Genomic DNA, 121,896 nt, shown 5'->3' with positions numbered 1-121,896 from the left:
GTTGGACGGGGCTCTGAGCACCCTGGGCTGGTTAAAGCTGTCCTTGGCACTGCAGGGGCTGGGCTGGGTGATCCCTAAAGGTCCCTTCCCACCCAAAGCATTCTATGAATTCTATGATTCATCCCTACCTAACACAACCCAAGTTTTTTAAGAAGCCTTGCTCACTGTAACACATTTAATACTTGGAAAACCATTCCTTGAGATGGACTAGTGGATTTATATCCCTGTTTGCAGAGAAAGACATAATTCTTACCTTTTTTCCTGGTGTTTCAACAGGACTACATATTCTCTAAGTACAGAATTAGACAAATTCTCTGGAGTAAACTGTGGTATGAAATTGCAGTGCCTTAAATACTGCAGATAAATGTCTGATTGGTGCTTTCACGCTGTAACACACCCTAATGAACGTAAGGAAACTCACAATGAATCAAAGGGATTCTTCTGTAAGATGGCTTATAAAGCTGAAAATGAATGTAAAACATTAAAAACGGCAATCTACAAATAGTCCTATGAGCTGTTATTCCTGCAGGGCAAAGGTGCCTTTTAATAACACGCTGAATGACAATACACAAAAACACTTCCAAGTGCCTTCGCTTAACTTTGAAGTGCTGCCACAATTTTTAGTCAGAATGCTATCAGGTTTTGTTTCACTTCATTTCCGTGTTGTATTTGCCAGGGGACATTACCCAATCAAAGAATCATTTTTGGACTTCTCCAACGAATTTCATTGCTCCATTAGAGAAAAATCTAACAATTCATAAAGAAGAAAAAAAAAAAATCAGCAACCGCCTTCTGTCAAAATACTAGAATTATCTTCAAAATCTGAAATTGAGTTTGGAGCATCAACATGCCTATGGTGAAGTTTTACTAACGTCATCTGAAAACTCACATTCCAAGGAGTGTAAGAAGTTATTCGTAAACCTTATTTTTAGTAAAATTTTAATAAAAATGCTTTGCATTTTCACATTCTGAAGAGCTAAAAATACAACAGAAACTTATTTACATTTTATAACAACAAAAATGTACAAATTACTATACAAAATGCAGTACCATCTCAAGAAAAACAAATTTTTGAAAGTTCTAGCAGTTAGGACATTAAACCTGTATTTTCTGAAGAGATACCACTTTAAAGGCCAAGTATCAATAACTGAACAGTGATTTTCTTCACTGAGTTAATAAAAAACGCTGCCATGACAATTATGACTAGCATTGCTTTTAATTTTGGCTGATACAAATATAACCTCATAATAAAAGTTACCGAATTTATAACAAATCAAATTCAATAGATATTCTTGCCCTTGAGGTTTTTGGCCAGAGAAGTTTTCAAAACGAGGAAAGAAGTATAGAAACTTCTTTTTAAGGAAATAAGCCTGGCAAGATGAATAAGTTACAGTGTTACAAAACGCCCTGTATTTGTAAATGCTCAAGCACTGCAGATGTTTAAAGCCATTCTAAAATGATACATATGGCAATCACCGTGTGTTATCTGATACAGATGTTTTAGAGGGGAAATAGTTCGGCACAAGCTGAACCGACGGAACGGTGAATCTCAATGCACATTTTTATTTGACACATGCAAGCGCATTCTGATATGCAAAAGGAAATCTGACACATTTTTACTTTTAAAAATATGGGACATCATATTGTATAGATGGAAAATTTAAAAGATCAGCTCAATCAGACCCTTAACTACTGTTCGAGTCAACTGGGAGATAGCCACATCAACGCGTTTGGGTGCCTGACTTGTAAGAAGATGTTGATGCACGGAAGTTTCACATATGGATGAATCTGATTCTGCTCGCATTTCAGACTGGGTGATCGCTGTGATACCTGGAGTATAACTGAAGTCGTATCTCGGGTGTATTTCTGATAGAACAGGTAAGAACCTAACGTGTTTTATTTCATGTAGTGAAGACTAATGCAAGCCCCCTACGTTATCCCACGACCTTCAAAGAGCTGATAGCTATTTATTGATTTGAAAGCCAACCCCAAGAACAGACATCAGGTCACAAAGTAATCTGACATCAATAAATCTACAGCAGCTGTACTGGAGAAGTGACAGAAAAATGCTCTGAATTGAACACTGACAGCTTTTACCGATGTAATGCTTCAGGATCATACAGTTACTCCTAAAAGGGGACTGTGTTAAAATTTTAATCCTATTTCTAACGGAGGTGAAAAAAACCTCGCAACAATCAGTTCAAAGTAACATGAAGAAACACTATTAAAGTGCGAAAGCTGTTTTTACATTCATTTGAACCCATGTCTCTGAAAAGGTGAAATACGCTGGCCTGGAATATGTATGGTCCACTAGTCTAACGTTAAAACCTTTGTTACTTTAACCCACGAGTATACTGTATGATTAGTAGAAAATCTTTAGCAGACACAAAAAAAATGAAAGATGAAACTGCAGCAAGAGAGCATGGCAAACCTGAGAGACCTATTAGTGCATAAATCTGCTTAAAAACTAAAAAGATAGAAAGAAAGAGCTAACGAACTACAATAAAAGTTATGTCTTTAAAGCAGTAAGTTGTAACAGGGTGGGAAATGTTTAATATGCACATATGCCTGCAAAGGGGTCACTAGCTTTCTGCAAATAAAGAGCTGGTATTTTTCACAGCATCAGATTTATGGTAAAAAGCCATAAATTGTATTTTTTTTAATATTATGCTTTTCCCACCCTGGCAGAGAATAAACATGAATTTAGAAGCACAGTAGAAGTGAAAAACAAAGAAGAGGAGAGAGAGAAAGCAGCAGAGAAAGACAGAAAAGGTGAATACAGAGCTACAGAAGTGTTTATTGAGCATGCTACAGAGGTAAGCAGAGTACACACAAAATGAAATTAAACAACCGTCAAACCTCCCAACTTTGTTAGAAAATTAATTTTTAATTGTGCCACTTTCAAACTATACTGAATTTTACAATTCTAAAGATGTAAAAACTCAACTAATAGAAAATATACATGACCATTTTTCTTCCTACATAGATAACAGAATCTATGAATCTTGAAACTAAGTACATCAATTTCAAAAAGTATTGGTCATTTAAACAGAATCAAGGTAACAGTTCAGACTGACAGAGAACTGCTTTCAAATTAACTGGATCTGTAGATTCTGAGCCATGTTTATAGTAAAGTCAGATCAATTTCTAAATACAAAATATTTTGAAGAGATTTATTAAAACTGAATATTACAATGCAAGGTAAATTAAGACTAAAGGCACATAAACTTTGGTCCCACCTGGTTGTCAGTTTTAGAAAACTGCCACAGAATTTCCTGCAAGCGTTTGCAGCAAACTTTCTTCATCGTTGAAAAATACATGCACCATTTCCTGAACTAGCTTGACCAGTCTGTACATGCTCAGAAATCCACAACCATATTCCATATCTTAATTACAAACTAAAGATGGCAATATATATTGAAATGCACATAAGTCATGTCAACCTCAAAAACATCTACGAAAAATATTCAGCCACAAACAAGACATTACTTAGTGCTGACATTTATATGATACATCCCACAAGAGTGTGTACAAAAAGGTTAAGATTCCACAATGCTTTTCACGTAGGGCTCAAAGTCACAGAAGTCACTTTTTGTCCTTTAAGAAATTAATATTCTGTACCTTGTTAATTTTAACTAATGCCTACATTCATAACTGAATCTAGACCAGAACCATGAAATACAAAAGGCCTTTTTAAGAAAAAAAAAAAAAGCACAAAGCAAAAAGTAGCAGAAATCAAATAACGCCATTTTACTCTTTCAGCGTAATGCATCTTATCCAATTTAAAAGAAAAATAAGTGACAAGCCAGCAGATAAAGAAATCTATCAAGCAGGAGAAACAAAAGCTTAACCTTTTTACACACCCCTGCCTAAACATATTTAAATTATCATGTAACAATGTGCCCCAGACAACCAAATTTGCTTTTTACTAGTTATGCAACTCCAGCAGTACTAGTTTTCCTTTTTAAGGCACGTACGTCAACTAAGTTGAAAAACTGTGGTATTAACTTGAAATCTTTTGAACAAAATGATGGTTTATCTAAACAACAGTTGAACAACAGCAGTTAGTATCACTGCTTTTTTTTTATTATTATTTTTTTATTCTCTAAACCAAGGAATGATAACAGCATGAAAAAAAAAAACCCACAAAAAACAACAGAAGACAAACTCTGGTCCCCACTTTCCTGAACAGTCAATAGGTGACAACACCAAACAATGCAATAAACCCTCATTTTCAATCTGCCTTTTTAAATAGTTGACTTAGAGAAAGAAACTCTCAGATGGTGATTTTCTCCAAGATTGTAATTGTGAAGATCAATCAAAGCCTGAATAGCTTCTTCTACTGTTGACATCTGAAGAAGTGCCATCTTGTGATCTCTTCTGAAACAAAATAATGGCATTAGGAACTTGAACGCTACAGCGGTTTCTCCTAATGTTTGCTATCCTCTATGCACTTTTCCTTAAGACATGCTGCAAAAACGCAATTAGGCAGTCTTTTGTTAGAGCTATGTACAGAAGAGTTACTTACTGAAAAAATTTAAATGCTTTCACAGTGCCTCCAGTGTTAGCAAACAATGTGCGTAGATCCTCTTCTGCTACTGATGGTCTACAGACAGAAAGAAAATAAGCATAAGCAAGAAACTATTAGTCAATTCAGTGTGCTGTGATCCACGTTAACACTACTAGCTTACTGACAGCCAACACTTACGGAATATTGGACAGATGAAGTGTTGCAGAAGGAGGGAATATATTTTGAAAGTTTTTTGAACCAGGTTTCTTGAAGCGATGCAGAGGTGAATTACCAAAATCTTTAGTCAGCCCTTGGTCATCAAGTCCCTCTCGAGGTAGCTGTACTGTCTGATGTTTAGAAAGGGTAACCCGAATAATCTTTCCATACATTTTTTGTCCATTAAGATGGCTCATGGCTGAAAGAGACACGTTTACTCAATTCAGTGTTACTTTTCAATAGCTTGTGGTACATCACACAAGCAAACAAGAAAAACACCCAAGCAAACCAAAGGGTCAATGAGCTAAAAGACTGGAATCAAGAACTAGGTCTGCAGAATCTGCATGAGTATTTAATTTTATTTAAAGACCATCACATGTGATTCAGCTGTTGAATTAATTTAGGATGCTGTGCAGACCTTTTGGAATAGAATGCATGCAGTAAGAGTTTTAGGTCTTGCGGGTAACCAGGATACAAGACAAACTGACAAAGGTAAACATGCTTAGTTCACCTGATATTACACAGCATGATTTCAAGTACTTGGACTAATGGGAATATAAACAGAAAACTAATCTTACCCAGCTGTGACTGGTTTCCATCAGCCATCTGTATAAGAGCACTGTCTTTCTTATTGTATAAAATCTTCACACGCTGCACATCACCATAAACACCTTTTCAAAGTCAAAGGTAACCCAAAAGAAAAAGTTCATTTTAAAGCCAGTCACCTAAGTAACATATTTTGACATATCAATGGAACATTCAGACAGCAACAAGATCACTCACTCAAACTCAACACTCTCACAAATGAATAAAGGAGATAAAGATTTTGAATAGTGAATTTTGAAAAGAATAATTTCTGATAAACCCTCAAAGCTATGTGAATGATATTAAATTAAAGACCATGCAAAATATATTAGCATGCATTAAAAGAAAATCTGTGTCTATGGAGAGTTTTAAACAGCAAAAGAAAAATAGCAAAAGATTTACTATTCAACTTTAAGCCAAAGTGCTAGCTACAAATAAGAATTAAGGTGAAACAAAACAAAACAAAAAAAACCAAACCAAAAACCAAAACAAAATCAAATCAATAATAAAAGTATAGTGCTAACAATAACATACCGAAGAGGGTAAACAGACTTTGGGGCGTAACCATCTTTAGAAGGAGAGAAGAGCAAGCAGCGTAAGACAAGAAGAGAGAAGAGTCGAGGAAGAGCGGAGATGAACAGATCATCCATAACGAAGGGTGGTTCCCGCAGAATGGTGAGGTGGTCATGGATCATGGTTTCAAGGCGGTTAATTGGGGCAAGTTGGTCCGAGGAACATTTTGTTCAAGCACAGAAGCATGAACATAGGGAATGAAGACAGGGAACGTAGACAAACACGAGGAGAAGGGTAAGACAGGGAAGGGCACGGGAATTTGGGTAAAGACAAGGAAAGGGAAGTTGAACACAAAGGGAAAAGGATGAAATGGGGAAGGGAATACAGCAATGCAGAAGAAAAAAAATAAGGAAGTGGGGAACAAAAAAAATAAAATATAGGTCAGTACATAGGAAATGCAGGAATTTGGTCAGAAAATGGTTGGTTTATGTACTGTACAAGAAAAACTGAGTAAAATGTAGTCACCCAAGACAAATATGGGTAAAGTACATTCATATCAAGAGTAAACTACAGCATTTCATCTCAACATGAAAATAAATAAAAAAAAGCATGCAATAGAAATTTTAAACTTTTAACTTTAACTGCGTAAGCATGGCTGGTTATGAAATGCAGGCAAAAAATCCTTCAAAATGGCACTCTGATCTAAAACATTTTAACATGCAAGACTGTGGATGACAAAATAGTACCAGACGATAAAAAAAGCTTAATGATTTACAGTGACAGAGGCCAGTTAAAAATGGAACAGCTAGACTGATACAAACTTCCCACATTTCATACCAGCTTTCACAGCCATCAAAAGAAATGTAAAGGACAGTAATAATGCAAAACTAAACAAACCCCTTTAGATTTCAGAGTTAGCAAGAAAGATACAGTTATGGTGAAAATGCTTTGCCACCATTGTTTTATTATTATTTTTTAAAGACAAATGAGTAACTGCAAAGAAAAAAATTACTAAGAGAGACTGGAAGAGTGCCTCGTCAAGATCTTTGGGAGAACCTTCAAAGAAAAATGTGTTAGAGTAGTTCACATAAATTAAGACCTTAAAATGTGAGATACAAGCATGAAATGAAACAGCAAACAATTAGGAGAAACAAAACAGAAACTCTAGTTTACGTGATTATAATTGCAAAAGAAAGCATAGCTGCTATTTTGTAAAAATAAAGCTTTCAATTCAAATGTCAAACATGCAGTAGTTACCACATTTTTCTTAGAAAAAATAGGTAGCCGACTATCAAAGGACATTTTAAGTTGTTAGCTACCTGGGAAAACAAAAGTATTTAACAATAATGGCTTTAAAATTAACTTTGGGGGATTATTAAAAAAACAGCAAAAATACTTTGAGCTTAAAATCCAAATGTAAGAGGCCAAATGCAAAGAAATTATAAAACACTGACAAATGAAATGTGACTAAAGGGGTGGGGGGACGCGGGGAGGAAAATTGTTTCACTGACCTCTTCATTTAAATTGCTAACCAGGAGGACTGTATTGCCACCAGCTGAAACTCCAGGCATTCCCACACGGCCAGCAGCAGCAGCTGCAGCTGCAGCAGCAGCATTTGGAATAGCCAAAGGACTCAGAGCTCCTGGAACAGCTGCAACAGGAAGCCCTAATTTTAAAATAAAGCATATTTTACGAAACACACACAAGTCGTTTTAAAAAAAAAAGTACCTATGTCAGTACAAGTGTTGCATACAACACTCTACAAAGCAGACCATTCCACTGTTAAGGTCGTCCAAAGGGGTGTGAAATGGGTTGTTAAATTAACATCAGGAAAAGAAATGTGGAATTTTTGTTTCAGATCAAGTCTTAAAGAAGTGATGAGGTGTAAAAAGTATTTTCAAACAGTCTTGTGCACCAAGACTCTTTCTATTGTACTCCAAAGTTTATCAAAATGGTCGAAAGTAAACGTTGATCAAATCAGTAAGAATAAACAGATTGTGCTCTCTGTATCATTATGTCCTTATTTTCCACCTCCCTTAGAGGCTTTCCTCGCTTCAACTTGATGCTTCGGACTGAACATACACCACTGGAGCAGGTCATGTGAAAAAGCCTACGTATCTCTTGGAACTTTAGCATAAATGAGGTGCAGAGGCAACCTTCTAAATTCAACATTCAAGGCAGCACCCCTGGTTGTGCTCCGTGGCTTTTGCAATCCAACTCCCTGAAGCAGCATGCTACCCTTAGCTAAGCCTTCAGCTGTGCTTTTATTTTTCTTCTTTCAAGGAAACTCAGATCCTGTAGAGACCTGCTGGTTTTGCCTGGTCGAGTCACTGGGGTACTAGGCGAGCGTGCCACTCCCGGGATCTGTGAAAGGTTCTTGTGATACACGTGCACTATACATAATTTATCTAAGAACAGCTTTATCCTATTTGATCAAAATTTTATTTGCACACTTTAGAGAGTTCAGTAAGAGGACACTGATGTAGCAAAATGCATAAAAATAATAAAGTAGCATGGCTTCAGTATTTTATTTTCTTTTACTGCAACTGGGTTCTCGGATTTCAGTATTTTGGTAAATTTCTAATGTTTATATGATCATGCTAAGCTAACACAACTTTTCACCAATCTTCCAGTGCGACAGGTATACAGTCTAAATATAACCTTTACACTACATACCTACTTTCCTTCCCACATTACGTTTTATTTTAAAGGAAGTCATAATAGAAAATAAATTCTTCTATTTCAGGCAATGCCCAAATACTAAGCAGATAATAGTAAATATATTCAACCATTAATTTGAAAAAAAAGAATCACCCCAGATTTAGTATCAAAAGGGAACACACAGGGGCTCAGAAGGGGGGGAGGAAGCAAGGTTACAATATTTTTTTTTAAATTTCCTAAAAAAGATTTCTATCTTCATTCCAACTCTTATTTCTGTTTTGTTACACAAATTTGTGAAAAACAAGCAAAAAAAAGAGGGAGATTTTGCTGGGCTGGACAATCGACCCCTCAAAGGGAACAGGACATCCATCACTACTTTGCGATAGTACTTAATGGTATTACTGGATCAAGCATTGAAAAATATTTTCTGGTCATTTCCTGTCGAAGCACATACAGAAGAAAAAACAGTAAGTGTTCTAAAAAAGGAAATTAAAGATACGGAATGCTTTCTGATAAAGTTTAAAAGGTTAAAAATGTTACTATTCAGGGGTCAAACCAGAGGACTAGAAAGTTCCGAGTAATGACAATTCTAGTCATCTGCCATGCCACAAGATAAAGGGAAAACCTACTTGGATCAGAAGCCAAATACGATCATTTATTGCACTATATGTGGTATTTGTGGGACTGATTGTAAGACATGGAAAGAAGGAAAAACCCTATCTTGTCTTTCTTCCTTCCATCCCGCAAAAACTCTTAGTAGATTTGAGACTGTATTAGATGGTCTGTGGAAAGAGCAGCCGGGGACATTAAATAGATTAATAAATTGCCGTATAATATGCTTCACCAGGTAAGCCAAGCACTAGCTACCTGGGGGTTAGGAAAGCTCTCCCCCCAGGTACGCTACTGTATGAACGTCCGTCACGAGGGCTGCGCTAGGTCTTCCATCAGAGAACGCAGACGGAACGCTAGCTGTCAGAGAAAGGATACGACATTAGATGGACCGCTGCTAGGCCAAGCAGAGCGATTTTGTTTCTCAAAACCCATTCTGTGTGAAAGTAAAGCGTAATACCATGTACTTATGTGTAGTAACAGCCAGACAAAAAGTCTAACATAAACATGACGCATGTTTTGCTTGTGGGTTAAAGCTGAAGAATATAGCTTTACTTTCAAGAAGAAACAATTAAGAGAGGTTGTGGTTAAGGAGGAAGAAGATGTTTATTCCCAAAATCAGATTGTAATACACAGGGAAACCTCTGAATAGCAAAATAAACTCCTCAACCAGCTTTAAGAAAAACCCAGTTCTGTTCTAAAAAAAATCATTTTGGAAAAGTACTTTTGAGTGCTTTGCATCACATATGCTGAATGTCATGTTTATTTACACTCAGCTACTGCAGAGGTCATACAGACAGCAATGTGAAGAATGACAGTAAGGTGTGACAGATGTCCACCTGAAGGGAAACAATGTATTTCATACTAGGTCAATAGCAATCATTTAGGTATTAGAAAATGCCAAGATACTAGAGCATTTCAAACCTTCCAGTGTGTCTAGGCACATCTCCCTAACCTTAGAAGCTTTAAGCCAGTCCAGCATTTTTAAGAATAAAGGAATCCAAAGATGAGTAGTGAAGTTTTTATGGCTCTTTGCATACTTGGGCAGAGAACAGCTGGGTATATCACACTTTAAAAGGCAAAATTCTTCATAGCATCAGACTCTTTACAGGATATTCTTTGGTCCCACTGAAGAAGTTAAAACCAAAGATTAATTTAACACCATTCATATAAAAATATTTTCAATTATTATCCTTTGAAATAATTAATTTAATAGCAATCTTAAGAACGGGCATTACTGGAAAGTGCTAATAAAGCCAGAGATTACAGCAAGGGATAAAGCTGTGGGAGCCCTTAACCACGACAACATATTTCCAGCTGTAATATTAACCAAGTATCTAAATTGGAGATAAAGTATCATTACATATTAGTATTTGCAATTGTAAGTAGTTCTTATTTAAAATCTTTTGTTTGTTGTGGTTCAACAGTTGTTGTTTATTCAAAGTTGGTTGGTTTTTTTTTTTTGTAAGATCTCCTGTAACTTTTCTTTTTTTTTGGGGGGGGGGGGGGGGGGGGGTAGGAAGGGACAATGTGTATATCTTTTCATATGCGAGGTGGAAAAAAAAGAAAAAAATCAACCATCTGCTTCTGATAATTCATTTGAAACCAGCCCATTCTGTCCATTAGTGATTTTCTCCTCCTTTCAAAAGATAACAAGATGTCCAATTTACAGTCTCAAAGATTTCTGACACCTTATTTCATCACAGCTGAGGATGTAGTAGACGAATGAGTAATGATGCACGCAGGCCAGGATCATCTATTTGATTGATACGTTTCTAACCAATTACACAGGACACACAGACCTCATTTCTTGGAAAGGTCAGACAAATTACAAACCCACAGAAAACACAATTCGTGTTCTGCAGGTCTCCACTGCACTCTGATTTGCCATTCCGATTTAAGCAAGTAAAAAATTTTTCATAAATAAAAATAAGAACAACTTGTATTATGATTATTAGTTATCATGCAACACATTGTTTAAGATTAGAGGACTTATCTGAAACTATGTAGAAATGTTAGCTACTCTGTCAACATGACCAACCGGTATTAGAAAGCTTTGTCACTAGCTTTATTTTAGCTTCCAACAATTACAGATAACAGGTTTTTGCTTTTCCTGGATATTAATGAAAACATACAAATATTATACACTCTTTCCTAGCCTTTTGAGGTCTTTTTCCTCAATGAATTTTAAACACAGCGTGTCACATTATTCATTCCCCCTCAGTGTATCTTTTTGCATGACTTCTGAAATGCAAATTCGTAATGCCATTTTAATAAGAGGCAAACTAAAGCTATACTAAAAATATATGATGAACTTGTGTGTGAAAACCAGAGGCAATAGGAGTAGTTATCTTAAGGCAGGTATGCATAACTGTGACCAAGAACTGCATTTAGTCCCTAGTCCTGTTATGAACCTTTTTTGTGGCTTTACATCAAGTAACCGCCACCTTTTTGTGCTTGTTTCTGGCCTGCTGCTTATACTTAGCCTGAATGTGTTTGGGGGAGGTAGCAGGTTCTTCTAAAATCTCTGCACAACAGCTTATGAAGCTGCAAGTGTTACTACACTAGATCATAAAGTTACATTTACTGCAGAGGAGGGTTAACTCCATCCAGAAGGAAACCGAGATATGTAATGGTTTAGTACTAATGCAGATTTAAACACCAAGACTAACAAGACTCACATCTTGTCACTAAAAGTCAACTCACAAAATTACATGAAACCTAAATCTCACTTTTGACATATGAATTACAGCATACTGTTAAAAAGCCAACAACAAAAAGGCACCCAAGTTGTACAACCATCCAGCATATAATACCATAACATAAGCAAAAGCCAGACCTGAATCCTTACCACATTTTCTGTTAGTGATTTCATTATATACATAGAAGAGAACAGCTACAGCAAGAATTTTAAGAAGAATGCCACATTAAGAAGAATTCAACTTCTGGTATTCTTTCTGAGCATGCAAAAGAACCTGAAGAGCATCACATTAAGCTCAAAATGGAGCCCCACTCTTTCATGGAGAAACATGCCCTGTGGGAAGCATCCATGAATAGGGCATGGCAGACACTCTGACTGAGTACACTCTGAAGGTATCTTTATCGACATTACAGAAATAAGAATTCTAAAGCAAATAAAAGGAAATAAAGTATTAAGATAAAAGAAAGAAGCAGAAGGATGGTTGCTGCTATCATTCTGCCATATTTCAGACATCATAGTTTGCCAACCTCCATTTATAACTCCCGGAACTTTAAAGTGTTCTCACTCTCCTCCTTTTGAGTATCTGTATAAAAATGCAGCTATAAATTGCATGCACAAGCATCCATTTAGGCTTTTGAGTTTTTTCTATCCTTTGTCCTTCCTTATACCACTTAAATTTTGTGCCTGTTTGCACCGTAAGCAGCCCAGAATGAGAACACTGTTCTTCCATATTCAAACAAGCACCATTCCCATTTTGACAACTGTCCAAATGGCTAAGGCACCAACAGTACTATGCAGCCTTTTTGTAAAGTTTTTCAGCTGTAGAGCTCAAATTCTGTAAAAACAAAGGCAGGCAACTAGAAAAAAAAACCAAAAAACACAAACACACAAAAAAAAAATCACTGTATTATCATCCCCATTTGACAGATGCTGCAGAGTTACAATACAGCAAGCTCACCCAACCGGCCATGAACAAGAGTTAGAAAATGCACCCAGCTCCCTTGAGTCTCTTTCAACACAATGAATGCCTTTACAGAGGGGAAAAAACCACCATGATCTATCATCTCCACTACTCATCCAAATAAACATGACTGACCTCACTGATGCTCTCAAAATGCTTCACAGCTGCAATACAAGTTACTCATGTCATGTACCTTTTATTTGCCTGTTGCTTGGAAAAACAGTGCATTTAAAGAGGTCCATCCATAAATTGAAGTATTTAATTAGCTAATATGACTGTCATCTTCATAATTTTACTAGCAAAAACCTTTAATACACACAAAAGAATAAGTCTCATTAAAATCAAAAGCTTAGAAAACTTACGTAGTTTTGTAGACAAAAATTACAAAAGCATTTAAGTGACTTTCAAGCCTAAACCACTAGAACATAAAGTCCGCTAAAGTCACTTGGAGTATAGTAACCCCGATTATTAAACGTATCCAAAGTGATGCAATGATCCAAGCATCCTCAGAGCGTGATTCCACTATGCCAAACAAATTAAACTTGTTAGTTTGATGCATCCTATAAGCATTATATAAAAAGAAATATGTTAGTAAGCCTGAGACTGGAAAGCAACTTCTCAGGATCCGGGAAAATGTCAGAATTAGAGTTGGCACTGTTTTACGAATCATGAATCTTTAACTCTCTCCTCTCCTAAATCCCTGTCTTACAACACCTAGTATGATGGGCCTTGCATAAATACGCAGCTTCTTTACTTTGTTTTTGTCTCTTTACTACTCACACTGCAGCCCCATGTCTACCTTCCAGTCGTTACGTGCTGACAAAAGAATTACTAACTGCCTCGAGGGCGTATCTACAGCACTCGTCTCTATGGTGTCAAAACTTCTTCATAAACACTCATCCATCTCCCCTATCGATCTATGAAAGGAGAGATTTGAATTTTTAAACGATGGGAAGTTAAGAGAAAAAAAGAAAATAAACTTTAGCTACGGGTTCTTCAGAGACTTTAGATTCTTACGGTATTTTTTACTTTCCAAAACTTCTGCTGCAGCTACAAGCGATACACCATTTTTCAAGTCATACCGGAGGATCTGCAATCAAGCACTCCACAATTTGCAGGAGGTGGGTGTGTGTGGAATTTACAACTAGGTATGAAACGTATCCTTCAAGCAGTCTGATTTTGGAAAGGGGCAGATACAGCACAGCATTCAGTAGCTTTAACATTCACCCTTGTCCTGGGCTCACATCATTCACTGAGTGTCTTCTAACTTCTGTAACACACAGAGAGCAGAGGCCCCTCTTCACTACATTAACTCTGACTTACTCCAAGCTGACCCATCCTGTACAAAAAAAGCAAGGCATGAAATCTATATTTTTTCTAAGTTTTCTTTAGAAGAAAAAAGGGAAATGATGGGGGGGGGGGGGGGGGGGATAAAAAAGATGACTAAGTGGGACGAACAATGATCACAACATAATAAATCAGGTTTTATAAGTCATGAGGTTATGTCTGAGTACTCTTCAATTTTGAAGAGTGAAAGGTGTTCTCACCAAAGAACAGCAACGTGACAGAAGTAGGAGTGAAACTTATGCAATGACTTGCGATAAATTAAAAAAAAAAAAATTACAATTTTCTCCCAAAGCATGCATTAATTACTTTGCTAATAGTCAGAAGATGTATTTACCTGTATATTTCTTAGAGCATTTCACCTACTTCTTCTGAAGAACTCAAAAGCTGACAGGGTGTTAGAACTCATGTACCATAGAATCACAGAATTACCATAGCACTACAAGTGCAACTCCAGATTTTTTTCCTTTTATTTACAGGAACCACAGACTAGCACCTTATTTTTTTCTTTAAAGCAAAGAGCATAATCCTTCCTCATTGAAGGAAACCAACAAAATGTTATTTTCGTGATCTGATATTACAAATAAGCACTAGCATGAATGAAACATGGGAGTCGTTAAGTCCCTTACATACTTGGGTGGGAGAGCGGGCAAGGTGGGCAGTAGCAGCTAACAGGAACGAATAAAAGAAGGGAGGACAGATTTGGGAATAGAAGTAGAACTAACTTGACTTTTCCTTATACTTTGTGCATTTCTCATTTTGTCATGCATTCATTTATGCAGGACTTCTAAAGACAATATAATTGTGTTACTACAATTCAGATCACAATATAGACTGAGCCCTGAATGGGCCTTTGGACACATTCGCAATTAAAGATCTTTAATTGTTAGAAGGATTAATAAACATTTTCATCAAGTGACTTTGCAACACGAAAGAACAATGTCAGAATCATACCTAGCAGAGAGGTCTCCTTTGCAAATGCTGCAGCAATAGCTGGGTCCAGCGCTGGCTGTCCATCACCAGATGGAAGATCAGGACGAGTGTAGTCCCTGCTTTTATCGTTGTTGTACTTGACATTCAAATTCACCAATTTGGAAAAATCAATCCGTAGGGTACAGCAAGCATTATAAATATTTTGACCATCTAGGGCCTGGAAAAGGGAGTCAATTTATTTAAAAAATAGACAATACAGGTTGGTTGCACAACTTTTTTTTTTAAAAAAAAAAACAAGGTCAGCGTATAGATATTTATCCTTCTTACTGTCTAGCTTAAAACCAATTAAGATTAAAATGCATTAGCCTCTCTTAACATGATTCCAGGAAGCTCAATGTTTACCTTCTCGTACCTAGAAACTGTTTATGTACCAAAGTGACAAGAGACCTTTTAATGCAGTCAAACTTAAAAGTTAGTCTGTTGAATATAGTTAATTAACCTCTATTCCACAGAACAGCTTTAATTCAGACATAATGCCAAATATATTTCACAACAAACAAACCAACCACAAATCACACAATTACTCTTTTACACAGAAAGCTGACCTGGGGGGGGGGGGGGGGGGGGGGGGGGGGAATCTAAACTTAAATTCGATGTTAGACAGCTATCTGTTAAAGCAGAATATTTACATTGTTCCTGCATGCTTTCCTTCTCCCCTTAAAGGTAATTAGTGCCAAAATTGAAAGAAAAGTAACTTTATCTGCTAACCTAATGTTAATAACACTTTTTTAAAAAAAATCCTATTTTCACAATTAATTGGTACTTCTGAAAGGATGCCTATTAGCAGTGAAATTCACATGAACTCTTAACATGACACCACTTAGAAGTCTATGAAAACACTGTCTAAAAAGGCTTAATTATATATGTTTCGTCCATCTTCATTATAAACCAGGCAAATTGATATACCTGGATTTTATTCCCTTTACATTTTGGGCGTACCTTCCTTTCACTCAAAGCACTAACAGCTAAATATGAGAGAGTAAAAACATGGAAACTTTTGAAACTAAGTTGATTTACATTCTTAACAAATACTAGAAAGTGAAGATACAGCTCATCTGAAAAATGAGTCCATTCATCAAGTCATTATGTTAAATATAAAACTACCTTACATATACACACAGTGAAAACCACAAATAAATCACACTTTCAAATACAAAAAAATGAGATCTTTTGTTTCTTTTGATTAATGCCAGACTGAAACGTACCGCTTGTGGACCTGCGCTAGCTCTTGCACAGCTAGCTTGGTTACATCTGCAATGCACTTCCCAACACATTCAACTTATGGTAGGACTTACTATTTTGAGCCAAGCGCTGCACAAACCTAGCGTGCCTGCAATGTATATGGAAGCAGCATAGCTATTTTCATCCAGTGATGCATCTGGAAACTGAACATCCTGCAGACACCCCTCTGCTAGGTCTGGGCCAGCAAGGTTGTCCCTTCCTACAGAATCTGTTATCACAGCTGACATCTCCAGGGCTCATGAAATCACTTAGAAGAATTACCACCATTAGCAGTCAATGTACAAGAATAAGTCAGTCAGTATTATTAGAACTTCCAAGTAATGGGAAAATAAAATAATACAAAAAAAAAAAGTATAGAAACCTGACAACCTGGACATTGTCTCAACAAATACCTGGCAATGAAAAAGAAACTCCTGTGCTCGAAACTCAGCTTAAACAATGCTTTATACAGTATTGGCAAAGCAAAATCTACTGTGCTGATTCAGAGAATACAAGCTGAGGATTAATTCTGTATTGTTGGGGTGATTGCGGGCATCACCATCACAGAACACAGAATTTGCTAGCTCTTTTATACACAGTGGCAAAGCAGAATCCAAGGCTCCTAATGCTGGTATTTGGGAAAGGAATCTCACTTGAACACTTACAGCTAGAAAAGTATACACTGAGAATCAGTCATCACTTTTAGATGACATCTTACCTTCTAAAATCCACTAAGACATGGATTAAAGGTAGGTCCAGTTTACACAGCCAGAGCTTGCTTACTGTCAAAACCAATGCCATTGCCATCAAGGAAATACCCATTCACATAAAGAAAAAAACTAGGTATGAATGAGACCAAAAGGCAGGATCCTTTAGCTTTGGCCAAATCACAGGACCATAACGCAAAGGTCTATGTCTTAAAAACACTATTGAGATTCATATTATACCTCTGCGTGGAGTCTGGAGACACGCTGATTTATGGCTGGCAGAAAGCTGTGAAGTTGGTGAAAATCTTTTAGTCTTAAAAAGTAGCAACCCAAAATATACCTGTGTTTGTAGTTCCCAGAGTAGTCAATGTTTAAAGGGAGCCACATAAGTAACTAAAACTTAACACCTGAAACAGCAAAAACTCCTCTTTCCAACAAATTCAAAGTGACCAAAAGTACATACAAAAGAATACTGTACAAGAGAAATCCCTTGTAGTTGGGACGCAGACAGTCTGAAAGAACATCCTGAACCGGAAAGGAAGGAGACGCACCCTTAATGAGCAGTGCAGTCACACTCTGGGAAAGGCTCCTTGCAACAGATCAAACCCAAAAAACCTCACCCCACCCAGCTCTACCAGGAGCATCGTATACCTCCAACAACAACGCAAGAAAGATTACCAGCAGCTAGGTTTTTTTTCAAGATTAACTGCCCACATGCAAAGTCACAACTGTGAATGTGTGCGTCCTGAGCTCCTTCTTATATGGCAATAAAAGAACATGCAACAAACCCTCAAACCCTGTTCCTCTCAGACATCCTGAAAAAAATGAGAAGACAGCAGCCATACTGTTAGTGAACGTACCTACAGACATCATCTCAAAGAACTCAACTTACTGCTAAGAAACTTCTCTTTCTTTGAGCATTTATCTATACATACATTCACATGTGGCACAGTACCACACCACACACATGCCAAAACAAGGAGATCAAGTATCATGGGACCCTTCTACAAAATGAGAGTATCGTTCTTCATCTTGCCTGTGCCAGCAAAGCCATTACTTAAGCCTCAACAACAGAAGTATCAAAACTTACGTCATCATGCGATACCAAGAGTGTAATGATACCGAATTGTTTCCAGGCCCCTGCCTTCCCTCCCTCCCTTCTTGCTTCTAAAAAGCATCCTCCTCCTGGTCTTTCCCAAGGGGGAAAATGATTCTGATGAGTGGCTCACCTCCTGCCAAGAGCTTGTCAGCAGACAGATTCCTGAAGAAACACTCTGTGGTATTTAGGAGCACACAAACAAGACGGCTAGTCAGAACATGCAGAAGACCAACAGAACAGTGGTAAAAGAACAAACAAAAATCCCTTTCTCAATTCAGACTGGCACATAAGCCAAGGAGAGGGGCGCATGCCTGAACGGACATAATGACCTCAACTCCACAGTCCAAGCACACTATCATCCATACAAGTTTCTCTACAGCCACTTAGGTTGTTTTTGGGAGGGGGGAAAAACCACCACAAAAAAAAAAAAAATCCAAAACCAAAAAGCCCAAACAAACAAGATCCCCACACCAAACAAAGATGACTCCTAATTAACTAAGTATTTTGCATGGTTCTACATCAGCTATGGCAGTTAAGGGAGCAAACTAGAAACAAAGAAAATAAAACCCCAATACTACTGGAAGTTCCAAAATAGTGGAGTTGGCTGGGAAGAAGCTAGTATTCCTAGACAACTACTACAGTAGAAACATTCAAAATATTTAGAAAGTGTCTTAACAACCGGGGTTATATTCACAAAGAATCCAAAATCTGCTTGTGTCTCAAGGCAGCACCTTTCACTGAAGGCAAGAATAAGCAAGCAAGGCCTACCAACACAGAAAATAGCAGAAATAGCCTGGGAAGTCAGGAGGATCCAGAACAGAGAGCTATGACTGTCTGTCACAGGCAGTAAAAATGACCATACAGGGAACATCAACAAAATGGAGCACTGCACCACAAAACACAATACTCTCCCATTTCTTAAAAATAAGAGAGGGAAACCACCCTCTCTTTTTGCTCTTAGCAGCCAGCAGGATGAAGAGAAGGAAACTGCTGACTGAGAAAAGATCCACAGATTAAGTGGTGAGACAACAGACTGTTCCGATGGGAAAAAAAAAAAAAAGGAGAAGATAAAAACAGAGTTCAATAAACATTATTTTCTCCTGCTGATGATGCAATCAACCACACATAAGCTTTTCTGCAAAAGGACAGTAAGAATTTCTACCTAGTCACCACGGACTCGTGACACTAGGATCTCTCATTTCCCAATGCGACTGTGGATGTTGATAGCAGTGACAGCAGCAGAGGTGATCTCAGATGGCAAACGTACTCAACAAAGTCACAAAAACACCCAAATGACTGCTGCAGCTCTCTGATGCAGCTTCATGCAGGTAAGAGTTAGATCTATCGGGAGGCTCCGAAGCGGAGGAAGAACATTCCTAGAATAGTTTCTTCTCTCAGGCTTTCCTCACCCAAATGAAGGGCTTTCTGATGTAACAGAGTTCACTGCTCTTCTTTTTACTTTCAGGGTTCAAGATGCCTGAAAGTCCTTGTGAAAGCAGAGCCCCTTGAGAAGTGCTATATTCAGAGGAACTATGCTTTGATGAGCTTCTCCTAAGGCCTGTATAGACCATGAACCTGTGGAATGAAACCTCCCTACAGGAGACAGTCAAGGTAGCCCTCTCAAAATCAGGAAGAGACATGCCACTTCGAATATTCTTTAGCTAATTCACCTATGGTACCTAGAAGACAGACAAGAACACAATTTGGGAGACAGAAAATGATTTGCTGTTTTGATATTCTCATTTTCCAGTTCAGAAATAGAGGCCAGAGATTTAGCTAGCAGATATTTCTGGAGACACATGGCTTCAAGCCACAACAAATAGTGTATCTGCCCTTCTCTTTGTCAAGCACTGTAGGCACCTAAGATGATGATCCAAGACCAGAAATAGATCTCTTGCAGGATGAGGATAGCTTGAAAGTGTTTACCAAGGTCCGATAAAGAAAAATCAAGTTAGAGTGGAGAGAAAAAAGTGGCAGAGAGGGGCCACACAAGAAAACCATTGCCTTCTCTCCAAACTCATAAGGAGGGGGGGGGAAAAGAGAGAGAGAGAGAAATTTAGTCCCTGCTCTCTCTCTTCCCAAAGCACACAAAGCAGGAGAAACTAGAAACAAGATCTTTAGAAGGGTGTAACAGTTTCAGGCATTACAAAAAAGAAGTAATCCTTCCAAAACATACTCTAGCTCAAATAAGTACCTCAAAGTAACTGAAGATCATATGGTAAGTATCTCTTGTGAGAGATGTGTCCCAAGTACATCCTGCAGATATGCATTTGAATGAAACTCATTTCTTTTGAGGCAAGTGTCTTGGATACGAGAAGTTTCTGTGGCTAAGAAGTTTATGTAAAACACATTCCATTCTCCAAAAATAAGATTTTTTTTTTTTTTTTCCCCTATGTGCAGTTACTTGACTGAAGGACCAGTTGCATATCTTATTCTTTTCTATAAAACTGGAAAATCCAGGACACAAACAGTGTTGCTGCACTTCCTGGGCTTTCTGATACCATGGATACAATCCACCACTCTTCTGTTTACCTGAACGCTGCTTACCATTTCCGAGCACAAATTGTACTCTTTAGCATTCAAGATGCCCGAAAATCCTTAATGCAATAATCATGGATAATTGCCCTGAAGCTAAATATCTTATCTGGAGATGTCCTTGCTTTCCATTCTGGCAACGACTACCTATTACAGATTTTAGCAGAGATCTTCGGCAGACTGCTACCAGTCCAGAGCCGCCCTGAAGCTGTCACTCAGAACAACTGGACAGAAGACATCTTGAATGTAGAGTGAAACCTCAACAGAATCTCTGTAGAGGTACTCTGCATCACCTACAGGCCAAGTAAGGACCAATTCGCCAACGATAACAGAAACTCCTAATTAGACCTGTGATATTTTTAACCCATGTTGGGTCAAGATGACTGTCATGCACTATGTATGAGTCTCAGTTAATCCTCCATAGACAAGGCATTCATAACTGTCAATATCCAAGATTTGAAAAGAGTACTTTTGGTGCATTTACACAAAGAAAACACCCAGGATTAGCCAGCTGTGCAGATACAAACACTGGCACTCTAATCTTTCTATCGTATACCAGATTACTGGTATTCAAATATTTAAGTTTGCTGCTTAAGCTGAGGGTACTGATGATTTACTATGAAAATGAGCCATTTCTGATGCTTAGAATATCTCCTTATGCATACAGGCATCTCCAGGACACCACCTTCTGTTTCATTACGAGAAGCACAGTAGTTCAGTGTGCTCTACTCTTGCACATTCTCAGCACTTTCTCCAACCCATGGCTAGACCACTGCATTGCACAGAACCTGAAGTTTGTCGTCTTCACCTCTACTTGCCAGTATAACGAACTGTAATGATCCAGTCTGAGGGTGGTGATGAAACATGAATCAGTGTAGCCATAATCTACTTTTACAGGAAATTAGTTTCTAACAAAGCAAGTGGAGCAGGAATGCAATTTTTCACTACTTGCTCATTCAAATAGCAGAAGTGGTCCCACAGGGCTAGAGGCTTCGTATTGTACATTCTTGTCAGTGTCACTATTTTCTCAGAATCTTCAAATGAATAGCATCTCTCCTTGGTAGTTACATCACTTGAGTTTTTCAAATTGCTCTTTAACTTCCTTAATAAGTCTTCAATTTCTATTAAGGCCACATTCTGACTTCCTGTGAAGAGTGCCAGTGGAAAATTAAATCTCCCCATTATCTTCTATAGTAACAACTGACAGAAAACCAATTGAAAACTTCTTTACTCTTTTACCATGCTTTTAATTTTGAACTCCATGCAACTTAAGCGTAGCCACCACATCGTCTTGCTTCTGCTGTATTTCCAGATGTATTTAAACTGGAGGGTTTTCCCCTATCACCTGACTGTTTCTTTCCTTTAGGTATTTTTGTTCTGGTGGCACTTCAAGTTTTACCAGAGTAGCTCAACCATAAGAACCGTACTTATTTTACTCTCTTTAGCTTGGGAGGGTAGCGGGGAAATCAAACTTTCCTTCGAATTTAGCATTCTTCAATACTTGCAGTTGGTATTTATGTATAGATTGGTTAAAAAATGAAACTATAAACGTAAGACCATTTCAGTACGTCACTAAGATAGGCTCCAAGATCACTCCGACAATGACTGCACATGCAGGAGTCACTGTTACTCAACGAAGTTTAGTCATTGACACATGAGCTACCACTAGCGAACAGCTACCCTGACCAAAACATGCAAAACTAGAGAAACAAATACATGCTTTTTTCTTTTTTTGTTTTCTAAATTATGACCAATACAGTATCCCATGAGCTAGCATCAGTTTGTCAGAAGTCAAAGACAGCAAGAGATTCTTAGGTTCCTTTCATACTTTTACATACCTCATCCTTTCGTTACTTTGTCCCTTGTTTATAATTAAGTCCTAGAATTACACTGATAATTTTCAAATCACTACAGTCCATTTCACAGATGCCATCTTTCCATTAAATCTTCTGACAATATATGTAAGACTCAAAAAACAAAGTCAAAAGATTCATCACTTGATGCCTTATTTTGCTTCCAGAAAAATGCACTTTTTAAAAGCACCATTAACACCTACTACTGAAAAATAACTTTCCAAACACGAATCAAGAGTGAATTACAACATTCCACAACCAACACATTAGCATCCAACTGGTCATCAGGTATTTTGAGTATGAATCAAAATGACTACAGCCAATTTCCACAGCAACTGTAGGTTAAAGATCTAGTGTCTGTATTACTATTTTAAACCTACTTAAAACTTGAAAGGTGTATCCCATCCAAGCAAATTTTTTACGTATTACAGTGACATATTTGCATCTCCCTCTACTCTGAGAGGTGATCTAATACTTGATACTATTCATCTCCGAAAAGCATATCCCTAATTTAAATTGTACTCCAAATCTACAAATATTTCCAGACTGCTTTTCAGGAGTAGATTATCTTAAAGCAGATCATCATAAATCAAGCTGCAAATCTTCTTGCCTCTGGCTAACTTTATTTTTCTCAATAGCATGAAAACTTACACTGTGCTTTTTGAAAGCATGTGTTATTTTTTGTGATTACCTGTCTTGACTGCCTCACATTTTTTTAAATCAATAGCCAGTATTTCATTTGGTGATGAGGATAAAAGTGACCATCCTCCACCATTTAATGAATTTTATTTCAAGAAAATTCATTATTTCAATTTCTTTCAATTTCTTTATTTCAATATAGTCATTATTCTTTACAACAGAAAATTAAGCCTGTTTTTTCTTTCCTTTACTGAGATATTCATTGCTAACTTAATCTGAGGTGCAAGCTTTTCACTTTTTCCTGAAGTTCTCAGCTATTCTGTCATCTACGGGCAATAAGCACTTTCTATGCTGCCAAGCAACACTTAACCAGCACATCAATTTTAATCAGCCTTCCACAAACCCAGACTGCTTGTGAAGGTTTGAAAATATAAATCTGTTCCATTTATCTCTTGAAAATAATAATAATAGTAATAGTAGTAATAATAATAATGAAAAAATCTAGCCTTCTCCTTTGGTTCAACTTTTCTATTGACACAGATGTGAACATATCCCATTCAATTAATTCAAAACATCTGGTCTAGATGATATGTTGTTGATGTTTGTCATAATTTACCCATAGGCTCTCTCCTGCTATAATGAATAAAATCAGTCACCTGTTCTTGCCTCTCCTACCCTGGGTAGGAGAGTTTCCAATAAAACGGAAGTAAGATCCTGCTTTCATCTGTCACTGCTGCAAAGCTTCTTCATAGTCTGGTCCCATGAAGAAGACTGCACTCTCTCTTCGGGGCATTTATGGTTATAATGAAGTCTAGATCCTTTTTTTAGTATACTGTAATTAAGTAGTTTCACAAACCTATATCCAATCCACAAATCACATCTTTGTTTTGATGCTCAGAAAGTATCTACCAACAATAATCCAACGGGCTTACTAAATTTGCTGCTTACAGTGAATTAATTGCGCACCAACACTGCATCCTACATTTTTACTTCTGGTTGACATTTTCACTATTGCAGTCTTGTGTATTACTTCATCTCTGTGCAGTCTTATTAAAGTATTTGTTCACAACTATAGACGTATACAACTCTTTAGAGATAGTGTCCTTAAACGCGGTCTCTTTAAACACTGATTTTACACAACATAAAAACATTATATAATAACTCCCAGTTATTTTTTAGTCTCAAAAAATTCACACAAGTGGTGGTGGAGTATGACACGTTATTATGGTCAGTACTCTGTTATATTAACATTTTACAAACATTTAGAGTACAGGAAGGTCTCCAGCCTTAAAAAAAGAACTATACTTACTAGTTTTGCTTGCTGTGCATTTACTGGATCACCATACTGCAGTAAAGCTTGAAACTGGTTATTCTTTGTGAATGTGATTATCTTCAAAACAGCACCAAATTTAGAGAATATCTGCCAAAAACATTGCAAAGTTTTATATATGAGTTCCTCCCAATCATAGCTCAAGTTCAAATGAAATTTGGCTTACCTGATGAAGAACATCCAGGGTTACGGGATAGTACATATTGTCAATAATTATTCTAAGTACTGGACTCTGAGCTGGAGTCACTGCACTTTCACTGACAGTGGTCCCGCTAATGGGAGCATTCGTTGCCTGTACAGCTGTCACTGCCTGAAGAACAGCTTGGGCCCGCTTAAAAAAAAAAAAACAAGAAGATAGAAGACAGATTTTTTTTTTTAATACTTCAAGATGATAGCTAGAAATTAATTAGCAATATTAATATAGTTAACTTCAGAAACATAAAATAGTCCACTTATTTAAAACTCAGAGCTACGGACATAACAGAACGTTAAGTGCAACGCAGTCCAACTCTGTGAGAAGAGACAATAAAAATGAAAACATCAGTTAATCCTTACATCACAGTAAGGAGGGGCTTCAAACCACACCAATAGCAATCTTCCTAGTAGCAAGCTTATTGTTCTACTAGTAAAGATAAACCAAGTGAGAATTTTGTAGGTTTCAAGACACTTTACAGACTTTTTTCCTTTCCTTTAAAGAAAAAACCAAAAACCAACCAACCAACAAAACCGCCAAGCCTACAGAAACCAGAGGTATTTATCCTATTTTTCAAGAGATTGTGTTACAATTAACTTTTCGCTGCCATTTTAATTATGTAGAAGGCTCTGATAGGAAGGGATAATGCTGAACACTTCCAAACTTCTCAGTTTTAACACAATGAAATAATACACAAGACTGGCAAGTGTCAGAAAGTAGCATCCACAGAGAGATAAACGAACTGGTGTCTGTTATCCACCCTCTTTCATAAAAAGAAAAACAAAATCCTCTCCATGTGCGGGGATTCTTTGGTTTTTTAAACACAAGCAGGGTTTTAGAAATTCAAAGGTAACCACGTGATGACACCACAAGAACACACATCTATGTAACTACTTCCACTGCCAAAACTGGCAGTATCAGAAAGATTACATGTCTTTTTCTGAGCAAGTGCAGGAAAAAGGGTTTCCATTTAATACTTTCATTACAGTAGCCTTATGATGCAAAACAATACAAAACAGAGAGACAAGTGAGCATGCCAGGTAAAAATAAAAACCACCGTATTAACGCATACTGCATATTTTGAAGGTATTAGAGTTACTACACAATTTCATGTCTCACAACTTACATGATACTCCTCATACTGAAACGAATCAATGAGTAAGGAAAGTGGGGGAAAAAAAAAAAAAGACCTGGTGAACACTAGTTGGGAAAACAAAGTTTACCTCTATGTTTAACATTAATTACTGTAACTGTAAAAACATCTTTGGTAACACCATGTTCTTTTTTTCCCTAATGTATGAAATACACAACTTTCAAGCTGGCCAGGTATTTGGCTGAGTTGCACAATTACTTCCTACTCCTCCTGTAAGCACAGAAGAAGCACATATCAATTAAAACTCACTCCTTAAAGTGACTGGAAAATTTCAGACTGTGTAACTCAAAGAACCAAAACTTGTAAAGTCAATTTTAACATATGACCCTTGTTAGCACTATCCATCTATGCTTATACATCATATTTCATTCCACTAAAGTTAATGTGAATACATGAAGGAATACAGGACTTAACATTGGCAAATAAAGATAAAATCTATAAAATTATGACAGCGAGAATTTTGTCAAACAAGTTCCAAATGACATTTTAGTGTCATACACAAACAGCCACTTCTGAAGACATTTGAGTAGTATGTAAAGTGTTTTTTTTTTTTTTTTCCCTTATTTTTGCAAAATTGAAATTAATTTTAAAAGATCGGCTACACCATTCAGGAAGTGTAACATTTATTTATTTCTAAATGTTGCAGTGTCTGTGCAGAAAGACTAAAACCATGCATTTTTGACAGGCTGATGATTAAGAAGTTACAGAGGTTATTCTAGCCTCAATTCTTCCGAGTCTAGATACTGTATAGAACAAGGTAAGAGATGTTTGGTTTGAATCTGAGTTTAAATGCTCCTCTCACAGTGTTTTGATGCCTCACAGGAAAAGGATTTTCATAGACTTATAAAGCTAAGATGAAAACTTAAATGATCCCTTTTGAATCTGCTTATTCAGAACCAACTCATTCTGAGTACATAATTAAAAATAAACTTGCAAGCTACTATTACCAAGAAATTCAGAATAGCATAGCTTAATAGAACTTTTCCTACTTTCACTATTTCTAAAGACCTGGCTGTTTAAAGTACCCCTTGGTTAAATACACTTGTTTCTTCTCTTCTTTATAACTAAGACACTTGCACATTTCTCCGATTTTTTTACCCTCCTTCCAATTACATGTACTAACATCCTGACTTCTTCCTACCTTCCTGCTTGAACATCCAGAAAAAGACAATTTCCAAATTAATTTGGCTGGATGAGAAAGCTTTCAAATACAGATTAAAGATTTAAGTTTTGAGCATTAGAAAAAACCCAGACTACAAGCAATATCTGCTTTTCTTTACAGAAAAAAAAGAATATCCAACCATCTCGTGTTTTATAGAATGCCTCATAAGATACTAGTTACAGAATACTTACTGCCAAGTACTCATTTGTATTGTTTAGTTCTAAATTAAAGAAATAGAGACCTGAAAGACTGGGAATATGTTAAAATTGGTATCAATGCACACGGTGGCATAAAAGCTGCTGAAAAGTCAGCACATCCTATACGTTGAAAAGGTGGACACGTGAAGTACAAAAACAGTATCACCACAGAAGCCAGAGGACAATGTAAGAGAAAGCTTTGTAAGGGAGTATGTCCATCCACTGTATGTGCAGACAGAATTCATCCTCTATTCTCTTTTTTCAGAAGTAAATGAAGGTATTTATTTTTCTTTATAACTAACTTTTGGGGGGGGGGGGGCAGGGAGAATCTCAATTTTTAAAAAGTACCTTTAGCAGACAAACTAGCAAAAGATTCTAAGGAACTGCAATGTTTAGAAAGATCATCAGGAATGCCAACACTATACTTGATCTGAACCACCAAGATGTCTTTCAACAGATTACCCTGAAATTGTTTTTAAAAGTAACAGTTATATTTTTACTATTTACATACCTTACCCAAGACAGGACACAAGTAACAGAAACTGTAACTTAGTACTGACACTGTCTTTCGTAACATCAAAAAGAAAACGTGGGAAAATGACCTTAAAATAATCACCTGACTTGTGGTAAGTTCATGTCTCCCCCTATAATTTGTACAAAATGGTCACCACATTACTTTTGCTAATTTTCTTGTTCTACTAAAGAGAGACATACATATGCATATTTATTGTGAAGGAGGTTCTGCAGAGGCAAGAGCAAAGCAATTTTTTTGTTATTAAGTATGTTTGCCTCTACCGTGATCATCAAGGTATTCCTCTCCAGGAGCAGCAGATCACCTAAGCTGAGGTTACCAGCGCTACCAGAGTGATCATTCAAAGCACTGAAACGTAAGCGTTGGCATTAGTCATTATCACTAGGGAAATTCAAACTGGCATCGGAATGTCAGCTGTCAGAATTAGAAAATTAATTTTTTCATCCTACAGTCCCTAAACTAAGATGAAAACTTCTTTTATGAAAAAATTTGAAGTTAAAAGACACTTCAGAACCTTTTTCTTTTTACATTAAGGAAACATTAAGAAAATTCAACGTAATGGAAAGATCACATGGAAAGCAAATCCCCTTCAATGTCACAAAATGGAATGATCATAGGTAAGACTACGGTCGTGTTAGAACGTGGACAAAACCAAATGATTTAAACGTGTCACATGAGCCAAGAATACACGCCATCCTCATTTCCTACTGTCTGCATTTGTAACACTACATAACAGCAAACATACCTGGTTAAGTGTGTTATCGGTCTTTAGCTCTTTGTGATTGGAATACTGGATATAGATAGGTTGGTTACGAAGATGAGGCGTCACAGCAGAGTAGTAATTAACCATAGTGATAGCTGCTTCTTCTGTAGCAAGTTCCAAAAACGCCTGTAATTAAACAGGTAATTTTCAGTATTTACAAAGCAGATAATCTTCATATTAGCAGCACCTAAAAACACTTAAAGGGTTTGGTAACGCATTTTAACAAAACATTAGTCTTCAGAAGAAGTCATCCTCTACATACCAACTTTATTTGCTAAGCTATTTCATCTCCAAAAATTCATCTGTGAAGATGCAGGACTAAATATTTATTTTACAGCTAACTTTTTGCTTTGTGTAGCTACCAACCATCCCCTGTTCCCAAAAAATAATTATTAAAAGACAGTATAAGTTCATAAAAAAAAATAAATGAACAAAGGCTCTTCCCTCCCCCCCTTTAATACTGTTGTATGACTTCTTTCAATAGCATTTTAAAAGCATATTTTGAAATTAGACAGTAAGCATACTAAAAAATGGAAAGCAACAAGTTACCTGATTTTTCCCTTTCAGCATCAGGATGTTGGTTACCTTACCAAAAGGTAAACCTAAAGCAATAACTTCTGTTTCTGTCACTTCCCCAGGCAATTTCCTGATATGAAGGACACGAGAAGGAGCCCCATCCATTTTATCGTCACCTTTGAATTTCTTGTTGTCATTACCATTGGCTGAAAGACATATTCAGACTCTATTTGAAAAGTTTACTGATATTCTTAGTGCTTTATTAAAAAATGCTTTTAATTATAAATATGAGATAGTTTTTAAGCCATCTCTCAGTTTGATCTAAATAAAATTCAAGTGTTCAGAACAAATTCTGACAAGACAATTGTTACATAGTTTCATGAAAGGTGGACTATTCAAGACTAACTCAACAGCCCTCTGCGATAAATCATTTTCTAAACAAGACAAAAGCCACAGCAAATCCTTTTCATCTCACTTTCAGTAAAGTATCTCATATAACACCATGTAAGAATATTAATTATGGCTCAGAAGGGCTCGCATAAGAACTCTAAAGTACATTAAATAAAACAATTTGAGGTTACCCACAGTTTTTTTGAAAGGAGAAAAATGGTGGTGAATAGTTACTAGAAGAGCTCCTGAAGGAAAGTTTTAAGGGTTGTTTGCATTAAGGAACCAGACACAAAAAGTGGAATAGTATCAAAGCAAGACAGGAGGCATTACTAATGCTGAGAAGGAACACGCTGGAGAAAGGGGATGGCCCAGAGGACTGACATCACAAAAGTCTGATGAAATCCACAACCTCAGAATTTAAGAACCGATGACAAAAATGGCTGTTATGAATGATGAGCTCACCCACAGCAAAGGAAAAACCAACTAACAAACATGATGCAGCCCACATGGATGAGGGGGAGAAGCCAGACAAGACTCTCCTAGCAGAAGCAGGGAAGCATTAACATCATTGTACAAAGCACCAGAAAGATACTATTTGGAATATTGTCCAGAATTCTTGTACAGAATTCCAGCAAAATTCCATCTTGAGTGCCTTTCTTCTGGAACATATGCAACAAAGAAGTAGCCAGTTGGATGGAAGAAGTTTTGCTTTGGAAAGAAGGCCAGAAAAAAAGAGTATGTACTTTGGTTAAAAGGTAATACAACCACTGCCTACAAATATGTCAGTGGAGCAAACATCAGGAAGAGTCAAGAGCTAAAGAACAACACTGTCATAAGATACATGACTATTAATGAATTAATGCTAGAAATCAGATATGCATTTAGATATGAGAGAAGCAAGTATTAAGACTTCCTTTTTTCTACTTCTGGCTATAAAACATGCAACTCCATGTGAGCTATTCAGCCTTTTATTTCACATTAGAAGAGCAGTTCGATAGCTACCTGTACTTCCCAGAAACACACAAACTGTGACTAGCAGAAAAAACATTTGTAATTACTAGGGTCTAAATTCATGGGTTGAGGACTTATACCAAAGAGGATTAAAAAAAAAAAAATTATGAACAAAACTACTTTTATTTACTCACTAAAAAGTAGAAACAATAAATGGGGTGGGAGGGGAATCAATAGGAAGCGTTTATGTATGTTAAATCCTCCAAAAGCCTCGTCTTTGTAAGAAAGTTGATGGCTGCAATTTCCAGAAGGAAGAGAATAAAGAAGTCCTCAATTATCACTCAGCTGTAACTACAGAATATAACTGAATTTGTGCCAGCAAAGTCACATACACCTAATCTGATTCCCTGCATAAAAATACTGCATTCATTTATGGCCGACTTGAGCACAGAAAGTTTTGCTAAGGGTATGCCTAAATCATAATCAAAAATTAAAGATCTTAACTCAGTTTGCCTAAACCAAGCCAACTTACTCAAGATTAAAAACACAGAATGAAATGGACTCTTATTTTTACAAGTCAAGAACATCCACACTCCAGGTTTGGATTTGAAAAGCCAAACCAGGTATGACATTTAACTACCTTTTCAATGCTATCAGGAAATTTGGCAAACTCAGGGTCTCTAACCAAACCTATGAAAATTCATACTTCCATTAAAGTAATTGATGGAGAAAGGATAAATCTATACATCAGGAACTGTTTCCGTCTCTCCCCTGTATCTTTTTCTAACAGCTGAACCTCTTCATTCTAATTTGATGTTTCTACCTTCCACTTCAGCTCTCTATCTTTAGATTTACCTAAATCTAAAATTCAAGATATTCTTTAGTTAAAACTAATATGCCTTAGAGGCAGGTCATCACTTAACTCTGCCCCCTTCCCACCCCCCCACCCCCCAAAAGAAAAATTGAAACATTCCAGGACTGAGCTTTTTAAAAAGTTCTTGCACTGCATAACACCTTCTATGTTTTTTTAAACTTACTAGAGCAGACAAAACAACAAAAACCTAATGACATCGGAACAGGTCAAAATTCAGCTCACAGTATCTCTAACTGACAGTGCTAGAAAGGGTTGAATCCACGCAATACTATGAATTTTATTTTCATCTGCTGCACAGAAGGACAAACTTTCATGGAACACAGAAGAGTAAAATTTCAAAACTACACACTGAACTAGGATCTGAAGTCCATCCTTACCCTACACAAGGCTCTAATCTGTATAATTTTGGAAAATGTGGCAAGACTGGGCTTCCAGGTAGCCAGATTTCACCCGTTCATAATTACACAATATAGCACTTTATCATCAAAGCAACAGAGAGCCAAAGCTTATGAAAAAGTACTTTTATTTTTCACCTGAAGCTCATTACACAACAGTCCTCCCTAGTTCTCAATTTAAATCTCTACAAAAAACTAGAAGAAAACATTGTAAAGTGTGACAAGCTTAACAAATGTATTACAAACAACACATTACAAACTTGCAAAGAATAAAATTAGTGATACTGAAACTAGATTTCCAATGCCTTTCATACTTAAGCTTTCTAAATAATCTGAATTCATTACAAGTTTCAAAAATTAAATATGAAACAGTAACAATGACAAATGAGAAAGTGAAAAGAAAGGTTTTTAAACTGAAAGATTTTCTGAAACTAATAAGAAACCTGTTTTTATTACATTACCAGAAAAGTATACACCATGAGTCCTCAGATCAGTCCTTACAGAACTGTTTTGTCTTGTGTGGTTTTCAACATACAATTTTGTCATATTAACTTTTCCACAGCATAATGTCCAAGATTTTTTTTTTAAACTAAATCTTGTATTTGGATTAGGCTTTAGGTAATCCCAGCGTTATTAGTAAAAGTATCACTGGCCAGTATATAATCACTCACATATATGTATTTGCAAAAAAATTTAATAATTATTGGTTTACCTGAATAAATTGTTTTTCCACCTATTAGCATTGCTATCTAATATTTGCATTTTACAGAGTTTTTCAACTTTTGCTGCAGAAGAACAGATTTAAAAAAAAACATTTTGTTGTACTATATATATATATCTATCTATCTATATCTTTTCCTAAAGAGCAGTTAACAGCTTTAACTTAAGTCATGTATACAAGCCTCTCACACAATTTTACTTTTTCAACTATCTTAAACATCTACTACCAGGGGGGCACAGACACAGGATGGGGGGACTGGCAACAAGCATTCTCATTGCTATGTAAATGCCCAAGGAAAGTGTTCAGCAGTTGGGCAAGCAGCCATGACAAAAGCCGTTTCTTACCTAGTCGCAGAAGCGTACCTTACACAATGACAGCTGAACTGGTAACGTTCATAAAAAAGGAAGCCCACCTTCTTAAAGTAAGATTTAGGCCAAAACATTTAACACTGGATTTTAAGAAGACGGAAGAAATTAACACAACATCGGTTGTTACTGCTTTCTTGAAAGCCAAGAGAACACGTACTGTTTCTACTTTTGATTATCCAGCCAGCATAGCCTAACACTAATTTAGTATTTCAATAATGGCAGTAATAAAGTGTGTCTGTCATATACTAAATATGCATGCACGTACACAAGTGAATTTTTTAAAACATTTGTGGAACAAACGAAATTTAGCTTTCAGAACAATTATTAAAAGTTTTTGGTACTGTATGAAACCTTTCTCCCTAACTTTAGTCTCTTATTTGCCATCTTAAATGGTACTTCTCAGCTGGAGACATACCATTAAACTGCACTTGGGAACAGAAAACCACAACATTTAAAATATGGGAACACAACTTGTTCAGAGCCACTGAAAGGTGAATTCAACTACTGTTAAAACAACAACTTCATTCTCTAACAAACTGCATAATCAGCATCCATAAAGGCTCAAAGGTAAGTCAAGAAGAGCAAGGTACTAAAAGAGTAACATCGTCTTGTGGTAGAAATGGAGTCTATGGAGATAAACAAGGAACCTGAAAGAGCCTTCCCTATACAACAGGAGAAACACAAAATTGCAGAAAATTGCGGGAGGGAAGAGATTCAGAAACCTCACAAGCCAACCAGTAACTACAGCTGAGGAGCTGCTATTAAGCTGGAAGCTTACTGGCAAGTAGCTATTTCATCAGGTAGCCTGGCTTTCACCAGACAAGCCTGATCCAATTCAAACCTCTTGCTGCTAATGCTTTAACAAATATAAAGATGCACTGAAGAGCATAAGGCTACAATACGTTGGGAAAAAAAAATTTGAAAAATCACCGTGAGAATAGCATGACTAAAACACAGTGTTAGTATTAGTTCATTTACTAATTAAGTTACAGCCTCTTTACAGTTTAAAAAAAATAATTAAAAATCAGAAATATAACCCTGAATATTCGTTATATTAAATTCAGACTACTAGAGAAACCCCTGCTCTGTAACAGCCACGGCACAGATGCAAGCCCTCTTTGGCTCTCCACCAAGGAGAAGAAAAATCCAGTTTCCATATGACATCCGTTGTCTATTTCTAAACAAAATCTCATCTCTACAAATGGCATTCAAAGTATTATTCTCCCATCTAACTAGGCTACTACAGTCTAAACAGAACTGATACATAAAGCCACATCCCTGTTGCACAGAGTTCCTTCTATTTAACATAAACTGAGTTGTTAAAATTGGATGCTTAAGAGTTGACAAAGCCCACAGAATGGCTGTTATCTAAACAACTTGGGTCCCTGGCATTTTTAGCTAGAAATTCCTATTTTAAACAAAGAAATAGAAACCTATATATAAAATCAACAGAACAAAGTGCAATGTATACAAGGCATACTGTAAGTCCGTGGTATTAAATTGTTCAAGCTATGAAGATTCAATGCTCCCAAGTAGTTTTTGTTGAAAAACTGATCTTAAAGTTCAGCATGTCTCCTAGCAAACAGTGAGTAACTTACTTCCTGCTGATAACTACTTTTGAAAACATATTTTAATAAGATTTCATCCTAGAGGAGTTTTTCTCTGCACAATTTTTTTTTTATTATTTTTTGAGAAATACGTAAATATGACCTAAAGTGTTTTGAGGCCAAAAATACGTAATTTCCCTTGAAAATATATGAAGCCTTTATTTTAGATGAGTATTTTTCCTTTACAATAACCTTCTTTTGTATTCACATAATCTCCTAATACAGAAAAGTAACTACGTGGCTATGCGCAAAGATTTTGCATATAATAAAGTTGCTTTCACCTACTAATTCCTGGAAAGAAGGGGAAAAAAAACTGTTAAAATTCATCACAAGATGCTGATTATAAATCCCTGCGTATCTGCAGTAGTAAAATAATTGATAAATAAACATCCTTTCTGCAGAAGTCAGTCTGTTTCATAACTGTCAGTACACACCAAAAACCAGCTACAAAAAAAAGTATAAATACTTAGGCTTTCCTGAAACACTTATTTCATCCTCCAATACAATCAGTTATACATTAAAGACAAGAAGCTTACTAACAGTATTGTTCATTGTTGTTGCTAATGTAAGAAAGTCCTTCTTGTTTCACATTAGCTAAATATATGAAATCTAATGTTATCGACAAGTAGAACATAGGACACGTATCCACACAGGAAACGTCTGACTGAAAGAAAGGCAATGGAATTACGAAGTTACCTGATTTACAATTGTGGATTATGACCAGACAGAAAGATTAAATACTGCAGTGGCTACTGAACATAATCATCTGCATAAAACAACCAGCTAAGGAAACCGCAGACAACCCCAAACTGGGAGGATGTAACAGAGACCACTGTGGATTCGTTTCCAAGGTTCTTTCCGTAAAATATATACACCCAGCCTGATGTCACAGATAGAACGGAGGAAGAGGAGACCTTTGGTCTGAACCAGTGACAAGCTTTTCCACAAGTGCCAACAGGTTCCCAAAACAAGAAGAACAGGATCTTTGTTTTAGTACAGACATCTCCAAAAGTTCAAGCTGAAGATAAATCTGGAATTTAAAATTGTTGGAGAGGAAGAACAAAAAAGGTGTCACCACACTAAAAAGTAAGATAAAAACATGAAGAATGTGAAGTTCTCGGAATTCTCCATTTGTTAACCTTAAAATTAAAGGTTACATGTTCAGTGTTAGTTACACTTGTTAGGTTGATGGGGGGGGTTGTTGTTGTTTTGGGGCTTGGGGAGAGGAGTGTGTTCTGCAAGACTTTGTACTTCCAAGTACTTCATACCCCATTATCCTTGCCTTGCTGGGCTGCTACTACATTGCGGAAGGCTTACCACTTGAACTAAAGCATTAATCAGTACTAACAGGTGGATTTTTACCACGGATGTGGGCCATGTGCAAAGGAATATCTTGACAAAGCAATAATAAAACTACCTTATAGTGCAAAGAATACTGCCTGCCAGGAATTTGAGCTTAATACTTATTTAGTAAACACGGTCAGGCAATTAAAAAATTACCTATACAGCTTTTAACTGGCACATCTGCACCTAGGCTGCACCTCTGTTTAAAACCCCACTGAGCAAGTTTGCTAAGCAGCTATGGTAACACACTGCAATATGGTACAGCGGCTGTTCAACGTTGCACCGCCTGAAACTAATCCACCTCCCTTTGGCCCTTAACATACGTAAAAATATTACACCTAGAGTGACATAAGTGAAACAAAAATGAATTGCCATGGCATAGTGATGCAGACAGGCATTAGCTAAATTAATAACAGCAGCCACATATTATTTCTCCCATCCTGAGGTTTTTTGAGGGGTTTGGGGTTTGTTTGTTTGCTCTGGTTTTTTTTTTTTTAAGTTTCTTAATTTACAAAGAGATATACTATTCAGAGCATTAAAATTTATTTCATCCACATGCATATGCCCATGTATAGCTGTAGAAAAATGTAAATTATAGTCTATTATTAAATTATACTTTCCAATCACATGTGCTGTACTTCTTCAAATCTTTCCAATTACTATTAATTGTAATCAATTTACAAACTTCAGAAGTAAATTACCTATGGTTAGGCATCATTAAGGTTAACTAATAACCAATTTTATTTGATGTGCCATCAAAACCAGCACATCTATGTTTATTCCCCAAGTTAAACAGAGCACTTGAAGCATTATTAGCTTGTATGCCCAAGTGCTAAGTATTCTGTTAATACAATGAATTACCTATCAAAGTCACTGCTAACATTCCCTGCTAATGAAGGAAAACCAGGATCAAGATTAATAGTATCATTTAAAGCTCCAGGATTTTGGTAAGCTCAGTTGCAAAATGATTTTTGAAATGTTTTTACTGATTGAACTTAACCACACAAATGTGAACAATAAAACTGGTGGCAGCTATAGTAACAAAACCTGCCAATTCTCCTGCTTCAATCCCTTGTCTTTTACAAGCCAATTTTCATAAAACTTTCATCAACAGCTTTCACTTTTTATCTACATCCCTTAAAGTCTTTCATTGTTTTGTGTGGATTTCAGCAATACAGCTCATGGCGTGAGCATCTTCATACATGTAACTGTTCCTAAAACTTCTGTTAAGCAGTCCTCCACCTGAAAAGAAAAAAGCCTCACAAGAAGTTCAGCATAAAAGTAACCCATCACAGTTCTAGTTCTTAAAGAGAAGTGTCTCCCTTTCTTCGATTTAAAAGCAGCAGAATAAGCAACTGCAGTTATGTATTTACTGAACACACAGCACTGAAAGGTGAAAAAGTTACTTATGTATAATCATTGACAATGTGTATAACTAATGTCTTTAAAAACATCCAGAGTCAAAAATATTTTTTAAATATCCTGGCTTCAGCTCCAGTTTCTCAGAATCCTGTTACCAAACTGTATTTTAGTTTCCCTAAACTGCCTTTGTAGTCATTGTCTGCTGTGCATCAACACAAAAAAAAAGAATTCACAGATCCTTACGAGAGGGTTATGCTCTCTAAAGAGATCAGAGCCAAACAAGATTATGATAGAAAATAAGAATAGACTTTGACAATATTATCAGAAAAGCTGAAGGAAAACACTAGTAGTAGTTCAAGCAGTCGTAGAAGGCCTGTGGTTCTGACAATACAGCTTCAACATACCAACATCAGCTGGTGCTTAAAAGCTCAGAAACTTGAACACCTAACATCAAAAAGAGAACTTCTTAAAAAAGCTTAGATATTTGTTGACCTAGAACCTTACGAGCAGTCCTCCCTTGCAACAAATTCTGATCTAGTAGATGAGATTCTTCCCTCAATGTTTACAGAATGATGCTCTGCCATACTACTCAAACTAATTCAAGAAAAAAAGAATTCTTGTGTATTTAAATATAAATGCTTAACTGAAATGGAATTCCATGACAATAAGGACAGTAATCAAATTATGTCCAAAACAGGAGATACAAGGGTTCAGAATTAAGTGGTAAAAGAACTCACCCGGATGTCATCCTCAATTACCCAAGTCTAACTTTCTTTTAAGGCTGTTCTACAAAAGACACACAAAGTACTTAAGAGAGTACTTGACTTGTAGTGAATGTTAATATAACATAATGGCCAATTGCCTTTCATCTGTAGTCTTGAAGATGGATACCGATGACAAAGCTGTTTAGAAAATGCTGATGGATCAGGCCTTCTATTTTGAGGAACGTCCTTTGGACAACAGTCCAACATGCTAGCATTTTCTTTAATTCCATGTTGTTTATCAAATTACCAGTGGTTCAAATAATCAATGAGAATGCAAACCAAATGTTTGTCCAACAACTTTGCAAGTTTCTTTCACAAAAAAATAGGGATTCGTATGGAAGGCTCCCCATAGGGTAAAAAAAGCATGCATCTTGCGTGCCTTTCTCTGACTAAGAAAGAGAATTAGAGCAAGAGTATTCATAAAAGCACTGAAGTGCTACAGTAGCCTAACTGAATGGCAGCTGAATACCAAAAATACCTAATGGAACTGCTACCATGATAAAAGGTTAAGATGATCATTTTTAAAAACCTCATCTCCACGCTCACCCCTAAAGACACAGCCCCCAGTTCTACCAAGAACACCCTCTTCCATGAAAAGGTCATTCTTTTGACAACTTCGGCAATTTGGTTTAGGTTAATATTTCTATAGCAGAGGTTTAGAAAGAAATGAGCCTGTGGTTCACAAAATTTTGCTCTAAGTTTAGGCCTGCTAGGGACAACTGATTTTTTCATTGTTTATACTTCTACCAATAAGGCTCAGAGGACTACAAGACAAACTCTTCTGTTCACCTAGGTATCTGTTTGGAAAAATCTCTTTCATTTTTTTGTGTAGATTTCAGCAATACAGTTCATGGGAGCAGATGTTGAAAATATCAAGGTCAAAACCAGGACAGGTTTCTATGTACTCCAGAAAACAATAACCAGGTCTCATAAAATCATGACACTTCCAAACGCTAAGAATGAAAGGGCAAGAACAAGTATTAAGAGTTACAGGGTAGGCTGATTTCTACAACATCTCCTTTACAAGGAACTTAATCGGTGATTACAGATTCTCTTAAGCCCTAGAAAACCCCAGGAAGATTCATCACTACCATGCCTTGGCTACAGCAAAAAAACCCTCTGTTCATAAAAGTTTTAAGCTCTTCTAAAGAGAAAAGTAACAACAGAACTGAAGCAAAAGGAGGACATTAATTTGGACATAAAGAATACTTGAACTCATTTGGCTTCAGGAGATGGGTACAGAAAAATTAACATACAGGTTTCCATTTCAGATCTAATTACTTCTGAGTCTACAATCTGAACTTGTAAACTGTGCAAGTCTGGAAAAAGTACTTCCAGGCTCATGATAAACAAGACAGTTACGGGAGGATATATTCAGAAATAACACCGAACTGTGGATTTAGCCTACTCTGCCGGGGGTTTTTTTATGCTATTTAACAAAGGCAGGCAGGCAGAAATTTGAACACAATCCCAAGAAACTGCTTAAAACCAAACAAACAAAAACCCCCAAACCAAACTAGCCCCTTTTCCACCGACCTCTACAAAGAATGGTTTGAATTATAATACTGCATTCAGATTGGGGTTTGTTTGTTTGGGTTTATTTTTCCACCAACCTCCTTTATATATTACACAATTAATATGAAAATTTTTGTAACAGGCACTGATACTACAGGAACCAGGCCACTACTCAGACCACTGTTGCTCATTAATGAGATTGTTTCTGGGAAGTCATTTACGGTTCTGGATGCCTAGAGACATACCAAGGGATCTTACTTGTGTAAAATGTAAAGAATCAATTCATTTGAAAACTCTCTTACAAATGCTTGTTCTTTGGTAACCAAAAAAAAAAAACAACCCACCACCCAAACCCAACACAAAACCCAAACCCTAAATCAGCTTAAAGAGGGGGGAAACAATAACAAGGTGGGGAGGAAAATTGTTACTTGTTAAACATATCAATCTCCTAAGTCCACGTAATGGAATCAAAGCACTCTTCTCCATTTTAAGAACTTTTTGAGGAGAAAAGAATTTCTATTTAAAGTTTGATGCTTCTTAGTTAAGCTTCTGTATTTTTTCTTCTAAAAGCTCAAAATTATAATAATTCCGATTTGAATTTTTTTCCCCCTTTAGCTTTTAGGTTTTTTTTTTCTTTGATAAATTAACTTTCATTTAGTTTTCCTGAACTGAAAGTTTCTCTTAAAAATATATGCAAAAATTCGGTAACATTCAGGACTTTGTCCTGGTAACAGTGCTCGCCCTCCCCCTCCCACTGCCCAAATCCAAACCCACACCCACAACCCAAACTCCTTTTCAGTCTAGTGTCTCATTTAAGTAAATCAAACTGCGGAAGCACTAATATGCAGGACTGCAGAGGACATCAAGAAAATGAAAACAAGAGGAGGGACCTCTTTCAGAACCAGATGTAAGAAAAGCAAGGGAGATAAACAAATGTTCTGGGGTTCTAAAATGGCTACGAATGCACTACACGGCATTTTTTCCTCTGTTCCACAGAAGTATCACCTCTTTACCTTTGGTTATAGAACTCCCCGTGGAAGTGGTTCTCCTCTCTTCTGCCGCCACACTCCTCCACCCCACACTGCACTGAATCTAGCAACTGTGCAGCCATGTGACTGATCAGTAAGCTGCTCCAAGGGAAAACTACGCTTTTTGGCAGTACAATTTAATGCTGGACTAGCTCATTCTGCAAATGTATGAGCATACCAAGATAGACAGTGGAGCTGGAACACGTGGAGCTGGGAGGGGGTTCTGCCTGTGCTGAGGATGTAGGATGAGAAAGCACAGAACTACCCATTCTGGCAACAGCCGCCACAGCACCCTCAACATAACATGAAATTGCACCCTAAATCCTAGTCTTTTACTACTAGATTTAAAGGCAGGAGTCTGCTACTAGTATCAGCGACTATACTGTTCAGCCCATAAATAGGGAAAAATTGATCAGGCACATTAAAGCAGTGAACCAGGCAAATATTTAGAAAGCCCAGCAACACTGATCCCTCCACATCTCTGAGGAAAGGAAAAAAAAAATATGCATGGTTAAAAAGGAAACACAAAGAAAAAAGAGAAAAAGCAAGACCCCAAGAGAAGAAGTGAGCCCCCAAGGGAACTCGATGCTTGTTCAACACACAGAAGCATTAACTGCAATAGAAGGCATTTTAGTACGTGCCAATTCACGAAAAGCCTTTCTATCTAGCATCACCAGAAATTTGCCTGAACAACCACGCTCACTTTGCACTGACATTCTGAGATTCCACCGCTGCGATCTCAGACTGAAGTAGCAAAGTGAAGTTTCCTCCTTTAGCAGTCTACAGCAGAACAGAGCAAAACTCTGCCTTCCTGAATCCGTGCTGCATTATGAAACTGGCACAGTGTTCTTCCCTGTAATGCCCAGACTGGCAGATGTCTATGTGTGAAAAAGCTGATGTCATACAGGAGTTGTTAAGCTGTTTACCTTTGCTTGGTAGTTGATTCCTTACTTTCAAGGCAGCTGTACAAGACAAATGTAATTTTTCTTCCCATCACCCACCAACAATGTATTGTACAAACATCTGAAAGTTGCCTCTTGTCTTACGGGATGATTATTCTCAGATACCCAAGGTTTGTGAGTATATACCAGGTCACTACAGTCTAAAGCATGCCAACAGTTTATCCCTCTATAGCACAACAGATTCTTGTTTCAGTGTTCTCCCCTTGTAAACAGGAAATGAGTCCAAGTATAAATGATAGATTTCTCCTTTGAAAGGGCATCACTTACCAGTAACTACCATGCTGCTCATGTTAGAGTTCGGGCTATTGAGTACACTGCCTGAAAGAAGTTCGTCAGATCCTCTCTAAAAAGAAAGAGACAGTAAGAGATTTTTTTTCCTCTATTTGGTGATTTTTAAAGATGATATTAAAAATGTCAGTTTGACAGGGAAAACCTTTAGAAGAACTTAAGCAAGCATAACCAAACCTATTCAGATTTGGCACACTTCCTCTTTTCAGATAAGTGCAACAACTTGAAATCTAAGTAAAGCAGTATATTTACACGGCAATCTTTGAAATGAGAGCAGCTTAAGCAGTTGTTTCACCCACCACTGAAATGTAGCCACCTCCAGACACAATGAAAACTGCTGAACAATAATTTTGTCCAGCATTTCAAATTAAATTGTTATAATTAAATATATTTAGCTTCTTTCAATAACATTTAAATTAACTTAATGTTTTAATATACTTATATATTAAACTACTGTATCTAGCTGAAACTACAAGGGAAATCTATACAAATAGAAATATGGAGTTTAGCTCAATTCTAGCACCCCTATTTAAAAAAAAAAGAAAAAGACTCGTCTTCATAGGAAATGATCAATTTTCATTTTGGGGATGTCCATTTGTCCTGCAAAACACAATTTAGGGCAGGGAATTACATCTTCATTGTAATTCTTTAAACATTACAAATACCAATTAAATGCTCTTTTTGAAAATGACTCAGAAGTGGGCTGCAAAAATCAGAGCAGGGTTTATACTGAAAACATACAAGATAATCTTTTCCTCTGAAATTATTTGCAAGATGGGCATCTGACATAGCTGAAGAGGCTTCTGCTTCTTTTCATGCCTTTTTTTCCTTTTGCCCCCCCAACCCCCTCCATCCCTCAAGACTTCATGTCTCAAAAAGCCCCCAAAATATTTAGGTGATCTTTCATTTAAAAAAAAAAAAATAAAAGGGAATAAACCTGACATCCTTTGAAGATTATCTTTAACTTCTTGTTGGTTCTTTCCCCACTTCCAAAGTATTTCCCCAGCACCCTTAAGACTAATTCAGGTCACTGCTAAAATGCAAATGAGGAAAGAAAACAGTTACTACCCATCTTTATAAAAATATTTTTAATTCTGTTGTGGACACTACAACAGACTCTCAGGAATTGTTAGTGAATATGTTTTACAGGGCACCTCAATACTGCTTACTAAATTAACCTGAGGAAATCACGTTTCTAGGCAGCACGGTTGCAAGATGCATGAAATCAAACCTTTACCATTTTATCACAGTGTCCATACACAGAGCAGTATGTTAAAGTTTAATCCACACCTGAAATCCAGAAGCTCTTAAAAATAGTGTATATGTGTATGCACACATAGAGCCATTAAAGTTTACTTAGTTGTCAACATCAGCTCTGAAGAGTCTTTACACAGTTTATTGAATACTCTAAGCTCTTCAGGGTACATAGCAATCAACAAAGTTGTGCCTACCAAATCAAGAGATTTCCTTTAAAACTGAGTAACACCTAATACCAAGATTAGGTAGGACCATGAGAAGGACTACATCTTGTCCTTCTCAATGTAAGGGCAGGTCTCTAATCGGATATAATGAAGGCAAAATTTAGCTGGACAAAACCAAGAAACAAGTTAGAGAAGTTACTGAAACCCTCTGTTATTCAAACTACATTGCTTCTACTGTAAATATAATACACTAACCCAGGCACTCAGTATAAGGTGAAACAAACATTCCTGCTTTCTCTTCAATGTTCTATTTTTCTAGCGTAATATTTAGATGGGTGGAATATTGCAAAGTTCACTCTTACTAGGGGTATTAGCTCACTCAACGGTAACCGCAGTTATTTCTGCTCGCAGCTATCCACCTAGCCTTGCCTGGAAGCCCTTCTCTGTAGCCTGGACAGCTCAACTGAACAGGCAGAAGTAGCAGCAGAGACTGAATCAGTTCACAGTCAGGCACATTAAGATAATTCAGCAGCAATTGGTTTTTCCCTTAATATGCCAGGCATTCATTTGCAACGGTATAGCAGTTACTACGTAAACAGCTGAAGCATCCCCAGTACCAAAGGAATGCTCTTCCCAAAACCTGCAGGAACTTCACAATTCTGAAATATCTCAAATTTGAGTTGTCTTCAGCTTCAAAAAGTTACTTACATCAGCAACTGCTGACTAGCAAATGCAAGAGTGATTACATAAACTTCCAGTTCCTAGTAAATCAGGCTTTCAAAAAGCTGTTAATTTCTTAATCCACAGCAGAAAAACCCAAAAGGAGCACAAATTACTCAATAGAGTGGATATTCAGTTACTGTATTTGTGTTTCATGAACAGTTAAGAGAGTTTTCTCTTCATTTTGAAACATATCATTTTGCATTTCATGAACACATTCAGAGTCAATCACAAGATTTTGTCATTATACTTGAAAAACTTTTAACAGTTTTGCTTCAGAAGAACAAGTAAATGTCAATTCCTTATACTGGCATGTATTATAAATTCTACATTTGTTTTATTCTCATAAATCAGTGTTCACAAGTCCGATTCACAGATGTTCAGGTTCATATGTGGAATGGTCTTCCAGTTCACCATGAAATCACAAGCGTAGAGCCCCTCTGCTACCTCACTCCCATACACACTTGCCAAGCTCTTGGTAAAAGACAGATATCTCTTACCGTTTGAGTAATCAACTTACTAGATATACATGGTTATTTTTTTTTTAATCGGTTCTTAAGCAGCCTAGACACCACTGCACTTCATTCAGTATGTAACTTTAAAACCAGCTATGCAGCAAAAGACACACGATGTACTTGGACAAAGGTTAAATTACAAAATCAAAAGCAGTAACTGCCTGGTAATTGTCATTTACTTCAAAAGGGTTATCTTAAGATGACAGTGGTCTAGTAAAGCAATTTAATATAAGCATTTCAAGTAAGCCAATGCGTGCTCTTAGACTGGTACTACTATGCAACACAAGCACCTCCTGAATTACAGCAAAGACATAAGTACTTATTTTACTTACATTTATTCAGCAGAGATAAGACCTTATTCAGTTTGTGGTTTGGGGTGCTTGGCTTTGTTTTTAGGTGCATCTTCTTTTAGAGGGTGCCAAGCCAAAAAGGACTGGCATCTTGCTCCAAGGACAGTGCTCTTCATCACTCCGCTCTCTCACACACGAATTTCTGAATTATAACCCATTTTCCAAGCATCTTGAACGTTTGCTAGTCTTATTCTCAAGCACACCAGTTCTGCTAGTCAAATCATGCCAAGCAAAGAAATCTTTAAACTAATTTAGGTAAATTCTATCAAGTGTTTCAGATAAGGAAACTAAACTCAGATCTTCGAAGAACACAGCGAATCAGATTCAATGAAGAGAAGAATGGAAGATCCAAGAGCAATGTTCACTTAACTCTTTTCCCCATCTGTGCAAACTGCTATGTTCTAAAGAATCAAAGCAAGTCTGAGATTGTGTAACAAGACTGAAGATCACAAACACAGAGATCACAAATGTCCAAATCTAAGTGAAAACAACAAACGAACAAAAAACACCACAATGATTTTATTTTGTCATAGACTGCAAAAGAAAGTTCCTATAATAGCAACATGGTAGAGACTAATTGAATATCCATTTTAGCACGAGGGAAGGAGATTTTAAAGGACAAAATAAGAAGTACAAACTGCTATTATACTATTAATAGGTCATCTTCTGACAGCTAGTCCCCAACAGCACAAGTTTTCAATGCCGTATTTCTATTCCTACCAATGTCAAGAACATTAATCTATATTAATCTTTCATAAAGCTAAACCACTACCTATTCAGATCAGAGATATCTAGAACATTTCTTCATGAAACCAGCATCTGCCAAAGTACTACTGCACAACATAAAAAGGGAATTGCCAAACTAATTTCTTGCAGTGAGCGACCCTTGAATCTGTTGCAGAGTCAATACTGTCCTTTCAATGAAGCCCATGCGACAGCACCCTTGCTCCCATGTGAGCATTTCCACCCGTGGTGTGAAAACAGCGTGTTCATGTATGGCTTCAGCCAATGGAATTACGTAAAACTGACATGTAGGATCACTGTCAGAAAAAGATGAAAAATATACCAACTCAGACTTTGAATATATATGTCAGAGAAACTTAAAAATTATATATACAAAAATTGTTTTATGTAAATGTATTTACTGGAAATTGAAGATACCACTTCGATATTTCAGTTGATTTCTGCAAGTGAATAGTTATTTTATATATACTGTCTCTTCTACAATTTACAAAATGGATTGTACAAAAGAGAAAGAAAAAGCCCCTAGCTTACCAAATTAATCTCCTAGCTTCTTGCTTTAACAGTCATATCTAACTCAGAATCCCTCACTACACAAGCTAGATTTACATAGCAGGATTTCAGATTTCCCCCCTGCCATAACAGACTACTATAAAGCTTCATGCTATCACAGCTTATATTAAGTAGCTATGTAATTTTGGGAAGCCATTACAGTCATACTATCCTCCCAGGCTAATCAAAAATAAAACTGTTTAGAAGTCTTCGCCAACTCTTTTCCTCACATTCCAGAGAGGGCTTTAAATATTTCAAACATTCCCCAGATTTTATTACATCCAAGGTAAAAAAACAAAACCAAAAAACCAACGAGTAACAACTTTGGCTTGAGAGTTCCTAAAGAAGCTTAGTCTTTTAAGCATCAAAGTACTTTTTGACAACTGTTCATGAAAGAGAAACATTATCAGCTCTTTTCCCCGTAATTCAGGGCTATGGAGACTCTGATCAGAAGTTACGGCTGAACCTAACCTAACAAAGTGAGTGTATTACAGGAGGCTTACTGAAACGTGCAGATGCAGCACTACAACAAGAGCCCTAAACCAATACTACTAGAAACAGTGAACAAGTGACAAAACTGCACTTTGTTAAAAAGTCAACAGCATCATCTAAAATAGTTTCTTAAATTCCCACTAGAAAAGATAAAAAATACACTCAAAAATACTGAAACACACATTTTCTGATCAATCCTCTCATTTGTGGCATTCAAGTTTGCCGATAAGACAAACCTCTCTCAAGAACAGGATGCTTTTGCCCCCCCCCCCGGTTCCCTCTCTCCCCCAGGTGAAAGAGAAAAGGAGAACTTCAGCTGCACTCCGCATTTACCACAGCCTTTCTCAGCCTACAGGCACGAATTTCCCAAGGGGTATGACAAGCCAGGAGACAGATCTCATGATTTAAAGAAACATAACAGCATTGTAAAACACTTCATTTCTAACAACATCTGGGAACAACATAAAAGAAAAAGCCAGGAACCTGATGGTATGGGAGAGGAATAAAAGCATATGAGAATTCTAACCCCTCTCACAGATACACACTTGGAAGCACACTGCTTCAACAGCCAACATCTGAATCAACTTTGGGGACTGGGTGTTGGAAACAGGACACTACACTTTAAACCCCCAAACACAGCATTTAGAAACTTTGTTCAGCTTACGTGAGATGGATCAGAATTTAAGGAATGCTTCATTTTTAACAGGATACATTTTTAATGAAACACTGCATAAATACACCCTCACAAACTCTTTAGTGAAGAAGAAATGCTTGACCTGCCTTATGCCCCGACTACACCCGCTACTGTCAAAACACATAACCCAAATTACCTAATGAATAGACTGTTACACCTCTCATACATATAGGATCACAGAAGACTCATTCAGGACAGGACAAGCCAAGTCCAAACATACAATCCAAAAGAAATTCCATGCAGGCTCATGGGCATTTCAGAAAGCATTAAGTTTAATCTACAAGCTTGTTATCACTTCATCAGAACTTTACATACAAGGAGTAAGTCTACTTGATTTTTTTTTTTTTTCCCTAAAGACTACACTATTTAACTATATTGGCATGAAGTGTTATCAAATAAGGCCATGAGCTCATGGGTGCTTAATGACTCACTTACAACATCACTTGCTTTTAATTCAGTATGAAGTTAACTGGATACAACATGACCACCTTTCCATAATTATTCTCTGTATTCCCTTTTTTACCCACTTCAATTCTTTTTCATGCTGCCCTCAGCCAACCATATATTGTTTACACATGCTTACAACTAACCACCATTTTTACACTCATATTTTTTCAGTAAGGAAGGATCTAGGAGAAAATTAAGCTTTTAATCTTTTTTTCTTGCAACTATACACGTGGTATAAGCCACGTTCCTTATTTATGAAAACACACAAAGTTTGTAGAAAGTGAGAGAGCACGATCAAGGGAATCTGAAAAGCCTGTAAGACTGAGACAAGTCTCAACTCCTCTGAAAAGCCTCCAGGTTGTCAAAATGCAATGTGGAAAAGAGCCAAATTTCTCAAAGCATGTGAAGATCAAGACAGACTATTCAACCAAAAAGCTGAAGAGTAAATTATCAAATCTCCACTTGAACCATGCCACCTTTGGAAACCTTCAAACGTTCAGTTGTAATGAAAGGCTGCAGGCAAGAGTGTAGCCCAATACCAGGCGATGTGTCAAACATCCAGGAGGAAGTACACAAACAAGTAATTCCAGCATTATTCCAGCATTTCAGACTTTCTATTCCACTTTTACCAGGAAAGAAAGTGTTACTCTGGAGCAGCGGTACATAACTGATAGTAAATTAAAATAGGTGAGAACAACTCGCTAGAGCTACCACCTGGATGCGTTCTCAGCTTTCTGGTTAGAGAATGACGGCACCTGGCCGTACAGATTTGGTCCTTCAGTAGCCATTTCTACATCTCAAAATAAGATCCATGAGGAAGGTATTTTCTACTCGATTCTCTGCTATTTCGAATAATAAATTAAAAAGCACGAGTGCTATTTTGTCTATAACTCAATACTCATGTTACACATTCACAGAAAAACTGATTTTACGGAAAGCTAAACACGGCTGTATGTACTCGCAGCTATAAAAACCACCCAAACCCCTAAATCAAACATCACAGTCCCATTAACACCTTGTGAAACCACAACCTCATTTGAGCCAACTACCAGCAACAGTCCTACCTTCTCCCTGGCCCCAGCAACTTGTTCCTGTTCTGTCCTCCCCAAATCTATATTGCTACAAGCATTTGTGCAACCACATGTTTTGGTACAAATCTGACTAAAAAGATGTAACGCACTGTTGTGTCACCTTAGCTGTATCCTGGTTACATTCCCAAGGGAGGTTTGTGAAGCGGCCACCCAAACATTTGTTGCACAAATATTAGAGCGACAGACAAAACTGGAATGCAGCTTCATTTGCTTGGGAAAACATGGCCTGAAGCTCTAAGAAATGGGAAAGGTGTTTTCATGCTGGTATTGGCTCATATTTTTCAAATGGTGCAGGTGATCACATTTCTCTTCCCTACAACCCCTCACTTAAGATGCAAATATAGGTGTTCTGTTACAAATGAAGAATAGGTGATTTCCAATTAGTGACAAACATCAAAACATATCAAATAGGTATACTAAGCCTTCCTCACATTGATGCATACTTGCTACAGAGCACAAACAAATTTTCAATGTTTTTCCTTTCTCTTCGTTTTCAGCTCTCCTTGTTTTTCCACTTACATTACAGTGGCAGAATGAGCATTAAGAAAAAAGAAAACCAAAGTTACAAAGAAAAATTGGAATTGGAGTCGATTGTTCTGGGAATAAATATGAAAGTCATTTCAAACAGGGTCAATTTACAGAAGTCACTGTTAAAAAGAGAGCAGATGTCTTTCACTGTAAGAAGTTATTCTTTGTCACCAAGGACATGTTCCCCATACCACTGCTGAAAAGACAAATCCAGATGCCAGTTCTAAACTTCTGCACATGGTCACACTTCATTCTTACTCACTGCTAGAATGTTCTGCACATTTTTTGCTGTCTACTGTTGCTAACATGAAGTATTATCAAACACAAAAGTTGATTTAAAAGCCTTATCCTAGCTAACACAAAATTAAAACAGTTCCTCCAATTCACAAACAACGCATGTTTCTCATATCACTGCCCTTAGCAGACTCTTTGTCTAATCTACTAGCAATCTACTAGTAATTATATTAGACATGCAAAAATAGCTCAAAACTATCATTCTAATATTTTAAATACAATAAAACAGGCCATCACACGGCATTTGTCTGTAGAAATGAGTCAAACAGTTTTTTATCCTACCACTCCCTTTTATTTAAGGATCTAGAATGATGACAGTGAAGACAAAATAGATTTCAGAAAAAGAAGAAACCGAAAGGAAAAAGCTATTTAAATACACTTTCTCATTTCTTTTGTTTAAACTTGTCTTCTGACAACTTTCTAGAATTCCTGACTTTTTTCTACCTATATTTTCGTTATACAGTGTACAGTTCAAATAAAGAGTCACAACATATCCACAGTATTTGTTTCTACCACAAGGAAACTCTGAGTTATTAGCAGTAAAAAAGGATCGGTGTTTTATAATTTTGTAAGAGAAGAGATTACCCCTCAGAACTTGAGTCAAAAAGTGGACAATGCTTCAAGAGTACTTACAGACACTGCTACTTTGCGCTCTCTTCCTTTTCTCCATCAGCTCATATCTCTTCTGGTTTTAGCTACTGCCTTTCCCCCATGTTAAATTTCAGCAACCAGGAAAAAGGGGTCTTTGTGACACATTACTGTTTGGAAAGCTATCAGGAAGTACTAGAACAGCGCTTCTTAGCATCTGCTACCCAAACCTACCGTAACCAACTAAATACACAGCAAGAATTCCCTCTTTTCTTAAGCATACTGCGAAGGCAGATGCCCCGACTTTTGGGGGAAAAGGCTATTCCCACATCTTTAAACATTACAAAACTATGTTTACAGGGATATGAGTTTTCCCTCCTAGGTATTAACTGGGGCTGTCCACACTTGGCAGCTAAAGCACAGTTTTTGGCCAGTGTAGCCCAAAGCAGTGTCAACAACGTCACTAATTCCCAAACGCTAGGTACCAAATAATGCATCCATGAGGGAATGACTGCTTCTTTTCTCCTGTCAGGTAGAAGTACACCTCAGCCATTCTGACATGTGCAATGCACGTACACACAATGAGTCACTCCATTGTTCAGGCCCCATTTGCTGCACAGCTACACATGCCATCCAGGAGAAAGATGACACATTAGACTGCAGCGGCACACGCTGAAATACAGTAAAAGAGAACTATCATCTTCAATATACACCAAAAGTTCACCTAAGTTATTCCCTGCACCTGTGGGATGTATATTCTTTACGTCATATTTTACACCCCTCCGAAGAGTCTTTTAATTACTTGGGAGAAACGATACATCATATACTTCATACATTCACTTCAGCAGTTGAAAAAGGCTCTACCACTCCACGTGCCAAATAAGTTTGCTTATCCAGATTAAAGCATCATAGCTGTAAAGAGAAAGACAGCAATTCAAACTACAGTTATTAGATTCTGATACTCAAACCTATATAGCCAGTGAGCAATGAGAAGTTTGAGACCAGAAACTAACTAGCAGGCCACTTCATTTTTAGTGACTAAGGACCCCATGGAATAAAACCAGAGCAACTGAGATGTACCTTTTTAAACAAAAAAGCAAACATTTTATATAATAGAGCAATTTTTAAAACTATGCATGAAGAAATCTATAAATTTGAAGTGTACAGAATTTCTTGGGAGAAACTGAAAATTTAAAAAAAAAAATCAATTAATTACATAATACACTGTAATTACTGGAATCCTTAGCTCTGTTTATTCAAAAATACTTTACACAAACTGCTTATATACAACGGGAGTTCACAAAGTAACATTAGACACAGAGCTAAAGCTCATTCGTGCTGTATTATTTTGTAAAGCGTAATATAAGGGCTGAACTGTGTGCAGAGTGGCATCTGCTTGCCTCCATGAATTTTAGGTAAGCAAAACAAGACATCACAGACCAAATCAAGTATGAATTACTTCATGTGTACTTACAAGATGACTGGGTTTTGACATGTTCTTACACTTTCAGAAATTAAAGCACACTGCTCCTCTGACAGATTTTAGCTGGGAAGCGTGCTCCCACTGCATATTTTGAGTTGTGCACATCCCCACATGTACTTTATGTAAACCAAGTTTTCAAACAGTGTTTGTCATTTTTTCCACCTCCATTTTGAGTTTTATGTTTTTCTCAGCTTTTGGTGTGAATTTCTGGTGACTCAACACGTAAATAAAAATGAAAACTGAACATTCAACAGTTTGATGAACAAAAATGTTTTAGATCGCATCAAAGCGTACAGCACAAATAAATGGTAATAGCTCCAAATTTAGCAGCCTCATTAGCAAGTAACTCTGAGACTATAAAACTGTTAATAAAACATTATAAGCAAGTATTCCTTTTACTTTATACCTGCCTTGCCCACATGCAGTCCCCAAAGCTCAAAAGCCCTTTTTTAACTCAAAGACAATTCCCAGACTACAGCAGTTATCTTCTACTATTACTCTTTTACAAATGGGTTTAAAAATATAACATTCACTTTTCTGTTTAAGAGAGAAACCAGCCAGACAACAGTTAATGTAATTTTCAAATTTGTATCGACATGACTGATGATGGTAAAATAAAGCAAATTTGTCCAAACAGAGGGGTCATATGCCACAATCCCTTTCTCCAAGTATAATTGAGTATATCACAAACATGCTGTATAACTGATCAGCATATATACAGCAGGTGCAAAATCTCAAGAAAGCATCAGGTCAAACGAACACCCTGGATACATTGATTTTGCACAGGGAAATCCCCGCCACTTCCAAAGGCTATCCAGTCACAATAAAAGCAGTGTCAAAAGAGCATTAAAACTGCTGAAGTAACTTCTCGGACTCCAGACTTGCTCCCTACGCATTCCCAAAGCACCCCAAAGAAAAGATAACAGCCAAGGAAAGGCCAGATGAATGTTCCCAGTTGTTTATATACCACCTATAGGTAAAGCATTCCTCAACTTTAAAGCATTAGTTCATCAAAAGCAATGAACAGTCACTAGAGAACATAAAGAACAAGTGTCTCACATGGCCATCCACAAAACGTGACTGAAGCTAGCATCGGACTGCTACCCAAACTGCATATATCAATTAGACAAACATTCCAGTTTTCATTCTTATTAGTATCTTGAGATAATTACAGAAGTTCCAGAATACAATCCAGTTTACTCCTCCCATATGTAACAGCTTTCTTCAGAAAACCATCATCCTTTTTATTTATTCCCACTACTTCCGTGCACAAATTGATTGTTTCCTTTTAAAATCCAGAGAGCAAGTCCATTTTTACAAGGCGAAGAGCACACCTTTTTGACACTTCTGTGCCCTTCCTTATATTTATTTTAATCGCTACCTGCAATACACCTGTCTTGCCTTCTTTATATTCATAATACAACTTCTACAATCAACAGAAAGCAGCAGTTATTTCATCTGAAGTGACTTTATTTCATTGTCTGGCTAGTATCTGAAAATACGGTTCCAAAATCACGCTACATACTTACAACATATTTCATGAATGCTCAAATTCTCATAGGGTTCCAAGTCATTCATAGTTAAGAATGAAAAGGATACTGAATCCATTTACTTCTCCTGAAGTGAGAATGTCAGAATTTAAGGTTCAAGCAATACATGGTCTACCTGGAATTGCTTCTTCATTAGATATGATCGCGGGCAATATATAAATTGTTTTGCCTCAAAGCTGTTCACGTGGGGCAGTTTACTTCCGAAAGACCTGAACTTCCTTAGGTATTCCTCCAAACTATTAAATACATTCCTGAAGTTTTATTCAGTTAACACTTTGTCCTCCCAGGCAACAGAGAAACAATCATGCCAGTTCATATTTCTGATTGGGATTAGCTCCCACAGAAGTATTTTAATAACTATACTTTCCTCTTGATTCAGAGAGGGATTTTAAGCTTATCTCCAATACTGCACAAACACGTGGAGCCAGTTGGGTCCAGAATCTATAGGACTGACTTCTTACAGCTCCTCCTAGAACCAGGCTTGCTCAGAAACATGGCACAGGTACACCTGACAGAACTCCTGCTGTAGATACAGGCTAGCTGTATTATGTAAGAACCAGTCCAAATCCAGCAGGACCAATGCTGAATCTGAGCCAAAGAGCTTTACTAGACAAAACCTGGCTTACCAAGCAGTTAACACAGATCAGCTTCAGGTGAAAAGGCAGCTACGTAGTACAGCTACAAAGTCCCTGGACAAATGTGGAGACTTAACTGTATGCACTAGAAAACTTCTACGTTTCTACCATTGAAACAGAACTGCTTGCATACATTCATTAACATAACCTAAAGTTCCCTTGTCCCATATTTCTTTGCATTCTCATTATTTCTCAGTCTGCTTCCACAAAGTACTGATCTAATTCCTGCAACAGATTTGAATACAAAAGTGAATTAAATAGTAAATTAACAACCATGTGTTCTAACAAATATGATAAATTCATAACTGAACTTGAGAAATAAAAGTAAAGCAAAGTAAATGCCCACTTCTCTGTCTACGTAACAAATTCTACCTCCCATATTTTTGTGTCCTGTTACAGACAGTCACTTCTTTTCTAACTTAAGTGGTAACTGTTTTGAAAAAAGGATGGGGGGGTGGGGGGAGAGAAGAAAACATATCTTTTACAGTCAGCATGCAACAATGAGAAAGTGTTGTTTTGGAAAAAATCTGCAAAATTAAGCTTTAAAATAAGAAGCTGACACCACTACACTAACCTAGAACCACTGTTTACAGTTCAGCACCTAGAAAAGTCTTTTGTGTAGAGCCTCCAATTTACCTCTAGGGATTTTCGGTTAATAAAGCACATACTGCTGACTAAATATCAGCTGACAATGACTAGTTAAAATCTTACAACTTGCAATTACTGATGCTCAAAATAGTTCATTTTTTATCAACAATCTGCCCACTTATTTGCTAAGTGTACATCCTACCTTCACACCAACTGCAACATCAGTGACAATGCTGTAAAAAGAAAAAAAACAAGAACACAAGTCAACCAGTTTATCCTTATAAAAAAAAAAACTTTTCAATATATTGCAATGCCTAAATAATAAGGAATCGAAAGAGCCAACAACTTCCACGATCAAGAAAATATGCTCAAAGAACACAGCAGGACTGAGGGGAAGTACAAAAGAAACCTGCAAAAGCCACTGAGCTGCCCCAGCTTATAGGCTTCTGTAAAAGAGTCCAAAGTTTTAAGTAAACATTACTCCAAAGCAGCACTGCCAGGAAATTTATTTAGGAAACTCGGGTTTCTGGACTACATGAGATCATAGGGTGAAAATAAAAGAATTTGAAAGTAAGAACAGAACTTCTCACATGCCCCTATTAACTAGGCAGCTAGTTCAGCAACATAGCCAACCCTACAGATCTTCTTACAGCAGAAAGCAATGGACACATTTTTTGAAATTAGGTTGAAAAAAAAAAATGCATTGGTAGGTACACCTATACGAAATTTAATCAGGTACACCTATATGAAACTCTGCAACAGGTACGTCAAGGTACGTCTTTTTCTTAGAGGTTGTGACATGTTAAGTCACAGTGTGTAACACAATCCCAAAAGAAAACTAAGTCCACCCCCCCAAAAAAAAAATGAAAGCAAAACATCAATCTGTGAAAGCATTCCACAGTGTAATACTCATTAATGGACAAGACTTCTCAGACAGGATTGGTAACTCCCAACATTATAATCACAACTAACCATAAAAAGCCTTTCAAACTCTCACAGTTGAAAGGTTGTATGCTTAAAGCATACCAAAGAGATTGCTCCTCTGTTTGAAGCAGAGTAAGCAACTTAATGGGAGATTTAGAAGCTGGAAGATGTTATGTTTACACTGAGGAAGGCTACAACCACCAGCCTCATTTTCCAGGTCCTGGAGAAAGGCGGCCCTGTGTGGAGTGGCTGCCCAGGCAGGAGCGAGGGCCCTCGCTGTCCCATATGGCCGAGTCCTCCAAAACCTTCCCTTCTTTTGGCTTTTACAGCCAGGCTCCAGCATAAACAAAGGCATCTTTCTACCTGGGGGATGGAGGGGGGGAAGCTAGAGGGCTTATTAGGCAGTTTCTGAAAACAAAAGAGCTCGACATCTGGCTCCTGCTGGCATTGCTCCTCCCCTCCAGCCAGCTCCAAAACAAACCCCAGCCCTACAGAGCTGGGGGCAGAGAAGGCAAAGGCCAGGGAGAAGCAGAAAACAAGAGGCTCCGGAGGGGAAAAATGGGGGTAGATCGCACTCCCTCTTCCCAGCGAGAGCCGGCGTCTGGGGCAGTGCACTAAGGCGGGGGCGGCCCGAAGCCCTCGGCAATTTAAACAGAAGACCCCACCGAGGGACCCGCGTTACGGGGAGGCTGAGCCCCCCCTGCCCCCCAGCCGGTACCGGGCCTCAGGCTGGGGGCAGCCCGCCTGCCCCCACCGCTGCCGGGGCAGCGGCCGCTTCCCACACCCTGAGGCGCCCGGCGGCCAGCGAGCCCCCGGCGCCGGGACAGGTCCCGCCACCGGCCGGCGGCACAGCCGCGGCAGCGCCTTCGCCCCCACCGCCCCGGTCACCACTCACCCGTCCATCGCCGAGCAGGACAAAGCGCGGACAAGCGGGACAGACAGCCGCGCAGGCAAGGCGTACGGGGAGACTGTGAGAAAATGGCGGCCCGGCCTGCACGAAAACCGCCGAACGTTGCCGAGCGCCGGATTCCGCTCTTCGTGCCTCGCCGCTACAGAGCGTGCGCCGGCCGCCCGCGCATGCGCCCTGGGCGCCGCTGAAGCTTTTGCCCTCAGCTGCCCGCCTGGGGCGGGAAGCGGCGGGGCGCGGCCGTGGCTTCCCCAGCCCCCGGCACCCGCCGTGGGCGGAGGGCTTGGTCCCGCGTCTCCGGCCCCAGCGCTCCGCTTCAGCAGCGTTTTTTTCCTCTGTGTGTGTGTGTGTGAGAGGGAGAGAGGTCGCCTGAGGGGAGCCGGGCTCACGCTCCTGCCCGAGGCCGGCGGGGGCAGGCCCGCTCCGGGGGCTCCTCAGTCCCTCGGCCGTCCCTGCCGATGCAGAGGGGATTTTTCCTTTCTGGCGGGGAGAGATTTTCCGCCCTCGGTGCCAGCGTTTCCCAGCACCGGGAGCCTGGCCCTGCTCGTCACGGAGAACCATCAGAGGGGTCTGCAGGCCCGGGCCCCCCGCGCACCCCGTCCCCTCAGAGGGCCCGGCCCTGGCAGGGACCCCCGTCCTCACCCCTGCGCGCCTTCGGCTGCGGAGTCATTTATGAGGACACAACCCGTTGACTGCATAGCTGACCACTAATGCTATTTCAAAAAATAATCAAGATGAGCGTGCAAATTGACGATTGCGGTGAGTTAGGCGGTTTCTTCACAGAAATTGGTGTAGCCACGGTTCGCCGTCAACTACCGTGTCGGGACATACTTGCTCTACATGGCCATTGGGAAATACGCTTCTTTCCACCCCATTATTTTGCGCCAGATCTCAGTATTTAATCACAAATTGTACAATGTTTGATACAGAGTTCCTGGAAAGAGCGGTTCGTGGGACAATCCTGGATTGCATTCAAACAAAAAGTCAAAACGAAAGATTTTATACCTATGAATATCGCTTCATAATGTGATCCAAACGTTCCTAAAAGATCCCAAACCCAGAAGGATATTAAAAAGTATTCAAAACATCTTCCATACTTTCTATATTTTGATCTGACAATACTGGTTTCAAAAACACGTTTTGAGGAGGTAGCCCATTACTTGATTGCACTGTAATTTTTTCAGGTTAGTTTAAGTCCCTTGGAGTCTGTCACTGAAACTATCGCAATGAAGCCTGATAAAGAATTTAAGAGCCAAAAAACTATGCTTGTCTCCATAGCTGGAAAATTTTCATTGTGTTTTACTAGCCCTGTCTCCCTCTCGTCTGACTGACCTTCATGAGTAGCCCAGTAACTAACTTAACGATTAGGAGTACATGCAAATTCTCATTCTACTCCGTGACTTTTTTGTTGTTCTGTTCTGGAAAAGTCACTCTGGTTCTCTGCAGCACTCAGTTCACTAGGTGGAAGATAACTGATACTGCTTCTCCTAAATGCCAATATAATTCGGATATCTGCAACTACTTTCAGCAACTGTCTCGGCACACATCACTGACCACTAGACTAAATGATTTCTTATTCTCATTCTTATAAAATCCCTCTTAAACATTTCGTTTGCTTAGACTGTATATAAAGACCATCATGCCAAATGCTATTCTTTACTTTTTTTTTGCTTTCAACATGATTATGTTTTTTAAAAAAAAGTATCTCTGTATAGCATTCTTTACTGATTGCATGTGTTAAAGAAGTACTACTCTTGAAAGTAACATCGAGGACTTCAGAGATTTAGAATTGCTTATAACCATCTCTATAAATTGAGTGCATTTTAATATATTTACCCCATATTTCTATCATTCCTGTAGATTCTGGCATGTTTAGTAGGCTTTGCACCACTGGAGGTTGGGGGTGTAGTTGGTTTCTTTCATTTGCCACTGCCTTCACTCCTGTTTGTTGCCACATTCTGTTGGGGATTGTTTTGTCTTCCCCCCCACCCCCTTATAAATCTAAATACATCTTGTCTGGTTTTCTATTGGTAGAAGTACCAATCCTTCTACTTTGTAACAATTAGTAGAAAATCTGTCTTTCCATCTGACTTATCTCTCACTGCCTGTCTTGCTTACCTCCTTTACCTTTGTAGTAATGCCATCTTCAAACCTGTGTTTCTCATCTCTTTTGTAATATTCCTGTTTTCTCCTTCTTTCATGACACCTACCAGAATCCATCTGATTAAGTGAAATAATACTTATTCAGTTTATCCTCTGAGTTAGATGCTCTTCCATATAAGGGAGACTGAGGAGCACCCGTTGAGTGTTTAGAGCAGAAAAGACACTGGAACTGAGTTTGCAAATCTTGGTGAAATAATGGATGTGACTTCATAGAGCAAAACTCTGGTTCCCCTGAAACCATCTCTGAAAGTGATAATTAATCAATCAGGGTTTTACCTAGAGCACTTAATTTTAGAAGGGGAAAAAAAAAGATACCAACAATCAGTGTGTTACTAATAAAATGCCATAGCATCCTCTTGCTCATTTGTTTGTTCAGCATGGTATTCCACTTTCCTCTTCATGTAGCTTTGCCTTTTTATACTATTAGATTATTTTTAGCATGCTTTTGGGTGCCTTGTAAAATGCCTATCATATTTTGGACACTGTGATAGTATAAATGACGACTTGGTCATCTGTTTTCTCTGTTGCTAGGGTATGTCTTCGCTTTGTCTTTCTCATGTTTTAGAAGGTCAGAAAAAAATTGTTGCCAAAAACACCCCCTTGTCCTTAGGACCTGTCAACTTTCAGCTGAAGTCCTGCATCAGATATTTCAGAGGGCGGCTGAAATGTCCAATAATAGGCAACCATTCAGTAAGGTCCCTTCCAACCCAAAGCATTCTATGATTCTATGAAAACACCTCTAGCAAAACCCTCCACATTCAGTTGTTATGTTGTGAAACATGAGGGCTTATATCCTCTATCCATTTTATTCTAACAAAAATTTAAGTGTAGATATTATTCTTAGCTGTACAAGAGTTCTGTACTTTTTAAATCCTAGCGATCTTATTCCTGCAATAATATTTTGGTTTCCAAAATAATTTCCTTTGACCATCGATACATTTAGATGTTTCGCTTTCACTGGTTGTTTCCTTTTTATTTCAAGAACAGCTAATAAATAATAGTCCGTGTAGTTCAGCAGCAGTATGAGTAGTTAGTGGTGTGTGCTTAGTGAAAGAGTGTAGGAATTAGGAAGCACACAAAGATATTTTCTGCAGTACATTGTCCCATATTGAGTCCCTGGAGTTGCTGGGAAAAAAAAATAGCATCCACACTCTCAGAGAATATCTTGTCCAAGAATTTGCCTGAGCACTTTTTGACATCCGCAGCATTCTAGGGCAACAAGTTACACGATTTAAGAAATCACTGTTTGAAAAATATTTTCTTTTGTTTGTTTCAAGCCCACTGCCTGATAATTTCCTTCAATGCCCGTCAGTTCTTTTCTTAAAAAAAACCAGATGGATAGTTTTCCCTGTTCACCTAACCATGCCGTTCATGAATGCATATACCTTCATCATGTCATCTTCAGTTACGTTTCAAGAGTCCTAGTAAATTTAGTATCTCCTCTATTAGATTTGTTTTGCCTTTTTCTACACCTTTCCTAATCCTATCCTAGAAGACCGTAATGGTCCTCATTATTCAAGTTACAAAACCAATGGCTTTGTATAGGTGCATAATAAATGTTTTCTGGTTTATTTCAGGTTTTATATTCTTTTTTTTTTCCTGATACTACCAATCTCATTTGCACATTTGAATGCTGCTAAGCCATGAGCTGATGTTTTCACAGAACCCCCCACAACTCAAGCGCTCCTTGTTGGGTGGAAGTCATTCGTTTAGATTCCAGGATTTTGCTTGTCTAGTTTGGCTTCTTTTCTCCTGTGTATATTACTTCCATTTTTCAGCACAGAATTTAACTTGCCATTTTATCATTCAGTCACACAGTGTCATGAGAGCTTTCCACGATTCTTCACGGTCAGCTTTTGTTTTTATTACCATGAATAATTCAGCATCATCAGCAAACTTGGTCGCCTCAATAATCACTCTTTTTTCCAGATCATTTAAGAATCTGCTGAACAGCGCAGGTCCCTGTGGTACACTACCGGTGACCTCCCTCTGCTGTCAAAAATAGACCATTTTTTCTTGCCCTTCATTTAATGGCTTTTAATAATCTTGTATTAATAACTAATAATTAATAAGTTATTAATATATCAAAGAATGTACCTGTTAATCCTGGATCAGCTTAGTTTCTCTCAAGAGCTTTGGGCAGAGAATTTCAGCAAATTCTCTTTTTTTGAAATTATATCATGTTGCTTCGTCCAGACTATGCTAAAACTCAAACTTAGTGACTCCTTCAAAGAATATGATACTTTTTGCTATTAGATGCACTTGCACAATAACAACTCTTCATTTGTCCCTATCAGCAGACTAAAAGGCCCTGTCTCTTCAGTTTCCTCATATTACTAAAAGTAGCGTCACTGAATGGCATTGCTTAGTGCAACACATCCTCTGGTTATTATGGGAAAGGTTGATCATTCAGTTTACCAGTCTTTGTTATATTAAACCGCATTACTCTATCTTAAGCCGGTTCTCATCAACTTCATAAATTCCCCAGATGCCTTTGAGCAAAGTCCCAACGTTTATTAGTAGCTATTCATCTTTTTGTGCTCCTGTAAACAATATCCTTAATCAACGTTTCTTCCTGGCAGCCTCTGTTGATTTACGTTGTTTTATTGAACTAAGTTTTGAAGCTATCTAGTAGCTCTTACAAGCACAGTGCCCTAAATAAATGTCTGTCTCTCAAGTTCAGGTCAGAACTTACCTTGCTGGTCTGAATCCCACAGGCTGCTCTCCAGCATTTTATTTGTAGCATCCCTGCTAGAAAGACAGCTTCTCTTGGGTGGGCTGGGAGCGTTACTGCTCTCTACCATCTCAAACACCAAAACCTGTGACATAGCTCATACTGTACTCCAGTAAACAATCGTATGGGTCCAAAGGTCCATTCTTGACAACTGGATTATTATTTGCCTGCCCACTTTCCCTCTCTTGCTTGTACTATACCCACCTGGAAATGTATTTTCCAGAGCAAATTCACCTTTTTCTACCACTGTGATTAAATACACGTACATTTACTTTCTTCAGGGCTGGAGATCAGTTTAACTTTTTATTACAAACATTATATGCCACTGTGACTGCAAACATCTTTCACACTATAGGATTTTCCTGGATTTTGCCTCAGCTGATCGGTAGCGGAGTGAAGATCGTGTTGTGGGTCATGTACAGCCAGGGCTGCAGCTCTGGGAAGAGAGTGCTGTGTTCTGTCATGGAAAAGACGTTAAATGAATAATTTTTTTTTTTTAATGCAAAGATGTCTGTTGAGGTTATAAGACAAAGGGTAGGAAGTTTGCTGCTTCTCAACCTAAAAAAAATGTGTAGATCCGTCTGTTGTCACAAACAGGTATCCAAGTGCTGACCTGGCACTGTACAAGACATGGGTGAAATATTCCAACACTAAAGCTATGATTGCTCTCCCAGAATGTTAGTAAAGTAATTTAATGGGTTGTGAGAACCTAGTTTTCACCTGACTGTAACATGGCTGACCAGTACTGGTGAGGACTGCTCCCTTAATGATGTGTGCTTTTACCAGCCTAGATCTGTATGTTGCAGGCAGCATCGCTGTCCCACCTACTGGGCAGTCACGCGGCCCATTAAAAACTCTCTAAGCACAATATTTTTAAAATCATTATTTAACGTTTATTTTTATGTGTGGGTTACATAAAAGACCCACAATCAGAAAAGACTGGCTTTAATTCTTAGAGACTCCCTCCTTATTACAATAGCTTTTGCCAATCAGTATGGCAGGTAACAAAGATTAAATTTAAGGACTTCAAGATGCTTTTTATTTTTGAGCTGAAGACGCCTGGATTTTGGCTGATGGTACTCTTAGATGAGGGTATGGCTAGCTAAATTGAGGTCAAGCATTTAGCCCACTGACTCCCTGGCAAGTGCGTGTTTTGTGCAAATTAGTGCCTGGTCTGGCATCATGTCTCAGCAGGAAGGTGGTGGCTGGTAGCTGAGAGGTGGCGATGATTAACCTCCTCATCTGATACGCCTGCCTTGGCAGGGGGGGACGACTTTTCTCCTGTTTCAGCGCAAAATCAAGCAAACCCACTGCTGCAGGTGATCTAAGCTCATCTGGTTTGGCTTTGCGCTGAAGCTATCTTCACACTCACAGTCATTTTTATCAGAGGAGAGCCCCGAGACCCCAACCCTCCCGCCTCCGGCTGCTCATTTGCCATCCAAGAGCCCTTCCTGCTCTGCGCCCTGCAGACAAGAGCGAGCCCACGCCAGAGGTTTAAGCCACAGCCTGAGTAAATATCCCAAAACTAGGCTTAGATGTAAGCTTAAGGGGCTGCTTAGATGTATTTTGACTCACCCTCTGTCTAACTTGCAGACCAACATCGGACAGAAGACTTCATGTAACGTACACAGTGAGCCCAGCCTTGTACGGGTCTGAGGTTGCCTGGTTTTACAGACGTGATAATTATGATTACTAAAAAGGTGGCAAGAAAGAAATGGAGAAAACATACATTTTTAAAAAAACTCAACACCAGCAAGGAAAAGACTCTAAATCCCCAGTAACATAGTAAATTAAAGCAATACATTCTCAAACAAAGAAAGAAAACTCACAGCAATTTCAAAGAATGTTCTTTGCACAGCTGGACTGAAATGGGACTTCTGCTATTGATTTCAGGAATACCAGAACTTGAACTCTGAACTCAAATAATTTAAAAGGAGTAAAAAGTGTCTCACAGTAATTTTTAAAAGGTCATGTAAGTGACAGATGAGCTCACCTTTCCGCTTTACTCTTTGATGTTAGAAAATGGAATTATTTTTGTACAATTTTTCCAAAATTGTGCTCTCATAACATCCCATCCTACAGAAGTTGTTCCAAACCCTTTTGCACCTTATGTAGGAAGAGCATTATGTTCCTGGGCTTTTTTTTAATAGGGATTGTTTTATGGACTCCTAAAAGACTGTATAAATTATCAAAAAGAATATCGTAGAGGAAAAGTTTTTTCAAATGGATGCTGTCCATGGTGGCGAAAGATATTCAGAATGGAAACCTTTTAAGTGTTACAGAAAAATGTCTTCAAAGAGGACACCCCAGAAATGTGACTGTTTTTTAAAAAATCTTCAAAGCAGGCACCTCTTTCTGTGAGGAAATCCTCAAAGGGGCATTCCTCCAGAGTGAGAATCTTTGAAAATGAAATCTCTTAACTGATATGAAAACTTTGAAAGCAATAAACCATTCCTCCAAGTGAAGGCAATATTTCCTTGGCAGAGTATAGGGTGTTCTTAAAGGGAGAAATGACTGCACCGTTGTTAATTATAGAGGTGATCAACCCCTACTTCGCTTATAAGAAGGAATAAAGATTTTTTAAAACCTTTTGTCACAATCACAGAGTTATTAAACTACTATTACAGTATTTGTAACAATAAAAAGTATTGGTGGAAGTTTACTCTTTCATCACTGGACAGGCTGTTTCATACACACTGCTGACCTGAAAACAGCTTCTTCATTTTTAAAGATATAAGTAAGAAAGTCCATGGAGTGGAGCTTGTTGGAAGTATTTCTGTGAATTCTAGTCCCATGGACTAATATGGTTTTTGAAAAAGTAAGACTTCTCACAAAAAATCACAGCTTTGCAGTATCTTTTCCAGCTCAGAATACTATGGTTTTTGAAATCTGGACTATTTTTCTGGGATGGCGATCCATTTCCGAATTTTTTCCAACTAGCACAGTCCATGGAGTCAATTCTGGTTAAAAGCTTTATAGGGAAGTGATGTAGAAGCATGGACGTGACAACAAAGCAAAGTAAATAGCCTATATATAGGTTAGAAAGGAAACAACAAAAAGACATTGGACTTGATGATCTTAAAGGTCTTTTCCAACCTAAATGATTCTGTGATTCTATGACAATTTGCTCATTGTGCCACGCTGAAACGTCATGGCCTTTAAGATGACTGCTGTTGAGGCGTTTCTTTGAGTAATGCAAGGAGATGGGTCTATAGTATCATTTCAAGAGGCTGGCTGCTGTGGCACTGGGCTGGCTATTGGAGCGTGAGTGAAATGCAGCTGACCCAAAGCCAAGGGTGAGCCAAAACGATTTTTGGGGCAAGACATTGGAGTTTAAAGCAGCCTGGAGAGGCACGGTCTCTTTTGAATTGAGCAATTCAGAAATTAGAAGAGAAAATATGTGTTTGCCCACCTGAGTGGCCACTTTCCCTCTTACCGATGAGGCTCATGGAAGCAGCCTTCTAGTCAGCTTCTGCTCCTGGCTGTGCGAGCCTACAGCGGTGCCAACCACCTTCACACAGTTCCTACACTCAGAAATGCGGTGGACATCGAACAACATAGCGTCTCCCCTCCTCTTCCTTATTATCTTCTCATGCCATCCTCACACGCTCCTCACGTCAGGATTTGGGTATCGTAAGCACCCTTAGGAAAATGCAGCTAAGGTGACGCATTGCGGCATTCTGGTTTTTAATTGCTTTACTGGACATACTCTTCCCCTTGTCTGTTTGTCTAGCAGCAGTTTAACTGGGATCGCTTAAACGTCTTTCTGTATTAAATATTCTAAGTAAAATTATTCTTTCAGATCTACTCGGTTGAAATACTATTTAGCATATCAATTTCATAGAACTGTAGATTCCTGTAGCGTGCAGTAGTGGGAGATTCAATACGTATACGCAGGAGGCAAATTTGACCCAAATGGCATACCCAAATGGCAGAGTTCTTTAATAATAGCTTATAACCGGGATCTGATTTTGAGTTTTAGCAAAACAGTCAACCACAAAAAGTAGAAGTTGCTGGCATGCTAGAAGGTAGCCGTGAATAGTGTTTTTGCTAATACCAGAACAAAAATCCAGATTGCGAGGACCAATTACAGTGTTCAGTTGCTATTACAGTCTTTTCAGTCACTGAATAAATACAGTCAACGCAGCTGGCAACGCTTGGAGAATTGAAGTCAAAGCTACAAATACCTTGTCAGACCATTTGAAGACAATCTGCCCCAAACAGCTGCACATAAAACCCTTTGTGTAGCACTGCCTCTCAAAGCGCCGAAACTCCTGAACAAGGCTGCAGGCTTCTTCCACCGCCCACGCAGCCAGCGCAGACGCAGCGCCCTGCCTGCGCGGGCACCGGAGCGGGGAGCAGCCCGTGCTGCCGGCGCCGGCAGCGTTCTCCCACCTTTACATCACAGAATCATAGAATTGTAGACTCACAGAATCACGGAATGCTCTGGGTGGGAAGGGACCCTTAGAGCCCACCCAGCCCAGCCCCTGCAGTGCCAGGGACAGCTTTAACCAGCCCAGGGTGCTCAGAGCCCCGTCCAGCCTGGCCTGGGATGGTGCCAGGGATGGGGCCTCCACCGCCTCTCTGGGCAACCTGGGCCACTGCCTCACCACCCTCAGCGTGAAACATTTCTTCCTTATACCCAGTCTAAATCTGTTCTGCTTTAGTTTAAACCCATCACTCCTTGTCCTGTCACCACAGGCCTTGCTAAAAGCTTGCCCCCCCCTTCCTGCAGCCCCTCTCAGCACTGCCAGGCCGCACTCAGGCCTCCCCGCAGCCCCCTCCTCTCCAGGCTGAGCACCCCCAGCCCCCCCAGCCTGGCCCCGCAGCAGAGGGGCTCCGGCCCTCGGGGCATTTCTGTGGCCTCCCCTGGCCCCGCTCCAGCAGCTCCGTGTCCTGTGCTGAGGGCCCCGAGCCGGGCGCAGGGCTGCAGGGGGGTCTGCCCAGAGCGGGGCAGAGGGGCAGAATCCCCTCCCTCGCCCCGCTGCCCACGCTGTGGGGATGCAGCCCAGGATGGGGTTGGCTTTCTGGGCTGCCAGCGCACATTGCCGGCTCGTGTCCGGCTTTTCATCCCCCAGCACCCCCAAGTCCTTCTCCGCAGGGCTGCTCTCCATCCCTCCATCCCCCAGCCTGTGCCGATACCGGGGGCTGCCCCGTCCCAGGCGCAGGACCCTGCACTTGGCCTTGTTGCACCTCAAGGTTCAATCCACGAGAAAATACCAAAGCCCCTTCCCAGGCTCTAGCTCAAGCTTGGACCGGTAAATTTATTCCCACCCTCCAAAGAAGATTTTTGGAGAGGTGGGTACCCCTGCAGCTCTGCTATGGCCCGGCTGGAGCGGCGAGCGTGGAGCTGCGGCGTCGTGAGCATGAATGCCTGAGTGTTCTTAAGACAAGGCTTCGCTATCACAGGTACAACTAGTGACTTCTGCTGTGCCTGAGGCTACAAGGCTAAAAAAGCACCAGAAAGCAATCCATAAGCTAATGTTTTGGGTTTTTCGTTTGTTTTTTTTTTTTCCTATTCCTCATGCTGCACAGGAATTCCATGCTATGTTAGCTGTAATTTAAAGCTGACCTGCTACAGCAAACAAAAAAATCTCACTTATGGCAAAATAGGGACAATAGATCGGGGCACCTCAGTAATTTTCCTTGTCAAAACTAACTCTTCTTCTCTTTGTAATTTGGAAATAATAGAAAAATCCAAATGTCTTTGAGGTCGCAAGCATTCCTCTCTAGACTAGATGGTATTTTCCGTTTGAAAATTGTAATTTGCTCTATCAACCATACGAAGCAGATACAGTTTTGTTTCTTATGTCGCATAAACAGTTGCAGAAACGTTATGTGGTAAAAGGCACATCAACTCACTCTGGAAATCTGAGAATGGATGCTGAATAGAAGAGCAACAGATTAGAGATGGAAGTCAGAAATAATCCTGTTCTTAAATTCATTATGTTTCCACAATGGATATTATTTTTTCTTTTAAAGCTTCAGTTTGCCATCCCCAAAACTAATGTACTTTATAATTTTAAGAGTAATCTTCTGTGTATTCTGCTGTCCTTTAGGAGTGCTGATGTAGCTGGAGAGCAAGAGCAGCTTGTCACACTGCATTACTAACCGTCTGCTTGCAAACTTCAGAGAATTTCTGGCTGCGTGTGACATAATATCTCATTAACCTTTTGCAATATCTGAACCCAACAAAGATATCTGCATTTTGAGAATAAACAGCAGCTCTCATCTCAACTTCCCCCATGAACAGCAGCAACTTTTAACAAATGCCATCAGCAGGATGAGATGCAGTCCAGTGATATGTTGACTCTTGAAGACTTGGACCATAGCAATCATCCTTATGTCAAATTTACATGTCTATAGTTTTTTACTTATTTTTTTAGTTCAGATATCAGTCCAATATTGTGCTTTTGGTCTAATGTGGTGACTTAGCAGATGGAAAATATGATTTTAAAAGGGCAAAACTGCTAATTTACAACCATTATGGGCACAGAGCGTGTAAAGTAGAAGTCATCATCGTGTGATAAGTAATCAAAACACCGTATTGCTGTGGTCCTGGTGCAGGTTTTCAAAGGGACTGGAGTGTCAGGGTAGTCATATCCCTGCTGCTTTCTGCACAAGGGCAGGCAGAGTTAAGCCTTGGCCTCAGGGCACGGGAACTGGCTGGCGTGAGTGAGAAGGGATCAAGGCCACTGACACATACAAGTGCTCGTCAGGATGAACGGGGTATTCGGAGGCACAAAATATCTCACAGCTCCAACCCAACCCGAGGCAACGCAGCTCCATCCGATTAAAGTCAAGCACTGCTGAACAAAATATGGCTCTGCACAAACACGCTCCTAAAAGCTGTGGAGACTGTTTCCATATCTCTAGACTGCCTTTTCAGCTCTGTATTATTATTTTAGTTCAAATAGTGCCCTGCACTGATTTTCATTCTTAGTTGCATTTGTATTTCAAAATGTTGCTGAGATCGTCCCAGACTTAAAGCTTAGGGACCACCAGACCTAAACCTTAAAAACTCTTGGCTTTTGATTGCCTGGCAGTGCTGAAGGCATGTTCTTAATGGTAGAGAAACAGCAGGCACACAGGCTCAGCTGAAAAGGAAAAGTTTTAGTGTACAGCATAGTCTTATTCAGACACCATGTATTTCTATTAGTGGTAAACAGTAGAACAAAGCACCAGGCTATCATTATAGTATCCAAAGTACGTCCGCTCCTCAGCTTGCTCCTTGCTTGCAGCGTGCTCTCTCAGCCTCTCGCTCTTGGAATTAGATGTGGCAACCTACGCGGTGCCCCATTAAAACCATACTCGGCTGGACAATGCATTAATAGTGAGGTTCAGAGTAACAAAAATACAAAGCCAACAACAACTTCAGGACTAATTGCCACACTCTGCTGCCTTCTTCACTTTCAGTTGGTTTTGCTCGATTTTTCTTGTAAGGACACAAGTAAAACAAAGCAGGCTGGAGTTCCCCAGAATTAACAAGTTAATAGCATTCCTGTGTTAGGGCTTATTCTTCTTGAAGCAACCTAGTCTGAGTATTAGCTAAAGTTAAGGTGCTCAGGCACATACAGTGAAGGCTTGACTGGAGCACTCTATTCTGGAGAGGTTTGCAACACAATGTGAAGATTAAATAACACTTTGCACTTAGATGTCGTAAGCATCTTTCATCTAAAGACCAGTATAAATTAAGTCTCAAAAGTCCTCTGTAACACATAATAATAATTATTGTTATATATTTTTATAGTTGGACAGACTGATTCATTTCAAGTCACAGAGCAGCAGCGTGGTAGCAGAGGAAGAAAAAGAGGTTTAGGGTTGAGTCCCAAGTCTCTCGTCATAACCACAACAGTACCTCCAAAACTGTAATACTCACAGTGGGATTCTTTGGTAACAGGACAGTCATACCTTTGAATTTCATATCTGCAGTAATAAAATACTCCATAAAGAAACAAATTAAAATGCAGATTTTATGGGACTTGCAAAAATTGTATTTTGAATTCCCAAATATTCAAGAATGCCTACATTCTCATCAGCTACAGACTCCTTCCTCTGTGGTAGCATTATACTCTGTGTGCTCAGCTTTCAGTGAGAAATATAATGATCCCAACTGTTATGGTCAGAGAGATAATTTTTAAACCATTTCACTCCTGGGGACACAGACAGCCTGAGATATTAGCTGTCTGAGGTATGTGAGCTGCCTTACTAAACTCAAGCTGAAACGTCAGCTTAGCGATACGAGTATCAAGATTTTTGACTGTTTTAGAGATTATCGGAGTATCTCTGAAAGACAGGACATGAAGTCAAACACCCCAAATCTATTATCATCCTAAAATGGTTGATTACTATCATGCATAGTGTCCATCAAGAGCCAATAATAAGCCGCAAGCATTAACCGCCGTTGTAGGCTTGTATGACACATTTATAGATTCAGTGCAGATTTGGACATTGTCTTACCAAGAAAGTATATCACCTCTCGATGGTCAATGATTTTTAAGTAGTCTCATTAAGCACAGGGGATTTTGTCGCCAAGTCTACCAAAGAGAAATAAGCATCTCCAAAAAAGCAGAGGCCCCTTATTATCCAGAATTTTGAAATTGCCTCCTAAATTAGCTAAGAATCAATAACGCGTGAGGCAAAGCAGAAGGGAGAGAAGATTTGATTTTCAACGACCCCCTGAGCGATCCACAAGACAGGGAAGAGGGAAGAAAAGGCAGGCAGCTGGCGGGTGCCTCAGCTGGCGGCTCTCTGCCGCCCGGCAGCCCAGGAATTGCGGGGGGCATTTCCTTGCAGCCAGAATTCATTAGCCACAGCCTATCAGCTGCATATAGAGAAGAGAGGATCAGAAGAACAAGCTATTAAATTTGATTTTTCAGATAAGTGTACTTCTCTTTCTGTATTTGCCATTGTAACTTGGTCTATTTTGGATTTGGTGAAGAAATACTTCACTCTAACACAGCTTCAGTTAAGAGTAAGATTTCAAGGTTAGTGGCTAAAATCACACCATTCCATCCCTGTAGCTGTAAAGATCCATAAATCCAGGTTACCGGAACCCTTTTGCAGTACGAACTCTCCATTTCCCTAGGAATTGAAAGGCGAGCTGCACAGTTTAGGCGATGGTGAGGCAAGAAGTACCTTTGGATAACCTGCGTGAGCCGTGCAGACAGCAGAACATGCAGAAAAGAGAGAGAAGAGTGCTGCAAAAGAACTATGTTCTGGTTTATTCTCTACACTTGCAATTGTCATAGCTTATTAATAAAAGCATGCAGATTTTAATTAAGCAGAAAGTAGTGCAGAGTTTCCAGCAGAGCAGCACAGACTCCACAGATCTGGCCGCAGAATTTAAGTTGTTCTTCATTCTGGATACATGGGACCTTTATTAAATGTCACAAGAGTAAACGTAGTTTGAAGACGGGGAGAGCTGCTCTTATGTCCAGGTTTTTACTTAATTTAAATTTAATTGGACTAGCAGAAATTCTAACATGACTTGTAACTGAAAAACATTAGACGCTGTATTAATTCACCCTTCATTAAAGTTTTAACAAAAACTAGAAAACGGCACTCCTGAAAAGACCAAGAGGGAAAGCGCCTACAAAAGCCCCTCTGTGAAGCTGTTCCGTTTATGTAATGGGATTTCTGAGCAGATGAGAGGGAAAGCTGAAGAACAGAAACTTTCCACAGTATTTTTCTTCCACAGCCTGGTAGAGCTGCCAGAAGAAATTCCTGGCGGACGTAACGCTGACCAGAGCTGCCATGCAGCCAGCTTTCAGTTACATACTTAGCCCCTGAGTCACGCTCTGTGGCAGTCTTTCACACTACTGCCTTGCCCCAGCCTACATCCTTATAAAGAAAGAAGCAGTACTTAAGTATATCATCAATAGCAGCGTGACATTAAGAAGGTCAATCCCTGGCTTGTGCACCACCTTCCTCCCAGACCAGCACAGGTCTTTCTTTTTCTCTGAGCACCCTTCATTTAATGTGCTATAAAAAAGAAGAAAACAGCTTGTATAAACACTGTATCAGAGTTATCAGAATGAGTGTACGTGGATGAGGACATAAGCAAATAGGTAAACATCTGTTTTGCCTTTTTTTCCTATGTATTTTTAAACACATCAGTGCTGAGAACATAATAGCCAGGGTATTAGAACCAGGGTCTAGAATGCCATTTTTATCTGAGGAAGACAGACAAGAAAAATATTTTTTCAAAGTCAAACAGGGCTGTTAGTAACCGGCAAAAAATTAAAATATTTACAAATAAATAGGTCGAGAGTGTATATGACCCATCTTTGCATAAGAGACAGCAGCTGAAGCTGCAGTGATGTTCTGGGCGCAGTCCCGGCTCACGGTCGAGGAGGGCTCCTTCCAAAGCCCTCAACGGGAAAGAACCAGTCAGGCTTGGAGAGCCGAAGTCGCTCATCCAGCAAGAGGTAACACAGGCGAGACTGGAGCCCGGCTGTGGTGACACAGTCCAAAGCTCTGAGGAGAAGAGAGGTGGCCTGGCTAGGAGTAAGCGAGCTACTTAATAGCTGAATGCTCCCCAAACGGTGGAGAACCTCCCTGCCCAGGTCCAGGAGACGCTGCCTTCCCCTCTGCTGCTGCCCCTGCTCTGCGGCCGAGGTTTTGCATACAAAGCTGTCTTTATTTTAGGTTTATTTCAATGTTCTGCCAAGAGAGACTCTCCTGTCTCTCAACAAGCTGGAACAACGCATATTACAAGCTTTTAAAACGTAGAAAGTGTGATTTACTGGTAGCATGTGTCGGGTCATGGTGTGTTTCTTTGGACATTGTTTATTCCAGCTTCCATGATACCTGAAAATAAACAGGGAGCTTTTTTCCCTGCAACCGCATTAAAGGATGGCAAAATTTTAATGACTGTTGAGATGAGCGCTTCGTTACCGAGCCTTCAGCCCGTTCACTGAGGACATAGTTTTTGTTTGAAACAGCAGCTCGCTGGAGCTGTGCTGTGGTACTTGCTTTGAGAGACCTAGCTTGCAGACAACTGCTCCTTCCTTTCAGTAGCAGTAATTTTCTCATCTGCCTGAAGCAATTCTTTGGGATGTCTCACATCAAAACACAGCTTTACTTCGTTCGTCCTAAGAGGTAGCAAAGAGTTCAGAGTTTTTTAGGTTCAGAAGCTGATGTAGTCTGGTTTTGACCTTTCTCAACATGCTGAATGCCCTCCAGTGCTCTGCACTGGAGTGTGGCAGGCGCAGCAGAATCCCCATCAATCTCACGCAGAGAGGCAGCGCGGCTGAGCTACATCACAGTCTAAGAGCATTGCCCCTATATATTAAAATCGGATGTTGCAGCCCATTTGCTGCAATGGTAGGTGCCTCGATAGCTGCAGTTAGCCTTGCTGAATAGTCAGCAGCAGCTCTGTGCTCCTCAGCACTGCCAGTTCACTGGCAGCATTTAATATCTTTTAATTAAAAGCAAGCGGTAATAACAATATACCTTGACCAAATGTTATCAATAAAAAAATGTTTGATGTTCTTTTTTGTTTGGAGAAAGCCATTGCCATCCCTATGGCATGAAGCTTCATTTCTAGCTAGTGTTTTCTCTGGTTAAGATGTAGATCTTGCCAGAGTGACACATAGCATTACACTTCCAAGCCTGCATAGCCAACAGCTCCTCGCTTCCCTGGGGTTAGAAACTTCAACTAATGCTGGGTGCTAAATCTATGTAATAGATCATTGTAATGCTTTGGTTTTATTTACAATGCTGTTCTCCTAGCGCTTGACAGAGGTACATATCATTACCATCATGTGGTAGCTGGAGGAGTTGAGACAGGGTAAGCTATCGTGGCTGGCCCGCTGTCACAGCACAGGGATTTGGAGGAGTGGAGCTTTTCTCACACCAGCTCAAGCTTCTTGGAGTCAAAATCAAAATCAAGACAAAACCTATGTTATAATTCCAACTCACTGGGAGGTTTTTCAGTGGCCTGCCACTTTGAGGTATGACAAGCCTCAGACAGAAGAATAAGAAGTGAGAAGGCAAATGAAGAGTATATGAAGTGAGGCGAAATGGGAATAACAGAAAGTGTCCATAGATTTACAGATGAGTTAGAAGACCTCTAAGGAAGGTACTCGCATCATCTGTTTTAGACAACTTCCATCCAAATTAGGTGCCATGCAGATTGTTTCACCCTTTGTCTACTGTTGGCGTCTATCCTGGTTTCGGCTAGGATAGAGTTAATTTTCTCCCTAGTAGCAGGCACAGTGCTGTGTTTTGGATTTAGGATGAGAAGAATGCTGATAACGCACGGATGTTTCAGTTGTTGCTAAGTACTGCTTATGCCAGTCAAGGACTTTTCAGCTTCCCCTGCTCTGCCAGGGGCACAAGAAACTGGGAGGGGGCACAGCCAGAATCGTTGATGCAAACTGCCCCAAGGGCCATTCCATACCATCCGGCGTCATGGGCAGTATGGGAAATGGGGGGGTTGGCCGGGGAGCAGCGATTGCTGCTCAGGAACTGGCTGGGCATCGGTCAGCGGGTGGTGAGCAATTGCATTGTGCAGCACTTGCTTTATATATTATTGCTGTTGTTATTATTATTATTATATTGTTGTTATTCATTACTATTTTACTTTATTTCAATGATTAAACTGTTCTTATCTCACCCCAGGAGTGTTTCTCACTCTCACTCCTCCAATTCTCTCCCCTATCCCACCGGGGCAGGGGCAGTGAGCGAGCGGCTGCGTGGTGCTGAGCTGCTGCCTGGGGCTGAACCCCAACAGTGTCTTATCCAAACAGTGGAGCACACCCCATTCCCTCATCCACCAGGTAATAAGAAATATTCCCCATTACGGGAGAGACACATTTGGTCATGTGATAGGACAGATGCGGAGTCCTAGTTACATGACCAGGCACGCAGTCTTCATGCAGTAACACGCGGCATTTTTGCCAGGAGCAAAGAGGGCAGCAACTCACAAGCAAGGTTAGTTGTTCTGGAAGACCCTGAGGTAGGGTTTTCCCTGCTTTTTAGAAGTTAGGAGCATAAGTTTTCCTATACCACCAGTAGATGGTAACGAAAGGGCAATCTAAGTTATACATCTGATGTCAGACACTCCAGTATTAACTACAGTGTGCAAAAATACTGCTGTAAAACTCTGACTTGCTGCTTGCTATGCAATCACATCAATCATTTTGATTCACACGCGAGCTGCGTAAGGTTAAGACATGCTTCTGCTGCTGTGCACTGGCCGTTCAGACAGCAAACCTGCGGGGACATTGCCACAGTTTCTTACTTTTAAGGAATCTCAGCTACAAGCCAAGGAGAGAGAACGTGAATCTCCAAGCTCGCGCTGGGCAGAGAACTGATCTCAGCTGGGCTCCAGCGGGCCAGGCTGCGGTGCCGCTGGGCTGCTCTCATTTGTGCCATGCAGCAAAGAGCACAGGGCCTGCAAATGCAGTTCAGGACCGGCCGGGAATAAGACCACGCCGGGCTGACCGAACAGCTGGATGGCTCTTGCAGCAGGGCTCAGATATCACAACCAACAGATGGTACTGCTAAACAGTCAACAAAACACGACTTGCGGTGCAAAGTAGCTGATAGTTACTACTTCAGAGCTGTATATTGTTGCATGAAGAAAAGCTAAAGCGACTCTTTCTGATAAAGTTAATGGTGTACAGTTTGTAAGTTAGTTATAACAACACCTCAAGCATTTCTGCAAAACTTAATTCAATATTCCAACTCATTAAAAATCTTATTATAGAAGCCACTTACAGGCTTTATAAACGCATTTTCATATTATTAGGGAAGGATCTTAATAAAGGACAATTTGAATGCAGAATGCACATGTAGAGTAAGTTGCTTATAGTAAAACTAGCTAAATTAAATTTGCTGTCAGCAAACCTCCCGACTAGTTTCTTTGTCTGAGTTACAAATGGGCTATGTTTTTGTGTACTTAGACCTTTTTCTAATAGAAAGAGTGTGCCAGAGAATTCAAGCAATTGAGATAAGAGTACAAGCATTGGCCATAATCCCCCTCTGAGGACCAAAATATCCCAGAGCAGGCAATGACGAGCGTGTGCAGTTGATTATAGCAAGTGATGTAACTCACACCCATAGAAATTTCCCTCTCCAGCTATAACAATTCTTTAATAGTGCAAATGAGAAGCAATATTGAATCTTAGGACAAGGCTCTACTCTAGCTCTGGTGGAAATGGAGTTTTGATCTACTTGGAATGGTATTTGTTATGTTTAGCTACTAAATAAGCCAGCGTTTTATTATTTTTATTGATTACCATATTGTGACATTGTGTGGTGATATAGCAGTGAAATTATTCATTAAAAGAATGACCTAAAAGTGAGCATGTTTCATCTACATAACTGATTTTTAAATGAGGCAATAGACTAACGGTGATTAATGAATGATTTATCATCAGAATAGAAACCAATAACGGTTTACATCATCTGTATTCTTCACTGACATTATTTGCAGTTGCTATTCACAGCATGTAAGTTTTAGAAGCCTATAATATTTCAATCTTATATGACGTATTTTTATACTTGTGTTTTAAATTTTGTGCACCAACAGGTTCAAGTAGGTAGCATTTTAAATCTTTATAAATAACAAAATTTGTTGTTTGCAGTAACACTTAAAATGTTAATCTGCAGATCCCTGTCTTAATGAATTAGTAGCGTTTTCCATGTACAAAATAAATGCAAAAGGTCAGCTTATTATCCCCCAAAACTACTGTGAAGTCATCAGAGAATTAATTTTGTTATTCTGCTGAAGCTGCATGCAATCACCGAGGTTCATACGGGTGAAGTATTATTAAGTTCTGCTCACTGACACATACCGCAATACACAAAATGAGAGCTAAGAAGTGCAGGCCACTGAAATTACTCCTACATGCAGTCAGATTGTTTTTTAAAACAAGCTTTTCGGATACTTTGACAGCAGCCCTGTAGAGGCAGCTAATCCTCCCCTGCTGCTGCCTGGTTTTTCTCGCACCTCTCCCTAGAAGTGCCCCTGCGAGCGCAGTGGAGCCCGCGCACGCTCCCCGTAGCCCACAGATAGCTCCCGTACGGCGGGGTCCGCATTGCTGTTTTGCACCTGATTGCGAACAGGCCATCTGGGCTGGAGAGAGGGAAGGAGAACCTGCTCCATCTCCCATGGCAGCAGGAAGGGGTGGGAAAGGGTGGGAAAGGGTGGGGAGCCAGGGCTGCAGGCCCCCGGGTAGGGCAGGCAGTGTTCAAAAAACGGGCAGACGTGGCACATTGGGACGTGGTTTAGTGGGCATGGTGGTGTTGGGTTGATGGTTGGACTGGTGATCTTAGAGGTCCTTTCCAACCTTAATGACTCCTAGTTTTTACTTTCATTAAAGAAGAATCCAGCCACCAAGCCAGGAAACATGAAATTATTCCTCTCCCCTGAATTGGTTTAGTGGTGGACTTGGTAGTGTTAGGTTACTGGTTGGACTGGATGATCTGAAAGGTCTTTTCCAACCTAAACCATTCTATGATTCTATGATATATAGTTATTAAAACATCATTCATTATGCAAATACCAGACCACAAGACCTGCAGAGCCGCTCAGGGCAGCGTGATAGGCGCCCTTTCCCTAGGTAAACTCTGGGCAAAGCTGGACCATGCTGGGCAGGCTGCACTGGTTTTAAACAAACTTTGGAAAGTCAGCACTGTGTTTCATACAGCTAGGCTATTTCATCATCCTCTAGTGCATCTGCTCACGACCCGTTCATTTATCGCAGCAATAGGTCTTACATTGACAGGTATGGAGGACTTAAAAAGAACGGGGTTTTTTTTTTTGTTCTTTTCAATATCTGTTCCATTGATGCTGCCCTTGTGGGCTTTCTACTGCTGTACCTCCCTCCCAATGCAAATGTCATCATCAGGTAAAAACAAACTTTAAGACTACCTAACAAAGTAGCTTTGTTTGCCTTTAGCGATTTAATATAGCTTCAGTATAAAAGTTTGCCCACATGTGGATGAAAAAGCCTCAGTGCATCTGTGTGCACGCCGGAGCTGACTTTTCTCTCCTCTGGGCCCGTGGGCTGAACTGATTTAAAGGTGCCTGATCATCTTTTAAGTACATAGCCACAAAGTTCAACTGGTGCTTTGTGATTAAATCTTAGCTCAAAAGCCAGAAAGCTGAAGTGGCGGCACGAAGCCTACAGCCAAAGTGCCTTTAGCAGTTCTTTTGTGTGGAGACTGTTGATACAGAGTCCAAGAAAAGATGGTAGAAAAATGCAGTTATAATGTAATTATGACCACGCTCCTACATTTTTGTAAATGTCTGATATTTAAGCAAAAGAACAAATATTAATTCATTACCAGGACTTACTGATGTAAGCCAAAAGCAGATTGAGTTGGGTGTTTTTCAGGCCCGGATGTTAGGTTATCTCAGGAACGCGACAGCAGGTTCTGAGGCAGAACGCTGAACTTTTCCACCGTATCTGCCGTGCTATCAAATAGGCTGTCGTGATCCCGGTTCTTACAGTGACGTGCCAACAAAACTGCTTTTATATCACTTCTAAGAGTTCCATAACAGGATGTTATTCACTGCTAATGTATTTTGGTTCATATAAACGCAGAAAGAATCTGTGGTGGGTCATAGTGTATCACCCTGTTATTTTTAGTCCATGTACATAATTTACCTTATTCATTGCTACAGGGGCTCCACAACTGATTCAGGGCTGTGATAGAGGCTCAAATCAAGTTAGAAAAAGGGCATTAGCATTACAATCTGTACAAAGTACGAACCAGAAAACTCAGATTCAATTTAGGGGATGAGAGGAGGCTGGAGATGCTTCACCTGCTCCTAATAATGTCGAGAGTGCTACGCAACCAGATACGTTAGATAAGGACTTCCTGGTTTAATGGTGAGCATAAATAAAGAGGACCAGTGCTCTGATGATGCAGAATTACATAGCTCTGTTGAAATAATGGAGCTACAATGATCTAGCAGAGTGTCTGGAGACAGTTTAAAGGCACTGTTTTCATGAAACTTGGCAGGACCACTCAAATCAGCGAGATGAGAAAGAGCTGGCAAATAATCAGAAAACATTTCGCCTGTCAAAATTCGAAGCTTCCACTTCTGGGGTTTCTGACAAGCAAAGGGTGGCCAGATGGGTTCTGTTTGCTCCTCCTTTAATTCTACCAGTTAAGTAGCCAAGCGGTGGCCTTGCAGTTTCCGCATCTTGACATGACGGTTAATCTTTTCTTCTTTCATGACACTGATGTATTAAATATTGGGGATCAGGTTTTATTTACTGCTCTCACTTTCTGTAATCCAATCAAATGAGTCTTCCCAGCTGCCCTTAAAGCAAAGTAAATCTTCTTTTCTAAACCGTTCGTAAACAAATCCTCAGTGTTCGTTGTCAGATCTAAGCTAGGAGGTATTTTATGTGACCACAAGCAGATCACCGTCAACAGAAAAAATCCGATGTTACATCACAAAATACTTTCAAGCACATTTTGACAGACAAGTGTACATGAACATTACCCTTTTTGAAACAGAGAAATCCTAGCATAAAGTCGAACCATCAAGTCCATGTAGCGTATTCCAGGTATGTGGATGAAATGATGGGCTAGGGAAGCTACAATATATAATTAATAGTTACCACATTTCTCTTCTCCTCAAAATCACGTTCCTTCCCATGAAATCAGACCTGTTTCCTGATCGAGCTACTGTTCTGCTTGAAAGAATAAGATGCAAAGTATCCTAAACAGTAATGAATAAGTTAAAGTCCTTGCATATCCATAATGCTGTGGCTCCGAGGATCGCAGAGCATGCTTCATAAACTTTAATTGAGCTGCCTATATCCCTATGACATAGGAAAAGATTACTTCCTGTGTTTTATAGCTAAATGGGAGCAAGAGAAATAGAGAGGTAAATCCTGCCCTGAAGCAAATGGTCACAGAGAGTCTCCTCATTGCCTTACCGGTGCAGTGCTACTCTGCAAGCAGTACGGAATTTATTTTATAGGTGAGGAACAAGAGCTCTAGCTTTCCATACTAAGGAGCCGGGCTCTTCTCCGGGGCACCCAGGGGAAGCAAAGAGGAGCCTGGTAAAGCAGGAGGCAGAGGTTCCCACTCCATCCCCTCCGCGCTGCCTGCGGGCAGCACAGCCACCCAGCTGCGGTACCTGCCGCACCAGCGCCGCGGGCGGGAGGCTGGGCTTTCCCCCCTGCTTCAACACGTGCCTTGCCAGGCAGCATGCCAGCGGCTACAGATGCACCTCTGGTCTTAAGTAACTTAAAAATCCCCATATTTTTAAAGTTGTCCCCAACACAAGTGAAGTAAGGAATATACTTAGAAGCTAACTCTGCTCTCTTGAAGTTAAGATTTCTGGGGTGAGCCAAAGATCACGCCTTTTCCTTCCCATAGCTCCACGCTTCACACGTCTTAAGTGGTTTCAGAGACTGTGCCATAAGCACAGGCAAGCGTCACGTTCATGGTTTTCCAGTTTTCTAGGTTAACTCATTGCTTACATTGTTCTTATTGCTGTACTTGTCTCATTGCCCTGCTTTGTGGCACCTCCTGGAGACCTGCAGGCACCCACTCCAGAGCCCTCTGCCATTCCAAGGTCCCTTCCAACCCAAAGCATTCTATGATTCTATGATTCTATCCCTCTGCTGCGGGGCCAGGCTGGGGGGGCTGGGGGTGCTCAGCCTGGAGAGGAGGGGGCTGCGGGGAGGCCTGAGTGCGGCCTGGCAGTGCTGAGAGGGGCTGCAGGAAGGGGGGGGCAAGCTTTTAGCAAGGCCTGTGGTGACAGGACAAGGAGTGATGGGTTTAAACTAAAGCAGAACAGATTTAGACTGGGTATAAGGAAGAAATGTTTCACGCTGAGGGTGGTGAGGCAGTGGCCCAGGTTGCCCAGAGAGGCGGTGGAGGCCCCATCCCTGGCACCATCCCAGGCCAGGCTGGACGGGGCTCTGAGCACCCTGGGCTGGTTAAAGCTGTCCCTGGCACTGCAGGGGCTGGGCTGGGTGATCCCTAAAGGTCCCTTCCCACCCAAAGCATTCTGTGATTCTGTGATTCCGCATGAGCAAAAGCGCAGCACACACCTTATGTGAAATACAGCCACTGCAACTGGAGAAAGTAATTTATGTAAAAAAAAGAAGTAGGTAGTGCAATTAGCTGCTGACAGAGGCTAACTTTTCAAATGCACGTGAAGTTGTAGATAAGTTTAACGATGCTCTTGGCACGGTTCTCTCAGCAGTCACCCTCCTCTCTGCTGTCCAAGACGTCCGTATCAACCAAGTCCTACTTCCACTTCACAAATACTCCTGTCACTGCCAGGAGGACAGAACGAGGCCGTATATGAAGCAGGATGCCCGAGTCATCATTTATTATTCAAATTTCAGTACCACATAAGCTGAGCGGAGCGAGGTACAAACAAAAGAACGACCTTGCACCACAGGATGGCATTAAGTGGCCGTAAGCAAGCAACGGCTTCGCTGAGACAGGAGCATTGTCCTAGTGAAGTCAAAGCATAAGTCTCAAACAGGTATAATCAAGAGTAACAAGATAAGTGTGACAAACAGCAGGGCACAAAGCATTTTACTGGGGAAAAAAAGGGCATGATTTGATTAGTAGTAATTTTCACGGCATAGGACTATCAGTGTTTATAGCTGCCTCTCGTAGAAAGGCATTTAAAACCATTTTTACTAAACTGACATTGCTTTTGTTTCCTAGTGAACGCTCTATTTTCTATTTCTCTTTCCAAACGTGCGGGGCAACATCCTTGCTTCTCCAGCAAGTACTTTTGTTGCCTTTTGGTTGAGCTACGGAGAAACAAAAGGTCCGGACCTCAGCAGGAGAAATCACCTGCCTTTCCTGTTCTGCTCGCACCAAAATCATCTCCTGCTCAGGCATTTGTTCCTTAACAGAGAAACGCCTGATGCCATCATGTTCTTTTGAGCCTCTCCTTAGAGACGGCTGCTCCTTGAGCCCCTCGCTCTTCCTGCGCTGCCAAGCCACCGAGGGCAGGGGTCCAGCGAGCAGAGTGGCGGCCGTGAGCTGGCAGCCTGCTCCCTGCTTTCCCGCAGCATCAGCCCCTGTTAGCAGGACCGGGTATTTAGGCTAGATGTACCAGCTATACGTAGCTCCCTGGCGATGCTGCATGGGGGATGAATAGGCTAAATTTCAATAGAAGAGCTGTAAACAACAAAAAAAAAGAGCGTCTACCTTGAGGTTGCAGCCCGCTGCCGGCAGAGGTTTGCCCAGGGCTGCCGGTGCATGGAGCACCAGCCGGCCCCCCGGCTCACCAGGACTTCTGCAAGAGGTGGCTTGTTAACTGGCTCGTGCCAGTTAAAAGGCCAAATACTTTCCGTTTACACTACTGCCTTCGATTGCATTAATTGCTAGTCTGGAACTGCGTTGAACTGTCTCTCTCCGGACTTTAGGAGTGTTCCCGCAATAGAAACAGCAGCAACGTAAGATATTTTTGTGCAGCGCAACGATACCCAGTAGCATCCCCAAACTGCTGTGTGACAACCCTAGCCCAGCCTCCCCACACAGAGGTGATTCTGAAAAGGCTCCTGAACGAGCATAAATTTACCGTATCTCCCCGTTCCTAAGGAAGAACTACATTTGAAGCTGCCCTTCTAGGGTTCTTGTTCAACTGTTTATTCTGCCGTTATTGGAGATCAATACCTCTTCAAAGGGAAGATTTCTATGAATGGCCAGAATAATATTCTAACTCCAAATAAATTACTTGGCATTCCAATTTGTCCTGAATTCTCCAGAGTTCCCCAAGGTCACATACTGTCAGGCCGGAGCAATATCTCTGAGGGAATCTGTCTGAAAAAGCAGAAGGCAGGGCACCAGGTCAGGTATGATCTCCAGGTCACTCCTGTTCGTTAGGGCAGAAAGCTTCTTAACCTGGGGAAGCAGGCGTTTCTTGTTGCTGCTGATCTCATTTTCTCGGCATGTGCACGATAAGCAGCAAAGCAGATGAACTCTTAAGAAACAAAGATACTTTTTTAATGCAAATGCTTCCAGTAACTCAGAATAAGGATAAGGAAATATGGAAAATATAGGCTATATAAGCAGAATTGTTCTGACACAAAGAAACATTTAGCAAGGCTTTCCATAAGGCAGCTGCAGCTCTGTGAAGTCAGCAGAATTGTAAAATGACAACATCCAGTGTTTATTGTTTATAATTAGTGATTTATCTCTCCACTTCGACTTCAGTGGCCACATTACTATGTAGGAACCCAGCACAATTATCCTCATTGATGGATATCTTGAAAACTATCTCCTCCTAGAGATTATAATTCAAAATGATTTTGTGAGTGTGTACGTATATTTAAAGGTGGTAAGATTATGGGTAGGATAGATACAATTTAAAAGTAACAGCCCTTCCCTGAAGGTGCAACTAAACTTTTTATGGAAAGGAGGTTTCTCGTTATTTATGTTTTTAAAGAAAAGATGACGTAGCTTCTCAGTGATGTGAAATGCAGAACTGAGCATGCAACCTTCTGATGGGCTCATCAAGTAGGAGGCCAGGTTAGCCTGGCAATTAAAGATGACACACCAAGAAACATCTGGACACCACTGTGCCTCTTTTGAGAGAGAAGGAGCTCAGAAAGTGCTCACGGTTGACTGGAAAAAATCAGCATGTTAGAGTGTGACACCATGTAGGGTTGAGATGGTTCAGCCTCAGAGAGAGGAGCACCACGTGCTACGCCTCTGCTCGAGGCAGCAGGTTTCATCCCGAGCTGGGAAGCCCGGCTGTGACACTGGCATGACACCGCTGCCAGGAAAACACTCAGCAAAACAGTTTTGTTTTATACAAAGTTCTGCTTTTCAGTCTTTTTTCCTTTCAGAACACTTCAAAACCGAAAATTTAAAAATTCCCTATGAAATGAAACGGCTGGGAGAAATGCTTTGCACATGAAGACAACGTTTCATTTCCATGATAACAAGATGTCTTCTGGTTTTGACCTTTCTAGCCTTTTACCATAGGAAACCATACCATGCTGAGAAAAGTCACTTCATAGCTAAAAAATAAAATTAAAAAGCTTTTCCTTTGAAATATCAAAATGGGTCAAGACGGTTTTGTCGTCATTGTTGTCACCTTTCTTAGCCACAAAGAAGGTCAGGTTCTGCCTACCAGGAAACCTTTCTGGTTTGATGACAAGTTGGGCTGGGGCTGGGAGGCTGTGCCGGCTGGATGCCCCCGGTACCAGCAGTGGGAATTGCTCCCACGTGCCGTGCTGAGCCTCTGCAGTTGACGCTGAACACCATGAAACGGCTGTGCTCCTTCTCGACAGCAATTCCTGCACTTAGAAAACATCTGAGATGGTGTGTGATGAAAGGCCATGATCTTCTGACAGGTAGATCATTATTGGAGCAGCTAATTACCCTTTGCTGATTCCTGGGCAGTGAGATTAGCATCAACGAGGCTGGGGAAATCTATCGGGAGCAAGAAGGGACATGAAAGACAAACAAGGGGAATTCAATCCCTTGGTTAAACAGAGCAGTGAGACGGTCTTCCCGAGGCGGGCTGAAGTCAAGGCGCTTCCTCTGCCTCCCTGCCGCGGGCAGGGATGGGGAGGAAAGATATCGATAAATAACAGCTCCTTTGGCACTGGGTAGCCTACAGGCAAGATCCCTAAATACCCTAAATAGCCGCTGTCAGGCTGGGCTGAGCTGCACGTGCTGTATCCTGAGCGCAGGCATGACTTGGGGACAGCCCAGCAACTTGGCTTGGGACATCCTTGGCTGGAGCCACACTGAAATTACCGACCTGGTGTCTGGGGATTAGCGTCTCACAGTCAACAACGTCTCTCAGGCTCCTGAAGCGAGAAGAATTTGAGCATATATGCTGAAAGATAATTACATGCCTACAAATTCAGGTCTGAAGACAGAAAAATGGGGTGACATTTTTAGAAGCGCTCGGCAGTGATAAACTTTGTGTGTATTGAGGTCAATGGGATTTCTTTCTACACGTCTTAAGTGGGAACTGAATTAGGTCAGTGCCAAAGTGCTTTTGTAAATCAGACCTATGTGGTAAGCAAGCAGGTACAGTGTGTTCCTTGCCTTTAATGACAGCTTAGGGATATCTCCTCCGATGCAGTGTGGCATGAAGGCCCTCTTGACGACAAAGACGCCGTTGTTTATGTCTAAAACCCCAAGATAATTGTGTATATGAGTGAAAAAAAAAAAAGGAAGTGTTCCTAATAGGTTACATATTTGAAATTTTAAGAAAAGATGGAATGTGTCTATTTCAGTCTCCTTCTTAGAAATTCCCTGCCCGATTAGGAAAAAGTTTACCTGTGCTGAGAAGAAGAAACAAACAGCCATCCTTCAGGACAGCAGTCCATTTGCAGTGGAGAATTATTAACCACTAAAAAGTTGTGTAGGTTCAGAAAAAAAGACTTTCCAAATCCTAACCCCTAGCAATAATGTCCCAGTAATGCTACACCAGAGTAACGGATAGGAAATGAGAAAAATCCTCAGAAAAAAGGGATGATTTATGAAAAGATTAGACACACAAGTGTGTGTTGAATATGCATGCACAATTGCATGCTTAATTTGCACACCCAATTATTGCCATTGTGTATAAAATTGAATAATTACCCATGAAAATAACTGATTATGGTTATTTACTTCCATAATTACTTGATTTGCACATACAATCATGGTAATTAGGCACACAAATTAGTCATCACACAATTGCATGCCTAACCTTATTAAGAATCAGAATCAATGCATTTATTTTAAATTGCATTTGTCCCATTCGGTTGTACTATGATTTTTGTTATAGCTGGGTTTGGAACTGATGTACGGAGTGGGGACCAGCTTCCCGGCGTGCCTCTGTCCCGGTGCCACCCTTCAGGCATCGGCAGAGCCCCCAGAATGCCAACGCGCAGCGTGCGGCCCCTGCACGAACGATGAAGGAAATGCCATAAAAAGGAAAAAAAAACTCAGTCAAAATATGAGAAGACTTTGGGAACGGCATACAGTTTTCAAGTAGTTGCTTTCAATTCAGGAACGAGGTAAAAAAATCAGGTCTCAAGCGTTTGTGGGGAGGAAATGAAAAGTATTATAAAGGAAACAGTACTTTAACAACGCTTTTCAGCATTAAAACTTTAAAAATTTTTAAGTACTCTGTAATCAGTTGGCATAATGCTTCTGAAAATCCAGAGAAACCATTACTTTCCTTTTGTAGGCAAAGCCAGTTAAGAATGGAGTTGTTAAATGCCCAAGCCTGCATCAGTTCGCTGCTGCACACCCAGAAATAAAATCCAATTTCAGCTCCCAGATTTGTGATTTCACTTATTAGTCTAAATGTCTTCCCCTTGTAGATGTCCTGTCTCCAGGTGCAGTAGGTGAGGATACCTTTATTAACTTTCCTATAAATCACATTTTGCTAGGAAACATAATAAAAGCCTGGGGAATTAGTCAATAAAATAGTGCTGCTTCTCTATCACTTAATAAATGCCTGGGTCCTGCAGTTGGAACTTGGTATGCTCTCTAATTAAAAAGAACAAATATGAGAAAAATACTGGCAACTTGAAATATTGAGCTGTTTCATGTTTGTTATTGGAGCCTTCTTGAGTACAATTTTCTAATAATTGGACCAGATGGACAAGAAAAAATAATTAGCGTGACAGTTTAAACTGAGTATATTACTATATAGAAAGGATCATGCATGACAGATCTGTGAATTTCCCTACATAAATCACTAAAAGCCCTACTGCGTCTGTGCATATAATCTATATTTTTTCCCCCTACCGGTTTTGAGTTAATGCCAAGGTAGTTAATGCTGGAAGAAATACAGGGGTTAAAACATTTTGTCCGGACTGTATCTTTTGTTGTTGTTGTTGTTGTTAATTATGTGCCTTAATTTAGTTCTTGCTTAATGCACTTTAGAATGAATTGTATTTCTTGTAATTGCTTTATTATTACTTGACATTAGACCTTATGTTAAGCAATCAAAATGGTATGGCAGGATGAAAAGCAGGAAAGATGATCAAGACGCAGTGAAGATGAGTTTGCATCTTTAAAGCAATCACACAGTCCCTGACTGCCAGAAATGTTACAAGATGAACTCTGCGCTTTCTCTAGATTACATCCTACCAAAGAAAAGAAGAAAGAAAGAAATCCCCGAGCGAGCAGCTATTTGGTTTCCGTTAGCTTGCGACCAAGTTTCGCTTTGAGGAATTAATTGAAGGTAGGATCTGTTGTCAGCCTGCCTCTTCCCTGCTGCTTTGCAACGAAACCCACCGCGTCTGGGGGGACACGGCCCCGGGCCGGGAGGGGCATGCGGTGCTGCAAAAAGCCGCGTGCTTCTGCGTGCGCACGTTTGAAAAGCCCTCAGAAATCGGTGGCAAAAATACCTTAATGAAACTGGTTAATGGCATGCTACAAGAGCTCTCTCCAAATCCCTTAAAATATTAGGTGTCAAAACATGCCAGAAAAATATAGTACCTTTGCAACACGGGCCCATTAGTATTTTATAGGCAGTAAAAACCTTAAGACTCCCCAATCTTAAATCCTAGGGAAAGCCGTTTAATAGAAATAACTCAGGACTTCCAAAGTAAATGTTAACACCTCTTGTTAGTTTAATTCGTTCACAAGGCTATTTTTATAAATCACAAGTAAGTGATGGTTTATAATGTCATTGCAACGAGTCTGGAGTTAAGACACGAAAGACAAACCCAACCCCAGGAGGTGTTTTAGCTTTAAACCATTCATTCTGCAGCGCGAGGTTCCTGCCGTAGCCTGACAGCATACTGATCTGATGCGCCGATCAAGTCCTGGTCCCAAGCAGAAAAAAAAATTATTTATTTACATGCATGAGGCTACTTAAAAAAAAAAAAAAAAAATCCGTGTATTTCATGCTGCTAAGGGGGTATTTGTTTAGTTGATGTAATATTTTCCATAATGATTTCTGATTACCAAAATGCATAGTACAAATGGTAATCAGTGCCCCTTTCAAAGCAAATGCTGCTGCTGAGTACCTCCTATGAGTTTAATCACAGTGTGCAATTCACACCGTAATGTGTTATAATTGCCCCCTACAAAGTTGGTCCTGTTTCATTTTAATATCACTGGACTAACTACTGAAACTCAACAGGAGTTTCTTGAATGCTGCATTCTTCATTGAGAATTTTACATACATAATTAATCCCAAATAAACGTACCATAAAAAAGGTGAGGATTTTTTGAGAAATGCCTTGGGTTTTAATAGCCGTAAAATCAGTAGTGGTGCTTTGAAAAATTCACCCCGTTGAACACTTTACTCTGAGATCCAGTCTGATTGCCATTTCCTTCTGGTAGTTTTACCTATTCTTTTGGCAAGGGAAAGGTTCATACGGACACAGTAGAAAGCTTTGTATTTTCTTGTTTTCTAACATCAGGCAGTTTATCCTCATTTTCACGCACCTCTGAACATCGTTCACACTGAGATGAGATGATAACTCTTATGTTACTTTTTAAAAGAACTCTTGAAAGCCCCCAGGGATATCAGCTGCAGAAGAACATAACGCTGCACAGTATTTTCCTATTTGCCTAATAGGAAGGATGGGGGCAATCTTTTTAGCAAGGCCTGTGGTGACAGGACAAGGAGTAATGGATTTAAACTGAAGAAGAACAGATTTAGACTGGGTATAAGGAAGAAATGTTTCACGCTGAGGGTGGTGAGGCAGTGGCCCAGGTTGCCCAGAGAGGCGGTGGAGGCCCCATCCCTGGCACCATCCCAGGCCAGGTTGGACGGGGCTCTGAGCACCCTGGGCTGGTTAAAGCTGTCCCTGGCACTGCAGGGGCTGGGCTGGGTGGGCTCTAAGGGTCCCTTCCCACCCAAAGCATTCTGTGATCCTATGATTTTGAGCTGAAGATCTGAAAGAGCAACTGGAGCTGGAGCACGCAGCTCACCTGCTGTCAAAGTCTATGCAATCCACCTCTAATTTTTAGAGCAAATAGTGTTATTTGCATGGTCACACAGCTAATGAAATTATTCATTATGAATACCTTTTTGGCTACTTGTGACTTATTTGTGAGCCAGCCTTTGGATTTCCCTAGTCAACGCGTGTGCCGTTCAGAATATTTGAACATTCCCCAATGGTTGCCGTTGGCCAAGGTGCCTGATCGTCTGCCCACGACACGAGATACTTTTGGGGTGCGCCAGCCCCACTGCAGCCAGGGGAGCCCTGCTTCATCGCAGCCCACAGAGACGCTCGCAGGAGCCATCTCCTCCAGGGCCTGCCATGGGGAGGTGCCACCAAGGCTTAACGAGAGCGCCGGGTGGAGAATGGGTCAAAACCAACTTAACCTTCTTGGCTGTTTGCAACCGGCGGCGTCGCTTTTCCTTCACCGGGTGAGCGAAGGTTTTAACCTGAGGAGAAGCAAATGACAGAGCGTCCTCATCAAGGCGGGTCACCAGAGCACAAAACGCTGCCTATTTAACTGCCTTTGTGACTGAAATCCGGCGTAAGGCGTCGCATCAGCTTTCCGCCGGCTGCAGGCTCAGCTCGGGCGGTCAAAGGCACCGCAAGGCACAGGTCACGGCGCTGGAAACGCCTCTTTGCCCCGCTGACACCAGGCCTGCTACGAGTGATACGATCACTTTAATTACACTGATTGCATCAATCAGAGCTGCCAGTGAAATTACCGACTGGAGCCGTGGCCTGGGACTGAAACATTTTTTTAATAAAACTGATGATCTGCTCCCTTACTTTATGTCTGTCCCTGACCTCCTGAAGGGAATTACCCGCGCGCCGCCTTCTTTCACAGCAGACACGCTGCCGAGCCGGGAGCTCCCACCTCCTCATTAACTGCAGCTCCTGTTGCTCCCCTAACGAGGGCTCGCTCAAGAGCCCCGCCAGCCCCCGGCTGCTCACCGCTGCCAAGCATCCCACACCAGGCACCAACCTGGAGCATTTCCAGCCTCTCTTGGCTTCTGGAACCAGAACTTGGTCCCTTTTTCTTGAATGTGGCGCACAAGGGTAACCTAGCATGGGCAGAGAGGCACAAAAACCCCCCAAACTTTAGCGTAGCCAATGTTAATGGTGTGTGGCTGGTGACAACTTGTTTGGCCGCAGTGCCTAAAGTGACGGCTAGAAGGGATAGCGCATAGGAAGCACAGATGTTATTTTTTGCTTGCCTGTCTACCACCTCCATCGTTTCCTGAAACCTAAAAAATGCACCGTCAGGCATTTCTTCGAGCCATCGTTGTTCAGCTTCTAAGAGGCAAAATGACCAGATGGTACCCAAAAGTGAGCCGACCCCAACGTCAGCCTGGGACAAGTCCTTGCTACTTGCCCTGCCCCTCACCTGATGTTTTTCTTCTATCAGCTTATGTCTCCTCTCTGCTCCTTCTGTCCTTTTTAGCCACATCTCCTTATCTCCTTGCCCTGCGACTCCGAGCAACCAGAAAGGGCAGTTGGAAGCAACAAACTCCACAGTCCAACACTAACACATCTTTCCTGGGTCACAGACTAGTGCTAAAATTGTGTGCAGTATCCGGCCTTTTTTCTTCCTTCCCCCCCACCAGATTTATCCCAGAGACAGCAAATTCCTTCTGATATTCTTCTGTTTCCTCTCTATCTTTGTTCTGGATTTTTGTTGTATAAGGAGGAAAAAAAAAGACGACAGAACTTGTGCAACCGAACCTCCTGCTCCAAACAATTTCAATCATTTAATGCTATCTCGAAAAGCATTTGCTAATGTCAAACCCGACTGAAAATATTTTCTGCAGTTCAATGACTAGGAAACAAGATATCCATTTATTTTAACAGCTAAAAATTAATCTGATATGTAAAATACTGTGCACTTTTTCTAACCTTTAACAGGAGATGAAAATAATAGCATTTCTCAAAAAGGAGATGCGGCGCTGATAAAGCACAGACCTGCCCTTGACTCTATCGTGTTCTACCATTAATTGTTATCAGGGTTTTTTCCCAGCCCTTCATTGTACCTGCACACCACGCTCCGCCCTGGTGTAAAACTCAGAGTTTAGACTTTTCCTTCTTTCTTGGAAGCTGCTTCATAGAATCATAGAGTCGTTTAGGTTGGAAAAGCCCTTTAAGATCATCCAGTCCAACCATTAACCTACACTACCAAGTCCACACTAAACCAATCAAGGGTAGACCAGACTAATCCATGTCCCAAGGTGCCACGTTTACCCGTTTTTTGAACTCCTCCAGGGATGGGGACTCCTCCACCTCTCTGGGCAGCCTGTTCCAATGCTTGACCACTCTTTCTGTGAAGAAATTTTTCCTAATATCCAATCTAAACCTCCCCTGGCGCAGCTTGAGCCCATTTCCTCTTGTCCTAACTTCGATATTTCTGGTGTGCTTGGGGTGGAAGGGCGCCGCGAGGGACTGAGCACCACACCGTACGCATGCAAGGAAAAGTGCGTAAAGAGGACGTGTACACGAGCATTGACTCAGAGACTTTCATTCCTGAAGCCTCTAATAGCCTGGAACCACACACAAATGCACCAGTTTTCTATTTTAAGAAAGCATTAATTCAATATGTAACTCTGCAAATTTCAGACCCAAGGACTATTTCAAATGTGAACTTCCTAACAGATCTTCCAAAGCTATTATAACCATTGTCAGGGAGCAGTCATGTTTTCAGAAGTAATCAAGGCAGAAATTCTTGGGTATATCTTGCCAAGGTCCTCTAAAGATTATTCCCTGAGCTACACTGTTTGCGGGGGGGAGAAAAAAAAAATATCAGTGTGAATTGTAATTACTCAAAAGCAGTGCAGAATAAAGCTACAGTAAATTCCTTCACAGTTGAACTCAACTGTTTAACACATGAAAACTCTAATTGACAATTCTGTACCAAAGTGTAAATTTGTCAGGGAAGGATACACAACAAGTTTTTTGGGCTTTGTTTCTTTTTCTCCTTGTACATCATAGTGAGTGCTGTTGTGATTTGGATCTATTACTTCTGAATATTGCATGAAGCTGACAAGCACTTGTCATTTAAAGACCACATGGAGGCATTTAGTTTTCCATTTAGACATAATAACACATTATGCAAATAAGCTTGCCAAGGAAAGCTGGAGGCTTACATGAAATAAACTGTCAAACACCAGTTGCTAATAAATGAACATTTCTTTATAGATTGTCTTAATTTGGGCAACTGGAAAATAAGCGTGGCTGCACGGATAGACAATCTTTCAATATGAAATTCTGTGGATCTTGCAGAGCAGAAATCTTCCCAGAAAATTAATGTTCTTTGCCTTAATGAAGTTAAACAAACACGGGGAACTTTAAGCAACCATGTAAAATATTTACACTATATCGCACAGAACAAGAAAGGTTTCGAAATCGGCTTCCCGCATCTCAGACACCAACGGGAGCTTTGCCGTGCCCGGGGCAAGAGCAGGGTCACCCCGTGGCTGCCTGGCACTGCCGTGGCTGCTGGCACTGCCTGGCAGCATCCTCCTGCTTCGCCCCAAAGCGAGCCCTCGCGGCACTGCCCGGGGCCGATACGCCGCGTTTCAAACAGGCACGGCTTCCCCGTAGCTTTTCTCTGTGCCGTACGTAGAATTCAGAGTACCTGCAAGGAGACCTCAGGCTAAATTTGGTAATAGGGGAGCAAGGTAGAGTATTTAAAATAAACAAACCGAAACACAGGCAGCTCGGATCAGTAGTCTTTCATGTGCAGATAACTGGGTAAGTAGACAGCTCAGAGGTGCTTACGTGCACATTCACCAAAATTAGACACAGGCAGACTTCTTAAAACAACTCTCATCAACAAACAGCCCACTATGGCAGCAAAATGAAATTAATACATAAAAACTAGAGGTTACCAGGGTCAAATGGTGGTTTTGTTTGAGTGAACTGTTTCCCCTTGGCCTGATAATGTGATACTAGAAATTGTGTATTTCTTTATTGTGGTGGGAGAAGGGCTCTAGCTTTTTCAAAGAATCATCACATTGTTTAGGTTGGAAAACACCATTAAGATCATCCAGTCCAGCCATTAACCTAACACTACCAAGTCCACCACGAAACCAATTAAGGGGAGAGTAGTAATTAATTTCATGTTTCCTGACTTGGTGGCTGGATTCTTTTTTAATGGAAGTAAAACTAGAATAGAATCACTAAGGTTGGAAAGGATCTCTAAGATCATCAGTCCAACCGTCAACCCAACACCACCATGTCCACTAAACCATGTCCCAAAGTGCCACGTCTGCCCGTTTTTTGAACACTTCCAGGGATGGTGACTCCACCACCTCTCTGGGCAGCCTGTTCCAATGCTTGACCGCTCTTGTTTGAGCTGTTCTGTGCCATACTGAAATATTCCATCATTCAAGGAGGAAGAGGAGTCTCTGAATGCCAGAGCGTGCTGGGGAAGGATGTGCCAGGAGGAAAGGGTCACCCACTGTGTTCACACTCTAAGCAGAACGTGCTAAGGAGAAGGTCTTAAAATGGAGCAGTAAAAACCAAACCAACCAACCAACCCACCACCAAACCAACCGAAATACGTCAGTGATCATGCTCTACTTGTGCAAATTAAAAGCTTAATAGAGGATACTGATTTACCAATTCACTCTGTGTAAAAATAGCCTAATTGCTCTACATCTTTAATATTGCTTTGAAGGGAAGCCAATGCGTAATTCCAGTGGTTAATTTACTATGTCATTCCTTGTTTCTATTTTTTAATAACATGAGTAACATACAGTTGTTTCTAAATTGGCACCTTTTCATCCTTTAGGAAACTGCACCCTAAAGTAATATTCTCTCAGAAATCCACTCTTAATTGGGCTAATCAAGTAGTATTTCCACTTTAGGAAGGAAGGATTATAGTCTCATTTGCCGAGAAGTTCATATGACAGTTGCAGACATTTATATTTGAGTAGCTGGTTTGGGACCCGTCCAAATCTTTCTTTTTTTGCTTCTTTTTAATTAATATTTCAGGCATACAGGATAGTTTCTTCTTTTTTGGAAAATGAACTGAAGGATTTGACTTGCACTGGGCATTTTGCCATTGGGGGAAAAATTTTTTTTTAAAAATAAATAAAAAACCCAAGAAGAAATTAATGAAGTTTTGCTTTGTAACTAACCCAAAGTTTTTCATGTATAGGAGAAACTTTACCTGTTGAAACCACGCTGTCCCTCTGCCATACAGCATGACTGAGAGGACAACTGACTTGCCAGTTATTTCAAGACAAAATAAAATTAGGAAGCTGATACTTTGCGTGATCTGAGCGACCCTCCCTAAATAACCAAAAGAAGCTATATTCAGAGTAATTTGAAACTGAACATTTATATGTAATTTAAGAGCTTTTGCAAAGCTTCCTGACAGCTCAAAACCACCCGGTCTTTCACCAGTCTGCACAAACCTCGCTGTACCTTCACTCTCCACAGAGCTGTAAGATTTAAATTTGGTTTTTAATAAAGCCTGTCAGCTGCTTGCGGGTGGAACAAGTGAAAAGTGGCATCCTGGTTTTATTCAGAATTTATCCCTGCGGTGGGAGAATGAGGATGCATCTGGTGGAACATGAAGCAGATTCATTTACAAGAGGTGAAAGAAAGCGTTTCCTTACGCAGCGAGCAGCAAACTTCTGGAGAAGGACCACGTCAGGGGATGCAAGAAGCGTTCAAATTCATGGACAATGAGGTCCATAAAGAGCTATATCAGAACCTAGACAGAAGATCGTGGCTCACAGGGAGTACGGATAACCAGAAACATCATCAGATTGCCAAATGGAGTGATGAGCTTTCCGATCTCCTTCTTTAAATCCCAAGGTTTACTATATCAAGGTGTTGCTTATACATCTCTAGGCATGGCCCGGAGCCCCAGCATGCAGGAGTGGCAGCAGTGTCTGTCTGAGCACAAAGTAGAAAACTTTGAAATCAAAGAATAGTTGCGAAAGAAGCATGCAGCACTGATGGGGTTAGGAGCGAAAACAAAACCTAAACCCAAAGGAAACCCACTTTCCTAGCATGTATTCCCCTGTTCATTTTATTCATGTGACAGCTGATTTTGGACAACTACCAGTGGCTCCACTAACCCTAATCCTCTGTATTGTGTAAATACTGCAGCATTGCCACGGGCTTTGATGCAGCAGAGCGCTAACATTATCAACTCTGATCAATTAACAGAAAGAGGCTCCTAATAGCGGGCATGTTTTGGTATCGTCTTAGCACTGCTGAACAAAACTGCTTTTGAATTTGGGAATTAGCTGATGGAACGCGCTAGAAAACAGAACTACCGACTCTCATATTGGGATCAAACGAGGCCATCAGGATGGAATTTTATTAGATTATTATTTCCTTACTCTCCTCTTGACACAGTCAATCTTTCTTGCAGGGTTTACATTAATAAATAATTATCTGTGGGAAGAGACAGAGATGCATAAAAAGGCCATACGAGCACTCCCGTACAGCAGGCAGCCTTTTAAAAAACAAAGATGGCATTGAAAAGTTTCGCTAATCCAAGCCTTGTCATCTACAATGCTGTTGAAATAACCCCCTAAAGCACTGTTGAAAGGCATGAGAGCAGCGCATCAAGCAAGAATTGGTCGACTTCTAGATGATACTGTCTCGACTATGAGGGCATCTCTTTGTAGCAAAGATTAAAGGGAGAGTGCCTTTTCCTGAATGCTGTTGACTTATACAACTACCAATCAGCAGTTTGACTTTCTTTTTGTGGTCGAGAATGTATTATTAATGTGCAGTCCTTTAAAGAACGTGCTAAATTCCTCCTGCTTTTAGCACTTACAAAACATACAGAGGGGAAAAAAAAAACAAAAAAACAAAAAAACAAAAAAAGAGCCAGTGGTTTTCACAGTCTAAACAATAACAAAGTGCCTCCAGGATTCATTTTAATGAGAAACGCCAGCATTGCACTGCGGAAGTCTTGAGATGGGCAACGCGCACCAGCAGATTAATTATCATTTAGGAGGCAGGAACTATGTGGATTTTATAACACTGCTGGTAGAAAATAAATATTCTGTTAATCACTGCAAGAGTTGCATTTCCTCAAAGGTACCATTAACCTATAAATATAAGTGCCACATACATTTAGAAGGAGTAGGATATGAAAGAGCCCTTCCTCTCTCTCCCTCTCCAAAACTCCAGATTTGCTTCCCTTATAGCTAGCAGTGGCTTTTTGACTTCTATTTTGGGTTGGATTTTTTTTTTTTTTTTTTTTGGGGGGGTTGAGATTAGTATAAGTTATTCTGAGCTTAACAAGGACTTCAGCAGGCGTGCAGAGTGGCACCCACTAGTCCTGCGCGCGTCCGCGGGCCAGATTTATCACCATTGGCATGGCATGTAAACGATGGCTTCAATCCCTGCCGGAACAGTCATTGACTTTCATGAAGGTTTTATGGATCACCGAGTCCAGGGGCGTCTCCTGATATCTTTTCTGGACTTCTGGATGACATTTGCAAGGCAAAGCCCTCTCTCTGCCCTCACGCAGAAATTCTCTGCTGGAGAAGGCACTTCCCTGCCTCCAGCAAATCCAGTTGCCAGCTGACGCTCCGATGGCTGCAGCCTTCAAAATGGGAGGCGATAAGAGACGGGAATTTTAACAACGCGGTGACTTGATTCATAACCTCACTGAGCATATTTGATAACTACAGTCTAATTTCTGGTTGTAATTCAGAGGAGGACTGCATTGTTTTACAAGATAAATGTATTAATCCCTATTCTTCTGTGGTGGGTATCTAGGAGATTAACTACATTGCTGAATGTGTGAATTTGTCTGTGACCAAAACCTGACATGAATACAAACTATATGAATGATTTCTAAGACTCTTTTGTTAGGGAATAATCTCCAGACAGATGCCTGTGATATCTGAACAGTCAGTCCCACCCTGTATCATTTATTTGGAATTCGTACCCCAAATAAAACTGACTTTACTACAACTTGTTTAATTTCTGACTTCTGCACATTTTAGCCATTTTTACGGTCTAGCCTTCCCTGATTCACAACGTTCGGAGGGCTTGGGCTCACCGTCAGGCCCTTGGGAAACCACACGCTCATGATGAAAAGTTTGGTACAGTCCTTTGAATAAGAAAGTTTGTTTAAAGCGATACTTTGATAACTTTCTCCAGGAAAGCAGCTCTTGTGAAGTGGAAACATTTTCCATGTACTCCTTTCTCCTACTATTTCAAATCCTGCCAACGCTACTGATCTTACTCTCCCACCAAAACCTTTATCTTGGCCGCAAGCAGCGACAGGCTCTCTGTCAAGCGATCCAGCTGCGCGCGGGCAGGGAGAGCAGGGCTGCTTGCTTCTGGCCGAGCCGAGGAGCTGATGGCCGGGATTTTGGCGTGGGCGCAGCAAGGTCCCGGCTGCGTGGGTCCATGCATGTGTGCTGGAGCTGCTGGCACTGAGAAGCCCCCTCTACCTTGTTGTCATTGCTTTGTGACCCAACTGTTAATGCCGATTAATTAATATTAACACTAATAAGAGTCGGGCTTGTTGTGCTGCACTGCAGTGTCCGTGCTAAGCAAGTGCTTTCAATATCCCAGTATTATATACAAGGTAACAAAGTCTTTTTTTCCTTTGACTAGCAATATGTGTGATGCTACTGGAGAGTCATTAATTCTATCTCAAATTATATTTTGCAACTTCTGCATTTTTCATGTGTGCAGGCTGATTCTGGTCCCTCTGAACAGATTAGTTACTTAAGAATGTTCCGGCAATCCATGCAAATAGATTGCAGTAAGGCTGTTTATTATAATTTCCCCACCACCACCACCTGCTACGGGTGCATGATGCGATTTCTCATTTCTGCACAAGTTTTACAAGCAAGTGGAAAAAGTGAATAACAATAAGTAATGCATATTTATATTAAATTTTTGGATCCATGTTAAAATTTGTGAAGCTTTTAGAATAAATGAGCATCCACCCCCACCTCCCCCCCCGCCGATTACTTTCAGAGAATGAACTCTCTCTGCATTTATAATTCAGAATACCCTAGCTGGATCCCAGGACAGAGTACAGAGGACATTGAGTACAGATGAGATCTTTGCAGGAGCCGAAACATTATTGTCTTCTGAAAAATGAAGGGAACAAAGCCTCCATCCCCAAGGCATCCCTCTCAGGCATCCCCCTCCCCAGCTGGCATTCGGGGCAGCGCAGAGGAGAGGGCAGAGCAGGGGTGCTGCGGGGAGCCACGGCGGGTGCCCCTGCACCCCAAAGTGGGGGCAGCTGCAGCACCCCCCGGCTGCCGGCATCACCCCGGCCCCAACCCCGGGCAGCAGCAGCCTGGCTCTCCGTCTCCGGCTGCCCAGGCGAGTTTCTCATCAGCGCCGAGGCCCACATCTCGCCAACACTTGGTTTCCCCAAGCAATTTTCCACCATTTGTTCACGCCTAAAGACAGGTCTGCAGAGAGGAGCGGGCTGGATGGGCAGCAGCGCTTATCCACTTCTTTATAGACATGTGGGCCAGACTCTTCGGGGCTTGCTAACGTCCCCAAAATAGTTACTGAGCCGCTGCCTGCCTCAACCTGCACATCTGCTGCCAGGCAGGGCTGCACCATGCAGCCACGCTGAGCTGCAGCTAATGAGCAGCCTAGAGCAAGACTCGCCAACACTAAAACATCCTCCTCACCATCCAGGCCCTGGTATTTAGAATCATAGAATTGTTTAGGTCGGAAAAGACCGTTAAGATCATCCAGTCCAACCATTAACCTAATGCTACCAAGTCCACCACGAAACCAATTAAGGGTAGAGTAATAGTTTCATGTTTCGTGACTTGGTGGCTGGATTCTTTTTTTAATGAATGTAAAACCAGAATAGAATCATTAAGGTTCAAAAAGACCTCTCAGATCATCAGTCCAACCATCAACCCAACACCCCCATGCCTACTAAACCATGTCCCAAAGCACCACGTCTACACATTTTTTGTACACTTCCAGGGATTTGTGCATTCACAGCCAAGGCACAAAGCCAGCGTTGAAAACTGTACAAACCTACAGCCTCGTGGGTTCTGCTGTGGCATGCGGGAGCCCCTGCTCACGTCTCTGCTCTCGAGCAATGACTTGAACTGAAGATCCTGTGCCCTGACTGCATGGGGACTGGGTTATTAGCATGGATTTCCCTCCTCTTGCAGCTACTTGATTTTGTACACCCGACTTCAAATTGCTGGAATAAAGCCCCAGACATATTTCCCCATTCCAGGGAAGCAACCTAAATATGCAGCATCCCAGCCTGTCCCCATCCCGGAGGAACTTGCCAACAGCACACCTCCAGCAGCAGAGAATGCAGCAAAGCAGGACAGACCTGGCAGCCCCGATGTCCTCTCCAGACTGGAGGTGGCAGAGGCTCAGGTCCCTTCCCCTCAACACATGCGACATCTCATATATGTTCTTAGAGCGGCAAGGCATCTTTTTGTAAATACTGAGCAGGAGTGAGCACCCCGAGCTGCTCTGGAGCCTCTCCGTACCCACAGCAGAGCAACTACCTTCACCACTGAGCATTTCAGCCAGGAATATTAAAAGCTACTCTGTTAGAAAGAGGGGAACTTTAACAATTGTTATTATTAATTTTAGAATAATTAAGTGAGAAACTGTAAGGCTATCATTTTCTCAGCAGGACCACAAAGTCTCTCGGCTCTATGAAATGTTTTACTATGCCCATATGTTTGGCTACAGCTGAGTCCGACTATAAAAGTATGACATCTTTTAATTACATTTTAATGAAAGCTGTAACTAATCCAATAGCTCATTTGTTAGTACCTTGTGGGAGAAAGAAAAGCTCAAGAACAACCTCAGAATTCTCGCTTTTGGAGTCTGTGGAGAGATACAGGATGCTGGTTATGCCAAATTCCCGTTAAAAGCCTACGGCACTGGATTTTATTTGCCAATGACCACCAAGAACATCTACATTTAAACAGGTGTATGCTTTGGTGCGTCTCAGTAGCGCTTTCCTCCATTTGCCAGCTCTGTCAAACACTAAAGGAAGCAGGGATGTACAAGGGGCACATGGGCCGGGAGCACGTCTAGCTAGAAGGGCTGCCCACTGGCTTCATCGAGCTTTGAAGCAGACTTTTACTGAGTCATCTCCTGTTGAGACCTTTCACAATCCCTTCTTCAACACAGTAAGCAGGATCATTTCAGCTATTACATATATTGAAAAAATTGGTTTTGAGCCTTCAATAGACATAATTTCCCCCATCTCTGAAAACTGACATCTCTTTTATGTTCATCACCAATAGGCTGACTTTTATATCTTGCCTGCCTGCCCTATAGACAAATACAGTCATAATATTCATAATTGCTGCATATTTCTCTAGAACAAGTGAACTGTATCTTGTGGCTTCAGCCTGAGACTTGGAGAGCTCAAGGACAGTCTGGAATTGAATACATCAAGTAGCAGGCTCAAAAAAAAAAAAAAAAAAGAAAAAAAAATCAAGAAAAGAAAGCATGCAATTTCAACTACTGGGGAAGAAAAGTGCTTCAGAAAGGAAATCAAGCATTTGGTGGGCCTAGTTTGGCCCCTAGTGGATAGTAATTCTCATTGTCACATCGAATTGGTAGCCTTTGCTTAAGCAAAAGCCAGGACAGAATAACCCTGGAGACTAAATTACCTCTCAGCTTTGGAGATGAAGCTTGCTTCAAGCCAGACCTGAGATAAATTTGCAGTCTACTGACAGGACTGGAAACTAAGCAATGTTTGCCTCCTCAGCAGGACTGCCAATACATTTAAAATCCACATCCAGAAAATGAATCCTCCTCTTTCCTCTTAAGCTACAAAATATTCATCTGAATGGAAAGGTCAGTGAATATTTTCCTCTTCCCTTGCTAATTAGGAGGCAAGTAATATGCTTAATTTGCCAAGAAACCGGGTCCTTGTACTTCTCGTGTTGAGCAGAAGGCTCCAATGAATACACTTGATGGACCCACGTCCGTGGCATCTCTGTGGACAGCTGCCATCATTCACCCCAATGAAAATGATGCCGTTTGCTTGCGATTATAGACTCCTATTGATTTCCAATTTTTGCCGGACATGCTCGAATCCCTTGGGATCTAAGTATTTGTAGGTCCCTATCAGTCTTGCAGTGAAGAAACAAAAGTGGCGATATAATTGGCACAGTGTAGCAATAAGACTCTCCCATTCTGCTTTCAATTTAGTCCCTTACTGCAATTTCTTGACAGTAGATTTCTTCTTAGTGTTAATGGCCTCATATAAGGTTCTCAAGGACCCGATTAAACTTTAAAAAGAAGTGTACGTTATTTGGTCTTTTTAAACTTAATAGCCACACTCTTAATAGGAATGCTATCTCCAGAGTAGACTGTACTGCATAATGTTGGCTTTGTTTGGTTTTGTTTTACACTAGCAATATCAGCTAATGTTTTGTGTGTTCCTGTGCTGCTCAGTCACAACATCTAGCACACTTTTTGATCAAAGCATTTCACGTCAGTAAAGCATGCTCGTAACAGCTGCAGATTTGTAGTATTAAAATATGGCATACATAGCTTCAGGTTATTGCAAGAGTGATATTTGCGCAGACTACAGTAAAACTGAGGCGCTGCATATGTAATCTCCTCCTGTAAGGTGAAAAGGGAAAGCGCATCAGCAGTATTTCTGGTTAGACCCGCTCTTTTAGCACAGGATTAATTCTAGCCCTCCCCTGTAATACCTGGGCTCCAACCTGAAAATTTAAACTGCTAACACGGGGTAAGAAGGTTGGAGTGTGCTGAAATGATACAGAACGAAGCGTTTACACAGAGTTCTGGAGAAATCAAAGGAAATACGTTTCTATTTGCAAGCAGAAAGTGGCACGATGTTTATTGTTGCTGTAGGGGCTCCCGTCACGTGGCAGATAGCCCAGTGGAACAACGCTGGTTTTGCGTGAAGGAAGCCAAACCAGTGCTTTTAGCATCTCTGCAGAGCAACGCATTTTACGGTGTGATGATGAGTTCCATCAGGAAGCGAGAGCCTGATTTCACCAAGACACAAGCAAATACGCTTTCAAATCAGTATTTGGAGGCTTAGTATCTCAGAAACATCTTGGGGGTGCAACTCATGCAAAAATGTTTGAACTGTTGGTGGTGTACTTTGTTATTTAACCAGGTAGTACCTGGACCTGACTACGACCTAAAGAGACTATGTTTGATCAAACCCTCTTTGCTTATAAAGAAAACCCATCTGAGCAGACATGCAAGAGCTGCTTCTGATCTGCTAGAGATGGAAGGAACAGGTACCCTTAGAGTTTGTGTGGTTCTCCAACACGGATATTTCCCTCAGTGGATGGCAAGACATTTAAACAAGCATCAGATGCTGATTCCTGGGAACAGATGATTATAAACTCCTCAGGACTGCATTTAAGTGTTTGGAAAGTCTTAGCACCCATCGTGGGCACTACTAGAACTGAAATAAATTTTAAGTGCTTAAATATATCTGTATCAATGAGAATAGCTATAACCATAATGATCTAAAGATGCAAGCAAAACAAGTTTTGTAAGCTGAAGTAATATCTTACATTAGATGCGGGAATATAGGGAGGAAAGCAGTTCAGGCATACAAGTCTTCAAAGCTTGCTTTCTTTTTGAAACTATATAAGTATACCCCCTCACAAACCTCATCTAACTTAAGTGTGGCTGAGCACTTGAAAAAAGCTGATCCACAATAGAGATGCAAGGCTCCTATAGCACAAGATGATGGGGGGGGAACAAAAAGAACAAAATAGTAGGTGAGCTCCTTCAAAACTGCCAGGATGGTGAGAAAGAGCAACATGTGCCTTGATTATTTTAAACTAAAATTTAATTGAAAAATTACAGGTACAGAAACATCACTGCAGTCACCTTGAAAGAGTATATTGCTAATTACAACCTGATTTACTGCTTTTTTTTTTTTTTTTTTTTTTTTAAACACTAACATCAGCACTAGAACATAAAGATGAGAGAGGTCTTGATGGCTTCATAAGCAAGAGCCCTGTGCAAGCCACTGAAGTCTACAGCAGGAATCTTCTCCCATTGATGTTCACCAGGATCAAATCAGGACTTAAAGAAACAGGATTTACTAGGAATAAAGAAGCAAGGGCCAGGATTTGAATACCATTCTTGGAGCCTGGAATTTTTTGGTTTTTTTTTTAAATAATTATTCAGAAATAATTCTAGCCAAAAATACAGACAGTAAGAGTAATGACATCCTGGGATAATACCTGGCATCCTGGGCCTTTAAATGGTGAGGAATCTCAGATTCAGTACTGGTAGTAGTAGCTGGTGTATTCAGCAAAGAGAGTAAAAAGCACAAGACAAAAACTTGAGGAACATGCGTGTTTTCTCTAAATGAAAAGGAGCAACTCCTTCACTTGAAGCAATAGAAAAAAAGACATACAGAAATATAAGCTCACAAAGACTATAGGGTGGAGTCCATTGGGAGACTAATGAGGACAGCTACAGGATGCGCACCCTGGGCTCAGTTATGTTGAAATGGTTGGTCTGGTGTAAAAGCCGTTCCAGTTTCAAACAAGTGATGAATCAGCAATTTTGAAAAGATCTCGTTTGAACGGATTGGCTTGAAACCCTTTGAAAAGTCTTTTCTTGAAGTCTGTATCTGAAAGCTCATCCAAGTCACAAAAACATGCTCAAAGGCTCCAAGTTCAGAGGTGATTTCCAAAATAGATCAAAAAATATTAAATCATCAGGTGAAAGCATAATGACACTTTTTTATTATAAAGAGGAGCCATAAAAGATCACAGAAACCGACATTAATTTAACCGTGGCAATATGCTAAGAAAAGAAATACTTAAGGGCTACACCAAAGAACAGGATTGGATAGCTGTATATTTGACCTGTCCTCAAAACCCAACTGGTATCACAGGTCCACAGTCTTCATGGAAGAGAGCACCAACATACATCACCTGCCGACCTTACCGTCATGCTCTCCCCACAAAGGGAACATCCATGTCACAATAACAGATCTTACTGGTGGATCAAAGATCTTTAGCACAGCTACTGATTTATAGAAACAAAAGAACATTCCTTGATAAAAGTCAAATTACTTGGATTTATTTTTTTTTTTTATCATAAAGTAAGCCCATTTAGATCCTCCCTGCTGCAGCCAAGAGCGAGGAAGGTACTTCCAGTAAAAGACCCTAGCAGCAATCCTTGATTTCATCAGGTGACCGCTGCCTTAGGAAACGCAGGTAGTAGACACAAATGTGATTTGAAAGCTAACCCTGTGATCACAACGCAGCAAAAATCAGTGAAATGCTGCTGCTAAGTGAGGACAATGTCCCTCCTAGCACACAGATGTAGGATTAAAACTCTTAAAAGGGAAAAACAGAGACTGAATAACCTACCACAATGCAAGTCACTCCAAATTAGCAATGGCCGCGACACAGCAGTAAAGCCAGCAGCTCACATCTCAAATTCAGATGAAACATTACTGTGATGAATGAGATGGAGGGTAAATGCTCAGCACAGCGATACAGCGGGACCTGGGCAATGGCACTGCCTGACATTCAGAGAGGGGAAACCACAGGAGGTCAGATGAAGCAAAAGGCTAAAGACAGACAGTGGCAGATTTGCTTCGTCTACCATTATTCAGCTTTACAAAAAAAAAAAAAAAAAAATCAAGAAAAGCGGGTTGCTCCATAAGAAATCCTAGCTACCAGAATAGTCACAACCACATGCGAATGCTGTAACTTATGTTTTGGGTGAACATTATTCATAGCCAAACGCGGAAAGAGAACAGAGGATGCTACAGGTGCAGCGGCACGTGTCAGAAGCTATAGCACAGGCCGGGCTGTCTCAGGACCATGCACTTTTGCCAATGTGCATTTCCCTGCACACATTCCTACATTTTGAGCCCATATGGGATACTAATCTGGGGACTTGTGTCTTCAGGTGCCCACAGACAGCCATTTTCCCTCAGAAGTATAGTTAAACTGTAGTGAATATTTATTTTGAGCGAGGAGCATGGCACGATCAACCCTCTTGGTCAAGAGCACGTCCCATCCTCACGCTAAGCGTCTGTAGTTACGGAATTGTGTCAATGGTCCCCCAAGGAGCGCTTTGAACCCCGCCATGGAAAGGCCAGTGCTGTTCTTGTCGCACCAAGACCTCCCCTCACCGATGCCGTCGTTAGCGGGGGCTGAAGGGCGAGAAGATGAAGGGCTGGTTTCCTCCCGCCTGGAGAGTCACGAGCAAGGCAGGAGTTCACAGGCTCTCCCCAACATACCCGCGGAGTCGGTACTCCCTTTAAACCCACACACTGCGCTCAGCCCTTCTTTCTAAAGATCATCCCGTCATGTAGTTTCTTAAAGCTGAAACCAGGTTTAAAATTTACTCAATCTTCTTCAAGGCTCAGCGTATTCAAACAGAGCTACTCGTGTTGCATTAATGTTTGCGCGAAGGGAAAGAGATGCAGCACTTGTTTGAGAGTGGCAACAGGCAAAGTGTGACAGAATTCCGGGTTATAATTCTAAGCATAACAGTATAGGACGCTTCCAACCTGAAATATGATTAGAAAAAAAAATAAATAAAAGTAAAAATGCAATTTAAAGCATTTTGAGGCGTTGCGCCTAACCAAGTTCAAATGAACTCTTAAAAATAATTTTACAGTCATATTTTCCTCTTCTAAAGACATTTCCCTGCTCTGCTGAGGTAGTAGATGCACAGGAAAATAAAGAAACTGCTTAGTTATAAGGAGGCTATTGTCACTGTACAAAGCACATACGTTTTAAGAAGCAGAAAGTAAATACCCTCTAATCTCTTTCAATTACAGTTGTCTCAAAGATTTAACTACAGTGTATTTCACACAGAAGCCAATTTCACATTGTTTACCCACCCTATTACATATATTAATATGCATATTAATGTACATGCAAGATACGCACATGTGTATGTACATCCACACACACCCTGAAGTCGCACAGAAAACCAATATTATGAGGCGTGTGCTATATGGCCTTGGTGCTATAACATTAACTTCTGCTCAGTAATAGCAAAGCTCATGGCATTTCACTGTTGTTAAAAGAAAAAAATAAAAAATCCAGGTAATTTTGCATAACCTTAAGTGGTCTTACTTATGGTTTAACTTTCAAAACTCAGTGCAATAAATACTGTGCTGTAGGAATCAATTCCTACTTTTTTGCTCTCAATTCTGCTTGCCTGTGATAACCTTCTGTTAAAAAGCCTCAACAGAAGCATTTTAATAAAGCAAAGTTATATGAGTTTGGATTGAGATCTTTATGAAGTATAAAAATGATCCGTATGAGAATTTTATCATTCTAAAAATAGAAGTGAAATTATGGAAATATCTGAAATACAGTCGATCAGTTATTTCCCACCCCCCTCTACCTCACCAGCAAGTATATCTAGTCAGGGCCTTCCCTTTACAAAAGGTTTTGCCATAAACGTTTCAATTTGATATTTCAAATCTCTCTTTTGCAAAGACGACTCCCATGAAATTAACTCCTCTCCGTTCACCGCCGCGTAACGCCGCTGTGACAACTCTGGTAATTGCTTTCATGGAGTAAGCAATACTCAGAAAGCATGAATATTCCTTTGTGAAATTTAGCAATTACACATAATTGGAAGGCTTGCGTCGCACCATCACCAGCACCGTGCCGCGGGGACGGGCTTCGCAAACGGCCATTGGGGAGCGATGTGCCACCCTGCACCGGCCCGGCAAGCCGCCCTGCCGCACATGGAGGGTGCTGGCTGGCAGCCTTTCCAGTAAGGACACCATCTTCTCACTTGCTCATGCTCAAGACTAGCAGGGAAGGCGGGCATGGGACCGCTGCAGGGACCTGGCATGGGTACGTATGGGACGCCCCAACTCAACGCGTTCCCTGGGGCACTTTGTGGAGGACTGTCTGCTGGCGCGGCTGCGTTCAGTCCCGTCCCGGCACGCACCGCCCTGGAAACCAGGCCACGTGTATCGCAACGAGCAAATGCCGCGACGCGGTATTACCAGAGGTAAGGTGACAGTGCCCACGGTGTGCAACACGTGCAACGGGCAACTTCAGCACCTGCTATACTCTCCAGATAGAAAATATTGGATTTGCATCACTATATCAAAGAAAAGTTTGAAAATTAGAACTGTTTTAATACCTTCAAGCAAAAAAAAAAAAAAAAAAAAGGTACTAAGGGTACTGCCACCTCTGATGGCTTTCCCAATACAGCAGTGCCTGGATCATCTCAAAATTAAATATACCTTGCTATTTCAACTGCTCAGGCTTCAGAGCCTCAGCCTCTGGCATTTCATAATACTTGGGTAACAAACGAATGATCTTCTTTTATCAAAAAAATAAAGGGGGAAAAAAAATAAAATAAAAAAAAAGAATGCAGAAGAAATAGTAGCTGTGAAATGGAATCCACAGTTTCAGACACCAGGTCTCATTAATCTTGCTGATGAATAGGATCTTTATAAAAGGAGACCCCGCAGTTGAGAGAATTGAAAGGAAATAGTATGGAAAGTGAAACAGCAGTTTCTTGTACTAGTTCTTATGTGTTCTAAATTAAGTGGCTTTTGTGGAGGCTTGAGTCAAAAAAAAAAAAAAATCCAAGTAATTCCTGCTTTACAAGAGAAATGCACGTGGAAGACACTGATGCTCCTTTTGCTGCAAGCCTTTTCTGGCGAAGAGATTAGATCGAGAATACAGCCAAAAAAGGAATGGAAATGCACTGTTCAGCGATTAGTTTATGACATTCTACCCTATATATAGTGCCTATTTGGCAAACCCTCCTGCAGTTCTGTGTTTTTCATTGCAAGTGGCTTATATCAGTACTGACATCTTGCAGATGTTAGTAGCTTTGATTTTTTTCCCCCATGTTGCAAATGAGTTGGCATGGAAACAACTCTTTTCTGGCAACATGACATATGATTCAAGGCAAAATGCATTTAACACAGATGAATAGTTCAGGAATATGCCTATAACAAAAAGTCATCTTGAAAGCTGCTTTGCATTTGTTGGTGTTTATGACAACTTTTTCAAGACAGTCTCAAAAGAAAATAAAAATCGAGTGTTTAAGGCTAGGTACCGATGATGAATTTCTCACTGCTTGATGCTACATACTCTACTTCATCCTCAATAGATTTGTTTAATAACAAGAGGAAAATATTAAGAGAAGACAAACATTTTGAGAGGTTATTTTCCTATTCTTTTAAGTGACCTTTGTTACATTTAGAGGTAGGTATTTTAGCCCTGAATTAACTCTGGACATGCCGGAGGCGGTCAGCGAGTGCTGCTGCTTCCAGGGAGCGACCAGACCATTTTTTGGAGGACCAGCACTACTGGGAGCACAGCAGCGACTCAGCCGCACTGGCCCCAGGCGTTTGCCCTGCCTCCGAGCCCCTCGGATGGACAGCCAGGACCACCCCGTGCCTGCATGATGACGGCAGCTTGGACCAGGGCGAGTCCGTCCGCGGGCAGCTGCTGGAGGCTGCTCGTGGGCCCATGGGCAGAACCCCACCAGGTCCCTCCCCAGCTGCCATCCTCACGCCTGGAGCGAGCTGGAAGACGCAGCAAGCTCCCTCCAAGCCTGTCACTGCCAGCTCCAAACTAATCTTGAGCTTTGGAAAAGGCCTGACTATCCTGTTCACCTTCTAAATGTGTCTTTGGGAAAAAACAAGACGGGGAGCTCTGAAATTTCATAGAATCACGGAATGCTTTGGGTTGGAAGGGACCTTTAGGGATCACCCAGCCCAGCCCCTGCAGTGCCAGGGACAGCTTTAACCAGCCCAGGGTGCTCAGAGCCCCGTCCAGCCTGGCCTGGGATGGTGCCAGGGATGGGGCCTCCACCGCCTCTCTGGGCAACCTGGGCCACTGCCTCACCACCCTCAGCGTGAAACATTTCTTCCTTATACCCAGTCTAAATCTGTTCTGCTTTAGTTTAAACCCATCACTCCTTGTCCTGTCACCACAGGCCTTGCTAAAAGCTTGCCCCCCCCTTCCTGCAGCCCCTCTCAGCACTGCCAGGCCGCACTCAGGCCTCCCCGCAGCCCCCTCCTCTCCAGGCTGAGCACCCCCAGCCCCCCCAGCCTGGCCCCGCAGCAGAGGGGCTCCGGCCCTCGGGGCATTTCTGTGGCCTCCCCTGGCCCCGCTCCAGCAGCTCCGTGTCCTTGTGCTGAGGGCCCCGAGCCGGGCGCAGGGCTGCAGGGGGGGTCTCAAGAGGTGAGGTTTCGAGCAAGAGCAGAACCCACGCTTCACAAAGTGACCCCAGGAAGGAAGAGCAAGGGGAGAAAGCGTGCCATCAGCTGCTCCCTCCAGCAGACCCTCTTACTGCAGGCATCACAGGTTTTACCTTAAGTTGAACAGAAACCCACACTTTCGTAAGTCTCCAGCACAGTTTAAAGCCTCCACAGATACCTGCACAATCGTGCTAAATGCCACTTGCTCCTGCTGTGGAGCATTTGTGACACACGCCGAGTAACTACGTGGTGCCATGAGCCGTGCACTCAAATGCAGTTCTCATGCCAAAAAGTTTTGTTTGTAAACTGTAAAAAAGGCTGTATAGTTCTCAGTTAACAGAAATTTTGGGTTTTCCTTGTAGTATATATAATCAGGTGGAAATTTTTTTTTTTTTTAAAAGGTCTTTAAATGCCAGCAAGAGGCTTTCAAAGTAGTAGACGAAGGAGCTGAACCTGCAAATGAGGAAGAGGAGGGCTTGCACAGGAAGCCAGAAGAAAGCAAGGTGTGAGCAACCTCATGGTTTGCAGTCAACGCTGGCCGTGCAAACAGACCTTCCAGGGCTTGTCCAAACCTGATCTGAACTTCAAACCTTTTGAAATATTATTATTACTGAAGGAGTCTGGCAAGAACTCACCTCAGTGATTTAGAGGAGCCTGCATTCAATAAAATTAGCATTTAAATGAACCCAATTAAGAAACACTTTAAACGGAGCACGCAAGAAGGGAGTATGGGCGACTTGTCTATTAAAAAGCTCTAGAGTGCTACTGCATGAAAAACCAAACCCTTTCGGGGCACCTTAGCAAGGGCTGTAAACACCAGGTTCCGTGGGTCAAATGCACTGCCCGGTAGCATAGGTAGGTGCATTTTACATTTCATTGCCACAGATTTAAAATAAAAACAAGAAACAAACAAAACCCAAAAAACCCCACACAACCAAACCCAAAAAATCCACAGAAAACCAATGTTTTGCCTTATTTTATAAAAAAAAAAAAAAAAAAAAAAAAAAAAAGGAAAAATTGGTAAGGCTGCCATATAAAAAGATGGCAACTGCTGCCTGCTCAATATTTATCTGACTTGCCATTTTTGAGCATTCAGATTAGTTTGCAAAAGGTACACAATAAACATAAGTGTCTGCCACGTAACGAGTGTGTATTGAAGCATCTTTTATGTACTTAGCTTCCGTAGTGTGGAACAACCCAATTGCAAGAATAAGAAATCTGAACAGACTCCATTTATTTTACTGGTATGTGAATGCAACTTTTTCCCTAATAAATGCATCCGTTTTGGATGATAAATTGTCCATTAGAGAAAGCTCAAGTGGGGTTTTGTGTGTTCTGGTTTGATTATGCTGCCGTTAGCATGGTGTTACATTTACTATTTGAATTTTATCATTTTTTCTGCCATCAGCTGTGCAGTAGAGAAAAAAAAATTGCCAGAGCGAGCTTATAATCACAAGTATTTTAATTTATTAAATAAATGACCTAATTGCTTGCCTGAAATCTATTTTTCTTCTTTCTCTTGACCCTATTGAGAGTTAATCAGTTTCTTGGTGCTAATTAGATGTCAGCATTAGTAGCCTGCTAATACATAAGAGATAATGACACCATCGTGCAAGACACAGTGTCCAACACATGACCCCGTTTCCTTAAATTATACCCTAAGGATTCAATCGGGAAGCCTAAAGGCTTTGTAGTTTTGCAGCAGCGGTTCCTTCTTCTGAGTGCGGACAGCGGTACAAATTTGACACAGAAGCGGAGAATTAGGCACAAAGTACGCCTTCCACGCCGGGCAGGGCTTTAACGGGAACGGTAGCGACTCTGTTCTCATCCCACCTTGTAAATTTAGTATGCAGTGTTTGCTCAGTATGAAAACAACGATACAAAGAAGGCTTAAATAACAATTCAGTATTTCAATTTTATAGACTAACAAACTGCTGGCAGGAAATTAAAACATACATCTTTCCTTTACGACTCCGTAATCCCACCTGGACCCTCCAGTACGCCGAGGGAGCGGCGGAGAGCGTTTTGTGCAAACGTTTCTTCCATCTGCAGCGCCGGGAGACGCGAGCACAGCAAAGCCAGTCTTACGCGAAGCCCCCGTGAAACCTGGCTGCAACAGGCGGGTCGCACCCTGGGAAGGGAGGTTCTTCATGTGCAGGTGAAAGCTTAAACACGCCCGTGACACGCTTTATCACAGCACAGAGGTGTTAAAAGGGAATTCTTCATTTACAGCCTTATACAATCATCCAAACCAAGCGCACGCTCTTGGGGCAGGATCTGATGCATCTGCAAGGATGCTTGTGGTTTCCCAACCTTCTTCCATCCCAGCTTTCTGCCCCCGCTTTCCCTGATGAACTACATCCTCTCCTCCCAAGCTTGTACAATTAACTCGGAGCTGCGATGAGGCCATGGATGCAATACATGCACTCAACCACAGCTTGGAAGTGTTCTCCAAGCACAATAAAAATGCCTTTCTGGGTTTCCTGGGACAAAAGCATCTTGGAAGCTAGCAAGAGAGCGGTGGCCATAAGGGCTGAGCACACCAGCACAGGGAAGAGCAGCTCAGTATCACCAGCGCTCTGCCCAGCAGCTGCTCAGGAGATCCCAAGCACGCACGGGTCAAGCTTCTCCCCACGTGCGGGGTGCGCGAGCACCGCAGAGGCTCAGCCATGGGAACACGGCGGGGTTTACACACAGGCTAGCCGCAGCTCAAGCAACTTTTTGCCAGAAAAAGGCATGCAACAGCTTTGTTTCATGGAGAACATAACCTGGGCTGCAGTCAGCACCGAAGGCCCAGGACGACACGTGCAGCATGACCAGGCGTTCTGTGAAATGTTCTGTGAGAAGAAGCAACCTCAGGAAGTTTTGGAGAGCCTCTTTTTCAGGTCTTCACCACCACAAAACCATGTTTGGAGCTTGCATCCCAGTTCAAGAAGCCAAACCGCTGCCAGTAAGAGCCCGCTATCCTCTGAAACATCCTCCATCATTCTACATCATCATCTCAGTTATTCAAGCAAGTTCCTGCGTACCTGCAAGTAGACTTTTGGCAGCCGAGGAGGAGCAAGAACTTTTGCAGAAGAACGGCTACAAATCTTACTCTCTGCTGGGACAAGCTTCCCCTGCCCATCTACCCACAGTGCTCAGCTTCACTGTGGAGAGCAACTGGTCTTAATTCAGTCCTTTAGTGTCTGAGGAAAATATTACATTATTTATGAGGACGTCCTTTCCTACAGAGAGTAGGACCTCAGACCTTTCTGATAGAAATTCAGTGAATATGCAAGCAAAAATACCTGCCAGTACAGAACTGTCAATCAGAGCTGGAGTTTTGAAATAAAGTTTCTGGATCAAGACAAGTTCTTGAAGTGGTAAGCACTTTTTAAAAAAAAAAAAAAAGTTACCTGCCATCCGACAGCTTCATGATGGCAAAATCTTCCAGGGTAGGGTTGACCTTAAACGTAAATATGTGGAAGGCAGGAAGCAGGGTGGGGGAGAGGCAGTGAAATTGCAATCTTTTCCTGACTGCTTGCTCTCAAAACACCGTGACCAGTTCTGCACCTGAAAGTCACTAAATGCATTTTCTGTTTGATATTTTTAAGTGCTGTTATGCCTGAGAGGTGTTAATGGCTCATCCATTAGTTGTGACCCAGACTTCACAACTTCACCCTGACTTCATTAGAGCAATTGTGGGGGTTAATGCACTCTACTTTTATCTGGCAGTTAAACCTCTGAGGTTCATTTGTATCAAAGCTGCTGTACAAAGGAAGGGTCTTCTTTGAAGGCCGGTGGCCCTACAGAAGGATCTTTGAACTAGGGACAACTCCTAAGGGGAAGGCTGGAGTAAGAAGGGAAGCCTCGTTTGGTGTGCAGAAGGCAACAGAAACTCCGGAAAGATACAGCACCCGGCGGTGGTCACATCTAGCAGGAGAGCAGTGATGCCTTCCCAGAGTTTCTGCAAGAGGCCTTCTGAAAAGTTCAGTTTATCTCAGTGCAGAAGGCTGGAATTTGGAATTTATGGGCTAGAATAACTCTAACCTCCAGGCACTATGCAGCAGGTAGCTTTCAAAATTCAAAGTTAATGGCACACAAAGCATGAGGCTGGCCAACACATCCACTAACAGACCGGTAACTTTTTAAGAGTCTGCATGCACTAATTCGTATCATGCAGGTGAAGATGCTTTACAAATCACGGCATGGTCCTTGGGGTGCAGAATGCTGAGCTCAACTACCTCATAAGGCAAACACCCCAAAATGGGAGGGGAAGCGAATAAATTAGGTTGCCTGGCTCACTTGTGGGCATCGAGGGAGCCCACGCCTACACACAGCCTCTCAGAAACATCCCCACTGCAACAAACCCTCTACACTACTGGAAGAAGAAAATTGCGTTGTGCATTACAGATATTAAGCAGGACTAACGCAGAAGTTACAGTTTAAAATGTTCCCAGACCCTAACTTCCAGCTCCATATTGATTTCCATGGGGCGGTGTAACAACAGAAGGGAGTGGGAAGCCGTAATCCAGCCCTGCATAACATCCCTAGATCCCCAGCACGCCCTGGGTGTGGATAGATACAGGCACATATCCCACGGACACCCAAAGGGAGCCAAGCAGGGAAAGAGGAAAAAATAAGGAAGAAGGTTGTGTTGGGGTTGTTTTGTTTTGTTTTTTTAAACTCTGAATGTATGAAAACATCTACCCTCAAACTAGATTTGCTGTAGCTCCTGGAGAAACACATGCAAAATTCTCCATGTGAGAGAAAGCGCTTTTCTGTTACAAATATTGCGTTGTTGAACCCACTGTCACCAAACGGACAGCACAGAGAGTTCTTGCACTTAAAGCAGCATTATGGCTACTCCACAGTCCAACAGTAAGTTCAGTAATTAAAGAAGTTGAAGCACAAAGGAACATGAAGAGGAGGATGAGAACCAAAGGGCAGGAGCAGAGGTGGCCCTGCTCTGCCTTGTGGCTTTTCCCCGCTGGGAGCGGAGGTAAATGCTGGAGTTGGCTTCCAGAGCAGGGTGCTTGGCTACTGGTCAAGCCCCAGTGAAGGCAGTGGGCTGTGCCCCAGCGAGGTGGGCAGGATAGGGCCTCGTAGGCTGTGCCACCCCATTCCCACCGGTGACCCCTGAGACCCACGGGGGTGGCAGGTGGGTTATCCCCCGGCTTTGCACCGAAGGCAGCAAACGGAGAAGCCCGCCCGCCCCGGCACAGGAGCCGGGACCGCATCCCTGTGTTGGGGACGGGCGCGCGGCCGCAGCTTTGTGGGTTGACAAGGGGTTGCGTTTCGCTTTTCAGCCCTGGATCTCCACTCGGTTTGACTCTTATCACACGCGTCAAGAGGGTGCACGACTATAACCAGATCAGATTTTACTACCAATGTATACAAGAGACTGATTTATGCATTGCAGCAATGGAAATGTTTATACAACTTCCAGAACAATTTAAAAGACTTTAATTCCACTTGCAAGGCTAAAGCTGGGAGGACAGGAGTTAGATCGTGGCTTAAAGCTGAATATCTCTCCAGAAAGAGAAAAGAAAAAAGGTCCACATGCTTTTTTTCATCATCTTAAGTGAATTCTATCAACAATTTGAGGGTTAAATGAAAGGGTGCTCCCCAAAAGGACCCTCATCCACGGTAACTCAAGGCCCCTTGCTCAAGGGAGACTTCCTTGAGGCTGGGAGTCGTGGTCCGACCCTGCACAGCTCCCAAACTGCTCCCCGGGAGCCTTGCACCAGACTCGTGCTGCTCCAGTACACCTGGCAAGGGATTTTCTGTAGCAAAATGCGGGAGCGGGTATTAAACCTAAAACTTGTTCTGCTTAGGGAGAAAGTTTATAACTGCACGTGGAAACTTGCTGTTTGATATTGCTAGCAAGATGCCCAAAATGCAGTATTACCCCCGAGTACACCACAATATTCAGGACCATGTGTAGCTCTGCTATGAATTATTCTCTGTAAATATCTACTATATTTAACCAAAAGGATAAATCTGAAATAAAGGAGGGAACCAGGCAACATATTTGCCAAAAGGCACAGGGAAAAAGGAACCCCCAAAAAAACCAAATTAACCCACAGTCAAATAATAAGCAAAGCCTAATTAGCAAGCTCTTGTGCTTATTTACTGAATAGGTGATAAGTTAACCAATATATGCCTGACCTTTTTAAGTCATATTTCTAGCCAGGAAAGTCATGGCTATTAACTGCTACCAGGGTGCCATGGGATTTGTGTTCAGAGGCTTCCTTTTCACTTTGTTGTTGTAGCCTCTCATCTTTTACTGACATTACACACCACTCATCACGATCAGTGTCAGAAGCTATAACAGCATCTGTTGCAGTGGCAGCTTCTGCTGGATGAAGAGTCTCCCTCTTTACCTTAAAGAATGTCAATCATTTCTCATCCCTCAGCATTCAGACTTGCTCATCAGTTAGTAACAACACTTCCAGCTACACCAAACGTGATTTTTGAATAAACACTGGCCTGAGATCATTGGAAATGATTGACAGCTTATAAACCACGCTTTTCAGAAAGCGGTAAGGAAGGAAAAAAAAAACAAACACCCTATCTTTCCTTACTTCTCATGTTTCACTGTCATTTGAAACAGCTTCTACTTGAGGGGGCCAGGGACAAAAAATTTGACGTGTGACATGTGAAGGTCTTACACGTAGCTTTCTGTAGGGTACCTTACAGAGTCCCCCATCTCCTTTCGGCTGGTAGCCACACTGGAGAGGAAGGGGAGGGATGAGAAGATCAGAAGTTAATTAAAGAAAATTAAGATCATTCCACTATCGGATACCTAAGTACCTACCCAGTTAAGTTCATCCCTCTGGAGTAGCCGATATTCATTATTCTCAGCATAACTACCCCTTACAAGCTTCTTTTTTTTTTTTTTTTTAAACTCTCTGCGGAGCGTTTCCTACCACATCAGTCCGAGACGTGCCTGTACGACTACCAGGTGGGTCGGTGCCCACCTTACACACCGGGACACTGCCCTGGCCTGCCCTTCCTTAGCTGCTGAGGGGTGACAAGCATGGACCCAAGGGTGATAAGCTGCATGCATAAGAAGAGTGATGTTTAAAACCAAACCAAGTGGAACAAATCAATATGGGCGCAAAAGAAGAAGAATCTGTAGAAGTGAAAAACAGGGGCAGGCTGTTATTGCCACGGAAATAAAACTTGCTTCTGTGGGAAGGTGGCTATTAGTCTGCGCTAGTGGCAGGCGTTACACTCCGTCTTGCAGGTTTGGCTGCTGCTCCCACGCCATCACATTTCCACAGACCAGGGCCACCAGCTGGGACTACCGTCCCCCCAGCCCTTGTGCATGTATGCACAGCTCAGCTGCACCAGCCCTTGCTCCTGCCCAGAGCCAAGGCCCAGCTGTGGCACTGGGGCTCTCAAAAGAGTAGAATATAGAATCACAGAATTGTTTAGGTTGGAAAAGACCTTTAAGATCATCCAGTCCAACCATTAACCTGACACTACCAAGTCCACCACGAAACCAATTAAGGGGAGAGTAGTAATTAATTTCATGTTTCCTGACTTCGTGGCCAGATTATTTTTTAATGAAATTAAAACTAGGATAGAATCATTAAGGTTGGAAAGGACCTCTAAGATCATCAGTCCAACCATCAACCCAACACCCCCATGCCCACTAAATCTTGTCCCAAAGTGCCACATCTACACATTTTTTTTGAACACCTCCAGGGATGGTGACTCCACAACCTCTCTGGGCAGCCTGTTCCAATGCTTGATGACTCTTCCAGTAAAGAAATTTTTCTTAATATCCAATCTAAACCTCCCTGACATACCTTGAGGCCATATGATCAGGCCATATGATCATATGAATCGCAGCTTGGAAAAAGAAGAACTGCAAGCAATTAAGCAAGGAGGAAAACTGAGGGTGTTTACACTGCTCTGCCTCTTATGCCTGAACTTTTAACTCAAGAGCTTAGCATTGTTTTTCCAGGTTTTCCTTCAACTTCACTGAATATCAAGAGCTGTCATCTCACAAGCAAGCCTGGAGAGTGACACATCTTCCTAAAGTTGTGTTCAATTTCCAGAGGCTTCATAGCTCCTCTTTCGCTCCAATAGGGATTAATCATGTACTTCCTCAGTGGCTGTCTTCACCTCCCATTAATTAGCAGCTCGTCACACCATCCAAAGCACACGCTGACACCACCTCGCACCCCAGCGAAGAGGGTGGTCGCTGCCACGGCAGGAGGGTCTCTCTCAGGGCTGGCCACCAGCCCAGGGTGGGAGAGGAGCACTTCTGACAAGCCTGGAGGAGCTGGGGCTTTAGGGACAAGGCTTCCTACTTAGTGGCATTTATTCTTTTTGATCATCAGGACCTAAGTACCCAGCTGAGGCCAACATGCGTGAAGCTGGGGAGGGTCTGGGTGGCCCAACACCCCACAGTCCCACTGCCAGCAGGTTTCAACATCACCTCTGAGCAGAGGAGCTGCACCTGAGAAGTGTCTCCCAGACAAACCAGACCTTAGCAGTAATGTAGCAAAACATTAAGGCTAAGAGATCCTTTTTGTTTGTTTTTGTTTTCAAGAGAGATGTACTTTATGATAACATTTCCTGTGATATCCAATTTTTTCAAAGCTTCCTGTACTATTCACAGGCTGTACTCAATACTTCTTTTCCCTTTCTTTTAGTACTGAGCTTGATAAAAATGCTGAGGCACTCACTATGAAGTATCTCTCTTAAATAATAAAATGAAAACTGCTTTGTTTTTTCTTTTCTTTGTAAGAAAGCATAGTCCTCTTTCAAAACAGAGAAGTCAAGAAATCTCTTGAAACCATTTCTTACGTCGTACTCCACAGGCCAAGCTTATCTCTCCTTCCTTTGCAAACACCAGTAGAACCATAGTTTACCCGTGCAGAATCAGCTTCACTGGAGGTACTCAGACCTTCACCAGCTCCTTATGCATTCCTTCCAAGAGCAAAAAAGATGCCTCAAAATACGGAGCAGAGATGTACCCCAGGCTTACATGGCAATGTTTTTTAATGGGAAGGAAAGTGGATGCTTCTCACTCATCAAAAAGATATTTTTCTGTTTCAACAGAAGCTTTTGAGGAAGAAAAAAAAAAATACCACACACACACAAAACAAACCTATCCCCATAAAACTTTTTACCCAATTAGAAGGCTGTTTAACCTTTGATTTGATAAGCCCACACAGCTAACTAGAGCACTTGCACTCCTGAAAAGCAGCAATATTAGCCCATAACACATGTACTTACCCACTCCACAGGCAGGTACAGCTGCTCCTCCCTAACTTTCTCCACTCAGAAATAGCTTGCTCAATTACAAACTCACATCTTCAACAAAGTAACCCAAACACCTTCCCTGACCTTTTTCACTACCAGAGATCCCTTTTCACCTCCCCAGATCATAGAGGAGGAAGAGGAAGGGCAAGGCGGGGCAAGGCAGGAGGTCATTATCTCACCTGCTCCAGCTCTGCCTAATCTTCTGCTCTTCCTACACAGCTGGTTTCTGAAAACATGCCCCCGACATGCTCCATTTTCCTTTTAAGAGGGCTCCTAGTACATAGTACATATCTTATCAAGGGGCTGATCACACCCATTGCCTCCTCCAGTCATGGTAAACTTTATTTGCCTTCCCCCTCCTGAAAGCCCTTGGGAGGTCTACGGTCTGGAGAGAGCTGGAGACAGGGGTGGGAGGAGAGCCCTGTTTAAAGTTCCCTTCCTCTGCTTTACAGAAGTCACAGTGTTGACACAGTAAGGAGAACTTTAGTCAATAAAATGGATCAAAAAGGTCTCCACAGCAAAGCCAACAGATGCCGTGTAACCTACTGCTACTTCTTGTGAATGTCATTCCTGGAAAAAATTAGTACAGAAAAGGCTCAGGCTTCCCCAGGCCGAAGCTGAAGTCATGCTAAAATGCAAGGATGGCTTTTACTGATAGGTGGATTCAGTCGGTGTTTTCAATTTTCAAAAAAAGGCCTACATTTTTAAATGCTCCTGCTTTTGAGTGACAACTGGATACTCTCTAAAGGGCTCTGAATGTCAGACGTAGGGCAGGCTGAAATCTGTGCAGTTCATTAAAGTGGATGGAAATTCCAAATTACCACTTTCTAGTTGCTGGTTGGAAGGAGAATGTAGACACTAGGACTTGTCAGGGCCATGACCCAAATTCAGAGTGCTTGGACCTCTACATCTGTGATGTAGGGTTATGTTGTCTATTGATCTTTATCGAGCTCTTGCAAATACGAATGCAAAGGCTCCAATTCTCTCACAGAAGCTGCCAAGGAACAAACTAACCTTCAGCAGCTTTTCTGCAAAATTCACCTAGTCTCACAGCTGCAGGTTGTCGTGGTTTGTTTGCCGTGCGTCATGCGCAGTGTTCTCAGCTGAGCTCGCAACCGAGCGTGCAAACGTGGTGAATATCCCTGTTCCCTAAAGTTTAGCGCTGTAATTTTGAAAATGATTGCATGGAGAAGTGCTGCTTATAGTGTATAAATGGCAAGACTGGGGCTGAGACAGACAAGGCCGGTGGAGAGCAGCTGTTTTTACTACTACCTGTGATTTGTTGAATCTCTTAACTAAGCAATTTGGAGAGATATGAAAAGTAGTGTTGCTCAAAACAAGTGATATAGAAAATGGTGAAAACAGTCAAATGTGAGATAATCTTAAAAGAAAAATGGAAAGCGAAATCAAAACCAGTGTAGGACAACAATATATTTTATGAACAAAGAAAAGCATGAGTTAGTCAATCTTGGGTTGTTGGGGTTTGTTTTTTTTTCCTTTTTTTTTTTCCTCCTTTCTGCTTGCCAATACTTCATTTTGCACTTCCAAATTCAAAGTTCTGGGATAACATCTCCACAAATAGAACTGAAGTTTTGCTTCATGAAGGTTTCCCTTTGTCTATTTTCTATTTATGTTTTACCGATATTGTAAAGTGTAAAATAAGTCTTTTAGGATAGATTAGACTGCCAGCAGAAAAACATATTCAAAGCAAAAAATAAAATTGGCAAAATTAGTCATTTTCAGTGAAACGGCTTTCCAGGTCAAGGATTACCTGCTGAAGAAACACTAGCTGAAGATGCAGCATTATAAATGGTCTTCTCTCAGCCACTTGTACCAGTGGTCGAATAACTCATTTCTTAGTAAGAAATATGACGGTCTATTAGCAGAAAGAAAGATTAGGTGCACATTAATCAAACATTGCCGAGACATATAAACATGCATATAGCATCCAGGAATATCCCATTACCCTGTTTCGGAAGATATATGTAATCAATATTTCAAATATATCTAGTTAGTTTCATATCATTGAGTTTTAAGTATTCCCCCCCCCCCCCCCCCCCCCCCCGTAAAATAGGCAGAGCTTTCCAAGGCAGCATCAGGAATTTTCTGAAGTGCTGCTTGACCAAAATAAGTATTCGAGCAAGGTTTTCTGTGCTGTTCAATCAAACCAGGCCAAAGACAAAACCAATGTGATCTCTCACCAACAGGTAGAGACAAAAAATTAACTAACTACTGTTCTCAGAGTTCTGTTTAAAGAGCGTTGACTTGAAATAGCGTTACTTCACCTTTTTCTGGCTGAGGAGAGCTTCTAAAGCACTGGCTTTTTCCCCTCCCGTTGAAAAAAGGTTAAAATATATTTGGTGGAAACCAGTCTATCAGAGGCAGTAATTTGTTGTTTGTACTGTGTCTGGAAACAGAAGGAGGCGTTTGCAAACATCCCTCTTTTTGCTGCTGTTTGCATCAAGTAAATTTGTTTTTATTTGCTAGTCGTTTGCTTGTTTCCAAAAAGAGCTCCAGGGAAAGGGAGAGCCCTTGGGCCCGTGGCAACATTTACCTGGTACTCTGCCGACAGCCCCTCTTATTATTCCATGCTTCTTGCAGGAGGAGGACTGGTTTAAGGTGGAAGACTAGCTCATCTCTGGATATCAATTAATACAACCCCAGTGGGCTCTGAGCTTCAGTATGTATTACATTCTTTTCATAAAAAGCCATAGCCCGAAACTCAAATACTCATTTTTTTGCAAAAACTCACATCAAACAGTGCATCGTTCAAGAAGGGCAGTGGAAGTAGTATATAAGAAAAAAATGCCTGCTATTGAAACCAATACCCTCAAACCATTTCTAAGAGCCAACAGTTGCAAATTTAAAGAAAATCTCCTAGTATGGAATTGTCTTGCCAGGGTCAGAGGGCTGTTACTTAGTTATTTATTAGGATATATGGAATCAGGGTTTTCACAGACGTGAAAAAAAAATGTGTGTGAAGGAATCCAGATATTATTTCATATCGTGGTCTACAAAGCCCGGAGTATGCAGCATTCCTTTCATTAATTCTGTACATTCCCTCAGGCTTACACAACCTGTACTTCGACACCTTTAATATGGTGGCTCTGTGTCAAGGAGCACGTTTCTGAGTTCAGTCGGTGAAACGTCTGTAGGCATTCGTGTTGGGCTTATTCATAGAAGGATGGCCGGGAGCTGGCTTCATCCCAGCCACAGGGGGACTTGACTTCACTCCATGCAGCCGTAGAAGGGACACAGGGATGAGTCACCTAATTTCCTTGAAGCAAATGTAGATTCCTTCTGACAGCACTCAGATGTTTCTAAGCTCGGAGTTAACCAATGGGCAGCTTGTGCTTGCACAGAAATAGAAAAATAGAGAAGCAGCTACTTTAGAAGTGGTGAAATTGTTGTAGGTCCTGTAGAGAAAGCAGCATAAGCACTGGGACCTTCCTGTCCTTTCTGGGAGAGATGGGACCCTTTTCTGGTGTGGCTCCCCAAAAAAGGCTGCGGGACCTGCCACAGGGATGCCAGGGCAAAAAGTGGTGAATGCTTTATTTATTTTTTTTTTCCATGTGCATTTTCAGGGTCTTAAGGCACTATGCAATGTGTCTGGGGACAAGGGGCAGCTGCACTGGGAGCCCGCGACCACAGATAGTCAGAGGAAAGGAGACCTTCTGGAAAGTCTTCCAGAAGAAACATTTGTTAGGACTTAAACATGTGGAGATGCACATATGACAACGTTTGGACCTACGGAGAGGACAGCCAGGAGAAGCAGGCAGTCTGGTTACTTCTCTTGGATGCCCTCAGTAACAAAACCACTCGAATGAGGGACAGTGGCTCGCTCTAGCGTGAAAACCAGGCAGAAGTTCCAAAAGAATATCAAAAATGGTCTATAGCTGCCGTGGTCCATTACTGCAGAGCTGGAGAGATTGTCATCCGTGGACTTTGCATCAAGAAACACACTCATCGGGTAGCAAGCATTCAGTAAACAAGGGTTTTTTTACCGAGCACTACAAAAGCTAAATCAAAAAAATGAAACATGAACATAATGTTTGCTCTTGAACTGAGACGTCCCCATCTAATGAGCCATCTCCTTTCTCGGTGTTTGCCCAATACCCAGCGAGCCCATCTGTATTCCCCTCATTAGCCACTTCCATGCGAGCGCGGTGCCGCTCGGCATCGCCTTCTCTCGGCAGCGCCGAAGCCAAGGCTGCAGGGATGGCACGGGCCGGCCGGCCGCGGGGCCTGGGCTGCGCGGGGCTGCGCGTTGCCAGCCGCAACATTACTGCGTGGCAAAGGATTCGGGATTTGTGAGGCTGCCATTAACGTTTAATACTGTCCTGGTTTCGGCTGGCATAGAGTTAATTTTCTTCCTAGTAGCAGGCACAGCGCTGTGGTTTGGATTTAGGATGAGAAGAATGCTGGTAACACGCTGATGGTTTAGTTGTTGCTCAGCACTGCTTATGCCAGGCAAGGACTTTTCAGCTTCCCATGCTCTGCCAGGGGCACAAGAAGCTGGGAGGGGGCACAGCCAGAAGAGTTGATCCCAACTGCCCCAAGGGCCATTCCATACCATACGGCGTCATGGGCAGTATGGGAACTGG

The 121,896-nt window shown here is 41.0% G+C and overlaps 1 protein-coding gene across 6 annotated transcripts; it reads right to left on the bottom strand.

The window, feature by feature from the left end:
- Positions 1-2,948: 2,948 nt before the first annotated feature.
- PTBP2 (polypyrimidine tract binding protein 2) lies at positions 2,949-56,183 on the bottom strand. Of its 6 annotated transcripts, none has more exons than XM_075710405.1 (14): positions 56,071-56,183; positions 54,454-54,484; positions 41,542-41,617; positions 29,027-29,199; positions 28,460-28,603; positions 24,644-24,808; positions 24,457-24,567; positions 15,055-15,250; positions 7,336-7,475; positions 5,846-5,879; positions 5,305-5,397; positions 4,709-4,925; positions 4,529-4,606; positions 2,949-4,380 (listed from the first exon to the last, which is right to left on the bottom strand). In XM_075710405.1, the coding sequence occupies exons 1-14, from the start codon at positions 56,076-56,078 to the stop codon at positions 4,248-4,250; spliced, it is 1,599 nt and encodes a 532-aa protein (XP_075566520.1). In that variant the 5' UTR covers positions 56,079-56,183; the 3' UTR covers positions 2,949-4,247. The 6 variants fall into 6 exon arrangements, with proteins under 6 accessions (XP_075566520.1, XP_075566516.1, XP_075566517.1 ...); XM_075710401.1 differs by having other exon boundaries at positions 7,336-7,490; positions 56,071-56,103; XM_075710402.1 differs by having other exon boundaries at positions 2,949-4,377; positions 7,336-7,490; positions 56,071-56,103.
- Positions 56,184-121,896: the final 65,713 nt, after the last annotated feature.

This window comes from Pelecanus crispus, chromosome 5, assembly GCF_030463565.1.
Source record: "Pelecanus crispus isolate bPelCri1 chromosome 5, bPelCri1.pri, whole genome shotgun sequence".
In the NCBI taxonomy this organism is placed as follows: Eukaryota; Metazoa; Chordata; class Aves; order Pelecaniformes; family Pelecanidae; genus Pelecanus; species Pelecanus crispus.
This window is presented reverse-complemented; position numbering and strand designations above follow the sequence as displayed.

Bases quoted from the DNA above. Each gene is read 5' to 3' on its own strand.
- PTBP2 (XM_075710401.1), bottom strand. The intron at 41,618-54,453 runs GTAGGATGTACA...CTTTCTTTTTAG, and splicing joins ATGTTGCAGTTGGTGTGAAG to AGAGGATCTGACGAACTTCT. The intron at 4,607-4,708 runs GTAAGTGTTGGC...TTCTGTCTGTAG, and splicing joins CTTCATCTGTCCAATATTCC to ACCATCAGTAGCAGAAGAGG.